Source organism: Thermothielavioides terrestris, chromosome 4 (assembly GCF_000226115.1).
Source record: "Thermothielavioides terrestris NRRL 8126 chromosome 4, complete sequence".
Lineage (NCBI taxonomy): Eukaryota > Fungi > Ascomycota > Sordariomycetes > Sordariales > Chaetomiaceae > Thermothielavioides > Thermothielavioides terrestris.
The window spans coordinates 4,402,810-4,533,342 of NC_016460.1; the positions used below are offsets into that span (position 1 = coordinate 4,402,810).

Sequence of the window (130,533 nt, forward strand, 5' to 3'; positions counted from 1 at the left end):
CTTTTATAATATATCCTTTATAGACCTATTAAATAGATTTGTTATAACTTATATTTACTAATTATATCTCCTTCCTTTGTAGTTTGTCCGCTATAGATATATCAAGTAGGTTAGCTATATCTCTAAGAGCTTCTATAAAGGTCTACTCTTCTTTTATAGACAAGTATAGAAAGAGCTTACAAATAAGCTCGATATAGCGGTTAACGCGTTTAACGAGGCTTATAAGTTCGCTATATATAGTATAGCGTCTATCCTCTTTTAGGTAACGCGAGCTATAATAGGTAGGCGTAGTAAGGTCGTTATTCAACAGGTATATAGCCTTCTCTCTAGCCCTATAACGACTGTTATAGACAAGGGGCGTAAATTCATCTCTTAGAATAGGGTATATAGTAGAAGCTACTATTATATAGGGAGCGGGCTATAAAAGTATATATAAGTCGTTGAATTGTTAGGAGCTAACGGAAGATAATACGTCTATTGTAGGGCGTAAACGCTTAGAGGAGATAACCACTTCGAGCTCTGACTTATACTTCGTAGATATAATATAATACTTATATAGCTTAGGTATCGGCTAAGGGGGGGGTAGAGGGGGAGAAGGGGGGGTCGAATCCTTTATAATATAGCGCTTATAAAGTGTCTTCGACTCTATTATATATATATTAGCTACAAAGTATATTATAGATATATTAGGAGGACTATATTTACTACTTCTCTTGAAATAGCTATACCTAATATTGCCTAAGTTATAGTAGTAGCTAGCGTAGTAGCTATTACCTATATTATCTTATAATATAATGTAGTTTATATATAGGCCTAGACCTTTATTATAATGCTTATATTCACTGTTATTAGGATCGTTGCCTATAATTTATATTAGTAGAGATTTAAAGTTAGTTGTATAGTCGAAGTTAATATTATAATACTTATCTAGGTTATAAGGATCCGTCTATAAGTAGATATTGTAGACCGTCTATAGGTATATTAGCGTTAATATCCTATTATTGTTATAGATTGCTATATACTTTAAACTTTAGTAGGTCCTATATATACTTTATAGGCTTAGGAAAGTTTTATATAGCCTCGAGGATAATATCCTTTATAAAGATATTTACTAGGACCTTTATTTCATTACCTTTGTTCCCCTCTCTTTATACTTCTATAGCTATATCTTTAGCTTCATTATCTTCCCTTTATACGTCTATTGCCGTAGTAGTCGGTATAGGTGTAAGCGGCTTATAGGGGGTATCGCTATATTAGACGTCTTCGTCTACTTCGATAGATAGTAGAGGCGAGTCTACTTCGTCGTCTAAAAGCGTAGAAGGCATCTAATAGTCGTTAAAAATCGCTACTTACGTATAGCGATTAAGCTAGTATATATATAGTTACGTTAATTAACTTAGTCGACGATATACAATATAGTTATTAAGTAGTTTGTTCAGTTGGTTTAGTCGGTATAAGACCTAGGTTTCTGTCTTCTAGGCACGGCGATTCTGCTCTGATACGTAGTCGGCTTCTATATACCTGTTAGACTCGCTCCAATCACCTAGGAAAAGCCTAGAAAAAAGGTAACAGATTAGTAAATGCTATAACGTACTAGCCTTATAGCGTCTACAGATAAGCGTACAATGTTCTATTCAACTACCTTAAGGAGAGAAAAGGAGAAGTATAGGCTATGGTTCTTGCGCATAGAGTTTTCAGAGGCTCGCGTATAGGGGGCTTGGGCCAATGTTATTCTAGGCGCGAGGCGGGTCCGCCTCGAGCCCGTGGCGGGCCTATTATAGGACCACTATAGATCCTAGGCGTAGCCCTATATACCTAGCCTAGGTATAGCCTAGTCTATAATATACCCCCCCCTTCCTAGATAGGGAGCTGGTTTAGGGTATACGTAGCGTAGCGCTAAGCACGGATCTAGCGCGGCGTAGGGTCGATTATAGCGAACGCCGATGTCCAACCTAGTGTTTAGGTGGCTTAGCGTTGCTGCCTATAATCCTACTATCTGGCTATAAGTTGTTTGTTTACCTCGCTTTTATAGGACGTTAATTAGCCCCTTCCTCGCCTTACGCTCTCCTCTATAATAGCCGTATTACGTAAGGCGTACCCGTTGATCAGGTACAATAGACCCTTTACCTATTGCTAATAAAACCCCTCTCCTTACGTGAACTCGCTCTCTATATTCTCTTCTCGTTTCTAGCGTATACCCTCTCTCTACTTCTACAACTTTATCTTCCTCCCGTTTATATATTGATATTTCTCTCTTTATCCTACTTTATATATATTCCTTGTTTATTATACTTCTATCCTATATATATTTTCTACTCTTTATATTTTTTTTTTCTCGCTTCTTGCTCGCTCTATTAAATGTTTACTTTATATATTGTTGGCCCCTTCTTATATAAGCTATATAGTCGTCTAGCGTCTACGCTCCTATTATATTGGCCCTATCGTTATTATTATATATTCGACTACTTTACTAACTATATCTACTATATTTCTATTTTACATTCGACTTATCCTATAATCCTTCCTTTTTATATTCGCTTAGTCCCCTAGTCGCCTCCTCTATATATATAGCTTGTATATGTTCTATTTATTCGCTTCGCCCTCTATAGTAGCTTCCTATTTCCTTTACGATTCTAATACGTTCCTAAGATTTATCTACTATAATGTTGGTAGTAGTCGCCTTTCTTAGAGATAGCGGTAAAGGACATTGTCCTAGAGGGGACAACAACTAAGATTACAATGTACATTACCCTATATTAGGCCTACTCTAGCCCTAGACTAGAAGCTAATAGCGTCCTAGATAGAACTGCAATAACTATAGTAACTCCTCTTATTGTACTATTAGTAGCTATATTATAGAGGGAGATTTTAACAATAAGGATAATGCCCTCCTAGAGGAGGAGGGAGACGTCTATCTCAATTGTATTAAGCAGCTTCTTTATAGTAACTTAGTAGATTACGTTTAGGGCTAGGGAGAAAGCTACTTAGAATATACTAAAGCCTATACTAAGTGCTATTAGGATCTAGTACTCTAGGCGATAAACGCCTTTCTATATACTAGTCTAAAACGCTTAGTTAAGTTTTATATCGACAACTAAGCCGTCGCCAAGCCTATTTAAAAGAAGACTAAGACTAAGCTAGCCTATTATACTATCTTAACGCTATAATTTAGTACTTTTATATATAGCTTCTATAACGTAATTAGTATAGCCCTATAGCATTGGTCTTTAGTATACTTTACCTTTATACTCAATATACTTCTAGCCCCCCCTTTATCTCCTTCGACCCTAGGCTAGTAAAGAGCCCTAGTTCTATACTAGGCTCCTTAGGACAACCTCGCTATATAGTATTATAGCCGCCTAGTTGAGTATATAGTGTAATATCTCGATTCCTCTTAGTAAGAGAATCAACGTATCGTAGAAGCTATTTACACTATAGCGTAGTCTTAGACAACTGTCCTAGAGACGAATTTACACCTCGTAGACTATATTATTACGTTTACTGCCCCCTTGTCTATCTATACCTCTCGGAGGTCCCACCCCCGCCACTCTCCCTATATATGTTCCCTCGCCTATAACCTATACTATAGTCGACGCTCTTCCTCTCTAGTAGAGGATATACTATACGTTCGTTAAACGTATATATAGCCTTTACCTTAGACCCTTTACATTGCTGCTCTACCCCTTTATATACTTGCTCCGCCTATATACCTATTTAAAGATAAGGAAGAGATTGCTAATATAGGTTCTATTATAGACCTTAAATGAGTAACGCCGCTAATATATCCTATTGTTTTTTCGTATATAGTTCCGTTCTATCTAGGTTTAGAAGGATGATTAGACTTAGGCGTATTATAGTTTTCCTATACCTATATAGTTGTATTTGTCTAAGTAGCTAGTCTTTATAAGGTAGTCTATATACGAATATAACGTTTCCTCTTCCTCCTTTAGTTCGATATTAGCCTATCATTGTATTACGTATCTCCCTACTTCTATTTAAACTTGTCGAGTATAGCAGTCTCTAAAAAGTTCTTTAAAGGCTTCTACGTTGATTTGTTATAACCTACCTACTTAACGTATATATCGTAGTTATTCCCTTTCCCTTTTACATTCTAAGCTTTAAGGATTACCTCTACCCTATATTCCTATTGGGGAATACCCTCCTCTAATATAACCTATATAGGGTCTAGTCTCTTATCTATAACTTTCTATAAAGGGAGTAGGTTAGAAGTTGCTCGCTTAACTAAGTTAATATAGAAGGTCGAATATAGACCGCTTAGTACATTGAGCATCACCGTTAGCAAAGTTGGCACTACAACTACCTTATACTTAGCATTTAGCTAGTCGAGCTTCTTGCTAGGGCGGTTCGTCTTTATATTGTATAGAGAGAGCTATACCTCGTCCCCTACCTAAAACCTCTTAGCTAAGCGGTAGAAGCAGTTTATATTCGTCTACTACTACTACTATATATATACGATAGCTATTTAGGTCTACTCTATCCCCTCCTTTAGGTAACGGAGGAACTTAGTAGTACAACCTTCTAAAGATACTATAGGCACTATTAGGATTGTAATAAGCTATATAAGGCTTATATTGAACCTATAGAAGAGGTAGTTTAGGCTTACTCTAATTATAGATAAATCTCTATTATTGAATACGAACTAGTAGACTAAGAGATATTCGAGCTAGTTGTACTATATAAAGGAGATAAAGATCTAGAGGATTGCCTATACCTTTTAGTTGACCTACTTTGTCCCTCTATCTGTCTAGGGATAGTAAAAAGTCGATAGAAGCTACTCTACCTCTACTACTTTATACAATATAGTCTAGAACCTACTTAGCTAGTCCAACCTATAGTCGGTTATAATTTAGGTCGGGAACCTATAGAAACGCTATTATATATTATAGAATTAAAGAATATACTCTTCTACTCCTATTAAGTATATTGCTTCGAGCTATATATATTTGGAAAGATGGTCAATAATCACTATAAGGTAGCTAAGTACTCCCTTGTCTTTCGTAGGGAAGTCGGTTATAAAGTCAATAGAGATCTGTTTCTAGAAGCGATTAGGGATAGGCAAAGGCTATAGAAGCCCTTAACATAGTTGTTAGAAGATCTTACTTTAGTAGCACTGATTATAGTTCCTAATGAACTACTTTACATTGGACAATATAAGGTCCTAGTAGTAATCTCTTTAAAGCATTTTGAATAGCTTATTGCACTTTAGATGTCCTAATATAGCTAAGTTATAAATCTACTAGATAATTATAGTAGTTAGGGGCTCCTATATAGGGAGCTAGAGACAGCTATAGAATTAGAGTATACCTTATATATTAAGGGAGTAGTCTATAATTTGGGTCTACGCTATATTCGCTTCCTTAGGAAACTTCCAAGCTCCGTTATAGACGGCTTAAAGCTAATAAGCGTAGTGCTCGTCTTTAGCAATACCCTTGTTCTATAGGGTAGCGAGCTACTTGTCCTCAAAGAGCGTTTCTCCTATAGGTAGCCTAGCCTCCTCCTATACACTAGTCTAGTATACCTTAATCGAGGGAAGTAGCTAGGCGATATACTAGTTGTCTTTAGGCTCGTCCTACTTACGCTAGGAGAGTATATTAGGGTATAAGGCCTAGGATCTTAGCTAGTACTTTAGCTCGAAGTTAAATAAAGAGAGTATCTTCGCCTATCTAGTCTATTGTTCGCTAATCGGATATAGCTAAATGAAGTACTTAAGATTCTTATAGTCGGTTAGGATAGTAAAGGGGGCTATTACGTTTCGAAGCTTTGTCGACTAGGCTTTAAGGTATAAGATAATAGCTAATAGCTCTTTGTTATAAATAATATAATTACATTTAGTAGGGCTTAGTTTTATAAAGTAGTAGGCTATAGAGTAAAGGACCCTGTCCTCCCCCTACTAAGACAAGTATCTACTAAGTGCTATATTAGAATAGTCTACTTCTACGATCGTCTCCCTCTTAGGATCCTACTAGACGAAGATTAGCTCTAATATAAACGTAGCTTTAAGTATATCGAAAGCCTCCTATTCCTCTTTGCCCTAGCGAAATAGGATATTTTTATAGGTAAAACGTATTAATAAGGCTACCTTCTTAGAAAAGTTGGAGATAAAGTTGCAATAGAAGTTAGTGAACCTAAGGAAGCTCTATACTCCTTAGACTCTATAGGGTACCTCCTACTTATAGATAGCCTTAATCTTCTTAGGGTCAGGGCGGATATAGACTCTTACTTCTATAATATACCCTAGGTACTTAACTTCCTTTACTATAAATATATACTTCTTAAGGTCTAGGTTAAGGCCTATATCCCTTAGCCTCTAAAGGACCTTATATACCTTCCTTATATAGTCCTTCTAGCTCTCGCTTAAGTATACTAAAACATCGTTAAGGTATACTGTTATATAGTCCTTTAACATTGGACCAAAGGCGTTATTGATATATCTTTAGAACGTTATAAGAGTACCTACAAGCCTAAAGGGGTAGACTAGCTACTTAAATAGCTTGAACCTCGTATAAAACACTATAAAGTGCTTATCCCCCTTAGCTATCTAAATATAATAGAAGGTAGCTTTAACGTCTAGCTTTATAAACTATTTGGCCTTAGCTAAGGACTAAAGAGTCTCTTTAATCAAGGGGAGTAGGTACTAGTCCTACTTAGTAATCTTGTTTAAAGCCTAGTAATCTATATAGAACCTCTATCCCTTTCCTAGCTTCTTTGTAAAGAGGACTAGGGCGGCCACTAATAAAGAGCTTACCTAGATCTATCCCTTGTCTATTAGGTCTACGACCTACTTCTAAATCTCTAGGAGGTAGTCCCTTAGTATATTATATAAGGGTCCCTATAGGAGCTTAGGAGGTTTCCTATCTAGGCCTATCTTAAGACGGATATAATAGTTGGCCTCTCCTTGATAGGGAGGTAGACTATTCGCCTTTTCTTTGTCGAAGAGGTCGGCGAAGTCTTGCAACTCCTTTGGTAAAGCGATCTTTAGGTCTAGGTCAAGGTTGGGCTAGGAGATAGCCGCCCCTAGTATAGTGGTTATCTTATAGATACTAGTAACGAGGAATATATCTTAGGCTCCTTTAGACTTCTTCTTTTATACTTTATAGGCTAAGCCTATAAACATCGTACTTATAATTAGGGTAGTATTAGTTTCTTTCTACTATAAAGAGTATTTATATACCTATAGACTACTTTACGAATTAATAGTAAAGACCCTATTAGCTAGGTCTAGTACAATCCTACAGTAGTTTATCTAGGAGAGCCCTAAAATAATATTGTAGGCTAGTCCTAGGACTATATAGAATATAGTAGTATTGATCTACCTATCGATATCTATTATAACCTAGACGATATATATAATTTTCTTTATAATTTATACCCCTTTGACTATAACGCCTAGGGTATAGGGAGTTGGTAGGCTTATTTACTTAATCTTTAACTATTAATATACTCTTTCGTTAATAGCTTTATAGCTTTAGTATCTACTATCTATTTATACGTTTATAAAACTAAAGGAGTTTAGGAAAATAGGGATTAGAAAAAGTAGCTTATCTATTCTCTCTCTAATCTCTACGAACTTGTTCTATAAGTGGCTAGGTCCTTTTAGCCCTTGTACAAGACTTTGTATAGGGGCTACTCTTTTCCCTCCTCCTCTTTAGAGGAGGAGTCCTCCTCTATCTATTCCTTGGCCTTTAGCTTATTGATATCGACCTAAGGAGCTAGCCTCTTAGCTAAGGCAAAGGGATAGGTAGCTATAAAGTGACCTTAGCGCTTATAATAGATATAGGCTTTAGCCTATTGATATACTATATATACTTCGTTGTTTATCTACTTCGCCTATAGTACGTTTATACCTTACTTTCCTTTGTTCTACTACTACTTTCCTCTATAGCCTCTATTAGCTTCCCTCTAGGCAAGGGCAGTATAGGCTACGTTGATCCTAGTTATTGGTATATCTCTATCTATATCTTTCTCTATATCTATATTAGGCCTAGGTCGCTTACTCTAAGACCACTAATGTTGTTCCTCTAGGTAAAGGGCCTCTAGATCGATAGCGATCTTATAGTACCTTATAATAGCTATAGTATAGTTGTTCTATAGAACCCCCTATCTTACTATAATATACTTCAACTTTAGAGAAAGGTATTATTATAGTCTAATAAGTTGTATTTCGTTGCTTTAATTGAATCCTCTAGCCTTCAATAGCTTCGCTTCGAAATAAATAAAGAAGGAGGAGAATAGCTTATTATCTCTTTAGCGAAGTATATCTAGCTCCATTAAAGCTATAACCTATTTATAAAGGTTTATATAAATAGTTATAAAGTACTTAAAGAACGTTTATAAATTATAATTATAGTAGGGCTCTCCTAACTTATAGAAGGCTATAACCTTAGCCTAAACTCCCTAGCTAAGGTTCCCTTAAATAAATACCTATTAGTTGTAAAGGCCTCCGATAAAGTCCTAGTCTACTACTAGGATATATACTATTATAGCCCTCTAGATAGTAAAGAGTTCCTTTTTATCGTCGAAGGGTTGTCCTACAAAGAAGCGCTTCTACTACGTCCTAGGAGCTACCGGAGCTATAGCGTCAATCATCGGAGCTAGGGCGTAGGCTACCGCGGAGGCGTTTATAGTCTAAGCTACAACGATCTAGGCTATATAGAGTTCCTCGATAGTTACGTTCTACTATATAATCGTTTCCTATAAGACTTAGAAGTGTTCGCGGACCTAGTCTAGGTCTAGAATCTATAGGATACCTAAGTTGTTTATAGTAGCGTCTAGTCTACTTGGTACTAACGTTGAAACGCCTAGTATACTGCTCTTGTCTACGCCTAGAAGCAACAACTGCTCTATCTACCGAAAGGTAATTGAACTGTAATGTACTAGCCTTATAGCGTCTATAGATAAGTGTACAATGTTCTATTCAACTACCTTAAAGAGAGAAAAGGAGAAGTATAGGCTACGGTTCTCGCGCGTAGAGTTTTCAGGGGCTCGCGTATAGGGGGCTTGGGCCGATGTTATTCCGGGCGCGAGGCGAGTCCGCCTCGGGCCCGTGGCGGGCCCGTCATAGGACCGCTATAGATCCTGGGCGTAGCCCCACATACCCAGCCCGGGTATAGCCCGGTCCGTAACAAATGCTTACGAATGCGCCGCCAAGCCGAGTCGCAACGGATATGCGTGGTTCTGTGGGATGAATGTCGTATACGCTGGAAAAGGTGGGTGCGCAGGTGTGGAAAAAGTGGGTGGTTGTGGGAAAAGTGGGTGGTTGTGGCATTGCTAAGAAAAAGGATTGAAATGGCTGTGCGTAGCCCGCGAAGCGGGCTGCCAACCCCTAGTTCTGGCCAACGTGGGCATCTTCCTAGGTTCGCGGGCATCCTGGCCAACGCGGGCATCCTAGCCAACGCGGGTATCTTCCTGGGCACCGTTAGAAAGTGTATAACCTGGCTATTGCGGATCAACTTACGGCTTGTTTAAACACCTACATTTGATGGTGTGGTGGCCGTCGGTGCAATGCGCCTTGCTCTTTGTGTGCGTTGATCAGGCCTAATCCCGAACTTTGCACTCAGACCAGTATGGGCTCAAATTGCAATGGGCGCTCTGATTGGCTGTAGGCAGTGTAGTGGGGCAGTGTTGCAGGCTAAGCCGGTTTGAGGCCCGCGCAGCGAGCCAATACAGCCCAATACTGGTCTGAGGTCTGAGATAACTTCCACCCACCGTTTTCAGCGCCCTTCCATCCATGCACCTCTTCCCCTTGCCAAGACCAAAGGAGGCGTTAACTATTCCGCAGAATACTTCGGTACGTAGCGCAAAAAAGATGAAACGGGGATAGATGTGACGAACGCGCGGACCAATTGCCAAGGCGCCCAAAGTAATCAATCAACCTAGCGAGTAAGATCGTCATCACGACGCCCGAGCTTACAGGTGTGCCAAGAGCGGCGGCCATGGGCGACGGTGCTGCATGCGCAGGATGTTTGTCGACGAGAGCCCGCGTCGGTGAAGGGGTTGCCTCTCTCCAACTCTCTGCCCAGAAGCTACGAAGAGCAAGGAGGGCAATAAGTTAGTCAGCTCTGCAACCGAGCTCGAAAAGTTCTTATCTCGAAATTGTACTGATTACGGATTCGTGTACCCAGGAATAGCCTCTTGACGGAGCCATCACCAGCCAAGGGTGTGGGTTGGATCCGCCAACGGACGGGGAGGTCGGTGGGCTGGCTGTTGGTTGTTGAAGGGGAAACAAGGGGACCAGGCCCAGAATCAGTTACCTTTACAAGTATCCCGTCCATGGCGTCCATGGCGTAGTGTATTTCGTATCGGCCCAGGACGGGCAGGTCGTTGGCGAGGCACCTATGGGAGGTAGTGTATGTGCATGTGTAATCCGCAGTGTAGTTTAAGGAGCGGGGTTGGCACCAGACGCTCCAACTCGCCCCAACTCAGCTCCACTGCCGACATGATTATCTGCTTGCGCGTCTCGGGTCCACTCCGTTCCCAGGATCTCCTTTGCACAGGCACGATGCTACACGTAGTGTATGGAGTGTAGTGCACACTACACTACGCTAAGCTTTTCTGCGATCGCAGATGCACGCGACTCTCTGTTTCACTCTCGGCCACAGCCGGCTTGGCACCAGAACCTCCCGAGTCTTGGAGGTTCGGGGTCCCTCCCGTCGGTTTGCCCCCAACTCTCCCACCCTGGCCCCCATCCGTGTACTGTGCAACACGTCCAGACTCCAGACACAGTACCCTTCTCCATCCACCACACACTGCCTGATGCACATGCAGTGGCGGCCGCGTGCTCCATGCAGGAAGTTGACACACTACTCTCCAAAGCGGCAGCTCGCCACGCGCGGAGGATGGCTGCGATGGCGTCAGAGGCCCGTTGGATGCAATCCTCCATCCCGTCCCCCATGTCCACGGCCAATTGACCATGGCGGAATGTCCCGAATGAGGAAGGCGGTTTGGTTCCCATACTTCGTACTTAGGCTCATGCAGTGGGGTTCGCACGGCGACGGGACCAGAGGTTGGGGTCCTGCCGTCCCTTCCCCCTAGTTAACTTAACCATGGCGGTAACGTGGCAGATTGCCGATAACTATCAGCGAAGGGGGGGGTGATAACTACGCTGGCATCGGAAGGTGCATGTGTCTCGAGCCTGCGCATCCTTGCCCGCAAGCGGAAGGTCCTGTTCGGGTATTTGGCGCCGTCGACGCGTTTGATAACGGCAGCCCAATTAGTTTGCGGATTACAACCCGGCTGGGGGGAAAGAGAGGTGGGCTTCTTTTTCCGGCCGCGGCGCTACATCCTGCAAACTGCACGGTACTCTGATCTCCCGGGCCGCCTTGTCACCAGAACAAGAGCTTCTCTGATCGGGAAAATGGACACCGGAGCCGGGGTGGGTTGTAGGGAGCAGGGAGGAGGCCGTCCAGCCGTTCATTCAGCATGTATTGATAAAAATAAGAATGCAGCTGCATCCGCGGTCGGGCTCCTTTCGCCGTCCTTGACTCGAGACCTGACCTAGCCTCCTCGTCGTTGAGCTGGCGCCGCAGCAGTCCGGATCGCCGAATACAGAGCCAAGGCCTTCCTGCTCATCGACCGCTCTCCTACCGCCCCAATGGCCCAGGCGTCGCCAGAGAAACCCGCCGCCCCGGCGACACCTCCCTCCCTCGCCGGTGATGACTCGGTTGGGGGAGATGAGTCGCCGGGGCAGGCCGCTGCCGAGGGAGAGAAGACGGCGCCGCTTAGCAATGTTCACGATATTGGCGAGGAAGTCCACCACCTGGCCGAAAAGCTCGGCGACCGGGCAGATGGCGTGGCGCCCGTCGGCGACGTCGAGGTTGTCATGGACAAGATCGCCTCGCTGACGGTGGACGAGTGCAAGGACATCATCCGGAAGATGCTGAAAGAGCACGAGTACGACTACAACTTCTCGGACACCCTGCGCGTGAAGCTCGCCTCTCTGCTGGAGGGCCCCGCCGAGGGGCAGACCAGCGACGAGTGGGAGCTCCTGCTCAAGACCGAGACCGCCGTCGTCAGATTCTACTCGCCCTACCCCGAGGTCCGCGCCGTGTCCACGCCGACCGACGACCCCGACATACCCTGCGAGACCATCCGCGCCCACTTCCTTGGACTGGTCTGGGCCGTCATCACCCAGTTCACCAACTCTCTGTTCAACTCGCGCTTTCCCGCCATCGTCCTGACGTCCTCCGTCGCTCAGCTCTTCCTCTATCCCTGCGGCAGGCTCCTCGAATTCATCCTGCCGGACTGGGGCTTCACCTGGGGCGGGAAGCGCATCTCCCTGAACCCGGGCCCCTGGACGTTCAAAGAACAGATGCTCGCCACTATCATGGTGAACGTCAGCTACAGCTCGGCCTATGTCTTCTGGAACATCCAGGTCGAGACCATCTACTACAAGGACACCTGGCTCACGCCTGGCTACAGCATCTTGCTCATGCTGTCCACCCAGCTCATGGGTATCGGCTTTGCCGGCCTGCTCCGCCGCTTCGTCATCTACCCCATCGAGGCCATCTGGCCCAGCGTCCTACCTACCGTGGCCCTGAACAGGGCCCTGCTGGTTCCCGAGAGCAGGGAGACGGTGCACGGCTGGACCATCTCGCGGTACCGCTTTTTCTTCATCGTCTTTGGCGCCATGTTCGTCTACTTCTGGCTCCCCGGCTTCATCTTCCCGGCCCTGAGCATCTTCGCCTGGATGACCTGGATCGCGCCCGACAACTTCAACCTGAACATGATTACCGGCTCCCAGATGGGCCTGGGATTCAATCCCATCCCGTCCTTCGATTGGAACGTGCTCGCCACGTACTCGTCCCCCCTCACCTACCCCTTCTTCGCCGTCGTCCAGCAGTACGTGGGCTCCCTCCTGGGCGGCCTCATCATCATCGCCTTGTACTGGTCCAACGTCAACTGGTCCGCCTATCTCCCCATCAACTCGTCCGGCATCTTCGACAACACAGGCCAGTCGTACAACATCTCCAGGGTCATCTACCCCGGCACGGGCGTGCTCAACGAGACCGCCTTCCAGGAGTATTCGCCTGCATTCTACAGCGCCGGAAACCTGGTCCTGTATGGCGCCTTCTTCGCCTTCTACCCGCTCACCATGGTCTTCATCATCCTGGACACCTGGCGGCCCATCAGCAAGGCGTGCAAGTCGGGCGCGGCCGCGGCCTTCGCGACCGTCAAAAACCTCGTCGTCGGCACCAAGAACACGCTGGTGTCGCTCGCCAGGGGAGACCTTCGAGGAGCCGGCCATCACCTGCGCATCCTGCTGAACGGCGACGGCAGCTCCATCTACGACGGCTTCGACGACCCCTACACCGCCCTGCTCCGCCGCTATCCCGAGGTGCCCGACTGGTGGTTCCTGAGCATCGCCCTGGTGTCCTTCATCTTCGCCATCGTCATCCTCACCCACTGGCCGCAGCTGGACACGCCCGTCTGGACCATCTTCTTCGTCATCGGCCTGAACCTGGCCTTCCTGCTGCCCATGTCGTACATGTACGCGCTCGCCGGCACCAACGAGGGCCTCAACATCATCAGCGAGCTGGTGGTCGGCTACGCGCTGCCCGGCCACCCCGAGGCGCTCATGTTCGTCAAGGCCTTCGGCTACAACATCGGCGGCCAGGCCGACACGTACCTCTCGGACCAGAAGATGGGCGTCTACGCCAAGCTGCCGCCGCGCGCCATGTACCGCGGCCAGGTCCTGAGCGCCTTCGTCACCGCCTTCGTCGCCTACGGCGTCGTCCAGTTCGTCGACAACAGCATCCCCGGCATCTGCACGCCCGACCAACCGTCCAACTTCACCTGTGCCAACGGCTCGCAGGTCTACTTTTCCGCGTCTGTAATCTGGGTAAGTCAAAAAAATTCGCAATTTGCTTCAGTCAAAAAGAGAAAAAAACGCAAGGGGGCATACTATCAAACCAGGTTATTTATACGTGATATTATTTATACAGGGTGCCATCGGCCCGGCGAGAATCTTCAGCCAAATGTACCCGACGCTCAAGTACTGCTTCCTGTTCGGCTTCCTCCTCTCGCTCGTCTGGTGGACAATCAAGCGGTTCGGGCCGGCCATGCGCGCAGCGATCCGCAACGTCCTGCCGAAGGCGGTGTTCGCGCCGCTCAACGCGGTCGTGTTCACGCCGCTGTCGTGGCTCAAGCACGTGCACCCGTCGCTGGTGCTCAACGGGTTCCTCTACTGGGCGCCGCTCAACCTGAGCTACCTCACGGGCGGGCTGTACCTGGCCTTCGCCTTCATGTTCTACCTGCGGCGCTACAAGACGGCCTGGTGGGAGAAGTACAACTACGTGCTGGCGGCCGCGCTGACCGCCGGCGTCGCCTTCTCCGGCATCATCATCTTCTTCGCCGTCCAGTACCACCCCGTCACCCTCGACTGGTGGGGCGTCAACGTGCTCGGCCAGACCGTCGACGGCGGCGCCGGCCAGACCGCCCTGCTCACCGAGCTGCCCGAGCAGGGCTTCTTCGGGCCCTCCGAGTGGTCTTAATTAGCCTGGTAAGGCAGCGAGCTGGACTTCGCGAAGGCTTTGGCGGGAGGAATTTTGCTTTTCTTTTTTTTTTCCCCTCTCATGTTTTTCTTTATCCGACCCTATCTATCTCGTGGAAGATCAATTGGCTGCTGAACTTTGCACACCACAGTCTCGTCCCACGAAGCACGCGGTCGTTGTTCGCACAGCATTTTGACTCGCTGCTGCACCTGCACAGGCTGGTCTGCTGTGCGGATGCGTGCCCGTACTTCGTGGAAATCCAACGGGTTCTTAGGGACGATATCAAGCAAGGGACCTGTCTGCGGCCGGGAGGGCTAATCGATCGACCGGATAATTTGATGGCGCTGGGACGACGGCGTGGTTGGAGGGTGTAGCAAGGGATATGATGCAGCTCGGTTTGTTTATCAACAGTCGTCCTGTCTGCCCTCTCTCGTTTCAAGCTCAGGTTCGGCTTACGACTCGCAGATGAGATTTCAATTTGCTGGCAATTCAAGTTGGGGAGTCCGCATTACCCGCTCAAGATTTCTTGTGATTGATACATGCAATGATCCCTTGGCCCTGGGACGGATTGAGGATCTCGCGGTCCAGGCGGATGTATAACCAGCCTCCCCTATCTGTCATAGCCGAGTCCTTCCGACCACTGAGGACGGTGAGTACTTGATTTACGGGATCCAGCCGCTCGGAAACTCGGACAGCCACTTGAGTGATCCCAGAGTGATACGCGAAGCCCCAAATCCTCAACCCTTTTTGGCGGACCGCCCTGATGAGGCCAGAAAAGTCTTGATTATGACGTGTAGTGAATAGTGACGGTTTATTCTAGTAATCGCCGGCGTGACTCAAAACAGACGTTGTGCCCCTGTGTAAGGTCATTGACGCGGACTCCTCCATTGTGACACCAGTCGGTGGTGAACTCCAAACCGGACCGGCGGACATCATGTCCAAGGTTCTGGGCTATTTATTGTAGGGAGACGTCCTGATTGGCCTTCGACCGACGTTGACGCATCCTTCTCCAGACTGGTTATACATTTCATGAATGCGACCTTGTCAGCAGCATATCTCGGCTCCTTCCATGGCGGCTTGCTTCTTATCGGAGGAGGACACGATCCAGGTATCCGTCGACTACCGCGAAGAACCGCCTGGCTGCCTTGCCTACAGTGCGCTGGGTCTTGCCAGCAAGTACCGCATGCAGAACACACTGCTGGCAGGACGATGAGTCTTCGAGTGTCGCTATTATGCGTTGAGCGCCTGAGACCGCGGGGAGCGTAGGCCGTCTTGTGTCCGTTGGCGGGATTGCTCCCAGTCTCACTCTGAGAGTAAAAACGCTCATCATCAACTTAGGTAGGTGATGCATCTCTCTTTCTCACAAAATGAATAAGTTTTAATTGGCCCCGTCGATCCATCATCGTTGAGTTTTCATCAAAGGTGTCAAGTGTCTCTCTGACCAGCCGGACTGAGTTCTGCTTCTGTTGACACAACAGAAAGTTTTCAAGCAAAGTCAGGAGACACCGTGACAGATTCCTAGTCAATTGCTGTATATCGGAACAAAGCACCCTCATCGCCGCGGAAAAAAAAAAAAAAAAAAAAAAATTGGTATGCACTCACTCCTTCATCCCATGACGCGGGCTGGAACGGTGCGCCGCCAGGCTAGGGGGCTGAACCCAGCCAAAACACACCAGTTCTCATCAAAATACGTTTGTCAACATGACGCTAGAACTCAAGATTGTACATACTTCGTACTGTTGCTAGGTGGGGTCCACAGTCCTACACCCGGGGTCACTCACGTTGAGCGGGCGAGTTGCTGCTTGTCTGGACGGTGAATTACTTATCAGCTCCCTCTTCACTACATGTTACCTCATCAGGAGGGCAGGTATTCGCTGCGGAATACTTTAGTACAGATTATACACTTGACCTTGATCGCCCAGTGATACCAGAACCGTATCATATATATAAATAGATGATGACCCCTCTGGGAAGGCTCTGGGTTAGGGTTGCTCTATACAGGGTTAGCCCTACATAGCCTATACGCACCCTACACACTGCCAAGAATATCTCGGCAGTAGAGGGAGCCTCCCCACTTTGAATCCATTATCACTTATTCCACCATTGTATCTATATACTACTATTACGTGCTACCGCATTAAATAGTAGCTACGACTCTTACATTGCGCTAACTACCATCTTATTCAATCTATTTGATTGATCGTATTCAATCGAACTATTCAAGCATCTACAACCTTTGCGACGGCTTACCTATAAAAGGCCTCTATATACTATACAGAAGTCAACTGCAACTACCTCCACCGAGCTATCGGCCCTACGCTGATATCTACTATACCCCTCTTTTGCTAAGCGCTATAGCCCCTATATTTCTATAGTTAAGCAGGCTATATTTTAGCAGTACTATACCCTCCCAATCCAAGGCTCGTCAGGGCTTATATCCTATAAGTACCTAACGATACCCTCGACACTACAAAGTCCCCTAGCTAGCTATATAGCTAGTATCTAGAGCCGTCACTATACTCTACAGTTAACGGCTACCCTTTTTAATCTATATCTGCTTATACTGTACTATATACTTGGTTAGCTAGTTAGTTACGTTAGCTAACGTAAATATATCTTCTAAGGTAGCAAAGGGCCTAAAGAAGCCCTCTAGGCTATAGAACCTTCTAAAAGATACCCTAGGTATACTAAGTAAGTTTCTTAACAACTTACCCACGATAGCCTAATTATCTATAGCTCTGACTATACCCCTAATAAAACAAGTTAAAGAGCGCGATCTAGGCTAAGAATACTAGGTGGCTAAAGCCTATAATACCCAATGTACCTAGGCCGAATATCTAATCCTTTCTACCGATTTAAATCGTAGCCTATACAATATATAAGACTCTACAACCCTCGATCGTGATCTATAGGATATAGATATGTCCTTCGTTATTAAGCACAATTTATAGCTAGGCAACAATAATATAGAAGAAGACCTTTATAGTGCTAAAGGATCGCTCTTGAAACTAGCTAATTTTAGCTATAACAAGTAGACGATTATATATATTGATTAACACTTTAACTACCTAGAATATAATTAAATCAATCTAGTAGATACACTAATAGTGTAAATAGCTAAAGTAATTTAGTCGAATATAAAGGATTTAAACTAAAATATATACTAGATAGAAGCCTATATTATATATCTAGAAGGACAATCTATAGCTCGCTCTACAAGGACCTGCTTCTAAGTATCGCAGTAGGCCCAATAGACGGCTATCAATCGCTTATAAGCAGGAATTTCGCTACTATAGCGTTAACCTTAGCCTACTGTTCTAGGCCTCGACAATTTGACATTGAACAGCCTATAATATATACCAAGATAGCGTATAGTGACAGAGGACTACTATAGACAGGCCTAGCTAACCTAGGGCTCGCTAGTCAACTATCTCCTATAAACGCCTCTAGTATAGCTAGCCGCGATTATACTAGTTATATCGTATATCGGCCTAGATCTACGTCAATAGGTATCTATATATTCAGTTAACTAAGCTCCTTACTAGCCGGTATAGCCTTATCCCCTAGCATAGCCGAACCTACTAGCTTAGCCTATATAGCCTACGCCTATTTAGACTATATACTTAATTCCTAAAGAAGGCGTGGCCATCGGCTTACAATATAACCTCGCTTATAATAGCCTATATCGTATAGAACTACATTATCGACTAAACCCTTAGAGTAACAGCCCAACGCCTAATAGCCACTAATACCGAGATAGTACATTCGACTTTAGCTATATAGTAGGTCGAACCGAATTCAAAGTCAAATGTAAGGACATTAGAGTATTCGACCCTTTCTACCTAGACCCTAATAGCCTAGAAGTAATCTATAAAAGCAAGGCAATTACTTATACCGATACTCATTGTTTTTAAGCCTATATCGAGACCTTTATCGAGGATAATGACGACGAATCTATTAAACAGTAGATTGTTAAAATGTTTCCTATACTCTTTAAAGGCAGGGCCCAACTCTAGTAGTCCAAAAGAATTTCTAATAGCTATTGTCGCTTTTTTAAAGAGCAAGGCCTTAAAGTAATACTAGAGGCCCTAAGTAAGCGCTTTAAGCTAGATTTAATAGTAGCTATAAAGAAGTTCAATACTATGTTCCTATATCTTAAGGACATCGCTATTAACGAAGAAGCCTTTATAGAATTCGTCGAATATAAATTGTACTAGGTATATACAATGAACGATAATGTAGATAGCTCCAACTAGTAGGGCACTATATACTAGATCTAAAAGTATATAGATCTAAATATTTAGCGTTGTATTTATTACCTATAGTTTTTTACCTTGTTTAATCAGTGCCTATATAAGTAGGAGCAGTCGCGAGCTATATTAAAGTCAATAGCTACGAAGAAGTATCCTAATATATAGAAGAAGCTAAATAGCAAAGAGAAGAAAGAGAAGGCCAAATAGGCGCCCTAACATTAGGCTAACAAGTCTCAAAGCAATTATAAGGACTGCTACTACTATAGCAGTAACTACTACTACCTAGCCGACTATAATCGAGACAAGCGCTAAGCCCAAGACTATAATCGCTATAACCGCGACTACGACTATAAGAAGGATAAGCACCACTATAATAATCGATATAATGATCAGAGGAACTAGTATAACGATTGGAAGGACCGCTATAACGACTATAAACGTGATCGGCTCTATAACTATGTATATTTCGCTAGTGATCCTAAATCTAAGAACAAAGCCGATACCTTAGATACTACGTTAGACTATTCTACTACGTTTAACGCCTCTATTTCGTCTTCTAAATTGGAGATCGCCTATATAGTTATTGATTCGGAGCTTATATACTATAAGTGCTATAAGACCTTCTAAGCCAAGTTGGAAGTTCGACAGTATATCAAGGCCTACAAAGGCATAGGCCCTAAGCGTACCTAGAAGAACTATATAGCTAATCAAGCCACATCTGAACGCTATACTTATAGCTACTACACTACCGTTCTAGATTCCTACAACGCCTTATTTCAGCATTTAAAGTCTTATAAAGATATAAAGAATAGTATTTTCTATTGCCTAGCAGGCCCTAGAGAAGAGCCCGTTGCTAAGGCAATAGAATCTACAACTGAATTAGCCTCTAATTACAAGCCTAAGGCTACCAATGTCGCCTACTAAGTCAAGGAAGCCCTAGCCCTAGAATCGAACAACGGTATCGATAGCCCTCTAGGCAATTATATACATCTCTATATCGCCGCTCATACAAAAGAAGACAGCAATAAGCTAGAAGTATACCTCGACCTAGGAGCTAGCCGCTCAATCATTGGCTACAACCTATTGAACCTACTCGACTATACTATAGAGCGTTGTAAAGGCAAGGTGACTAGTATAGGTAATAAGAAGCTAGTACTCTTATAATAGGCCACTTTTACTATTTTCCTATCTAGTATAGCAAATAGCAAGCCCACCTTATACAAGTTTACCTACTCTACCTAGGTCGTAGATTCTCTAGGACCTAATCTTTTACTTAGCAACGACTTCCTAGATAGCTACTACGCTTTAATCGACTATAATATAAAGAAAGTAGACCTCTAGGCTCTTAAATTTACTATCCTATTTACGATCAACGTACACTTAGCTCTATACATTCGAAAGGTCAAGACCACCTATACGATTATACTCCTACTAAAGTAGGAGGCGGAAATCCTAGTCAAATATAAGCCTCTACCGAAGGGCCGATCCTTTATATTCTATTTAGAACACCTAGCCATTTACTATACAGTGGTTATAGCAAAGACTACTAAAGTGGCTACTATTAAGAATACCTTATATAGCATTATTAAGATCCTAAAGCGGTACCTAGTAGGTAAAATCTATAAATACAAGGATAGCGGTTTCCTAGTATACTCCTAGACTTTAGCTCTAACTACTCTAGTAGCCAATATAGCGATAACTGCGATAGCTACCCCAGCAATAGCTATGGATATTAAACCCCCTTCTTTAGTAGCGTAGTCTACTACAATTATACCTATCAACAGTAAATTCGTATTTGACGACTATATTACAGCTATAGTATAGAGCGGCTACAGCATTTATAAACAACTAGTGATCTCAACCATCAACCTTGCAATAGCCACTTTAATCAGTAAGTTCAACGATACTAAATCTACTACGCTAATAAGCGACTATATCTTCTAACTAGTATAGGCTAACGACCTCGACGAACTAGTGGGCAAGCCATTTATACTAGAGAAGCAGTTAACCTTAGGCCTCTATATAGATCTAAGCCTAGACAAAATCGTTACTAAAGATGGTGTATATATATATACCAAGGATCCTAGCACTATACAACGTTTTATTGAGGTTATTGAGCGATATCCCAGCCTCTAAGAGGATAACGGCCTCGTCTAGCAGAGCCTAGACGAACTAATATATATACCACTAGTCGAAGGCTAGCAACACTAAAAGGTCAACGCCTAATCCTACCCACTGAGCAAGAAGGATCACGAAGTCCTTAACAAAACGTTCAACAGCCTATATAAACAAGGCTATATAATATAGGCAACGCGAGCTACACCTTTTGTACACCTAGTATTTGTCGTTTAGAGGCTAGGGCACAATAGAGAGCTCAAAGGCTACGTCGTCATCGATTTATAAAGCTTAAACTATATAACAGTGCCTAACAACTACCCTCTACCTCTATAGTCAAAGATCATCGCTAAGTTATATAGTAAACACTTCATTATAGCGATCGACGCTACCTTGTTTTTCTACCAATTTGGCGTATATCTACTATATCGCAATCGATTTACTTTGATTAGCCTATATAACCTCAAGTAGCCTATAGTTTACCTAATAGGCTACTATAACTCCCTAATATATATTCAACGTATTATAGACCAGCTCCTAAGGCCTTACTCCTCGTATATATATACCTTTATCGATAATATTGTAATCTACTTAGATAATGTTGAGAATTATATACGCTACCTAGATACGATATTTAGCCTCTTCGCTAATAAGAACATTGCCTTCTCGCTAACTAAATTATATATAGAATATCTAAGTATAGAGTTACTCAGCTTCTATATCGATAGCCTAGGTCTTACAATGACTACGTAGTACGTCAAAGCTTTTAGGCAACTCGCCTTTCTATATACCCTCAAGGCATTTAAATAATACATTGGCGCTATAGGCTTTCTACAGTATCTAATCCTATACTACGCACAGCTAGTAGAGCCCCTATAGGCCTATAAGACTACGTTACTAAGGAAAGGCTATAAAGAAGGCTATATTGAGACTAGCAACACCTCTAAAAGGACAGCTTACTATATAAGAACAACCTTTGAGCCTACACTAGCTAAAAAGCTCTCTTTCAAAGTAATTTAAGCTACTATTTACAAAGAAGATCCGACTATCCTACACTACTTCGATCCTAATAAGTAGCTCTTTATATAAATCGATAGCTACTTAGAACGTAGATTTAAGGTAATGGTCTTCCACCTATACAATAGTTATATATAGGAGCCTAGCACGCCAATTCCTTCGAACTAGGTACTCCTAGTTATATTTCTCAGCCAATGCCTTACTAAGGCCGAGATATAATATAGGCCCTCCGAACAAGAGGTCGTATACCTAGTATAGGCCATTAAGAAGCTACGTACTATAATTCATTTAGCTAGACTTCTAGTCAATATACTTACAGATTATATAGCTACTTATAGCATCGTCGTATAGACCTACCTCGATACGTCTTCTATTAACCACGCCAACTAGCGGCTTATTACCGCTTCTATTTACCTCTCGGAGTACGACCTTCGGCTATATTATCTGCCTAGCCACCTCAACTTTGTACTAAATGCCCTAAGCTAGCTAAAAGTGATATAAGATCTTATTGAACGCCTAGAAGGCTATATAGTACTCGACAATATAATATTCGCCTTCGCTAAGGTATATATAGAGGAGTCGCTCTAACAAAAGTTCATCGCTATATACAAAGAAGATTCTAAATACAAGGCTATTATTAAGAATCTTACCTATAGCGACGCTACTACTACTAAGGGCAACGGTATTTTCTTATATCCTAGGCTACCTTTTACAATAATTGACGGCCTAATCTACAACATTTAGCTATATAGTATACGTCTTCTTTATATACTATTTAATATAATCAAGGAGGTTCTTAGCCTAGTATACAACGCCAAGTACCACTTTGGTATAGAATATATACTCTACGACTTATATAGTATTTCTATAGTCAACAAAACCTATAAAGTCAAGAAGTACGTTGCCCACTACCCATTATACCGCCTTAATGCTATAGATTAGTAGAAGCCAATTAGCAAGTATCAACCGATTCGACTAAGCAATATACTGCTAATACAAGTTATTACAATTGACTTTATTATAGGTCTTCTAAGCGTGTTATCGAAAGGCACTTCCTAGCAACTAGAAGGCTACAACACCTTCGATACAATGATAACTATATCCTATAAAAGCAGTAAATAGACCCTCCTATTGCTAGGCAATAGCAAATACTCTATAAAGGATTAGGGCTATATCCTTATATGCCAATTACTTCTATTAGACTAGGGTATACTATTAGCCATCATCTCTGACCAAGACCACAAGTTTATATCGGATCTCTAGACTAATAATAGGAGTATTAGAGTACTAAGTTACTAATGACAACTATATATTATCCGTAGGCAGATAGTCTAGTAGAGTATAAGAATTAGACTATAGAAATCGCCCTACGATTCTATACCTTCGAATTCCCGACTAGTAACTAGGTCGACATCATTCCTCTACTACAATAGAACCTTAACAATGTATATTCGGCTCCTATTCGGTCAATACCTTATAAGTAGCTATATAGCTTTAAACTATAGAGCCTACTCAACGTACTTATAGCCGATCTAAATATAGCTACGTTGGCAAACCTGCCTACTTTATAAGAAGATCTATATTATAAGGTACAATTGGCGATAGATTTCGCAACTATATAAGCTAAACGTCGTTATAATAGCCGTCACCGCTAAATAGAGTTCAAAGTCGGCGACAAGGTATATCTTCGCCTCTATTATAGATATTACCTACCTAGCAACCTACCTTAGAAGCTATCGCAATAGCGTGTTAGACCGTTTCCTATTAAGTGCTATATTGGCTACCTAGCGTATAAACTCAACCTTCTAAGCTATATAGGCATCTACCTAGTCATCTCCGTAGAACACCTCTTACCTACGCCGCTAGGAGAGGATCCTTATAGCTATATCAAACCAGAGGCAGGCCCAATAGAAGATTTATAAGCCTCCGATTAGTCAAAGGATTATAAGTTTAGTAACAACTACGAAGTAAAGTATATTCTTAAGTACTTGGTTATAGGTATAAAGATCAAATATTTAATCTAATAGAAGAACCTAGACGCCTACTATAACGCTTAGAAATCGCTATACAATATACAGTATACTCCTAAGATTATAGAAGAATACTAGAAGCGCCTAGGTATCGATCTACCTGTAGGGGCTATATAGAAGAAGGAAGATGCTATAGCGCCTACTAAGTGCCCTTAAGGTTAGCCCCAAAGGAACATAGAGGCTATAGACAAGGCCGCTAACAAGGCTACGAAGAAGGCTATAGGCGCTATAGCACCCGCCAAGCGCCTATATAGCCGCCTTCGGAAGGACCTAGTAGTAGCCAACCTATCGACAAAGGCCTCCTTATAAGAGGTACCCGCTCTAGTAGTATAGACTAAGCAGCCCTCGGCACTATAGACCGTAGCACCGTAGCCTAGTACGTCTGAGGAGGAACCTACGCCAAAGGCCCCGGTTGAACATATAACGGCGCTATAGCCTACGACGCCTAAGAAGATACCTATACCAATTGAGTATATTCTAGAGCCGCCTTCGCCAATGCTTTCGACCATTGTAGTGGCTAGTCCAGCTCCAAATATACAGCGTAATATATACGCCCGCTAGGAGGATATTTAGGAGGAGTAAATTACTAGATTTAGAAGGAGGAGCAACGTAGTAAGGGCACTACTGTTTTTCTTATAGCCTAGCATTTGATACTAGAACCGTATTATATATATAAATGGATGATAACCCCTCTAGGAAGGCTCTGGGTTAGGGTTGCTCTATACAGGGTTAGCCCTATATAGCCTATACGTACCCTATACACTGCCAAGAATATCTTGGCAGTGGAGGGAGCCTCCCCACTTTAAATCCATCATCACTTATTCCACCATTGTATCTATATACTACTATTGCGTGCCACCGTATCACCCGGTTTGATATTTACATATGCCTTTCATGGTCTCTACGCTATAAAGGCAAGTTTACTCATCCGAGCTCAAAAGTCTCTCAGCAGCTCCCCTGAATCTGCGCCGCAAGTTGGTTTACCAGACAGCAAAAGCAAGGAAACTTTAGACACCAGTTTCATGAGGCAAGCGCTCCACATCTCCATTCAACTACACGAGTGTAGTGCACGGTGTATTCCGTACTCGTTTTGAGAGCGGCCAATTCTGCAAATGTTACTAAAGTAAGTCGGAGCAGTCTCAGCTGATGCAACTATGTTGCTTTTTTGGGGCGATCAAGGAACGTTTCATGATGGAGTCTTCAGTCCAGGTGAAACCCGTGGTGAAATTACGATGGAACGGTGAGAAGAGATACCTAAGGAAGGTAAGCCAAGAAGGGGCATTCGCCTGTGGCCGACTGGCTTAACTGCTCCGTTCTCTGTACTGGACATGCCGCAGCATGCAATAATACCTTAGAGTATACGGATTGCAAGTTAAGGGAGTTAAAGTTACCAAGTTAATCCGGAGTGGAATCCGTCCAAGCAGGATCTGGACTGACTGCTGCCCGACGCAGGTCGGACGTGACATTTGCCGCCAAGGAGAGCCAAGGAGAGGCCGGGGAGCTTTGGCGAGAATCCTGAGGTGCGCCAGGCTCCTTCCTTCACTGGCAATTGCCTGACGCCCATCCGCTAGTGTCACTATTGCTGTGCCGCGTGACCCCGGCCCCGTCAGATGAGGCCAAGCGTGGATAATGGCAATTCCCGTGGCGCTTATTGGCTTGCATTCGGCAGGCTGATTTCGATGCATCTTTTTCTCAATATGGCTACGAGCAATTCTCTTAAGGCCCAAGTCATACCAGAACCATCAGAATTATTGGAGGCTATGATGAACTGGCGAGATGGATGAATGCGGAGGGAATGAGATGCACCCTGCCGGCTGTTCAGTGGCCTGAGCTCTCTCTTCAGCAAGCTCCGCTCCGCGGAGCCCTGCCTGCTTTTCTGCGGGTTTGATGCCTCTTTCTGGGCCCTTCCCCGCAAACCCCCAGCCGAGTGAACGAGTCGAAACTAACGGAACTTCCCGGCCAACACGGCACGGTCAGCTGGCTGAAATGGAGCAGGGTTTCTCAATGCCACAGTCTCGGCGTTGTGCAATGGACCAGGCAGTTCTAGGTTTAGGGCGAACTGCGGGGCGCAAGAGGAAACCATGGACTGCACTAGGTGCTTTCTGGCAGTGTCGAAGCGCACCAACGACTGACCATGACTTTTGGAGGAAAAGCAATGAATTGGGTTGCCCGATTACGGATGGAAATTCGGCCACTGGCCGGCTGCGGCCCTGCACCGTTTCGCTCTCGGTGACCCTTCTTGGCCAGTTCGCCAATTTGCTGATCGGATGGTCAGGAGACTCGCTTGCGAGAGCTTGCGTTCAACAGCGCAGCACACGGTCTTCCGTTGGTTGCCACGCACAATTTCCTCGAGTCCTCAGTTCCTCAGGTTCATGCCGGCAGGCAACGGCAGCTGAGTTCGACGAATAACTACCTAGGTACCTATTCCGTATTCCGTACAGAGCACGGATTATGTACACAGAACATTAGCGAAGGCACCTACGGACAGACAGTGGAGCTGAGGCCCCAGACTGTTGAGTCGCTCGAGACTTGAGCAGCGCACCATCCATCATCCGATCCTCGCTGTCTGCCGTGCCGCGTGTGCGACGCCGGGCCTCATCTTCCGAGTCGGCGTGCTCCGCACTTCGCAGCTGCCGCACGAAGGCCGCTGTGCCTGTTCGTGCGCCAAGTCCGTTGCTTCAGTAAACGACCTGATTCCACGGTAACTGCCAAGCAGTGACTGCGTAACTCCGGCTGAGAGCGAGCCAGTCAACCATGCTGCCAGCCAGTCAGCAGCAGTCCTCGCTCCCAGCCCAGGGAATGGAAGCACCCCAAGCCCCTCCCCCCTCTCGGTAGACGTTAAAGAGGTCCCGCCAAGACTAATTTCGGCCAATTGTCGGCAATGTTTTTACAGCGTCAGTACCCCCGCCAAGACCGCCAAGCGGTTTGCACTATCGCCAACGGTTAGTTCGCCGGGGGTACAGGGGGCGGCGCCAGCCCCCCGCTGGTTAGGGTGAGGGTTATAGTTAGGGTGAGGGTCAAGGTTAGGGTGCGGGTTAACTTCGTTTTCTTTTTTTTCGATTTGGTTGAGGTTTCGCGAAGCTGTTGCTACGAGTCTACGCAATTCTCGTTGTTGATGTTGCTCGAAGTCGTCGCGGCCCCGTTCACCCCGTGGCGATTGTAAATACTTGTAAGCGGTAGTCTCCGAAATTAGTCTTGGCGGGACCTCTTTAACGACGACCCCCCTCTCTCCGTCCCCCGGAAATTCCTTCATTGGGACTCTCCAAGCCATGCAACCTTGGGCTTTGACTGGGGCTACCCTGGGCCTCTGCCACTAGCGTCTGCAACTTAGCGGGCCCTGGGGCAGCCTGGGAGCGCACGCTGGCCCCAGATTTCCGCACCGTGGAACGAGAGATCGCCGTCTTCTCCACCCGACACCGACCGGCTGGATCCTGATGTCCCAATAAATAGTATACGCGGTGGGCCGACACCACGCGCCCGTCTCCCATCCCGCTCTGCTCTCCTTCAACGTCCCCCATCCTTCGTTCCCGGCTGTCTGGAACCCCCCCCGCGCTTACTGCCGAATCTAGAGACGGGGGTAACCAAGCCTCTCTCTATCACACGCCCACACGCACGAACGCACGAACGCACGCACACACACGCACACACACTCTTTCTCTCCACGGCCGGGAAGAAGAGCTGTTGCAGCGCCTCGCAGGGAACACCAGGACGCTGTCCCCATTTGGCTGCTCGTTGTCCTTATCCTTACTCGCCAGCACCCCGGTCGCCGGTCCAGGCCCTGGCCTGCTATGCTCCTGGCTCCCCATGACTTGAGAGGCCCCCTCGCCTGCTTTTGGCCCTTTCACCTTGGCGCTATCCCGCCGTATTCCCCCAATGACCTCCGAAGTGGGTTGAACATGCGCGGTTAGTCAGCCGCCCCAGAGTTACCGCCATATACCAGCCGACATGGGCCTCCAGCTCGAGCCCATCAGCCAGAGCCTGGAGCAGTACGGTCCATGGCGCTTTGGGGATATTCGACATCAAGAAGACCCGCGTGCCGAGCTCGAGGCGGCCTTGCTTCAGACAGCAGCGATCCCGGGGCTCGCCGACACGCTGCGCGAGATCTCTCAGGCAAGCATAACTGACCGCACCGGCCCCGCTCGTGCGGAAGCGACGCGCCCGCTGCCGAAGGTGCCGAGGTCGGGCTCCTCTAGCCCGGGGTCTCCGGCTGCTCCTGCTCCGGCGGCCGGTCCCAGCAAGACTTCCCGCCCCCTCTTCCCGCGCACGCTGGACCCGTCACTGGCGTTCACCCGAATCGTCCCCTCCGGCGCGGATGTGGTGACTTTCCCGCTCCGGCCAGCACCACATGAACGCCCCAAGCCATGCCTCAAACGTCGACGCCCGGACACGGATGTCGACGGGCACAACACGGCCTCGCTGGGATGCAAAAAGCGGCGTCTGCTTCGCAACCTCGTCACGTCGCGCCTCTCGCAGCCGTTCTCGCTTCCGGCCACGCACATTCTCAACCGGGAGGCCGTCGCGACGGGAGAGACGCGCTTCCTCAAACTGGCGGCCATCATGTCGGCGCGGCGGCTCAACAGCGCCGTGGCGGTACACTCGCCGGCCCCGTCGCAGCAGCAGCCCAGCCCGTCCACCTGGCTGCGGCGCGCCGCCGTGATCAACCGGCTGCGATCGCGGGTCTGCGCCGAGGCGGCGGAGCGGGGCCACGTGTATGCTGCCGATCTCGCGGTCAAAGCCGCCGTGTTCCAACAGGGGGGGCAGCACGGGACGACGACGGCGTCGCTCGGCGGGCGATACCTCGTCTACTCGTCGAGCCACGGCCCCAGCGCCGTGCAAAGCCCCAGGCCGCCACACTTGGTCCTACCCACAACAGCAGGAGCAGCAGCAGCAGGAGGAGGGGGAGGAGGAGGAGCGTCCGGTGCTCGACCGGGCCTTCTCCACGTACGAGCGGCCCCGACCTTCCCAACAACAACCCCAACACCAACACCAATACCAACACTCGCAACAACAACAACAACAACAGCAGCAGCAGCAGCAGCAGCAGCAGCAGCAGCAGCAGCAGCAACAAGCGTCCCATACCCCGCTACCAGCACCAGCACCAGCAGCAGCAGCACCACCACCACAACCACAACAACAGCAACAACAACGACAACAACAACAACAACATGCCTGCGCATCCCGAGCCCGCGCCTCCGCCCACTGCGCTCCCCGGAACTGCGCGTCACACGCCCGCTGGTGCCGCTCGAGGAGGTAGTAGACGACCTGCTCGACGGCGCCGACGAGGCAGGGTACGTGGCGTTCCCGACGTCGGAGCACGAGAGCCGGTACGAGGACGAGCCGGAGGAGGTGTACGCTGATTTCAGTGTCATTTTTGGCGGCGGCGGGGGCCGCGGCGGGGGGGATGATTCCGATGAGGAGGGGGCTTCTGCTAGGAGTGGTGCAGGTGGGGATGGAGAGCATTTCGAGGATTATATGGATGATTTGGATGGGATTCCGTGGACTATACGGTGCTGAGGGCTGGTCTGGACTGGGCGGTCATAATCTGTTTGTTTGGGTGCTGGGAAGGGATGGGAACTTTGCTTCGGCTGGGTGGTATCAAGGTCATTGGGCTCGCTTGGGGAAGGGAGGCATCTTCTACTTCAAGCAAGGAGTTTTGGGTATAGCGTGGCGCTGTTGCTGGCGGGAACGGCATACTAATTTCTGCAAGCAAGCATCGTTTGGGAGGTCATGTGTGTTTGTTCTGTATGGCGAGGCAAAATTCTTGTTTGTTCGTGAACTCAACTGTCTGGTCTCAGAATCCCAGTCCCCGGCATGACGGGGACATCGATCTGCTGTCTTGCAGACCATTGTAAAAGTCGAGAGACGCACAGGCTGAGAGGGAATAGCAGCGGTCTTTGTGCGGGCATCCGTCAATGGAGATATCACGGCCGTGGCGTTCAGGGAATGGGATCGGCGTCCACATGCTCTGTCCCTTGGTGCGTGTCGAGTCCCCCGCAGTTCAGGGACAGCACACGAGACCACGGCCTGCAGTTGCGGGGCCCGCCCGGCACCGGCCGACATCCATCCACTGCGCCGCTCCACTGCAGCGGGACAGGACAGCGACCTGCGGGTGGGGCATGCAGGCACCCCGCCAGACTAAGCTTCAATCAGGGATAACCTCACAAGAGCTCTGCGTCTCTTGCCCGCAGTTATCATCTCTATCTCTCTGCGTTTAACCTCAGAACCTACGTTTTGCCGGCCGCTGACGATCCTCTGTTTCCCAAGGCTCGTCTTCGAGGAAAGAGAAAAAGAAATAAAAATAAAAAAGAAGTAGCGCACACTTGGCTGCTAAACGCCCCCGACAACGCCGCAAACCATGGCAACCGCCGACGCCTCCCCCGCCAGCCCAGCAGCAGCAGCAGCGCTCTCTCTCCCGCCCATCTCGGCGCTCCCGACCCTCCCGACCGCCGCACAGACCGCCGCCCTCGATCTGCTCTTCGAGCCCTCCCCGGCGCTGCACGCCCTCGCCCTCCCGACCCTGCGCGCCGCCGCCTTCGCGTCCTACCCGGACCTAATCGCCGCCGTGCGCACACAGCTGCTCGCGCTCGCCGATACTGCTGCTTCCGCCGCCGACGCGGACGCAGATGCAGATGCAGACATACCCACGGGTACAGACGCAGACACAGACACAACCGGGCAGCTGAAGACGGAGGCGGGGGACGACGACGGCGACCAGCTTAAGAACAGCGCACAGGCAAAGGCGAAGAAGGCAAAGGCGGATCTGTACGCCATCCTGGGCAGCCACCCGCGCCTGGGCGAGCGCAGCCACGGCGGGAAAACCAAAACGGAGGACGCAGCGGCGGGGGCGGGGACCACCATGAGCGCGCTCAGCCGCGAGGAGCAGCGGCATCTGCGGGACGGGGCCGACGGGGAGGGCGCCGCGGCGGCGGAACTGGCGAGGCTGAATGCGGCGTATGAGGCCCGCTTTCCGGGGCTGCGCTATGTCGTGTGGGTGAATGGGCGCGGGAGGGCGGAGGTGGTGGCGGATATGCGGAGGAGGATGGAGAGGGGGGATGTGAGGGCGGAGGAGAGGGAGATCATTCAAGTGGGTTCTTCACTTCGTTTCCTTGTTTTCTTCTATTATTTTCTCTCTCACACGCCCGCCGGGGCTTGGGAAACTTTTTGCTAACGTGGCTGTCGCTGGGCAGGCCATGTGCGATATCGCGGCGGACCGGGCGCGCAAGCTGCTGCAGAAGGAGGAGGCCGCCAAGGGAGGCAGCTGAGGAGGATGAGCCGGCGTATGGGAAGATACGGGCCAAGCAAGACCCGCGAGGTCAGGTCTTTAAGCCGGTCACCCGACAAGGCCTGCGCTGCTGTCACCTGCGACGTTCTCTGCGATCACCGCCGTCGGTGGAGCTCCACAACCTGCCCTGCCGGGCCCCCTTTCGGCCGCGGTAGGGCTTTCCCCGGCTGACGAAGTGGAGGGCGTGGCCCGCAGCTTCTTACAGCGATACGTAGCCGTTGACCACGGACAACCCTCGATCCACAGAGCTGTATTATCATCAGGATGGAGCACGAATAGTGCACCCTTGCCGAACGACAGATCAGGAGCAGTAAGCACCATCAGATCGTATCTTCCGCAAGGGTCCGCGAGCTAGATCGTTGAGCGCCCGCCGGGCATGTCGGGGCGAGGAGGGATGCTGCCGTCCCCGAATGCCGGAGGCGAATGTGAACCAACCGTTCGTCCGTCCTCTACCGGTTTGTGACTTGCTGCTAAGGACGCAGTCAAGCCTCGATGCATGAATGCAGGTAGGCAGGCATCTGTCATTAATGTCCCGGCCGCGGGGACCAGAACGCAGGCATTAGGTGGCGAACATACCCCAATTGGGACCTGTTTGTCATGGCTCATGGCTCCAAGAAAATGATACCGACCGCAGGCTCAGGCAGAACAAGCCGGACTCCGAAGCGTCTTTCTGCCGAATCGCAGGGGACGGTCCGGCGAAGCCAGGGGCGGATGCAGCACGGCGGGCCGCGCCGGGAAATACTTAGCCGGCCGACCCCCTCCCCCTTCCAACGCGGCACCTGGACTTATAAAAATGCCTGCAGCGGCGCAACTTCTTTTACGCCGTGCATCATGTGAATACCGGCAATCGACAAAACACAGCATACCCGCCTACTGAGTCAAAAGCCAACATGGCGCCCCCCGTGCAGCTCCCAACCCGCAGGCTCGGCAAGGATGGTCCCGAGATCACGGCCATCGGCTTCGGGCTGATGGGACTGAGCACGGCCTACGGCACCGTCGGGTAAGTTGCCGACAGCGCATTTGCCCCGGTCTCCGCACGTTTGTTTCATGCCGCTGACTCGGCAAGGCAGCTCCGACGAGGACCGGCTCCGGGTTCTCGACCGGGCGTGGGAGCTGGGCTGCACCAACTGGGACTCGGGGGACATGTACGGCGACAACGAGGACCTGGTGGGCAAGTGGTTCGCCCGCCACCCGGACCGCCGCGCCGACATCTTCCTGGCCACCAAGTTCGGCCTGCGCCCGGGCGTGCGCGAGGACGGCACGCCGGGCCTGCTCGTCGACAGCTCGCCCGAGAACTGCCGCCGGCAGTGCGAGGCCAGCCTGCGCCGCCTCGGCGTCGACCGCATCGACCTCTACTACATCCACCGCGTGGACGGCAAGACGCCCGTCGAGAAGACCATGCACGAGCTGGTCAAGCTGCAGCAGTGCGTTTCTTTTTTTGCTCCTATTGCGCTTTTCCGCCTCGGTTCATTTCGAATCCCACCCCACGGCCCTAGCTGTGGACTAACATCGCTGCATCGCGGCTCGTTTGCACAGAGAGGGCAAGATCAAGCACATCGGCATCTCGGCCTGCTCGGCGGCGACGCTGCGGCGCGCCTGCGCGGTGGCGCCCGTGGCCGCCTACCAGGTCGAGTACTCGCCGTGGGCGCTGGACATCGAGGGGCCCGAGACGGACCACGTGCTGGGCGCGTGCCGCGAGCTGGGCGTGACCGTGTTCGCGTACGCGCCGCTCGGGCGCGGCATCATGACGGGCCGGCTCCGCTCGCCCGACGACTTCGAGCCGGGCGACCTGCGCCGGCTGTACCCGCGCTTCAGCCGCGACAACTTCGCCAAGAACCTCGTCCTCGTCGACCGCTTCCGCCAGATGGCCGCCCGCAAAGGGTGCACGCCGGGCCAGCTGACCATCGCGTGGCTGATGGCGCAGGGGCCCGACGTGGTGCCGATCCCGGGCACCAAGAATGTCAAGTACCTGGAGGAGAACGTCGGCGCGGCGCGGGTCACCGTCAGCGAGGCCGAGGAGCGCGAGATCAGGGGCTGGATCGACGAGGTCGGCATCGCGGGCATCCGCGTGCCGCCGGGCCTGCTTGACGAGTTCAACGACACGCCGCCGCTGGAGTGAGGGGTGGGCAGTCGGGAAGAGCGGTGGTCGGTGAGAAGGAGAAGGGCCGGTGAAGGGGACGGCGGGGATCAGCGAGATTGCCACCCCATCCCAACAGTTACATTATTCGGTCGCAAAACCGTGGAGTTTTTAAGTTTGCAACCCCTGTGTCGAGAGGGAATTGAAAGCGAGATCGGTTACAGAAAATTAGCACGCTTTCTTCCGGTCCGACTGGAGGGGAGAAGTCACGGCAAACGAGCTTAGTCTCTCCTTGAAGATGCGAGCTGGTGAAACCTGGTTTTAACATGGCAGAACCCTGGGCGGCGAAATCTTGAATGCCCGTGATTCGGATGGAATTGTGTTGACGCAGAGCCAACCGTGTGTTGTTGGCTGCGTGTGTCTCGACAGGGGACCGGTGAAAGCGGTCTCAAGGGCTCTCCCGCGGCAGGGCTCAACCAGCCATGGTTCAATGACTTTTCCTGCATTATTCCGGAGGCATGCAACCAACCTGACCCCGGCGCCTCATTCAATTGGCCATCGCATGCCATCCGATGTCCCGGTACTCAGTAGCTCCTGCGTACCTTCAACAACACTTCACGAAGCAACTTCACGAGTCCACAGCGACCACGATGGCATTCTCTTGGAAGACGTGCGCTTGGCTACTGCACAGTAGATCGTCCGCAGCTGAAGGCCATGTCTTAGCCCGATTTGCCTCTAGTGCTACCCACAAACCACACTACTGCGTGCTTATGTGTCCTGATGGACTTTGCAGCGCCGATGGGTCCCAGCCTCAACCCTCGGGAGTCAGCCCTTGGCGGCGGATATCCGAGAGGGTGTTGGCGCCGCATTTGACGCCAACCACGTGCAGACGGCGGTCATGAGCCCCCCTGGTAGTCAGCGCCACCCGCTTTTAAGGCGCAGCACTCCCGAACCTCTGTCTTGTCTTGTGGGGTCATTAGGAGATCTCAGCATGACTGACCCTCGATGGCGACGCCCTTGGAACCCGGACAGCCGTCCGTCACGCACGGCGGGCCGCCCAAGAGGATCATTGTGTGCTGCGATGGCACCTGGATGGACTCGCTGGGCGAAAACGGGTTCGTGATGAGAGGAATTCTTGTAATTGCTGGTTGACAACTTCCACTGACGCATCCCAGCAATGATCCACCTTCCAATGTGACTAGGATTTCCCGCGCCTTCTGCCGGACCTGCTCCGATGGCACCCACCAGATCATCCACTACTTCCCCGGCGTCGGCACCGCCAACGCCCTGGACCATTTCACCGGCGGTGCGTTCGGCATGGGCCTGGACCGAGTGCGTGGTCTCCGCCCCCCTGCATGTACCGCAATTGCACCGCTTGGCGTCTGACAGGCCCAGGACATATCCGAGGTGTACACCTTCATCTGCATGAACTACGTCGACGGGGATGACATCGTGCTGATTGGCTTCTCCCGCGGCGCCTTCACTGCCCGCTCAGTGGCCGACATGATTGCCTCGGTTGGCCTGCTGACCCCCCAGGGCCTGGACCACTTCCACACCATCTTTGAGGACTACGAGAACATGGGCAGTTCCAGTCGGCACCCCGACGAGTTTCTCATCCCCGGGCTGCCCGACTACGACGGCTCGCACGGGCAGGCCAAGATCGAGTGGGCCGCGGCGCGCATGCTCAAATACAAGCTGGGCCTTAGGGAGGTATGCATCCGCCCGGGGCAGTCCCGGATGCAGACATGAGGCGCCCGTGCTGAACAGCTCGCCGTCCAGAGAAAGTACGCGCGGGACACGTACCGCGACGGCGTGACCGAGATCAAGATCAAGGCGGTCGCCGTCTGGGACACGGTGGGCACGCTGGGCATCCCGCCCGCGCCCGTGATAGGCATCCGCGGATCCGCCGACCAATGAGTTTCCCCCCATCCACTCCGTCCCTGAGATGTGCAGCCCCAGGACCAGCTAACACGGCGAGGAGGTGGGGGTGGGGGGTGCACGTGGAGATTCACCAACACCCAGATCTCGAACAAGGTCGAATACGCCTTCCAGGCGCTCGCCCTCGACGAGCCGCGCTACGCCTTCCGGCCGTCGCTGTGGGAGCGCATGCCGGGGAGCACCACCAAGCTGAAGCAGGTCTGGTTCCCGGGCAACCACGGCAACGTGGGCGGCGGCTGGTACGACCAGCAGATGTCCGACATCACCCTGGCCTGTATGTCCCCTTGTCGTTTGAAGCCCCCTCGACCCTCATGAGATAGGGCACTCGGCGCTTGCTGACCACCGGTGGCCCAGGGATGTGCGACCAGCTCTCGACGGTGGGCGTCGAGTTCAACTTTGCCCGCCTGACCGCCATCTTCCACGAGTCGCTCTGCTTCTCCGCCGCACACCCATTCCCCTACGCGCCCGGCCGCCCCGGGTCCCCCTCTTCCTTCCTCCCGTCCCTGCCCAACCTATCCTCCCTCAAGCGCAGCCTCAGCAAGCTCCTCCACAGCGGCAGCAGCAGCAGTAAGAACAAACGCTCTCCCCGGTCCTCCACCACCTTTTCCTCCTCAGCAACAACAGCCGGCCCGCTCCCCTGGGCCCTCCCGGCGCTGTACACGCCACCACGCAGCCCACCCCACCCCTCCCCGCCCGCGCGCGACCTAGCAGACTGCACGCTGCGCTCGCAAGGCCACTGCTCCGCGCCGCACCCGCCGGACCCCAGCACCGCCGGCCGGCCGGCGCTCGCGAAACAAGTCCTGCTCAGCCAGGGCGCGCGGCCGTGGGGGCTGGGCGCGATCCGCTCGCCGCCGGCGGGGCTGACGACGCTGGCGGGCACGACGGTGCGGCGGCCCGGGCGCGCGCTGCGCGTGGACGAGACGACCAACGAGGACACGGCCGAGCCGCTGCTGGCGACGAACGAGCGCGTGCACAGCGCCGTGCGCGTGCGGCTCGCCTGCCGCGGGCTCGGGGCGGACGACAATTCCGTGTGGGCCTGTGAGGCGCTCAGGGGGTCCCCTGGGGATCATGGGGATGGGGATGGGGGTGCGGACGACGACGGCGGGAACGGGAGCGGGCGGTGGAGGTTGGAGAGGGGGCTTGCGCTGAGCGAGCAGCAGGAGGAGGAGGAGGTCTGGCGGGTCAGGCGGGAAGGGCCGCCGGAGCTGAGGCGGAACGCGCTGATGGGCGACAGGCCCGAGTACCCTGCCGAAGCGATGTATCCGGTGGGGGAAGAGGACCACAGGTGGCGGTGGGTGTGGGAGGGGCCCGTCGAGGGGGAGGGCCAGGACCGTGTGCCGCAGGTGCTGGCGCTGCCCGAGGAGCCGCTGGTGGGATACTGGGAGCGCTACCTGCTGGGTCTGCTTGCCAGCGAGAAGGATGTGTGGCAGTACGCGCAGCGCGGGATTCAGGGGTAGGTGGTAGACACGCCCGGGGCGAGCTGAGATGCTCTGTTGGACAAATAGTGCTGGATACCTTTCTCGCCAGCGCACTTATCATCGCAGACTGAATCATTTGTCTTCGCCATGGCCCCGAGGGAGGTAGTCAACCATCGTATACGGATGATGGGCGGAAAATGCGCCTACATAGTAACCTATCAGTTACCAGGTCATTATGTCTTTCGAGCTCGAGATTCCGTACCTGGGCTTGTATGTCTGGGAGGCGACACAGCGCGGCCGGTCACATTCAGGCGGCAGCGAAACAATCACTAAAAAAACAAGGCGCCTTCTCTCGAACCATGGCCCCCAACTGGCCAACCCAATTGATGATCCCGACCGGCTCTGGGCGCAAAGGGCGGCCAAGTGGTTACTCCTTTGGACTCAAACCCCGAAGCCGCGGCGACATCAAGACCATCATCGCCGCCGCTGCCAGCCCCGGGGAACATACCGCCTCAACGGCAGCTCGGGATGCGGCGTTCGATCTCGTAACGTGGTGCTATCAGGTACACGACTCGGTGATCAACGCAATGACATCAGAAAGCCCGCCAGACAGCACCCGGAAGGAGAACTAGCATTGAGAGGGACCGTTAGTCATTAACAGTACTAGAATAAGGTATGTAAATTTCCACGGACTGTCTGGCAACTCGGAGCGTGACTTGCGTTGCCCTCCTTGTTGCATGGATACGAAGGGTCTTGAATCCTCCAGAAGGACCAACAAAGACCGAGCGCGAGTTGGGGGCCTAGAGCAGACATTACTCCCATCAAAGACGGGTGTTGTTGGCTTGTTGACCTGGACCTTGTGAGGTTGTGTGTAATTTACTGGAGGAGTTAACGGCACGGCGGTTCTTCATCGGTGTTGTTCAGCCAGGCAGCGTAACATAGCATGACTCAGGTACCTGATGACTGGCGTCCATCAAGTGGAACGCGACTGAATGGATCCGTAAGCAAGTCACGGTCCCCAACAAGACTTTCTTCAGATCTGCGCCTGGATCTGCAGCTGCTCAACCCGAGCATGTGGCTTATTCTTCTGTGTACACTAGTGTACACTCGTGTACTGTGTAACTCGCGTACCATCTCACTGCCGGCGTCCGTGTAAGCTGTCCCCACAGCGCGATCGCACCCAGCCGATCGGAGCGATTCCAGCTTGCAGCAGTGGCGTCGGAACGGGTGCCGAAGCGATCAAGAAAGAAATGGGAAGTGAAGAATGGAGGCTGATCCTGCCATCACCACAATTTCCCCGACGCAGCCGTTTCCCGGGCGCGCAGCGGGACCTGCGGGGTGTGCGTTTTGCCAGGTTCCGTTCCGGCTGGCAGTTAGGAGTCGGGACTCAGGAGCATAACGTTAACTTCACGAGCTGAGAGACCCGAATTGCGAAAACGCTGCAGAGAGAGCCGGCTGTTGGCCCAAGTCCCAAACGGGCCTGGCTTGCCAATGCGACCTCGGAGCCACCAGCACCACCAACGGCATTGCGCTTGGGCGACGGTGGGGCGCAGGAATGCAATCCGCCGATCCTGATTGGCTTACGCCCTTGCTAGTGGACGGTCACCTCGCCGGCAGCTGCCAGGACCCTGGCACCCACCCTGGCCTTCATCCTTGCCCCAGCGCGGGGCTGTCGCTGGAGGTTATAGAGGTCCCGCCAAGACTAATTTCGGCCAATTGTCGGCAATGTTTTTACAGCGTCAGTACCCCGCCAAGACCGCCAAGGGGTTTGCACTATCGCCACGGGTTAGCCACAGGTTAGTTCGCCGGGGGTACGGGGGGCGGCGCTAGCCCCCCGCTGGTTAGGATTCGGGTTAAGGTTAGGGTAAGGGTCAAGGTTAGGGTATAGGTTAACTTCGTTTTCTTTTTTTTCGATTTGGTTGAGGTTCGGTGAAGTTGTTGCTACGAGTCTTCGCGATCGTGCATTGTCGATGTTGCTCTAAGTCGTCGTGGCCCCGCTTACCCCGTGGCGATTGTAAATACTTGTAAGCGGCAACCTCCGAAATTAGTCTTGGCGGGACCTCTATAACCACGACCGGGCTGTCAGGCTGCCACCCTCCGAGTTCCTGATTCCGCGGTGATGCATCATTCTCTGTTCTCCCGGCCGTCCATCCCTTCCCGCCTTTGCTGCCACCATGCAAGAGTCGCGATGCAACCGTCCGTTGTCCGTGGATGCAGAAGCGTGCAGCCCAAGCAGGCCGCTGGGAACAGCTTTTCTTCGCGGTCCGGCAGGGGATTGATTCTGGATGTTTCCAATATGTTGATCGCCTCGAAGGGCCCTGCTCGAGCGGGAGCTCCTGGCCTGTCCCGCTGACCCGAGCAGTTATTGTTCAGATGCAAAAAGAGGAAAAAAAAAGAAGACTTGCTGATTGTTAAACTTCCAGCCCCGAAAATAACACTGTGTGCGTGAACCAAGCCCCGATAACTCGAGGTATTACGGATCATCCGCACCATCTCAGGCCCGATCCAATGGACTGCCTGCTTGGATGGCGACGAATCTTCACCGTCGCCTCGAGGCTCGGCCTGCACCCGGCACTCAGTCCGGGGTGGCGCCTCCCCTCCCCGGCCCGACACAAGACCTCAGACTCGGGGGAGAAAGGGGGAGAAATTGCGACCCAGATCTGGGGATTGTGCCGGGGTTGCGCGAGTTGGGAGAGGCCTGCCTGGTGCCCAGCGATTGGCTGCTGATACCTTCTAGAACCAATTGGGGAAGGACGAGCCGTCCCCCACGCGGACGCCGAGCGGCAGCAGCCAAAGCAGCCAAAAAGCAGCCAAAAGCTGCTGCCGTGTCCGGGGTTCCAGGGCTGGCCGGACTGACCTCTTAAAAAACGGTCTGCCGCTCCCGAAAGCCTCAGTCATCCGCAGCCGCCCCATGTCATCGGGCATGACACCATCACGACCACGACCTTCAGCACTTGCACCACGCCCCCGCACCACGCCCCCGCGCAGGGCAGCTGGACCGATAGTTGGTTAAACTAAGAATCCGACGCTCTTGAATGGCCGACCCGCTCCCAAAAGCAAATGTTTCGCGTACGCGCGCGCCCACCACGAGCCGGCCACGTTTCGAAGCTCGCAGCTAGTGTAGCTCTCTGATATTGTCCCCGTCGAGTTGTATCGAGTCGAAGAGTTCGAGCCGAACCGCTGCGGGTTGCTATCTTCCCCATCTGCGACTGCGCCTGCGCCCGCACTCGTGCCCGCGCCTGCAGGGGCGCCCGAGATTGGCGGATGGAGCTCGTGTCCAGCACTAGCAGTGCTGTGTCACCGCCTGCTCCCCGGCGGGGGAGACGCGAGAAGCCGTGGCCGCCGGGCAAGCAGAGAAAGCTCCTGCGGCTCTATGTCTGTACCCAGAGCGAGCGATTGCCCCTCGTGCGCATCCTCGAGCGCCTCAAAGCGAAGGATGGCTCGTTTGATCCAAGGTGCGCATGCGCATGCCGTCGCCCCCCATCCCCCCCCCTTTCCCCCACCTCTGATCTTCTTCCCACGTGCCCTCGCAGTATCCGCTGATTGACGTGAGATGGGCCGCAGGCAGCGCAATTCGCACAAACACCTAAAGAACCTGCTCCCGGACCGCCGTATCGACGACTGGAGGCCAAGGGATCTCGCGACAATGCTCATCCGCGTGCGATTTCTGCGGTCCGTCCGGGCGGAACGGAGGATTAGGAATCGGAAGTTCCGAAGGCGACTCGAGGCGACGCGGCCGCACAACTTCTTCGCGGCCGAGGCAGGCGGCATGCCCGTCACCCGCATGTCCATGGACCAGCCCTACGCGGATCAGCAGCCGGTCTTCTGCACGGACAGCTCGGCCAGCGACAGCCCGGCCACGGTCAAGCCGTCCGAGTCCCCCGGTTCCACGCCGCAGGCCATCAGCGCCGGCTCGCCTTCCGATACCTTCCCCCGGGACAAATCCCCGTCCCGAGCTTCCTCGACCTCGCCGTCTACCAAGTCCGCCAAGCGAAGATCATGGGCCTCGGTGCTCTCGAGCATCTCGTCTGGCATCTCCAGCCTGGCCCGCTCCTCGTCCTCCGCCTCCTCCAAGGGCGTCAATCTGAACTCCTCCGGTGCGAACACGGCCCTCAGCAAGATGAGCCGCGAGGAGTTCCTTGCTGCGCTGCAGGAGAAGCCCCGCAAACCCACCAAAGGCGGCGGCGCTCCGACGATCGGCCTGTTCAAGACCAAGTATTCCACCCTCAATCCCACGACCGAGGACCTCAACGCCGCTCTGGTCAAGATGTGTTGTGCCGCCCACGTCGGCCAGGGCTCGCCCGGCTGCGTGCACGAACGATTGTCCAGGGCGATCGACGCCCAAAAGGACGAGGGCCCCGACTTCCGCCATTTCCACGTCACCGACGAGGAGGCCAACATGGTGGACAAGTTCGGCAACTCTTTACTCCACGTGGCGGCGAGATGGGGCGCCCGCGTGTCTCTCCTGCTGCTGATCCTGCGGCACGTTGACGATGTACAGATGGTGAACCACCGCGGCGAGACCTTCCTCCACGTTTTCGACCCCCCAGAGAACCCCCGCATGCGGCCTGTGTCCTTCCTCAACCTCATCCGGTGCCTCCGGTCCCGAGGCTTCGATTTCTGTCAGAGGGACGTTGACAAGCATACCTTCCTGCACCACCTCGTCGCCAAGCGAGAGTTCCCCATCGAGACCCTCTACTACGTCTTCCGGGAGCTCGGCCACGGAACCGCGCGGTTCCTGGTCGCCAACAAGTCGGCCAACGGCGAGCGGCTATGGCACAGCGTCCGCCGGAACCTCGAAAAGACGGCGCCGAAGCTCCACCGCGTCTTTGGCGACGAAGCCGAGTTCATCCGCCGCTACGTCCCCGAGTTCACCGAGGGGAAGGCGCCCTCCACCGCAGACACGTCCACGATCGGCTCCGACAGCTCCATATCCGTGCACCCGAACGAGCCCGTTAACCTCGGCCTCCCGATCGACCCGAACGACAGCAACGCCCAAAACGTGCGACGGACGCCGCTGATGAAGCTGCTCCGCCGCGCAGCCGCGGGCAGGGGCATTTCGGACCAGGACCTGGCGGGCAAGCTGGAGAGCCTGCTCGAGACGGCGTCGAAGCAGCCCGAGTTCGAGATGGAGGGCTACCTGGCGAAGCGCGACACCGAGGGCAACACGGCGCTGCACTACGCGGCCGAGTTCGGCCTCGTGCCGGCGGTGCAGCTGCTCTGCGCCAAGGGCGCCGGCGTCAACGTGTTCAACAACTGCGGCAACACGCCGCTGCAGCTCGTCAAGTTCGCCATCCAGCGCACCGACGTCCGCGCCGACATCCACATGGAGGCCCGCTACCTGCGCTGCGCCGTCCTGCTGCTCGAGCACGGCGCCTTCGACCAGAGCAAGCTGGTCAGCGAGCGCTCCGTGCTCTTCCCCTCTGGCGTCTTCGACGGCAGCGAGCAGTCCATCAGCAACCTCGTCCGCCAGGGCGTCGCCAGCCAGTGCAAGGGCCTGCACCTGCTCACCTCGTCGTCGCTTAGGCACCACCACCACCACCAACACCACGGCCCGCCCCCGGGCTATGCCCAGGGGCTGGAGCTCGAGTACTCCGCTCCTCAGCAAGAACAGGGACAGGGCCCTTATTATCATCAACATCAACCTCATCATCAGAGGGGGCGGAGCGGGACGTCGATGCAGTCGTTGACCTTCCAGACTTCTGTCTCGACGGCGCCAGCCCCTTCTTGAGATCCGGGTCCCGGAAACTCTGAGCAGGTTGAAAAGGAGGGGAAAGGGAGGAGTGAGGCTGGGGGCGATCTTGTCTCTTCTGTATTCCGTACAAAATACCCCTTGGCGCGCGGCGGCCTGGCGTGAGGCGCTGAAAGTGCTGGTGCAGGTGCATAGGGAGAGCGATTTTCTGACCTCTTTTTTTTTTTTTTTGGCTCTGTTTTCTTGTGTCTGTTTTATCTTAGGTCTTGAGCAGCGATGCTGGCGGCGTTGCGGTGGGGATAATTCTGTATGTGCTCGGCAAAGTTAAACGCCAGTGATCAAGACCCCCTCGGGCTTTTTTTTTCTTTTGTGTGTATTTAGCGCGGGTACTATGCTGGGTAGTTAATCACCTTGGGGCGCTGGCGGGCGGGTGGTGTGTACTTCTGGATCTACTTAGTACTGTTGATGATACCCCCGTCTGGGGATGGGACTGTCTCGGTCTCCATTCCTCTTGAGTCTGTTTCCGCCGATATCTTACACAAGGCCCGGGAGCGTGGTTGACTCTGTTGGTGCTGTGTCCCGTTGCGGGTCTCCCACTGGCATAGTTATCTCAGGAATTACTTTGGGTACATAAGTCAAATCAACCCATCCACAACTGAGTATGGGTTTCCGTCCTGACTCCTTCATGGAGGTGGAAGGGAGGAAGACGGAGAGGGGAGGAGTGGAAGCGAGGTGAGTTGCTGTGATGACTTCGTGTGGATGGAGCGGTTGTCACCCGGCGCCGATTTGATCGTCAGTCAACGCGACCGCTAAGGCCTCAAAGAGGCGAATTCAAAGTGCATGGCGTCCATCCGTCCTCGTTGTGCGTAATCCCTCTTTGCCTGCCGTGTTAGACTGGGAATGGGAAAGGGAGAAAGGTTTTAGTCACAGCTACCTACCTAGATACTTCGCAGGAGCACACTGCATTGGTACATCAATGCAAGGGGCGCATTAGAATGTTGTGATGGCTGCAAGATTGCCCACCAATTACACTATTTACAGGCGGGGAGTCGTTTGGACGGAGATTGCCAACAACGAGTGAGGTAGTCAAACCAGGCGAGCTGAGTGTGTATTGCTTTGGGCACCGACATTGGGCAGCGCAACAGTGAGGCTGGCCACATGTCCTACGTCTACCGCAACGCGTACCTCACCGGCCTGTGGAGGGTTTTGCTGCTCCTCAACATGTGCTGGTACATACCGGGGCGAGGGAGACGGCAGCGGCGAGCTAGACGGCGTCCATCAGCGGGTGCCCCGTGGGTTCTCGACAGCCAGGTCTAGTTCACCACGCTATACACGGCCGGAGAGCTTATACCAAAGCCCTACGCCGTGGTGGTCGACGCCGCGTGCTCACTGGCCGGCCCTTCTCCCACGGGTTCGGTGCATGGCGGGTTTGTCGACCTCTCCTGTGCGCCGATCCCCGTCCGCCCGCTTGAGGACGGCAGCCTCCTTGCCGGCCCCACGGTCCTGCGTTGGTACCCCGACGGGAGATGCGCGCTGCAGGAGCACGGAGGGTACTATTTCATTCCCATGGTCTGCCACGAGAAGCGGCGAGTGAGGATCATCTGAATTTGTATTGTACTACACTACTTATCTGCCCAGCCCTTCCCCCCTCCCCATCCCACGCTACCCCTGGTCTCCACCACACGCTTCGAAATGCGAAAAGAATTTTCAGCACTCCACTCGCACAACAAAACCGCAACAAATACCGCAACTTCAGCTAGCTCATCCAGCAACTTCGGCAAGACCGTCGGGCGTGTGGCTCAGTTGGTAGAGCGTTCGCTTAGCATCCTGTTCTGTCCGCGTCTCTGTGGATGCCAGGGTCAGGAATAGGTGTATGCGAAAGGTCCTGGGTTCGATTCCCAGCTCGTCCAGTGAGTTGCCTGTGCAGGGCGGCCATATTCACTTTCTTTATGCTGCTGATCCGTTTGTTTTTGGCTTCCTATGGTAGTGTGTTGAGGCATGTCCGGCTGCTCCTCGAATTCGAACCCATGCCAGGCCTCCATCCCCCCATCCATCTACACCTTGACCGTGATGGCAAACACGCCCTGCGACCCGCCGACGTACACGACGTCGGCATCTTTCTCCGTCCTGCCGAACGCGCACGAGGTCGACCCAGTCACGGTTCCTACGCTGCTCGGCTTGCCGACGGCTGGGTCGACCTCGACGAGCGAGTTCCTGCTGTTGGTGGCGACGTAGATCTTGCCGCTGGGGCCGAAGCACAGGTCGTCGCCCATCAGGTTCGTCCACAGCGCCGTGGGCGGCGACCCGGTCGGCTTCGCCGTGGCCGGGTCGACGGCGACCTTGTAGAAGCTGTTCTTGAAGATGTTGGTGTACCACAGCGTGCCGGCGCGGTACTTGATCCCGTCGATGCCGAAGGGGATGCCGCCCGACGGCGCCATGGTCGGGTCCTGCAGCGCGACCGCGTACGCCCCCGTCGTCACGTCCAGCTTGTACACGACGCCCTTGCCCGCGTCGGCGACCAGCACGGACGAGTTGTCGAACACGGCCAGCCCGTTGAGGTTGCTGGCCTCGGCGATGGTCTTGATGAGCGACGACCTGGGCGGCGTCGTCGTGAAGTCGACCTTGTAGACGGCCTTGCCGCCGCCGATGACGGCGAACACGTCCGGCGCGTACTCGCCGATGCCCGAGAGGCCGGACGCGCCCGTCACCGTGAGCGCGGTGGTCGACGTCTTGGCGACCGGGTCGATGGCGTAGAGCGTCGCCGCGTTCATGTTGGTGGCCAGGATCTGTCCGTTCGAGCGCACGGCCAGGTTCTCGACCGAGCTGAGGCGCACGACCTGCGTGGCCGCGCCCTGTCGGGGCGTGAGAGCCGCGCCGTGGGCAAGGCCGGCCAGCAGGAAGACGAGGAGAACCATGGTGAAGATGATGTTCTTCAAATTTGAGACAGCGTGGACGGAAATGAAAACCACAAGATTGTCAGTAATGCATCTACCCTCTGGACTGCGCGGCGGGGGTGGCATATACCAGGTTGATATCCAAAACTGCGCTGCATTCCGAGGGGCCCTTTTCTCCTTTCCCGGCCGATGGCACCTTGCAGGGTGGTTGTTCACTGCGCCTTGACTTCATTGTGAGAGATTGGGCCAAGACGCGCCTAAATATTGTCGCTCTAAGGGGAAACTGCTTGTTTGGATCTGGGCCCGGCACTGCAATATGGCTATTAACATTACAGACCACGGCTGACCGGCTCCATCCGAACACTTTAAATATTGTGTCATTCAGAGAAAGCTGTTGCTCCCCCTCACTGCATCGCAACAGCAAGCGGGGCCGAGGCAACGGAAGCTACATGTAGAAATGCCGGTCAATGCTGCAGCATCCACTGGCGACGCCTCTAAAATTGACTCCCGGGTGTATCCTATTCCTAACCCCTGAGGGTTCTACTCTGAAGCCGTTTCAATTTTCGCAACAGCAGGCTTACTCGCAATCCGCCGAGGTGAACCAGTGCCTAAGGAGGCAACATCATAGCGAAGAGGCATCCACGTGTCGCCGACAGGAGTTCGCGAATTCGACACCGCTTGTTCCAGCGCCGGCAATGAGACAAGACAGAGGACAGTGGGGCTCTGCATCTCTCGAAGACTTCGTTTCCCCATCTGCTGCAACCCCGGTTTGTCAGCCGGGCAAATTGGTCCGCCGGTCATTAGTCAGTCGACTCGAGTGTAAACAAAGGTTTCTGTGGGAATCGAGACAACAAGAGCAAAGAATTCCGGTGTATCTTTTGCATACAAATATGGGTTTCCGGACACCATGGCTGGATCTAGGGGCATATCGTTGAGCCGCAGCCTTCTGTTTGGATACGCGAACTCGGATTCCGCTGCTTGAGTAAGCTCTGTTGAATACGATGGCCCAACCGACCGGCGTCGCCTCTAAATCCGGCATCCAACTCTTCACTACTGGTTGGTCCGTCATAGATATACCTCGCTGGCTTTTTTCTAATGTTCGACGCCACAGGAACCCCCAATGGCTTCAAAGTCTCCATCTTGCTCGAGGAGCTCAAAGAGGCCTACGGCAAAGATTACAGTGTCAAGTCCATCGATATCTTCGACAACGACAACAAGCCGCAGAAACAGCCCTGGTATACGGCGCTCAACCCGAACGGCCGCATCCCCACCATCGTAGACCACGACCGCGGTGGCTTCGCCGTCTTCGAAACCACGGCCATTCTGGCCTACCTCACGCGGCACTACGACCCCGACCACAAGTTCAGCTTCCCCGTTGACTCAGACGATTACTCGGTCTGCGAGCAATGGCTTGCCTGGAACCACGGCGGCTTGACCCCCATGTAATTCCTCCTCCTCGCTTTTCCTCCCCTTACCAACCCCGGTCCCCTTTTTTCTTCCCCGCGTTATCTTCAGCGCCCGGAGAAACCCCATCCAGACACTCTGATCACCCAAGACGAGATAACCCACACACTCACCATGTCATGCGCAAAATACAACCAGGCAAGGCCAAGCCAACTTCTTCCTCCGCTTCACCCCGTCCCCGAGTGACCACCAGTACGCCATCCAGCGCTACGTAGGCGAGACGGAGCGCCTCTACGGAGTCCTCAACGCGCGCCTCGCCAACCGCGACTACATCGCCGGCCCCGGCCGCGGCCGGTACAGCATTGCCGACATGAGCATGGCCGGCCTGGCCGATGCGGCGCGGTTCAGCGCCATCGACCTCCGGCGGCAGTTCCCGCACGTGCAGGCCTGGCTTGACAGGCTGCTTGCGCGGCCGGCTCTGAGGAGGGGGTTGGCTGTGCCGGACGGCCCGTTGAAGTTTAGGAATGAGGTGTTGGAGCGGGCTTTGAATGCGGAGGATGGGGATGGAGAGGAGGAGGGCGTGAGGAGGATGGTCGAGGAGGGGGATTGCGTGGTGAGGGATGCGAAGGAGAGGTTCGGGTACGTGTATTCTTCGCCTTGAGGGACCCTGTCGTCGGGTGGCGTTAGGACGCGCGACAGCAGATATGCCCAATGCGAAACTTCAGGTAGAAACACAATTCGATAGATAGAGCGGTACACAGCAGTTCTTCGCTCTTGGGATGGCCAGTGTTGGGCTCGTCCCCCGTTATCCTCTTCTTCCCAACCGTGCCAGAATATATACTGCCACGACAGCTCCAGGAAGACCACAGGTTCCCTATTTCCCAACATATATTCTAACATTGGAAAGCTACCACCACACTAGTAGTACTCCAGTCTCATCATCATCAGTCATGACGATCTTTATATTCCCGCCTCGGGCGGACTCGGAACCAGCACGTTCACGCGCCTCCTGAAGCCCGTGCTGGCCAAGTTTGGGTCCGCGACGCCGGCGCGAACGTGGACGACGGCGTGAGGAGCGATCCGCGGCAACGAGATGGTCCTCGTGACGGCGGAGCTGGAGGGGATCTCGGGGAAGGCGTCCGAGCGGTTGGACGTGGTCGAGAAGCACTTTGCTTAGAGGGGCCTTGTCAATGAAACTGTCACATATTTGGCGATCCCGAATTACGTGGTACTTCCCCGACTGGTTTTTTCTGGTTAGATGCTGCTTCCCTCCCAGTCACTGCAACAATGTTGACGTGTGCATCTGCAAACTTGAAAGCTCCTGGATAACGGCAGTTCTAGCCAGTCGCACGGCAGTCACCCTCGTTACACGCTCGCAGATGCGTGATCCTGAGCATACTGCGTTGACGAACCAAACGTCGCCCGCCTCACGTTGAAGAGGCCGCCGGACGCTCCGAGCTGGCGAGCACGGCCCCCATGGTCGCGCAATCCGATTCCCACGGCCGCATATATCTCCATCATCCATGTCTGATCTTCACCCGGGAAGTGATTATCGCGACGAGTCCGAGTAAGCCGGTGGCCTCAATCCTTTCAAAAGCCGCGGCGCATTGGGGGCCGAAATGCCACGGTTAGCTGACGCAGCTAGCTGGGAATTCCGTGGTGTGGTGGTCAGCAATCATCGCTGAGTGGAACGGTGGAAACGGATTGACGGTTTCTATTTTATCCTCAAACCCCCACCTAATCTCAATGTCGCACTTTGCTTCGCCGCGCAAGATTCATTCATCCCTTGTGCTGACGCCGCTGCGTTCCGATCCCCAACGCTTGGCGCTCCTTCCCTCATGTTTCCGTGTCAACGCCAAAATCGAGATGAGCTGATTGCAACGTAGCCTCAAGCGACCTCGGAACTGACGGGATGAACACGACATTCGTCGATGGTGCCCCCCTGACTAACGGCAATTACATAGTTAAGGGAGGGCTCCCAGGTGATCAGCCGCCTTGGCCTACTCCGGCGTATCCATGCGATTTGAGGCCGAGCTCTGGTGGTGTTGACAAGTACAATGTCACGTATCCATTCATTCTCAACCGGAGGCATTGCCGCTTACCAGCTTCAGCAGCGCGTCTCGGCTCTCATAATCGTTGCAACCCCTTCCCCAAATCCCTAATCACATCACTGTAGCATCAACCACGGGATATGGCAGGCCGCCGCTGAGGCCTTCGGACCAGCGCAACTGCAGGGTCGGGAATCGGGATGTGAAATGAAATCCTTCCCGTTATCCCAGGCCTCGGCATGCTCTCTTGGTGATCACTACCTACACCGTCCGCGGCCTGTCTTCTCGACCTCGGTACTCCCGATAAGAGCAGCATCTCACCGCGATGTGGCACAGATCACAACTGTAAGCGCGGAGACGCGGGCCGCAGCTCACGGAGCGGGAGAGTCTGGTGGTGAGGAGGCCTCATCTCATCTCGTTAACCACTGCGCCTCGTGACTGATATCATGGTGTCGAGTTGAAGACGAGGCCAGCTGACCCGCGGCCGGGCCGAGCGTAGCGGCGGTTGTGCTGGGGGAAGGGCAAGGGGGAGAGAGGGAGGGTCGGTCTCCGTGTAAGAGTTGGTGGTGTCCAGATCGGGGAAATGTCCGGCGGCGGCCGCTTCCAACGGCCGGGGGTGTGCGGAATGCTGGATTGGTAAATGATTTGAACGTGATGTTCATGGCATGCATGGCATGTACGGCACCTCAGCGCGACGTGTTGGTGAAAGGAAGAGAGCGCGGCACATGATGCACAAGGGCCCTGCTTTAGCGTGCCAGCGTAAACCCTTGACCTTGTTCTGTTCCTGCCCTTTCTTGGGGTCCTCTCAGATCCCGTTCTCTCAGTCGTTCGGCCGTTCGGCTCCTTGTTGACACCCCCCGTGCAACTTGTGTCCCTCCTGGCCCAGCTGCTCAGCCAGCCCTGGCCCGGCCCCTAGTCCCGGTGGGGTCGCCGAGGGACTGGCGCCGCATGCGGCAGATTCTCTGGAATGCTCTTTTGTTGTTCCTTGGCCTGGTTCTGCACTACGCGTCTCAGAACCCAGGACGAGTCCGTTGTTTGCTAGCATCACTCGTTCCTGTCCAAGGTTGCTCGAGGTTGAACTCCGTCAAACTTCGCCGCGAATTTCCCTCGCACCGGGCCAGCGATGTCTCGGTGTCTCCGGCGAGTTCGGACATCAGACAGTTGTCGCTTCTCGCGTGCAGCAGCTGGCGCTTAACGGCGAGCGCGCTTCCATCCCCAATTGGAAGAAGCAAGGCAAACCTGCGCGCCGAGTCTGCAGACGGCACAGTGCCGATTTCATGATTCTTGCAGCGGGGGCTGGCGAGCTGGCCGCCCTGCCGGGCTGACGCGTGGACGCTGGAACTTAACTACATACATAGTAGCGGTGAAGACACTGAAGTGCGTGAGACAAGTGGTCGATGTACCGTACAGCTAACTTATCCGTGTCCCACAATCCGAGACATTGGTCCCCGGACTGGGAGGGGCCTCTACTGTGTAGCTCCCCGCGGCATTCCTCTTGTATCTTTGATCCAGCCTTGTTCGTTCGCGTTAGCGTGGTGTAACTCGAGCTCGATGCGGGGGCGCGGCACGGCCGGGAGAAAGGGGTCGGAGCCCGGGTCAGGCCCGGGGTAGGGGGGTAAGGGGCTTGCAGCTGTTCGGCCTTACACAACGTAGCCTTACCGGATTCGACCCAGTGCGCAATCGAGATTCGGTTCCCCAGACCGGGCTGGCCTATCAGGGTTCTCATTTGCTCGTGGCCTATCAGGGTTCTCATTTGCACGAGATGCCAAGTGCTCTTTGTTCATGAACATTGGCGAGGTTCCGAGTGTTGTCAACTGCGTCCGGCCGCGCGGACCCGAGGGGTCCATGCATCGCCGACACGTTTGGCTGATAAGGAGAACCGTTATTTCCGGGCGGCGCGGCCGCAAAACTTTGTTGGCCGCAGCTGAGATGCAAACATGCAGCCTGAGAGGGCGAAGGGCTGCGGGCGGAGCGACTTCATAGGGCGGCAGGATCAGATGCCAGGCGGGAAGGATCCGCTCGGCATTGGCGGACAACGGCGATCGATCACGCAAAGCAAGGAGTGAGATTGGAGCTGATTGTTGGCTGATTACTGTGCAGCAACACGGATGGAGATGCGTGGCGCGACTCGTGAGATCAAGAGGTCGATTGAAAGCTAACTCACTTTCTAGCAAAACAGCATCAAAAAGGAGCGGAGGAGGTAGAAAACAGAAAGGAAAAAATTGAAAAAAAGGAAGAAAAAAGAAATGAAATGAAATGAAAAAAAAAAAGGCAACACGAAGAAAAAAAACATCGAAGCTAAGGAGGGGAAGCAGAAAAAAGGAGAATAACAGACAAGTCGTCTCTCATCCCAAACCCTTCCCAGCGTGCAGTGATGCAGACTTCCGAATCTATTCCCACATTCCATTTCGTTCCCTCGTGGTGACTCGTGTTCGTCTAAAGGAGTGTGCGCCCTCCGATGGGCCATCCAAGGTTCAGCAACGCACCGCGCCCCCTCTCATTGCGCCGTCTCGAAGAAATGAGAGGTCGAAGTGGCGGCGATACATTGATTGCAGCCATGTCCAAAGAAAAAAGAGAAAAAAAAAAGAAGAAGAAGAAGAAGGCTCTATTTTCGAGACGGTCAGCCAGCTGACGATGGGGATGATGATGAGGGAGGAGCAGAAAGGGAACCAGCAGCTTTGGCGGGCACGTACCGTCAAGGAGTGCAATCCAGGCGCGTCGTCCAGGTCCAAGTCAGAGTTCTCCGGATGGCCGCCCGCTCTACTGGTAGTTGATGTAGTTGAGCATCTCGCACTCCGGGCGGCGGCAGTAGCCAGGGGCGTAGGTGAACTCGGCGCGCGGGCGGTGGATGCGGTCGTTGTACTTGCAGGAGCCGTACTTGTGGCGGGTGTAGATCTCGCACGAGTAGGGCACCCTCTCGATGTCCTCGTGGCCGCACTCGTCGTAGCGGGTGATGTGCCAGTTGCACATGTTGGATGGCGACGACCGAAGGATGATGGTTTCGTGGTTGGCTGCTTGCTGAGGGCTTCTGGTCTCGGGGACCGGATGGGATGGCTGGGGGACGATGACGGACAAGATATATGTGTCCGGTTGTCGTTGACGCTGATGAATTGGTTCTCTGTTTTCACGGCGATGGGTACAGGAGCGCGGTGAGCACCGATGAGGTGAGAAGGTTGGAAAGGGTCAGCGAAGGGCTGTGATGATGTTGATATCTCAAGTTGATGTGTTGTCGAGGCCGTCTTCCTTCGGCGTCCGTCGAGCCTCTTTTATACACGACGGCGACAAGGAGGGAGCAAAGGAAACCGGCGCTCTGACTCAACCTAGGGCTGGAGAGCCCAACACCGGACGGGGATGGAGGCAACTGACCAACAAGCCATGACGGGCAGAGGGTGCAGGCAGAGGCCGATGTTGAGTGCTACAGTTCTACAACAGGAACTGCGCGTAGGTGGCCGCTGCTGTGGGGACCTGCATGCAGCAGCGCCTCTGACCGATGATGAACCAGCGTGCTGGGATCCAGGCAGAGAGTTATGTTGTAGCTACGTACATGCAGAAGTTGGGTACCTGGTGTCATGCGGTTCGCTAATGCGTACTTGTATACGTACATTACAACAACCGCCTGGCAATGCGCCGTTGGACTAACTTTTGTCAGTTGGACGCTAGCGTGCGGCAAGCGCAGATCGGCTGCAGCCGCAGGTCCCCTTTCTGTCCTCGGCCCCCCTCCCCCCCACAACACGGAAGGCCTGGGATCTGTTCCGTGGGCGTTGGTCGGCCGCGAGGTGTCCTCACTATCACCGGAGATGGATAGTCGCGCGTATTTAAGCGCCGGCCCGCACCTTCGGCTCCGGGTTGGCGCCCCCTGATTGGCACGCTCCCGAACCCCCCGGGCCGGCCCCGCCGGTCTCTAGGAGGACTGGCACCCCCCCCCCCCCCCCCCCCCCTATTTCTCAATTCCGCAAGAGAGGGCGAGCGGTGACACAAAGCAAACAAGCGAGCCGACGAACGTTGCCTGAGGAGGGAGGTGCCGATAGGGGCATCTTTCGGACAACCCCTGATCGCAGAGCCCATAGGCCCGTCATCGAGCAGCAGCCCGCCTAGGTACTGGCGTCATCGGCATGGCGTGCATACATTCGTGACTCTGTCGGCCGCTGCTATCGCGGCCTAGCCCGTCCAGAGCCTGGCCAAGGGTCTCCGCCGCCCGAACACCCCGGAACTACCTAACCGGCCAATCCACCGGCCACCCCTGGCTAGTCGCTCTGCTGTGTCACACTAACAAGCGCGCATAGGCGCGCTGCGCTGATTCTCAGCCTTAGCAACCGATTAATTACTGACTCTAACGGTAAGAGACGTTAGGGACCGAGCAGGAAAAGGGGGCGCCGTGCACGGGATGGGTAGATTGCTCGTCGTCTCCGTCCTCGGCTCCCGGGCTCCTGCCACGGACGAAGCAGTGACCCTGCTGCGTCACGCCTTGTTGAACTTGGTAGAAGGTACTCTTGCCGGGTCCAGTACATGTTCAATGATTGAACACCATCATGCAAGGCCGCTGCATACGGGGACCTGGCAGCTACGATACCCGGGGCACGCAGAGCAAGGCTCAGCCGGTGATTCGTTCGATGGCCCGCAACACTCCCGGGCATGTGGATGCAGGAACCGGCAATCGTTACATCATCCGTAGGCTCACACCGGGGCCCATCAGCCTCTTTGATTCGGCCATCGACCGCTGTTGTGCCCCGGGCGAGCCCGACGCATCTAACGACGTTAAGTCGCATGGACGTGGGACGGTAGGCCACGGGTACTAGTTGTTGCCTCCATTTCCTGCCTACCTGCACCGACTTGGGCGACGAGTCCCGCAACTCCTCAAGGCTAGAACCATATCACGGTGCATTAGGCCTACCATCACACCCACCATCGCTAGCAACACGAGGCATTGCCGTCGACTTCTCAAGGGGTGACTCTTCCCAGGCAGGGAGGCGGCTCGGTCAATATCAAGGCATCAATCATACGCCGTTGGTTCTAACTTGCATCGACTAGAGTCGGGCTGTGTGCACTCGGCAGTCTGCCTGGGCGCCGACGCGGTCAACGGAGCATCTTGTTGCTGCTCCCGTGCTAGACTATGGGGTCATTCATCCCATCTAAGCCCGGGCCTCTGTTTTGGCCGCAGGACTCGCCCGACGATTTGGAGGCCAATCGATGCCGTGGCTGAGCACCTCACCTTCTGCAAGGCGGTCACTAACACGCGAAAGTCGGACTCCGGTGTTCATTTTTTTTTTTTTTTTTTTTTCAAAATTGGGCATCAACCCGGCCTTGCTAATGCGCCCAACCGGGACGCTCAATGACTCAAGAAAACGACGAGGCAGTCAACAATTGATTTTTGCCTGGCGATGGTTGTGCGATGGTGAACTGCTGGACAGACGACGGGACAACATGCAGACAGGCTCCCCTCCGGGATTGGCCAATTAGCCGCCCACCGCCACCCCCGCCAACAGAGCAAAAAACTCGGAGCACGCCGGCGAGCTGCAAGCGTCGCTGGTTTGTGATCGGCTCTGCAAGCCGGTGCCCCCGCTCGAACTCGGAGAGGCCGCGCGCGGGTTCCAGTTGTTTGCGCTGCAAGCGGCGTCTGGCGCGCAAAGGCAGTCCTCTCACGGCCTCCCCGGCTGTCAGCGCGGCTGGGATTGACCTCGCGGCCGCAGCGGCGCGAACGTGTCGCCGATCGACTCGCGTTAGCCGCTTCCGGCAGTGTTCTAGAAGGGAGGGAACGCCCTCCCGACCGCTGCGACCGCTGTGGCGTCCACTATCGCGCCGATCACGGCATGTTTGACTCCCTGGCGCCCCGCATGCCGGCGAACTCGGGTGAGACACGGTGATGCAGAAGAGGCGGCAGCGACCAACCGGGAGACGGCGGAGTGAACTCCGGGCCCGGGACGTGGAATGCTTCTATGCTTCTAGAAGTGCACCACGGCGCCACCTGACTTGTTGCGCAGGGAAGCAACACAAACACCTCGGCGCTTGCCCCTGCCCGCCGCCCACCCCGACACCACCGCTCATTGTCCATTGTCCTGAAGAATCGCCGGCGCGATTCGGCACCGTGTGTGGCTTCTTTTGCCAATTGTTTGATTCTCCGTCTGACAGCACACTCGTCCTGAAACCGGCACGGGAGCGCGCCAGCGCCTCCCCGCGAGCCGCTTGCTCTCCTGCATCCCATCTCCACTCTGCTTTGCGCCTTGGGCGTCGTCTGTTTCTCCCTGGTCCTCATCAACCGGTCAGTTGCAGGTCCAATCCGCATGCTTCTCCTTCTTCAGCAGTGCCAAGCAGCCAGCCATTGACAACGAGCACTTCGTCGCCGAGAACCCGGAGCGCGCGCGCGACCGGGAGAAGCTGACCAAACACGGCAAGCGTATGGGCGTGCTGGACGATGCCTTTGAGCCCAAATACACCAACAAGTCTCCTTGAGCCGACCCTCGGGGCCACCTCGGCGCACCCGACGGGCGATCACAAGCGGATGACCGATTTGCAGAAGAAGGTCGCCCAGGTCGGCGGCTACCGGCAGCTCGAGGCTCAGCACGAGGCCAAGGTCGGCGCTTGGAATGGCCGTCATGAACTCCTGAAACATGGATCTATGAAGGAAATGACCATCCTTCTGGCTATTGGGGATAATGTGCTGGCGATTTGACTAGTCGCTCGCTTGCCGTTCACTAATGGGCACCCTGATATACAAACCTGGGCACAACCAACCGTGTCACAAAATAAATGCCCAATTCAGGGACAGAAAGCTATATCATGACGCTCACGGTACGTTTAGGCCCAAAGTCGCCGCCGCCACCGTCGTCGGTGGCGCCGCTGGCCGGGGGAAGAGGGCGCGGGAAACGTCCGGGTGGCGGTGGGATATGCGGTCGACCTCGACCCTTATATGCCAGTACAGAGGACTACCGGCCAGCACGGCGTCGTCGTCAGCGGGGCCAAAAGCCCCCAAAAACCTTGCTGCGTGTTGTTGCAGGTTGATACCGCGGACAGCGTCATCACCTCGAAAATCCACTCGGTTACGGTGATGGGCAGCCTGCGGCTGGCGCTGTCCAGGTGCCGTCGCTGGAAGCCTGATTGACAGCAGCGGCCTTGGAGCGGCCCGGTTTGTCCTGCTTCCTGACGTAACTTGGGATTTGACTGTGTCGCAGCCTGCACCACCCACCATTGACTACCTATGCAGGCAGTCTCGGGCTTGCCTCGCGCAGGACGAGGCTCCCTATGACTATCTGCCTGAACGTTTGCTAAGATCCTAAGCCCCTCGCAGCGTGTGTGGCAGGAAAGAGGAACTCGGAAGAGCAACGCCAGTCCGAGACAGCTGGTTGTTTGATCCCCCAAAGAGTATCCCCTCCGGTGGAGAGTCGCGGTGGGTTATAAGACGCTGAAGTACGGGTTGTTGCCGTCGGAATGCGGTGCCGGCTGGTGAGCGCCGCCAGCGTTCTCTGTAATCCTCGCGGTGATCCCTGCCGGCCAGACACTGATTCTGGAAACCTTTATTTAGTCAAGGCCAATTCGGTCGGTGTAGCTCGTCCACTGTCCTGACTGCCCCCCTCCCACCCTCGGGCCCAGAGCTGCGAGCAGTTATATCTCCCTGAGCACCAGGAGTGCTGGAATGTGCAGCAAGCAAAGTAACGTCCCCCTTTGCCTCTCCCACACCAAAGGTGGCCTCCTTGTTGAGCGGGCGGTCCACGCCGTAGCACCTGAGCAGGTGCTCCCGTCCGGGGATCTCGTACTCGTAACGTCGCTTCGTCCTCGCGGACGGGGATGACCCTACCGAACAAAGCCACCTTGTCCTCCACCTCGAAGCGACTCGGCCGTCTCTGTATCTCACGCTCCGCGAGCGTAGGGCTCGAGGGAGGGAACGGAGGGGGCGGTCGGGAGAGTTGGACTCGCCGTTCATGGCCCAGACCGCTGCGACACCGGTGAGCGCCCAGGAAGATGCTTTGCCTCGGGGGAAGTGCGCGCGAAGCGTTCGGGGGCTGGCAGAGGCGGCTGGTGCAAGTTCGGCTGGGCTTTGGCGGAATCCGGAGTGGCCATGGCGGATGGGGGGCGTGGGAGTCGGGAATCTCGATTGAGGACGAATGTCGGTGTCCTCTTCGCGCACAAGACTTGGCAGACAACGGTGCGGCTTCGCAAACGGAGGGGTACGGTGGCTCGATCCTGTTCCGATACCTCAGTGTTTCCGCTCACACGAGCGACCAAGGAGCGGACAGGGACGCAGAGTGCACGGTAGGGGAGCGATATATCAGCACTGTGCGGCGGGAGATTGCGGGCTCAGGGCCTTGGCTCGAAGAAGATGTTTACAGTGTTACCGTTCCGCTGGATTGCGTCAACATTGCTTTGGGAAACAGAAAGTGGCTTGGAGTTTATCGGGACGAGGATGGAGGCCTTTGGGAAGGATGGATACCTACACGGGTTCCTGTTACTTGAGCACGAGGACTGGGGTAATTTGCCCCGATGATCGATTGCTGCCCAAACGCCGAGCTTGATTATTTCTCTTTGGGTCCGAAACGCCACGGTCCCTCGTCTCCAGCAATTGCGAGCCCCCCCCCTCCCCCCCCCCCCCCCCCCCCCCCCCGGGCCTCCAAGATGCAGCGGGTGGGTGATCCCAGGTCCGGTCACCGTCACCGGTCGTGTCAGAGCGCAAGTCTGAGTCTAAACCCGGGTCCGAGGCGAGACCGCCTCTGCCGTTTGATGCTCAGTTAGCGTTTTCCGCAGGTAAACCCGAGTGCTGCCAAGTCAGTCACTAATTAACATTAATCCCGGAGAAAGGGGCTGATCACCAGGGTCAGCTTCACATCCCTTGCTGTCTTCCAACCAACGACTGCTGTTGGTATTCATTGTCGTTCAGTCTCTTAATTATCTTTTAAAAACTACCAGCTCTGAACTCTTCAGAGCAGACATTGTACTTTTTTTATTTGCATGCAAAAACTCTGGCGTGTTGATGAGTGTAACAAAGCGAAAGCTGCGCGGAATATTAAAACCAGAAGTATCGCAGCGCTCACTCCCGGTGCACATCCCCATTCACCTCCTGCCCGACAGCGGCATCCACCAAGCCAAACGCGCTGAGCGTCTGCCCTTCCTTGCCACCCGTTGTCGATTTCAACAACAGTTCCCTGACAAACACAGCCATATCGAGGTCCTCCAGCGCGGGGTATATCCTGGGACAGGGCAGGGCGCCGTCGGCGAAGCGGACCATCTCCTCGCGCAGCTCGGCGATGGCGCCGCCGCCGCCGTCATTGTCCTTCTCCTTGTCCCTGTCCCTGTCCCTGTCCCTGTCCTCGTCGGGCGCCGAGCGGTACGCGGCCAGGCCGTGGTAGATGCAGCCCAGGCCGGCGGCCCACATGCCGCGGATGTGGTGCTCGTCCGAGGCGCGGTGGAAGTGCGGGTTGATGGTGCGCACCTGGAGCACGCTGACCGGTCGGTCGAGCGCACGGGGCGGCCGGTCGGGGGCGGGCTTGCGGTGATTGGTGGGTAGGACTGTGCTGCGGTTGTCGTCGTTCTTCTTATTGCCGATTGTGCGGCCGTTCGTCTGGCCCGGCGGCTCCGGCTCCGGTTCCGAGAGCGGCAGGAGATGTCCCCGCTCGAGCAGGTCGACGAAGTGAAACGGCTCGATGGCGTAGCCGGCGGCGATCCGGAGCTTGAGCGCCAGGCCCATGGTCATGGCGTGCTCGCCGGCGTTGGCCGTCGTGACGAAAGGACATTCAGCGTCGGCGCCGAGGGCCGTCGCTGCTGACGGCCGGCCCCGGCTCGCAGCAAAAACGCGGTTCAGCCACGGGTTGACGATGCGCGAACACCTGCCCTCGGCCACGTTCTCGTAGCGGCCGTCCTGGCGCAGCTTGGGCTTGGACGCCCACTTCAGGCGCACCATGGTGTGCTCGATCTCGGGGTCGCGCGACATGGCGAAGCCGGCGGCAAAGGCCCTGCAGTACTCGTTGACGGACCCGGCGTTGAAGTTGTCGGCGTCGACGAAGCCGATGTAGCGCCGCTCGGGGCAGAGGGCTGCGGCAAGCGCGATGCCGAGCAGCATGCCCTCTCCCTTGCCGTGCTGTATGGTGCCGTCGGTCGGGTCCAGCAGCTCCGGCAGGCCAGCCGCCCGGAATGCAGCGGCCGCTCGGGCGTCCTTCTGGTGGATGGCGACCACCTGTCTTCCGTAGCCGCCGAATTCCTCGAGCATCGCTACCTGCTGGAGGTAGGGGTCGGCAGACGGCCGCCGGGGGCAGTTGGAGACGAGGATGACCACGCAGGGGGCGGGGATGGCGGAGATGACGTCCCGGACGACGGAGAGCTCCTCGTCCTTGCTGGGGACGACCACGGCCATGTTCGACAAGACGTGGCCCAGCGTCTCGTCGGAGAAGCAGATGGTGCTCTTCCCGGCAGCGCTGTTCGTGGTTGGCTGGCCCTCGCGGTAGGCGTCGAGTTCGACGACGCGAACCTCCTCGGCGATGCGCAGCAAGCCGAAGTTGTGGCTTCTGGAGGGAGCCGTCAGTCGCATCTTGCCGGACCGTGTTGCAGAAGGTCTTGTTCGGTAGCGGTAGCATTGGTTCCCGAGCCCGGGCCGGTTGAAAGGTGCGGTCCGAGCAGTGTGTGCCAGGCTGGGGATTTGCGGGAAGGAGGATGACGATGGCGCCCATGTTGGCCCGGCGTGGCTTGCTGGCAGAGGCGAGCTCAAGAGGGTGGCTGACATGGCGGCGGCGGTTCAGACGAGAGGCTGAAAATGAAATGGCGACGAGGAGGAAGAAAGAAAGAAAGAAAGAGAGAGAAAGCCAGGGGCGGCCACATCGCCGTCACCTCCTGGCCGTCGGTCCCAAGCAGAGCCAACAGAAAGGCACACGACAGTCCGGCTGCATGACTGCGGCACAAAGCCACGGGCAAGCCGTCCCAAGGCTGGAGCAAAACGGGGGCCGCACGACAGCAGTGCGAAAAGCCGCACGCGAGCAAGCGGCCGCCCGATTTATCCTGATGTCGGCGGACCCGTGGCGGCGGCACGCTAGCAAGCTTGGCTGCAGCAGCCCAGCCACGATTCCTGACTTCCCAGACTTTTTTTTCCAGAATTTCCTGGCTTGCTTTACGGCGCTTTGCGCGGGAAAGTGAGCCTGGCCGTTCCTGTGAGCTCTGTGTTTGGACTGCGCTGGGGGACTGCGCTGGGCTGGCTGGCCGTCTTCGGAGGCTCATTGGCTCAACGCTGACGTCGCTGAGTGCCACGGCTGCACCAGCTGCGGCAGTATTATAACTAATTTATCTGGCCATCTACATACACACAGTGCCACGAAATCGCAGTCCGCGCTGCCTGGTGGGATCAAGGGTCGAACCATTTGGCCCCCTTTGGCCCGTTTGGCCCAGTTCGACGCGGGGCCGAACCGCTGCGGGGCATGTTCTGATGTTCAGTTGAACTTGGTGTTCAGGGTCTAACTCGAGATGGAGCATCCCGGTCTCTGCGAGCCCCACAGGATTGCCCAGACAGGCCAGGTGCAGCAGCGTGCATGCCACCCCATTCCCCATTCTTCGACCATCAAGGAGTCCAGACCGGCAGGAGCTGCTCACAACGAGTGTACACAGTATCACGTCGCACACGGCTCTGCGTACTGCCAAGTGGTTGTCAGCGTCGGTGGGAAGGTGGGCAGAGGCGGGATTTTCCTATGGGTTTCCCGGTGTCCCTCCTCAGAAGAGAACGGGCTGGCAGGCTTACACACACGACAAGAGCTACACTAAATAATAACTGCAGAGGCAGCAGGGTTAGGGCTGTTGGGTCAGGCGACGTCGATGCAAGATCGCCGATGAATCGGTCGCGTGCCAAGCCGGCTCCGGAGCGACTTGCTGCCCAATAACAGCGCGAGCCAAAAGCCACAGTGGGCCGCAGGGCGCCGCTGTGGGGCGCTCGGGGGAATCTTTGGGAGAAACGGCCGGGTCGGCCCCGCTCGGCGCAACAGCACCCCCGGAGGCGCACGGCAGCGCACGGCAGCACTCGGCAGCACTGGTCAGCCCGCCGGCCGTGGCGTCCATTGCGCCGCCGATTTTGTAGCGGGCACTGCCCCGACATTCGTCATGTCTGGCGCGGCAGAGGAAAGGATGGCGCGGGCGAGGATGGACATAAAAGGCGGCGTCACCCATTCCCGCTCCCACTTCCATGCAGCAGACCACACCACACCAGCCGTCTTGGAAGCAACAGTTCCCATTCAAAGAACAAGCCATCGCCATCACCACTTTCGCTCACCCTCCAACATCCCACAGACATCACCATGACCACCACCACCACCACCACCACACCGAAAACGAAAACAATCCTCTTCCTCGGCGCCACCGGCGGCGTGGCCCTCGCAACCCTCCGCCGCGCCCTGGCCGCCGGCCACACCTGCATCGCCCTCTGCCGCACGCCCGCCAAGCTGACCGCCTGCTTCCCCGACAACACGCCCCCGGCCAACCTGCGCCTCGTCCAGGGCGACGCCCACGACGCGTCCACTCTCGAGCGCTGCCTGCTCCTGCCCCCGGCGGACGCGGATGCGGAGAACAACGGCAACAGCAACGGCCCCGTCGCCGTCGTCGACGCCATCGTCTTCTCCATCGGCGCCCGGCCCACCCTGCGCGGCATCTCCGACCCGCACGTGTGCGAGGCCGGCATGCGCGCCCTGCTCGACGCCCTGCGCCGCTGTCGCGCCCGGGCCAACTCCAACTCCACATGGACGCCCCCTCGCCTGGTGGTCGTCAGCACGACCGGCATCAGCGCCCACCAGCGCGACGTGCCGCTGCCCATGCTGCCGCTGTACAGGCTGCTGCTGCACACGGCGCACGAGGACAAGCGGGCCATGGAGCGGCTCGTCATGGACACCACTGCGACGACGACGACGAGGACGAGGAGGAGCAGCGCGAGAGGGGAGGAAGAAGAAGAACCGCAGGCGGAAGAAGGGGATGGACCGGAGGACAACGACCGGCCGCTGGTCGACTGGACCCTCGTGCGCGGCAGTCTCTACACCGACGGGCCCGCCACCGAGGGGCGCGTCAGAGTCGGCATGGAGGATCCCGTCCGCGGCGTCGTGCACAGCCGCGCCGTCGGGTACACCATCAGCCGCGAGGACGTGGGCAAGTGGGTGTGGGAGAACTGCCTTTGCGCGGATGACGGCAAGTGGGTGGGCAAGGCGGCGACGATTACTTACTAGCTGTTTTTTTTTTTTTTTTTTTTTTTTTTTTCTCTTCCCTCTTTCCCATTCCCCTTTCTGTCGCTCTTGACTGTACTTTTGCGTTTGATTAGATGGTTGTGTTGTTGTTCAGTTCTCTGCATTACTGACGTTAATCATTACGAACTTATAACTTAAAAATCAGTCACGTCTCCAGTGACATAACTCATCTTCGCGTTTTCCACATCACCCCGTACTATCCCCACCTAGCCCGATCCGCCCCAGTCCTCCGGCATCAGCCCGTCTCCGCCCTGCGCACCGCCCTCCCTCTCGCACAACCACACCCTCACCCCGCCCTCCGCCCCCGTCCCATCGCTCTCACAAACCATGCCGGCCCGCACCACGCCCCTCCCCCTCCTCCACTCGGCCACCCGCTCCCTCACCGCCCTCACCAGCGCCGCCACCTTGCCCAGCACAGGCTGCTCGCTGTGCTCCCAGGCGCACAGCTCGCCGCCCACGTCGCGCACCACCGTCCCCGTCCCCGTCCCCGTCCCCGTCCCCGTCGCCGCTGCCCCTTCCGCTTCCGCTTCCCCGCGGCGAGGCCGGAACAAAAACACCCCGCCCTCGTGCCGCGCCTCGTACAGCTGCGCCCGCCGCGCAAAGTACACTTGCGCCAGCGCGGTGAGCGGTCGCGGCCCCACCGTGCGCGCGTTGTATGTTTTGATTTCCACTAGCCAGGACGGGGGGATGGGGCGGCCGGCGTGGTGGATTAGGAGGGTTGGGCTGGTTGCGGTTGTTCTTGTTTCTGTTGTTGTTGTTGGTGGTGGTGTTTTGGAGAGGGTGGGGGTGGTTGCTGTTTTCTTAGGCAAGGTGGTGGTGGTGGTGGCGGCAGCGGCGAAGGCTTTGCTGTCGCCCGGGTCGTCGAGCGTGAGGGCCGCGAAGCCGGAGATGTGGGTTGAGGCGGCGCGCTTCTTCTGCCGGGGCGGCGGCCGGCCGCGGAGGCGTGCCTGGTTGTGCTTGCTGCCGCATCTGGCTGGCGCCGCTGGCTGCGACTGGGTCTGCGATTGGGGCGGCGGCGGCGGCCGGGCGTGGTCGTCGCCGTTGCAGGAATAGGCGTCCACCTCGGACTGGACGACGTACTGCAGCCCGCCGAAGCGGTAGGCCACGACGCGGTGGTGGCTGGCGCTATGCCGCAGCACCGGGTCCTCTTCGGCGCCATGCCGGCACGTCTCCCGCTCGAAGCCACCGCCGTAACCCGGGCGGAACGCCAGCGCCGGGTCGTCGCTCCATCGCGAGAGCAGCAGGGTGCGCCCCCGCAGCTCCAGCTCGAATCGCATCGCCTGCCAGCTCGTATTTCGAAGCATCTCGTACAGCTTGCTCAGGTTGCCGGCGTTGCTGATCACGTCGACCGCCTCCATGTCGAATGTGGGCTGCATCAGCTCGACGGACCGCAGTAAGGGCTCGAACTGGAACGTGTATCGTGGGAAGTCGCGCCGTAGGGGGCCATTGTGGTCGTCGCGTGGCAGCTCCAGGGGCCCGGTCGGGGGCGTAAACCGGGGAGGGATTCCTGATGACCAAGTGTCAGCTTTTTGATGTCTACCGAGCGAACAATTGCATACACGCACCTGGCACGGCGATCTCGCCGCCGCAAACCTTGTTGAAGCTAGCAAGCTCCCTTTCCTGGGCGATGCCGACGAAGTTGTCCTCGCTCTCCGGCGCCAGACTCGCGACATCCACCAGCTCTTGACGGTGCCGGCTGAGCCCACGGTGCAGCTCGTCGAGTCTAGTGCGCCGGACCGCGGCGTGGTCTGAGTCTGAATGAAGATACTGACATATCCCGATCCGCAGGTACCAGCAATTCGGACCGTGCCTGCATTTCTTGCCGAAAGGCGCCATTTCGTCGGCGTTGGCTTGAAGTCTCTCGTTCTTCACTCTTCAAGTAAGCATTCAATAGTGGGTGCATGATGGTACCTCGATGGGGATTTGAACGAAAGATATTGTAGCATGTGAACGGCTGACCAGTTCGCATGGTCCGCGGGCCGTGACTCAGAGCCTCGTCCTCCTTATATTCGCCAAATGGCTCTTGTTCTTCTGTCCCGCATTATGCTCTCGCCTTGACTGGCTGGCTGCCTGTAGGCCAACCAACGCGAGGCAGACGGCTGCGTCCTTGGCCCAGAAAACGAGCCGCGAATCAGGGAGGCATACACGGCTTCCCCCGAGGCAAACAGCGACGGCTGCGCTGAGGCCCACCGCCCGTTCGGGGCGGTGCATATGAGAAGAGAGACTTGGAAAAAAAAAAAAAAAAAAAAATGATTGGGCCACCACGTGGCTCATACGTGGCGTGCATATGGTTGCCCGGCTGTGAGTCGAGCCAGTTATCTCACTATTCAAATCGACTCACCAGCATGCAGGCATGTAGGGAATGTCCGAGTTGATAGGTACTTCCCCATAGTTACACAAACTTCCGACAGCTGCCAGGTCGAGCACCGATGCCTCCTCCATGCCCGGAAACCAGTCTAGTTGAACAAGTGTCCTGGTACCTGTTTCAAGCCGAGGACAGCAGCATGCTGGATACAGCCTCCAGTTCGCTCGAGTGAGGAACCCTGTCAAAGAACTGCTGGATAGAGTTGTCGGCCTTGTCGGCCTCTTCCAAGCCCGCAACCTAGGCCGTGTCTATCAGAGTTAGTAATGCAAGTATCCCAGACAACGGCAGGCCGGGACGGTCTCTCAGTGGTCCGGCCGGACAACGGCCAGCGCTCCTCGGTGTGGACACCCCGTATGTGTCGTAAGCATGTCCATGGCCAGAGTTGTAGCTCTCCTCGTGACATATACCTTCGTGAGACCTTCGTGCACACAAAAGTCAGCCAATAGCCAGCATGGAGTACACTGTTAGAATTTGGGTTATTCTGGTGTGTTCCTCGTCATATGCTCTGGATATGACAGCCATTGAACCATTTGTCCGGTCTTAGCCTCCCCCCGCTTTGTCGCCCGCCACATACCGACCTCCAAAAACCAAGAACGTCTCGAGGCATGAGCTAATAACACCCTGCCCGTTTGATTCAATAGTTCAAAGGTCCTTGAGCCGTTGGTTGATAGTTGGGTAACAGCTTGACCCTCGAGCTGCTCGAAGTGCCACCCGCTCCTACCCTCTGAGCCGTATCACCACCGCTCCTGCCTTTTTAAACCGCTGAAACTTCGGAGCTACCTACTCGTGAAGAATAAGCGGCTCATTGCTCGTAAGCCAGAGGAAGACGGCTTGCCGAAGTGAGCTAATAACACCCCGCTGTGGGATGCAGGCACAGGAAGACAACTGCATAGATGATGCTACTGATGATGATGGAGATGGTGGGGCAGAGATGGTGGTGGAGAGGTGGGTGGATGGATGAACCCGAGGTCGGTGGGCCAGGTCACGTGGGCCCCGAATCCTCATACACCCCGCTTATGGAGTTCGGCCTTGCGCGGCTAACACAGAGCCCCCCTACGAGCTCCTATATGCGAAGTCAATGTGCCGCAATCCAACATTGCTATTCCACGATTGGCTCATGACGCTTTTATTCTTTCCCTAGCCAACGCACTGAAGCAGACGTGTAGCTCCCTGTCCAGGCTAATCCATAGCACCAAGCCTCAATCCCCGCCTCAGTCCTCCCTCTCGGGCGCCCTCAGATCGCCGCCCCTCTCCATCAGGTCGTGCCGCTCGCCGTCGTCGACCAACTCGACGCCGACCACATCGCGTCTCTCCTGCGCATCAATCCTCACCCCAGCACACCGCGCCACAAACTCGCTATGCAGGTGATGTCAGCCATTCTGTTTCCAGATTATCAGGGGCATGGAAGGCGCTGGGGGTATCTCTCCCGAGCGCAGCCATGACGCACCACAGCATCTCCTCGGCGCGCTCCGCGTTGGCGCTCAGACTGTGATTGTCGCCCTCAAAGACCTGCAGCATCCGGTCCCCGTTGCCATACATGTGCCACAACCGCTGCGAGCAGCCCACGCCGAGGGTATTGTCGCCGCTGCCGTGCAGCAGCAGCACGGGGCGCGGCGGCAGCCTCGCGATGCCCTCGGCCTCGGCGGTCTGGCTGGCGACGGCGGCGCAGCCGACCACGCGCGCGTCCTCGGCGGCGGCGGTGAACACGACGGCGCTGCCGAACGACCAGCCGACCAGCACGAACCGGTCGAGGCCGTACAGGTCGCGCAGGTAGGCCATGGCCGCCTTGGCGTCGGCCACGCAGGGCGCCGCGCGCGCGGGGAAGCGGTAGTCGAGCCGCAGCGTGGGGATGCCGCGGCCGAGCGTGGCCAGCTTGCACGCGAGCGAGAGGTAGATGGAGCTGGGGCCGGTGACGCCGCCGCCGGCGCCCGAGAGGAGGATCGCGGCGGTGCGGTGGTGGTGCGGCGGCAGGGCGGCGGCCGGGCGCTGGGACTCGGTCGCCGTACTACCCGTGCCCGCGCCCCGCGAGGCCGAGGGAGGAGGTGGAGGAGGAGGAGTGCCGGTGCCGCCGCTGCCGGCGGTGAAGATGTCGGGCGGCAGGTGCAGGAAGCCCGGCGCGAAGCCGCCGTGCGCGTCGTCCACCTCGATGCTGATCGGCTCGACGTGGCCCGTCTTGTGCGTCACGCTCTCGAGGCGCGAGAGGTGCGGCGGCTTGGCCAGGCCCGAGTAGCTGTGGATCGAATGCGGCCGCAGCGGCGGGTGCGGCTGCAGGGTGGCGGCCATGTTGATGCTGGGGATGGTAAGTAATGGGGATTTCTTACATTTGAATGCAGAGAGGCGCTTGTTGACGAGGTGCAGGCGCATGGGAAGCGGGTGGTTGTGCGGGAGGGCGGGCAGCGGTCATATGAATAATGAGTGCGGGTGAGGATGGGGGGTGATGTCACTCGGACGACGTCCTCGTCATGCAGACAACGATCAGCAGACAATGGCGCGGAACCCCGCTGAAGGACCAGCCGGGACCGGGACCACGCTGATTGTCCGAAATTGTGAGGTGCAGCTACTTGGAATGGCTGGAACTGCTTTTCCTGCGCAATATCCGAGTGTACACTGGGGGCTGGTGATCTCGGGCCCTTGGCCATGTCGACGCCCGGGCGGCCGTCTGCGACTGTGAATTGGGGGTTGGAGCTGTGGAAATGATGCGGCGGGTTCAGACGCCCGGCCTGTCTTCGAGACATTGTGAGCCCGCGATATCGCCACGTCTGACGCAGAATCTCGCGGGTTTAAGTAAGGTACCGTTCTCACTGCAGTGAAAGCCATCCACTTTGTTGCAGCTACGTTTGCGTCAGAACTAGTGCCGACCACCCCAGGTTTCTCAAGGCTGGGCTGGAGTGCTCACGCAGTCATGATCCCAACGGGATCGGAACCACGCAGCAGGTGCTGCCACGCGGCAAGGTAGATCTCGCGGAGCGTGCGGCCGCGGAATCACTGGATACAAAGTGCTTGGGGCAGGCCCCCACCCCGTGCTTCTGGATGCCGTTGCCGATGACGGCGGCGAGCTGGCCCAACAGCAACGGGTTTTCGCTGAAGCACTCAAAGTTCCGTCCGCCCCAAGGGTCTCGGTGGATGCTGACGGTTGGGCCGAGGACGACCTGCGTGCTTTTGAGTCTGGTTTCGTGCGGGACTTGCTCTCACATCCGGTCGAGGAGCTGAACGTCGCAGGTCGAGGCGAAGCAGGCGGTGCTTGGGAAGCAGGCAGTTGTCACCTCGCCATTGAGGGCATCGGATTGTCGGATGCCGTTGATGGAGTCGGCCACAGTTCTCCAGCACCACTTCGACGCATCCCGACATATATGCAGAGCACAACTTGGGCTTGTGGAGCCAGCCTTCTCAAGCAAGCCGGCGGCGGGCGAACAATTGGCGGTTCTTGGAATGATTGTGCGCTTGTGCCTCCGAGCGTCTGCGATTCGGCGGTTGAGCTTCGCGTCGGCAAAGGGAAAACGCAGCCTACACTACAGATAGCTTTTGACATGCCTGGGATGTGGCTTGACCCTTATCATCTATCGCTCAGGTAGAGACTAGTTTACTAGCTGTCGAGATCGGCATCGTTGTTTCCATGTCTCCGTCTGACGTCGTTGATAGCATCGAAGAACAATTCTCTGAAGACTAACCCCCTGTGGCGAGGCAAATACCATAGGCCGTCTTTCTCCCTTATGGCAATGCATACCCCCAAAGGCCCGAATATGCCCATCGACTACTAGTGCCTGACTCGAGGTCAACCCCGGCAGTTGAGGGCGTTGCCTCTGGTTGTCAAACGGAACTGCCGAAGCCCACCGGAATATCCGCCATAAACGAAGATTTTGATGGTGACCTTCAACCGCCGGCTGCTCCTGCTTGGGGGTCTCGGGTAGTGCGCCGTCATGCTCTGATCAAGGACATCGCGGATGCTTTGCCCGGACGCCGAAGAACCTGCTGTACGTCTCGCCTGTTCGGTTTCCTCTCTCGCCAAGCCATGCGCGCCTCTTTTCTGATGAATCTTATTCCTTTTTTTTCTCTTCAGGTTGATCGGAATTGTTCTGCAAATAACCCCGCTCTCGTACGGTCCGTCCGTGGCGCAGCGGTGGCGGTGGCGGGCGAGATCTCCATGTGACTCCGGTCGAAGACGCTCTGCTTTGGAATCGCAGCCAGCTACCTGCTCAGCACCATTGAGCTGATTGTCGAGTCCCGTGTGCACCCGCGGGCTTTGCGGTGGCCCCGGCGAAGAACGTGGCGGACGAGTAGCAGGGTTCTTTTGTGTTGTGTATTGTCTGAAAGCTGTGCAATACCTACCTGGTAGTGATCACTTTTGAGGCCGCTTCTCGTTGCAGCTGTTGAGTGCGAAGATGGTGTTCACACCTGGTCGTGGTGAGTTGAAGGAGACCATAGAGCGATTATGCGATTGCCTCACAGAGCTAAGGTTGTAAGACTGGAACGGGGCTGCGGGAAAAAAAAAAAAAAAAAAAAAAAAAAAAAAAAAAAAAAAAAAAAAAAAAAAAAAAAAAAAAAAAAAAAAAAAAAAAAAAGAAGATATACAGTGAGTCGATCTCGGAGATCGAGGACAATGCCAAAGACCATAACTCGCCCGCAGCAAGTAAACACAGAATACGCAGCAGAAGAAGGAACCCCTAAACGCCTTGCAACGCGAAAGCCCTGACAATTGACCGTCAGCATCTCAAAGAACACCAGAAAGCCAGCTCAGAGCTCTCCTCCGCCTCCACCTCCCGGTATGCACGGGCGGAGCTCCAGCTCGCGTGCAATACAAGGGCACGCGGATAGGCCCGGCCTTCGCGATCATAGTGCGCCGCCACTCCCTCCACTCGTCCGCCTCGTTCCTGTCCTGCGCGGCCTGGTTGGGCGACCTGAGCCACGCGCGCGCGTAGTAGAGCCTGAACTTAATGACTTCCAGCAATGTCCACTGGTCGTGGATCTCGGACCGCACAACCATCGCCGGCGGTGCGTAGAGCAGCCAGACCGCATGCCGCGGGCTGGGCGGGTGCCACAGGGCCGTCCAGCCCGAGCCGTCCCCGGCAGCACCGTCGTGCCCTTCCTCGCCGCCGCCGCCGCCGGCAGTCGCACGCTGCCCCTCCCCGGCCTCCTCCTCCTCCTCCTCCTCCTTGTCGTCGTCGTCGTCGAGCACCACCTCCCACCCCACCCCACCCTCCAGCGCGCCCCTCACCCACTCCCACCCGGCCGCAGAAATCCTCACCACCTCCGCCTGCGTAGCATCCTGCCACGCAAGAAAACTCCACGCGCGCTCCCCGCCGGCAAGGCGCACGCGCACGCGGCTCAGCGCGGGGAACGCGGCGCGCAGCGCGTCGTGCAGCGGGGCCAGCAGCGCGCGCACGGTCGCCGTGTGCGGGCGCAGCAGCCGCAGCCAGCGGCTGCTGTCCCAGCGCAGGTCGAGCTCGAGGGTCTCGAGGTTGGGGCAGCGGGCGCTCAGCGCTTGGATCAGCAGCGACGCTGAGGCGGTGGCGGGACCGGCGGCAGCGCCGGGGCCGTCGAAGGCGGGGAAGGGCACGGCCAGGTGGCGGAGCAGGGCGGCGTTGCGGGGGCCGATGCGGTCGAGGAAGAAGCGGAAGAGCAGGTTGGTCTGGATCTGGTACGGGGCCTGGGAGGCGATGGCGGGCAGGGCGAACGAGTTGCGCGAGTAGAAGACGGCGCTGGCTTCCAGGTGCAGCCGGCGGCAGGTCAGGAAGAGCGGGACGAGGACGGAGGCGAGCGGGGCCGGCTCACGGTCGGCATCCGAGCCGCCCGCCTTCTGTTTCTCGCGGAAGATGCAGACCGGAGTTGTGAGCACGACGAGGTACTCGTAGATCTCGTTGCGGATCTCGCCGGGGACGCTGAGCAGAGGCGGCGGTCTCGTTGCCGCTTGCGGCTGCGTTGAGTGAGTTCTCGACCTTTTACGCCGGTCCATCGTGCTCACCGCGCCCGGGTTTGAATTGGACGAGGTTGAACGCAGAAGGAAGTCATCCGCAGAAGGACTGAAATGCGAGAGAATTAGCAGGACGCACCCCCGCACCCAGATGTTGTTTGGAAGACCGAGTGAGCAGCCACAATGCGACGGTGAGTTGGGCGAATTCGGGGAGGGGAGCGCCAAAAGGGGCTGCGAAATGAGGATATCCGAACACAACCAACGCAACAGTTCTCAAGTCCCAATTTGCTGATCATGTCGGCTGTTACATCTCGATGAATCGCTCAAATCTGTCACACGCGGTCTACGATGGCTGCCAGAATTCATCACGGAGCTGAGCCTTCCCCAGGCCCAGGACCAACAGAGGCAGCCCCCTGCTCATGCTGTCCAGCTGCCCAGCCGCCCCGGCAGAGATGGTGTCACAGGGACGGGTAAGCAGTGAGCGTCAAGGCGGGAGGGATCGGTGACAGCGTTACACCCACTAGTCCTGTGGAGGAACCAGTGCCTGGGCAGATTGATCCACCCGTCGATCAGCTGGGCACCAACTAACGCTAGGGGGTTAGCGTCTGCTGTCAGGCTTGGACCACTCGTTCCTTGCGAATCCCAACCCGCCATCACGCTGTCACGGTTGCATTGACGATTGGATGACTCAGGATGGCCCTGAGAAGGACAACGGGGAATGAGTTATTCCATCCGCGATTAACAAAACTTGGTAGTTTTTCCATCCGCGATTTCCTCGCGTCTCGCGTGCTGTCGGAAGCGCGCGGAAGCGAAGTCCGTGGTGGTCCGGAGTCACACGGTCGCACCCAATGAGAATCCCACCGGTCGGGATCGGAGTTTACGACGGTTTATGGGGACTCTGACGTAGTCGGTGTAGACAAAGGGTTGTCGAACACAGAGTTCTTTCTTATAAATAGAACAGTGTATACGAGTAAGGATTTGCGGTGAGGTATATTTATTCTACATGGAGCTCTTGGACTCTTCAGACTCGACTCGGAAGACGTAAAGAACCGCAAGCATCCGAGTTCAATTTGTCCTCGTCTGTACATTAATCGGTAACGAATCACCAATACATCGCCTTGGAAGTCGAGACAGAACACCCATGGCGTCTACACAAGCACCGGCCCCAGCCGCCACCCAGCCCCAGGTTACGCTTTATTGGTAAGAGGAGATTCGCCATGCCATCATCACTGCCCCCCAACACGCTGGCCGTCGCTGACAGAGCCATATGTAGGCTCAATCACTCGCGAGCGCAGCGCATCGTCTGGCTGCTCGAGGAGCTCGGTGTTCCCTACAACATCCAGACGTACCAGCGCAACCAGGACCAGCTTGCCCCTCCGGAGCTCGAGAAGATCCACCCGCTCGGCAAGTCCCCCGTCCTGGGCATCAGCCTGCCCGACCCGGCCGACCCGGCCAAGCAGAAGCAGCTCGTCCTCGCCGAGAGCGGCTTCATCGTGCAGTATCTGTGCGAGCACTTCGCCCAGCACAAGACCCTGCTCCCGAAGCGGTACCGCGATTGCCAGGAAGGTCAGCTCGGCGGCGAGACCGACGAGTGGATGCGCTACCAGTACTTCCTGCACTACGCCGAGGGCAGCCTCATGACCAACATCGTGGTCGCCATTGTGCTTGACGGTAAGTTGCAACTACCTACCTTGGCGAGAAAGCATCATGATCCGGCTGACGAGAGCCCCCTCCCTTCCTTCTTTCTTGCCGTGCAGTCCTCAGGAGCCCACGCATCCCCTTCTTCATCCGCCCCATCACCGGCAGCGTCGTCAGCAAGCTGTTTTCCATCTTCATCGGCCCGCAGATCGCCAAGCACCTGGCCTTCCTCGAGTCCCAGCTCGAGACGTCGCCCAGCGGCGGCAGCTACCTCTGCGGTCCCCATCTGACGGCCGCCGACATCCTCCTGAGCTTCCCGTTGCTGCAGGCGAGGGAGAGGGCGGATGAGCTCCGCGCCGGCGAGGGGCAGGCGAAGCTCGCCGAGAAGTATCCCAAGTTGTGGGAGTATCTGAGACGGCTGGAGCAGGAGCCCGGGTACAAGCGCGCCGAGGCTAAGATCGAAGAGTTGCAGAAGACGAAGTGAGGGAAGACTTCAGTCCTGGTTTTTGTGCTGTCCGACATAGTCCACGAGATACCCCACTCCCCATGCCTTTATAGACCCATCTATTTCGAAGAGGGCAAATGATTAGAGCTTGCATCCCTCGGCCGAAATCAACCCAATAGTGGCAGAAACGATCTGCGAAGCGCCGGGCCACGGAGGGTTGCCCGTCGCGCTCACCACCGCCACCAGGTTCTTCTCTCGCCGCTCTCGCCGGATGGGGAGGCCACGATGTGAGCCCTCTGTTAAACTGTTTCTCCGGTAGGTACTGCTGCTGATCGAGGGCATCAAGCGTGAATTCCGCAGCTAGGACTTGCAACTGACCGAATGGCGAGGAATAAGACAAGTTCGCAAGCAGAACACCGTCGACAGATGGGCTCTTGGAGCGGCCACGGAACGGATGGAATCACCAGGCGTTCGTGGACGAGAAGCAGCGCTACATCAGCGTTCGGGTGCTGGAGGAGACCTTGTTGGTTGTCAAATGTCAACGGGTGTCGTCGACCTTTTCTTCGTCGAGCTTCGTTCGGGGTTCTGGCGCATCGGGTAAACCAAGGATGTGATGCAGCAGGGACTTGAATGGAGCGACATGACCAATTCAAACTCAAATCTGCAACCAAGTGACTTTGGATTGCGAGGCCGTCTCAGATCTAGCCCAGAGCAGCAGTGCGTTCACAGTCAACTTATACACAGCAGAAAGCAGCTGGCAGCAAGAGTTAGAGTCACCGAAAGTTTGGAAGCATGGAAGCTGAAGCTGAGTGGCTGAAGGAGAGCCTGAGTTCAATGGATTTGCAATGTTCCTGAGAGTGGGCGTTGCTTAGTCATTCGAGTTTAACTAGTGAAAAATGTGGGTCCACTGATTCACTGATGCTCAGACCGCTGATTGAGCTCTGGGGCAAGCGCATCGCCAACCAGTTTTTGAATGGAAGAGCAGCGCAAAGCCGCAAGCACACTTCCGACCGCCGCTGCCCACAATGCCTCCGAGGCTACCATTTGCGCAGGCGGCGCGATGCTGCACTGCTGCGATTGAGGCTCCTGCCCGGCAGACAACTAGCCTGATCTCGCTGTTCGCGGCGCTCTCCTTGCAGACGGTGCAACCGCCGGCCCGGGCGCAGACGCGCAGCGCATCGATCCTCGCCAGCCTCTCCGACAACAAGGGCGCCTACCAGAAACGCATCCGGCGAGGCCGCGGTCCCTCGTCCGGCTACGGCAAGACGGCCGGCCGCGGCCACAAGGGCCAGAAGCAGCATGGCAAGGTCCGCCCGTGGTTCCAGGGCGGCCAGACACCGCTGATCGTCAGCCACGGCCGCATGGGCTTCATAAACCAGTATGTGCTTTCGTCTTCTACCTCGCTTGCGCCGTGCATGGACATGCCTTGCTGACCCGGCGCTTGCAGCCGCGCGCCCGAGATGCTCGAGCTGAACCTCGACCGCCTCCAAGACTGGATCGACGCCGGCCGGATCGACGCCACGAAGCAGATCACGCCGCGCGAGATCATCAAATCGGGCGTGGTGGGCCACAACATCAAGGACGGGATTAAGCTCCTCGCGCGCGGCGCAGACCGGCTGAAGACGCCGATCGACATCATGGTGTCGCGGGCGTCCGCGGCGGCCATCAAGGCGGTCGAGGCGGCCGGCGGCAAGATCACGACGAGGTACTACACGAAGGAGGCCATCCGGCGGCTGGTCAAGGGCGAGAGCATCAACACGGACCGGCCGCTGCCCGTCGGGCCGGAGCACGTCGAGGGCGTGCTGGCGCAGGTGCGGGCGGCCGGGAAACACTACTACCGACTGCCGGACCCGACAAGCCGCGAGGACATCGAGTACTACCGCGACCCGGCGCACCGCGGCTATCTGAGCCACACGCTGAAGCCGGGCGAGTCGCCCAGTCTGTACTTCAAGGTGCCGGGGTCGGAGGATGGCGAGAGCGAGCTCGAGGACAAGAAGAAGGTTGAGGGGCCCCCGAGGCTGTTTTAGATGCCACTGCAGGTGGTTTATCCATGTATTCTACGCTAATTAGCATGTACAATCAATTGCCTTGACAACTTTCAAGGTTCAGGAACCGGAATTTGCTCCTTCAAAACTCTCGTTGCAGGTGTGGCTCGGCGGTCGCCAAGCCGTGGCTGCTGTGACAAGCAGTTCCCTGCAAGCTGCCCCTGTCAGTCAACTGCAGCGGAGCTGCGTCAGCCGCTTTAGTGAGTCCCAGCCTCTCATCCGTCACTGCAACAGCTGGGTCACTTCTCCCGCTGACGACATTCCCAATTTGGCCTGCCTGCGAACGCTTTTTGCGCCGTTGTTCGATGCAGCCGAGGCACGGGAAGGATTTTCCACTCCATCTTCATCTCCCCAGTGCATGACTGCGACTGCCAAATCCCTCATTCGCGTCTCTGCCCCTCGATAGCCGCTGCCTCCCGTGGGTGGGGAACCAACACAGCACGACAGCAGTCCCACCTCACCATCACTCACTCGATCCATAACAGCGTGCATTGTCGTGTCGATAACTGTCTAGCAACATGTCGCTCTTTGGCACCTCGCCGCCTGGCGGCTCGCCCGGCGGCGGCGCACAGTCGAGCCACTTCGCCAACAGCAGGCCGTCCCTGTTCGAGGACGAGCCGCCCATGACGCGCTCAAGCACCTCGGCGCTTTTCGCCGACGACGACGGCGGCGCCGGCGGCTCCGACTCGCCCTGGGCCATGCCGACGCCGCGCAAGCAGAAGAGCCCCGCCGACCTCATCCGCAGCCTGCTCCCCGCCTCCGACGTGCCGGAGAGCTACGTCGAGGCCTTCGACGCCGTCGCCCGCGATCACGGCAGCGGCGGCCGCATCACCCTCGGCGGAGTGGCGAGGACGCTCGCTGCCGCCAAGCTCGGTGCCGATGCGCAGGCGCGCATCATGGGCATCGTTGCGCCCGGCGGTGGTGGTGGTGGTGGCGGCGGCGGCGATGAGGAGACGCTGCTGGACAGGAACCAATTCAATGTGCTGTTGGCCTTGATTGGCTTGGCGCAGGAAGGGGAGGCGGTGAGTCTCGATGGGGTAGATGAGCGACGCCGAAGTGAGTGCTTGGCTGCACAGTACATACACCCATGCCTCCACGCCTCGACAAAACCACGCATTCGCGCATGCGCATTTCATCACGCCGTCTTATCTTATCTACGCCACCCGCGCAACTGCTCCATCTGCTTCGTGCTCATCGGCGTGCTGGAGTGGGCCCTGCTAACGTGGTTGCTTCGCTGCCCCAGATCTGCCCCAGCCCGAGCTGCACGGCATCATCGAGAGAGCGCCGGCCGTGCCGCACCTCGAGCAGCTCGCCGCGAAACCCCCGCAGCGACCCGTCACTCCCCCGAAACCCGACCCACCTTCTCCAAGACGACACCGCACTCTCAGGAAGCCGTCGATGGACTATCCGGAGGACCCGTGGAACACGCCTGACGTGCACAAGAACCACAACCATCCTCCCGGGCCACCGCGGCCCAATGGTGTCGAAGCGCCGGCTCCGGCCGAGCCCACGAACGGGAATAATGCCTACGGAACCAGCCCGCAGTCGTCAACGCTACCCCGCCAAACAACTTCGGATTACACCACCAGCGCGCCGCCATCAGGCGCTGGTTCAGTAGTGGAGAGCGCCAGCGCATGGGGCGGCTTCTTCGACAACAATGCACGTTCCGCCGCCGGCGCTTTCCATGAACAACCAGCTCCGAACGCGGTGGCAGCGCCTTTCGGCGGGATCGGCGACAGCGGCCCCGCGCGGGGTCCAGGCGCTGTCCACCCGCCCGCGCCGGCAGCACCGCCCAACAGGACCATTGGCGGTGGGCGGGCCGGGGCGCCGGTGGAGGAGACTGTTGTGGTCACGTTGATGCCGGAAAAGGAGGGCATGTTCCTGTTCCAACACCACAATTACGAGGTCACCAGTTCGAGGAGGGGAAGCAAGGTCATTCGGCGCTACAGCGACTTTGTCTGGCTGCTCGATTGCTTGCACAAGCGGTACCCGTTCAGGGTCCTGCCGCTGCTGCCGCCCAAGAGAGTCGCCGGTGAGTAGTGCACTACAAAGGGCACCAGCTTGCGAACGAGTGTTTGAGTGAATATTCAGCACGGCTTGTCGCTAACACCTGCTAGTGAACGGCAACCATCTGTCCAACGACGGCGCCTTTATCGAGAAGCGGCGGCGCGGTCTGGCCAGGTTTCTCAATGCGCTTGTTCGGCATCCCGTGCTCAGTCAGGAACAGCTGGTCGTCATGTTCCTGACTGTACCAACTGTCAGCAATTTTCCTGCCACCACCACCACCACCACCACGACGATTTACCCAGCCAGTACTGACACACATATCCTTCATCCCTAGGAACTTGCCGTGTGGCGCAAGCAAGCGACCTTCTCCGTCCAGGACGAGTTCACCGGCCGGCCGCTGCCCCCGGGTCTCGAGGACTCGCTCCCACCCTCCCTCGAAGAGCTCTTCAGCCGCACGCGGGCCGGCGTCAAGCGCAGCGCCGAGCTGTACATCACGATCTGCAACGTGATGGACCGGCTGGTCAAGCGGTCCGAGGGGGTGGCGGCGGACCACGCGCGGATCGCGCTCTCGCTCATCTCGCTGACCGAGGCGAGCGCGGACACGTACGCGACCGACACCAACGACGTGCCGCTGCTCAACGACGGGCTGCAGGCCATGAGCCGGCACCTGCGGACGGCGCAGAGCCTGATGGAGGACGAGGCGCGCGCCTGGGACGAGGGCGTGCTGGAGGACCTCAAGCGCCAGCGCGACGCGCTCGTCAGCCTGCGCGACCTCTTCGACCGCCGCGAGCGGCTCGACCGCGACAACATCCCCGCTCTCGAGAAGCGCATCGCCGCCAACGAGGCCAAGCTCGCCTCCTTGCGGGCCAAGCCCGAGGGGATGGTGAAGCCGGGCGAGATCGAGAAGGTCGTCGAGGCGATCATCAAGGTGGGCTTGCTACCCATGGTCCCTCCCGCTTCCCCCTCTCCAATGTCGCCGGCATTCTCTTCTTGTTATTATTACTAACCCTACCTACAACCCACAACAGGACAAGGAGTCGATCGTCAACCAGCACAACCGGTCCGTCTTCGTGCGCGAGTGCCTGCGTGATGAGCTCATCTACTTCCAGCACACGCAGTACAGCGTCTCGCGCTGGAACCAGGACTGGGCGCAGGAGCGCGTCAAGTACGCCGAGATGCTGGCCGACAACTGGCGCCGCCTGCTGGACGGGCTCGAGGGGATGCCGCTTGGGGAGTAATAGCTATCGAGCTGGCGGTCGTCTTGTTTTTGTTGTCTGACGAGGGGGCCGAGGGTCCTCGTTTATGATGATACCGCGTACCGCATCAGTTTGCATCATCGGCAGGCTGTTCTTCATTTTTTTTTTCTTCTACTCTTTTCCATTGTCTGCTCAGATGATGTTGCCCTTGGCATGCAAGCCCGAGGGGCATGCCGTATACAACAGACCTAGGTAGCAGGGGGTGCTCGAGGCTGAGAAGAAGATACCCGGTGTTAAAGATTCATCCGCTTCGCAGCCCGGTTCTCTCCGAGCGCATTTGCTGTCAAGATGCCCCCCGCGCTGCCAAGACCGCCCGCCCCGGCCCACTGCCCCTTCTGGCCTGAGCTGCAACCCTGAATGGGCGCTCGCGTTTTCAGCCTCGCTGCGGCCCCCCTGCTGGCTTCCCGCGCTGGGCTCCATGATGTGGGTGAAATTTCTCCGGATCGCCGGTGCCCGACTTTTGAGGATTCTGATTCTGCCGCCTTCAATTCCCTTCACAGGGCACTGCTGACTACACAAGTGTAACGTTAACCTGCACAATTTTCCGGACATACGCGCGTCTCCGGAGTAGGCCCTGGACCCATTTGCCGACTCGGCCGCCCGCGCCCCGCGATCCGATTCGGCCGCATGAGCCGATACCCTGCCCTGCAACCCGGGCCATCCATCCAAAAACAGAGATTCCCCCTGTGAATTCGCCGAATCTCGTGACGTCAATTTGAAGGGAACGCCTCTAACTACCGGGCGCAGCCTGTGCAACCACATTGCGTGCTGTGATATCTCAGCCCGCTCCGTGTGCCTCTCCTCTTCTCTTCCAATCGGCAACTCTCCCGCAAGCCTCTCGAGTGGCCGCATCGCTGCCTGTCCCCAGTGCCGGCTCGGCAGCCCCCAACTTCCGCCCATCATAACCTCCACCGCCCGCCGGACGAAATAGGGAAGCTTGCCGACCCGGTCGATCCAGCTGGCTGACCAACGCGACGCCGGACAACGTGCTTTCTTCCCTTTTGTCCCGTCGTCCCGTTGCCAGGCGGCGGCGCGCGCTCCGTGCCGCTGCTCCATCGCACCGCACCGAATGGCGAGGCCGCCGATGGGGGTGGCCTTTCGGCCCGATACCGATGGGCCTACGTTGCGATCCTGGCCTTCGCATAACACGCGCTGACTGTTGGACGGAACGAAATGCAACGGTGCCGGTCTGGCGACGACCCGGCAGAGTCGGGGAGTGCTTTTTTTTAGCAGGTGACTGTGTGGTTTGTCGCAGGTCTTATCCTGGACGGAGTACACTATGGACGGATCCGTATTTTATTTCCCCCCTGGGTCCCCTTCCCGACCCTCCCGTTTCCCCCACGCCCCGTTCCAAGCGGATGGATACTGGCGGTGGCTCCAGAACGGGAAACACCGGCTGCTTATACGGCACGCATTCGAGAAGGTCGAGATTGGCATTGCGACACCATGTCTTAGTCCATAATTGTACCCAAGCTCCCATCTTGCCGCGGCTCCCCCAAACACGCCCTCGCTTTTTTCTCTCCTCTGCTTCTCCCTAGTAAGAGGGAAACGAGCCATCTGGCTCGTTTTCGTTTTTTCCAAACAGGGCCGCAGTGGAGCGCGCTTGCCTAAAGTATACGTTCACAAGCACATGAACGGGTGATCAAACCTTCCACTTCCGTCCGGTCAGGTACCCTGTGTCGTTTGCTCCTTCCATTTCTCTCCCATGCTCGCACCAAGCATGATAAGTGCGCCCCGCCGCCATGTTCCGCCGCTTCCTGAATTCCTGTCTCCAAAAGAGACCAGAGCGACCGCCACCTTCCAAAAATCCGCACACACAAGCGTCGACCGAGACAGCCAACAGTGACGCAACTGCAGTGTCTTTCTCACCACCACCAGAGCCATCTCACACGAATTTGGCAACGGAAGACCCACCAGATCGGACCACCATGCCGAGGCTTGGCGGCGTAACGAAGGGAAAGGTGAAGTCAACCGGTCAGCCGGGTGCGGCCGCCAAATCCCGGAAGCCATCCTCCCGAAGACCCCAGCAGCACAAGGCCGCCGGGTCCCGGGAAGAGGACCGCCTCCTCGCGCAGCTCAACCAGATGTTCGACGAGCTCCAGGCCGGTACGCTGCTCTCTTTTCTCCTCCTCATTCCCGCCCACCGGCCGCTCACTCGATCGCTGACGCATATCTCCAGACGGTGGTGGCCGTGCCGAGACGGCCAACAGCAGCAATAGCAAACCCCGAAGTGACGCAGACGAACTCGGCTACGACGCCATCATGAGCTACCTCGCGCGGCTGGGCATCCAGCCCGAGCACCGCGGCGCGCTCGTGCTGTTGGACATTGTGCGCGCCGACTCGCCCTTCGCCATCAGCCGCGCGGGATTCGTCGGCGGCTGGGCGCAGGCCATGCGCAGCACCGCCGAGCTGCTCCCACAGCAACCAGCGCACGACAACACCGACACCCCCGCTATGGCCGACACCGACTCGGCTGCCGCCGCAGACGACGCCCGCTGGGCGCAGCAGCGCGCGCTGGTGCGCGCCCGCGTCGACCGCCTGGCCGCCGACCCGGCCTACTTCGCGCACGTGTACGAGCTGGCCTTCCGACTGGGCCGCGGCGACGCGCCGGCCCACGCCCACGCCGCGCTGCCGATGGACGTTGCTGTTGGGTTTTGGGAGGCGCTGTACGGCTATAGCAGCAGCAGCGGTGGCGGTAGCAGTAGCGGCGGAGGCGTTGATGGTGGCAACGGTGGGGGTTTTGACTTCTTTGCGGCCTGGCGGGCATTTCTCGGGGAGCAGTTCGGTGTCGGCGGCGCGGAGGGCGACGGTAATCCGGAGGGTAATGATAACGGCGGCGGACAACCCCGGTATAAGGGGGTCGTGACGAGGGATCTGTGGAACCAGACGCGGCGGTTCGCGGCCAAGACCACGGAGGACGGCACGCTCGGCTTCTGGTCCGAGGACCAGGCCTGGCCGCGGCTCATCGACGAGTTTGTTGTCTGGTGCCGCGACACGGGAGTCGTTGCGGCCCCGGAGGGCAGGGGCAAGGGGGAGGGGCAGCACGAGGAGGAGGTTGACGATTACTGATGGGGCTGTGGTGGAGAAGACGTGTCTGTTTTGTTGCCACTGTGGCTGGCCCTGGCATGATTTATCTTGCGAGGTGAACCAAGCAGGCCCCAGGGATAGGGGCGAGGTCTACATATTTCTTTTGGAGCGACTCTTTTGGGCGTGGCGGGACGGAGTCTGGCACACATAAACTTGCATGGGCTCTGCTTCGGCGGCGGGAATGGGCGGTGCATTTGCTGGGCTGTCTGGGTGTTTACAGGAGCTACACGGTAGACCAGCGAGAGGCTGCGGAAACGGGGGTACGGATTACACTTGCGCAACAGTTAGTTTGGGTCTGATCCGGCGTGCTCTGTTGCCGCCGGCGGAATGCTACAGCCCGTTAGCATGACAGCATGTTGTTCAGGGGCGCAGTGGTGCAATGGAAACGCCCGATCAACAAGACATGGTCGCCTTGAGCTCAGCTGCCTCGCGTTTCGCAGCTCATAACTTGAGGCTCTGGGGGAGACAAAACGGCCCCGAGAACATGGGGGACGGCTTGCGTCTTCTCCCCAGCATGTGTGACAGCCCTTCGGGGTGCCGGCCCGGAGTTGGGCCCATTGCTGTTGTCCAAGTCGGCAGAACTTGCTTTTGATGTGCATGCGAGAGCTCGGATTACCGTGTGATGCAGCGTATGGTATTCCGTCGACGCCGAGGCCTCGTTCAAAGCCCGGCAAGCACCATCTCGGTTTAAGCAGGTCTATGGTATGTAATGCACACATACAAGCCATGTATCGTACAACCCTCGCGCCTACTCGTGGTGGTGGCGAGCAGGCTTCCCCTCCGGCCCCTCAAGCATGGCCTCGCGGTCCCTGACCCATGATTTCCTCCAGTCGCTCTTCTAAGCCCGGCTCAGCTCAGCTGGCGAAGAGCGCCGTCCCGCCGCTTGTCCTGTATCTATCCCTTATCATATCGAGTGCTGAGCACTCCCAAGTCCCCAAATCAAAATCCCGCCCAGCCGTCGGCCCATATGTATTGCGCACCCCGATCCGCCCCAAGCAATCAATCCACCACCTCACTCCATCGACCGCCACTTGACAGGGCCGAACTTGCTGAGGGTCTCGAGCTTGCCGTCGCCGAGCTTGACGCCGCCGGCGCGCAGCACGCGGGGGTCGACATCGAGGGCGTCGCGCACCGCCTTGTGCGTGGCAATGCTGGCGTCGTAGCGCAGCACGAAGTAGTGGCCCCGCGAGTGCCGCTTCTGGTTGTGCGAGATGGTGCGCGGCAGGTGGAAGACGCCCCAGTTGGCCACGTCGCGGATCACGCCGCCCTGGCGCAGGATGATCTGGCCCGCCGTGAGGACGATCCTGTGGTGGGAGCAAGGAAAAAAGTGGTCGGTTAGATCCATGGTGTCGTCACATCTTGACATGTGGACGGGGCGGGGGATGTATATGGAGAAGGGCGAAAAAAGACGCACTCTTTCACCTCGGACAGCTTGCCCACGCGGACCTGCATCGCGTTCATCGTACCCGGCGTGTTAGCGTGCGTGCGATGTAGACAGTCAGACAGAACGGGGAACAGCAGGAATTACGCACAATGCCAATCGTCTCGTACAGCATCTTGGTGTGGTCGGCAACGATGCGGGTGTTCGTGCCGTTGCTGCCGCGTAGCGAGGAGAAGTCGTTCGAGGTCGTCTTGCTACACTTGACAATCGCAACAGGCCGGGGAACGCCGGCGCGATAGAAGCCGGAGCCCGCCCTGGAAATTTTGGCGACAATGTTCCGGGATTCTGCCGGACTCCGCGAGTTGAGGTCCACACCGCCCGCCTTTCTCGGTCCCTTGCCAAGACTCCATGACTGCCCCTGAGGGGCGCCCCTGCTCAGCCTCTGGAAGAGTGCCAGGCAAACCGCAGCGCTCGTGAACGTGGAATTGACGAACTGAGTCTTGCCACCTGGGAAACCAGCTCACAACCCAGAAAGAGCAATGAATGGCACATCGCATTAACTGGAGTAATATCGGTGCGATCCTTACTAATTACACCAGACTACAAAGATGGTACATACTAACTCTGCGCGAGAAATAGAAAAAGAAAAAAAAATAGACTGCTGCCTCAGCTCCCCTGAAATCTTGCACATCCGGTCGCCCGAGTCTGATGTCAAGGGAAAAAGACAAACAACCCCTTTCGCTTCTGCAATCTCTCTTTGAGAACCCCGACGCAAAGCAGGCAACGGAAACCGTACGTGCTGCTGACAAGCGGGCTCCAGTGTCTTCCCAACGCCGGACCCCCTTCCACCTTGATAATAACCATGCCACAAAAGGAGACGAATACTGGCGGAAACAAAACACAACAAAAAGAAAAAGGCTGTGTGCAATGTCAATGCCCAACGTTGCTGGACTTGGACCCGTCCATCTGCATGGGCTGGCCTCCCCGCATCCCGTGTGGCGTGGCCAGTCGTTCTAATCCGATGCCCGAGCAAGCAAGCCGGGCTAGTTAATTCGAGTCGCCGGCGGCGAGCGTCTCCGGGTTCATCGAATTCCATTTGAGGTCGATCCACTCGCTGCATCGCCCGAACCCCCTCGTCAGCAACCGCATTGAATTCAGGGGGGGCAAAACGGACCACCACCAGAACGCTCCGACAGGTTCCAGACCGAGAAAAATCCAAAAAATTGAGGGTAGGGTGAAAAGGGAGAAAAAAAAAAAAAAAAAAAATTGAAACTGACCTGGTCTTCTCAACCACCCAAACCTGCTTCCGCCGCAGGAAGCTCAGGAACCGCCGCTTGGTGCGCTCGCGCTTGAACTGCGCCATGATGTCGCCGCGCGGGTGCAGGTCGCGCCCGTCGCGGCCGTCCTTGTGCACGATGGCCACCCGGGTGCTGCCCCGGGCGAAGGCGACCTGCAGGATGTCGGACAGCTTGAGGTGGAAGTTGTACGGCTCCTTGAAGACGGACCACTTGACCGGCTTGACCGACCGCAGCACCTGATGCTCGATCAGGTCCGGGTCCTCCGGGTCCACCCAGTGCCAGTACTGCGTCACGCCCACGTTGCTGGCGAACGTGCGTGTCTTGACCTGGTGCAGCCGCCTGTCCCGGTTTAAAAAGGTCAGTTATCTCTCTACTCACTTTCGATCGGGACGTTTTGGGGGGGTGGCTGCTTGGGCGCAAAGAAGCAGTTCCCCCGTGAAAGGGGGGTAGCTAAAAAGCAACTACACGCCGTGAATGACAAGAGAAGGAACCACACGTGGTCTGAACGTACCAGTCGATCGGGTGTAGCCTGTCACGGCTGATCGAGTCGGTCGACGTGTAGCCGTCGTAGGCGAGCTTTTCTTCCATGGCGCGCTCCTGCGCTGCCGTCCACTGCGACGACGGATGATCGGTTGACTTCCGCGAATTCCTGTACATCGCCGACACGTCCCAGGCGAGGTCTCCTTCGGTCGCGCGCTCCTGCGCCGCTGCCGTTGACCGTGACGGCGCCGGGCTGGGGAGCACAATGCGCGGCTTCTTCTGCACCGCCGACGTCAGCTCGCCGCCGGACTGCCCCTGGCTTGTCGTAATCTTGATCTTCTTAGGCTTGGGTTGGGGCGTCAACCCTGCAGCTGGCGCTCCTGCCAGTGCTGCCGATGACCCTGACGACGCCTTAATCTTGCTCGGCGTTGACTGAGGCGTCGCGTGCGGCTCCTTGCGCTTCAGCGACCGCGGCGCCGACTTCTTCCCACTGCTCTTGGGGTTTGCCGAGTCGTCCTTCTTCGTCGCCCCCGCAGGAGGGCGGCCGACGCGGGCGAAACCTTTCTTGGCACGGAGCTGCACCAACTTGCCGTCGTGGTAAGCCTTTTCGAGCCAGGCGGCCACGCTGAACTTGTCGCCTCGCTCTAAGGAGACCTCGTGTAGCCGGTGACGTAGCCACTCAGATGGTTTAATGTCAAGGTCCATCTTGGGAAGCTCCTCAAGTAAGAGCTGCGCTAGACGGTAGAGGGTGTCGTAGTGGATCAGTCTAGGGGTAATATACTCCTTGGCGACTAGCTGGTACGGGTGCAGATCACCCTCCTGCAGGAACTTGAGGATAGTTCGGCCTCGCTTCGCGTCCCGATTAGCCAGGTGCTTGTCCGGGTGCGTAGAGCCTGACTGTTCGAGCTGCTCGTACTTGGCCTGGTACTTCTGGCGGATTGGCTCCACGAGCTTCTCGATTGGCTCCCAGTCTGGCTCCCAGTACGGGTGGTCTGGCGTGATTTTGACAAGGGGTACACCGCGCATGAGCGGAGGATCTGTGAACACGACGCCGTCGTCGCGAAGGCAGAGCACCTCCTTGTTGATTTCCGGCAGCGGTTCGTCCGCTTGGAAAGAGACATTGGAAGGGGTCGACGGTTGAGCGGCGGGGGTTTTTCGTGTTGTCGGGAGCGATTTGCGCGCTTTCTTGGTTTCCTTGGCACCTTCGCGGTCCTGGCGAGCCGTGACGTCCGCTTGGATGCCGCCTCCCAATTCCCTCGACGGTGTGCCGTTGATGGGAGTGAAGTTGCCGCTCACTGCGCGTGCCTTGTCGGGAGACTTTCCCGGAGTCTCGGCATGCGACTTTGCTGGGTGGCTATGGCGGGAAGTGGGCTGCCGTTGCAAGGCGGCGCCATAGCACCGGCGCTTGTTCCACTCGCAGTTGCCGCAACGGCTGAATTCGGGATCGTCAACCATCACGCAACCCTGGAAGAAGCCGTGGTTGACAGAGCAGTCCGCGCAGGGCCGCTCTTGCAGCTGCCCCGTAGCCTGGATGAACAGGCTCAAGAGTTTGAAGGCCCTCACGTCGACACTCTGAGGGCGGGGGACGGCGTTGAGGTCGTCGATGGTGAACTTCCGATTGGCGCGGATTTGGACTGGCCGTTGGACGTCGCGGAATCCAAGGCGGTCAAAGTAGTAGTTGTGCCCATCAGGGGGTTTCACCCGGCCTATCAAGTCGCCCGAGCCGCCCACGACCTCAATATCGCGCAACGCAACGTTAGGGGTCTCCGGGCTTGACGGGTGGCTTGGCTCTTTGGTGAAAGAGATGGGGACATCCAGGTCAGGAGTCGTGTTGCGGGAGCTCAGCTCGGACGATGACGAGGGAGACGCCCGTACGACGAGAGCAGTCGGCTCAACACGCTCGGGCGGCCCATTGTCATTGTTCAGATCGCCCGCCTCCGGTTCCTCGGCATCCGGCATCTCGGTATCCCCCTCTGCAGGGTTTGAAGTCTGCGTGCCAGGAGCATCAACGCCGCGCGATTCCGCCTTCTGTGCCAAGACGGGCTGCTGGGTGGCCTCGGGAGGGTTAGCTGCATGGTCGCCCGGTGGTGCTTGGCTAAGCGCCTCCGCTTGCCCATCCGCTTGCCCGTCCGCTTGCCCGTCCGCTTGCCCGTCCGCTTGCCCATCAACTTGCCCATCGGCTTGCCCATCAGCTTGCCGCGATTCGACATCGGGTACGCGATCGATCCCCGGCCCTCTCACGTCCTGAGGAAATTCGGGCCCTCCAATCACCGAGATGCCGTCGATCTTATCGTCGTCATCCATAGGCGCCATAGGTGCCACTGGGGCCACAGGTGTCACGGGTGTCACAGGCGCCACAGGTGCTGCAGGTGCCTCAGGTGCCGCAACCTCGGGCTCCGTGACTGGTGGCTGCTCTCCTTCTTGAGTGGACTCCTGAGCAGCCGTTGTGTCCGCCTCCGCGGGCTGAGATCCTTCCGCCTCGGGCTCTCGCGGCGGAAGTTGTTGCGCTTGCTCGTCGACAGCAGGCGGTTCGGGAGCGCCCTCATCGACAGCCTCATCCCGTGGTCGCAGGTCTTCGGCCGCCTTGTCCGCCGCCTGGGGCTCAGGCCCTTGGCGATCATCTGCTGTTTCAGCGCTGGCCTTCTCGATGTCCTCAACCGCAACCGCAGGTTCAGCAATAGCGGTGTCCTCAACCGCAGGCTCAGCAATAGGTTCCTCCTGTGCTGGCTCATTGGCGGGCTGCCCTTCCTCCAGCTCAGCAGGGCGCTCACGCGCGCCTTCTCCGTTGTGGTGGTCCTCGGCGACCTCCCCAACAACCGGGGCCTGCTCGTTATCGATAGGCTGCACTTCACAAACCGCCTTGGGCTCCATCCTATCCTCTGCCACCTCAGCTCCTTCTTGCCTACGAGGCTGCCCATTACCACTAGCAGCAGGTACAGTAGTAGCAGGGACAGTAGTAGGAGCAGCAGCATGATTTGACTTCCCTACCGCGGCCCCCTCCCCTTGCTCCCCCTCCTCGCTGGCTAGATTCTGATACGCCAGCCCGCCCCGGCGGAAGGTGCGGAACCATAGGCGGCGCTCCTCGATCTCCCGGGCGCGCTCGCGGCGGCGCTCCTCGCGGATGGCCTCGACGTCACGCTCAAGCTTGGTGAGCTCGGCGCGGCCGGCCTCGTACTCGTCGCGCAGGGCCTCCAGGCGGCGCACCAGCTCGCGCTGGGCGATATAGTTCTCGATGAGGCGGGCCTTGAGCGCGCGGCTACGCGCGTTGAAGTCGGCCTCCAGCGTCGCGTCCTCCTGCTCGTGGTGCCGTTGCATCGACGTGAAGTAATTGCGCTCGATCTCGTCCCACGGGTCCTCGTCGGCGGCGACCGCTGCGGCTGTCGACGGCGTCGTCGCCGTCGCCATGGTGTCGAGATGGTAGATTGGACAAGAGAGAGACCTGGACTTGGAGTGGGAGAGGGGCAATAGAGAACGAAAATGCGGGTGCTGGTTTGTGTGACAATGAGTGGGTGGCGTTGAAGGTACAGCTTTTGGATAATTGATATAGGGGAAGGTCTGCGATCGGTGGCAATCCGATGCTGCCTAGGTCGGCAAGATGCTGGACATGGGCGATATAGGTGTGATGCCCTCGGTGAGAAACCAAAGTCCTCGTGTCGTGCTGAGCGCGTTGGTCAGTTTTGCCTTCTTTTCTCCGGTTGTCAGAAAATACGAGAGATGCATGGCTGAGGGGGGCAAGGAAATAGTAATCAAAACTGGTGCAGATGGAGCTTAATACGTGGGCTTACTTACGTGGGCAGTCCGTCGCAGCCTAGCTAGCGGCAAGTTCGCGTTGCTTTGAGGGAAAGCGCGACCAGAACTCCGCAGGCAAGGAGAGTTCCCTGGGAAGCATCTGGATCTTGTCAGAGAAGGCCTCGCGATTGGAAAACACGTCGCCGGGCTCTGATCTGGGTGTCCGATCAGAGTAATCCAGCAAACATGGGGTCTCGACTGCGTGTGATGGCGATCGCTAGGGATAATATTGGCTAACGCGAGGGGGGGCAGTGGCGCGCCTCGAGCCTCTGGCTAGCACGATCGCGTCAAACGTGGCCGCTTCTTTGATTCGACTGGAAAGTATCCAGGTGCGCAATCAAATGAGCGAGCACTCAAGCCCAAACCAAAAGACTGGCAGTGCTGAACCTATCCAGACGTACCTAGGTCACCACAGCGTAGCTGCCCATGCGGCCTCGCGTGGAAGTGGGTTTGAAATGTTTCAGGTTCTCGCTTGGCAGGATTGCTCTGCACGCGATCATCAATCGAGGACGGCGCGCCGGTCAAGTACCTAGGTAGTGTGATTCCACAGATAGGAGGGCGGAGGGGAATGGGGAGAAATTCCACAGATGGCGTCAAAAGTTCTGCGCGTGCACGCGCTAACTGATAAACTAGTGTAGTGTATGGAAGAGGAACTGACTGGGCTAGAGGGAAAGTGCTCCAGGGCTGAGATGCAAGTGGTCCGAAATGATCCGGTGGATCGGACGGTCGGTCTATTTGCAGCCCACACCACCGCCTAGATTGCCTCTCTCAGCCAGGTGGAAGGAGCTCGACATGGAAAAGCAAGGACCCTAAAATGAGCTCGGCACAGGATCTCTTGGGTTCCATGGGAATAATGGCACAGAGATATCAGTTTCGCCGAGACCAACTAGGAATGCCCAGAAAGCTTGGCCCGAGAGCAACGAGCCAGCAACCAACAAAGGATTCTTCCCTTCATTTTTTGTTTTGTGTTCTTGTTGGTTGCACAGACATAGGTCACAGATACCTCATGCTGCACAGGAACAGGAGTGTGGACCATGCACGGAAAATAAATAGGAGTGCATCCCCAATGCGGAGCCACAAACGAATCAAAGTCAAACCCGCTGCTTTCTGCCACCGGCTCGCTCAGATGTCGTCGAACTGCCGGCACCAGTGAGGATATTAAAAGTAGGCTAACTAATCCGCCGCGTATATGGCTGTAGGATGCACAACTAGGAGATGCACGCAAAGCAGTATTCACCATGCCCCAGGTTTTCATACCTCGCCAGCACCACGGCTCGCTGAACCCCATCCATTTCAAAGCCGCCCAACCCAGAACCGAGCCAACGCCAGAAAGGAAGCAGCCAACGCGCCGATGCTTGGTGAAACAAGAAAGAAAGAAAGAGAGAACGTCATCACATCCATGCATCGCATCGCATCGCGTCGCGTCGCATTCCTGCCACGGCCAACAGAATCTGCGGCACAGTGTTCGGCCCCCAACTCGTTTCCAAGCAAGCGGTTATCTCCAAGGGCCAAGTGAAGCAGGGTTGTGCTCGACGCGGGGTCATCAGTACCGCGAATGCCTGTGCGGACTCGGCGAGTACGAGTTATCGTACGCGGTCGAATGGCCAAAGGGGTCGTCGTTGTAGACGGTGGCGCGGCGGTCCTCCTCGGGCAGCAGGTCCTTGACCTCCCAATTGTTCAAGCGCGTGCCGACCGAGAACTCCAGGTCCTCCTTAGTGATCGAGTCCCAGTACTTGTACACCATCATGACCGCGAGCAGGTTGCACGTGGTGGCGAAGAAAAGCCCGTCCAGGTAGTGGCTAACAGCGTTGCAGATGGGCGTGCTGGCCGCGTACAGGATCACCTGGCCGACGACAAAGAAGAAGACGCCGAAGGCGATGTCGCCCAGCGGCCAGCGGTCCTGCAGCGTGCGCGTCACCAGCAAGATCTGCAGCACCACGTATACCAGCAGCTGCACCGCGTTGAGCAGGTACAGCACCACGAAGAGACCGACCTGGTTGGTCGGGCCCAGGCCAGCCCACGACATGAAGGTCGCCAGCGCAACGAGGAACGAGATGACGAAGGCGGCGGCCGAGCAGAGCCGCAGCATCCAAAGCGAGAGCGGCGTGCCATCCTCGTACAGCTGGAAGCCGACGAAGCCGTTGACCAGCAGGCACGTCACCAGGGCCGACGTCAGCCCAGCCTGTACGGCGACAAAGTACGGGTAGGGCGCAGACCCGGGTGGTATTACGCCGGCGTCGATGCAGAGCGACAGGAAGGTGAGGAGCATGTAGAGGTAGAAGAATGTCGTGATTTCCTTGCGGCCTGCGGAACTTCACATCAGCAAATGCTCCTTCCCAAGCGCCTCTCCCTGTTGTCGTGCGGCTGCCTTACCGACTGCCGTAAACTTGCCGCGCACATGCAGGACCATGAAGACGGTCATGACAAGCGCGATTATGTGCATGGCGCTCGTGGCGCCCTGGAAGATGATGGTATTTGCCAGCTCAATGTTGCGCGCGTAGCAGTCTGGCTCTATCCCCACGCCGCTGGCGATCGACGTTATCGGGCCTATTGAGGAGCAGAGGGGCAGCGGCGCCATGTGGCAGATGCTGGTGAAGTCGCCGAAGCCCATGGTTGCCGAGTGGGAGGCCGGTCGGGCCCCTCCGTCGAGGTGTTCGTCAAGGAGTTGTGGGGAAACAGCGGGATTCGTGACGGTCGGCCGGACTCGAGAACGGTGTCGCTGCGGCCCCGTCGAGGGATGGGGGAATGGGAGGTCGGTCGAAGATGGAGCTCGGGTCTCGTTCTGGCAGTGCAGTAGGAATAAAGATGGGGGAGGGCGCGCAGAATCGGGATCGTCTCAGGGATTATTAGTCGGTCCGCCGTCGATGTCAGGCAAGCGCGATCGGACACTCGGGTCGGAGGGAGAGGGGGTTGCGTCGTTTGCGGAAAAAACCAGAAAATAAGTGTTACTGAGCGAGGGTGGTGTGGGAGAACGAAAGTGGGTGATACATCAACGAGCGGATTTAGAAAGACTTCGTCATGACTGGAGCTTGCGGGTATGTGGCCATGCCAGCCCTGCGGTTGCTCCGCCGTTGCTGTCGGTGGTTGCGCTGGGCGAAGCGTGGGCGACGAAGGGACTGCGTTGGTTGCTGTCGGAAAAGGAGAACAGCCCAGCGAAGACTCCCGCCTGATTTGCCTGGGTTGCCAGGGATTCCGAGCGCCCCACTTCCCTGACTTCGAATGTGTCTCGCCTAAATGGCCTGATGCGGCATGGCCGGCCGCCACCGGATTGGCTTGATTGATTATTGAATTTTGCGGATGCAGCCTGGAAAGCTCGCTGCTTCCAAGTTCGGGCCATTGGACCATCCAGAAAATGGCAAACTGCTGTCTGTTCGAGCAGGTTCACGTCTCACTCGGTTCGTTATTTGAAGCTCTCTAGCTTCTATTTGCAAGTTCCTCACGGTAATCTAGGCCCCTTCCGCTGCTGAAAAGACGCGCAGGAGGTGGTCCGACGATCAGCTGGGAACCCACCCCATGATGAACTTCACTGACATTGCCATGCACGAGACCAACTACTGCAGGTCTGCAAACTGGAATTGCTTCAATCCCGTCCCGCGCCGGATGCGCCCCGCTGGCCCAGGTCATGAAGATTGCCGTCAACGGGTACGGCTGTACCGTGGATCAGGGTTGGAAGGGATGGGAAACGATGAACCTGAGAGGATGCCGAGTCAAACACAAATCTCGACTTGCACGGGAAGTCTTCGCCGCTGGTAACGTATATATGCCGGATGAGCGGCGCAAGGTGCTGTCTGAAATGTTCCTTCAGTTCATCCACACCGGAGAATGTGGGTTGTATCGGCTCCGTCTAGTCACGAAGTCGGCCTTCGCCTACCACAGAGATTAACAAGAGAACGCACACTCGCCCTTGTCACTGTTCCAGTTTCAGTCCAGCACCTCGACCTTTTGACTAGATGTTCTAAAAGTGTGTGGCTCAGTGCCAGCGCAAGATCTGGCAAATAGTACTCCTGTGGCACTGCCGGGCCGTTTATGCTGCGGCGTCGCCCGACTGGGCTGCGTATGCATCCCCCCAAGACGTTTCTCTGGGCAGCAAGGCTCGGCGGCTATGTCAAGTATGTGGGAATTGAGCGTCTGAACTGCCCCAACGGCATAATGTCCGGCCTACCTACCTAGGCAGGTGAGTCTCGTTCTCTGGGCGTCTCCGCCCAAGAAGGAGTGCTTCAAGCTGCTCTCACCGCGCCCACGAACTGGGGTGGGTGTGTGCACTGGGACTCGGCGGCGCTGTACGACCAACAGCGAGAATCTTCTAGGCCGGTGGTTCGACCGGAGGTTTTTTTTTTTTTTTTTTTTTTTTTTTTTTTTTTTTTTTTTTTTTTTTTTTTTTTGCTCTTTTCATAGATAGGACCAACAGGGGCTAGGGAGAAAAAAAGAGAGAGAGAGAGGGAGGGAGGGAGGGAGGGAGGGAGGGAGTTGGGGGGGGGATTCGCTATAAAGGAGAGCCTGCAAAAGCTAAGGACTAATTAATCGACTGCTATACTAGTGAGCGCTTTTTTCCTTCCTTCTTTCTTCCTTTTTTTTCCTTTTTTTTCCTTTTTTTTTTTTTTTTTTTGAGCACCTTACAGTAGCATTGATGTTGATAAGATGACGCCAGCCACTGCATCAGCGGCAAGACGCCCATCGAGGACATCGTCGAGACAATGAAGGAGTTTGTCCTGTACGTGCTCCACTTTCACTGCCACCACCACCAATTTAATATTACGTGTCGGCCGCTGACTTCGAGCCGGGAGACTTCCGCCGGACTGTGCCGTGCTTCTCGCCCGAGAACTTCCCGCGCAGCTCACGTTGGCCTGGATGATGAGCCAGCTGGGGGTGTTCCCATCCTCGGGACAAAGACGGTGGCGTTTCTGGAGGAGACGTCGGCGTGAACGGCGTGTTTTCCGCCCTCAGACCCGACGAGGAAGCCGAGATCAGACGGGCGGTCGAGGCCGCCAAGGTGTTTGGCACACGGGATGCCGAGCATATGATGAGCGCACTGGTAGGGATACGCGCCGCCGAGGAGTTGAGCGGACGGTGGTATAACGGAAGAGCCGGTCGATCGCTTTAAGCCCCAAGGACGTGCTTGTTTGACAATGCCATATCTCACAAGCAAACTCGTATTTTGGAGCAGACAGTCCGGTCAATGATCAGGGGTAGCTCGCATCGATGGGAGGGCTCCGCTGCGTGAGGGACCCACATCCCATAGACTACTATTCGGGAACGAATGGTTTATTTTACCTTCTTTTCACTGACCCTCTTCTGATCACGAGAGCTGGGAGCTCAAGTTACGCAGTGATGTTAGGCTAGACTGGCTTTCGTCAACACAGCGGTCCGTGCGCCCCTACCAAAACCTCGCAAGGAGCATCACCACACCCCCAGCAAACATGTCGCCACAAGAATCGCTTCAAATTGACGACGTTGCGAGTGCGATTAAAGATGTTGGAAAATGTAGATTGATTAAAACGTTGACCTCTTAAGAAAGCTTGAAAATGCTAGCCCCTAAGTATAGGAGATACTCGAGATTTATTAAGAGGTTATATAACATTTGTCTTATCGATAAGCTATCTTATCGATAAGATAATTTATCGATAAGATGCCCCTTTCTTTCTTTGAATCCGTCTTTGCAAATGCCTTCCCCTCCCCCTGGTGAGCAACGTAGCAGTTAACCGTTTGGATCCTTTGAGCCTTTGGATCTGTCATCAATTCCTATCGCGATTCCTGTAGCAACACGTGAGCTTGGGGGTGTGGTGATGCTCCTTGCGAGGTTTTGGTGGGGGCGCACGGACCGCTGCAGGGTGTGTCGTATTTCTAAAAAATCTGTGTTGTTTTTTTAGGAGGGTCGCGAAGCAATCCGCCAATTGCCCTGCGAAGGAAATTGATACCCGGGAACTGAATGATACCCTACAGGGGGTCAAGCATTTTCCCCGAGATATATTTCCCGAGATATAGAGGATACGAGATATAGAGGCTACGCGCTGAGTAATATCATTACCAACAGAGTCGTAGTGTATTGCGTCTAGCTGATCATGACGTGGCCACGGCTTTGTTCTGGATCTGGTTTCATTGCTTTTGAGCACACTGCCATTGGCCGGGCGTGTCTCTCACCGGGCACGTTCTAAGAATCATGCCGTGATTACCACGTCATGGGCTGCCTTCGAGGGTCTTTATTCGGTTCTCGCTGGCAGGTGAGGGGAAGCTTACTCCGAGGAGACCAACGTTGAGCGGGTTGCTGATCGTGCCCATGCGTGTACAAACCTGCCGGTTAAATAAAGAGGGTTTGAGGCTCCTCGAGCCTGCCGCGTCCTGCTAGAATAGAGTGTCAAACAAGCCTTCGATCGTGCTGTTTGATGGATTCCATCCGCCGACAACTTCTGTAGCACCACTGAGCATCCCTGTACTGTACACGCACCACCGAACACAACACTACAATGTCTCTCCCGCAGACCTTCAGGAGGGCCGTCTTCACCTCGGTCGGATCCCGCCTCACCCTCGAGGATGCCCCCCTGAAAATGCCTGGAGCGAATGAGTTGCTCGTGAAGGTCGAGGCCTGCGGCGTGTGCCATTCGGACATCGCGGTGCAGAACAATGCCTTTGGAGCAGGTTTGTACGTGGTGTCTTGTGTGAGGTTTGGGGGACCACATGACCACGTGGCCCACCGACCTCGAGTTCACCCATCCACCCACCCCTCCACCACCATCTCTGCCCACGATCATCACCATCATCATACATGCCATCACTCTTTTCCTGTGCCTGCATCCCACACGTCTTTGGGAGGGCATTGACCGTGGGTCGTCGTACTGACGAGGAGCGTTGCGCGCAGTCCCTTCACCCCGGGCCACGAGATCATCGGCCGTGTTGCTGCGGTAGGCGAGGGCGTGACGGCCTGGAAGGTGGGACAACGAGTTGGAGGGGGATGGCATGGTGGCCACGATGGTGAGTCCCACTGTCCTCATACGAGGCACAAGTAGGAGGGGGATCAATTTAGCCTCGCTGACGCCGTGAACCTTGCACAGGGACCTGCCGCGCCTGCAAGAAGGGTCTCTTCCTGATGTGCGACAACGAGGCCACCAACGGCGCGACCAGGAACGGCGGATGTAAGTCCATGATGAACCATTGCTCCGTTGCTCCCACAGCCGGCATCCCTGAGCGCTGACCGCCCGAGACAGACGCGGAATACGTCCTCATCCGGTCCGAGGCTGCCGTGCGGATTCCCGAGGACGTCGACGCGGCCAAATACGCGCCCCTGCTGTGCGCCGGCGTGACCCTGTTCAACTCGATGCGGCGCATGGACGTCAGCCCCGGCGAGACCGTGGCCGTGCAGGGGCTGGGCGGGCTCGGCCACCTGGGCATCCAGTACGCCAAGAGCTTCGGGTTCCGCGTCGTGGCGCTCTCACGTGGCGCCGACAAGGAGCAGTTCGCGCGCCAGCTGGGCGCCCACGAGTACATCGACACGACCAAGGTCGACGTTGGTGAGGCGCTCCAGGCCCTCGGCGGCGCCGCGCTCATCGTCTCGACTGCCCCCAACGCGGAGCAGCTGTCCAAGCTACTGACTGGCCTGGGTCCCAACGGGAAGCTGCTAAGCCTGGCTAGTAAGCGCAGAGCGTGTTTCCTTCGTGCTTCGCCTTGAAGCGTGACGGGCTGACGCTGCGGCAAACAGTCGCGGGAGATGTGACCTTCAACACCTACCTGATGGTCAGTTGCCCTTGCTGAACACCGAGGCCTCGTCCGGGAATGAAACGCGCGGTCTTTTCTGACTCTTTTTCCGTCGCAGGTTAAGAAGGGCCTGTCGGTCCACGCATGGCCAGCTGGAGACGCAACCGACATCGAGGAGACCATCCAGTTCTCGAAGCTGCAGGACGTCCAGTGCTTGGTCCAGACCTATCCTCTCGAGAAAGCGAACGAGGCTTACGGTAAGATGATGATTCGTTCCGGCGATAACCCTGTCCCCTAGCAGCCACTGACACCAAGTCCCCGCAGAGGCGATGCTCAACGGGACGGTGCGCTTCAGAGCCGTCATCACCATGGAGTAGGAGCCACAGGAGCTGGCCTTGCCCTCGGCTCCGGCCTCAGAGGTTCTGCGTGCCGGAGCACCAACACCCAACACAAGAACCCGAGGTGTCGTGGCATGTCAGTCAGCGCCCGTTTTGGGGCGTCTGTGTTTTCGGCGTCTGTGTTTTCTTGTGCGGTGGTCCAGTGTTGCCCTATGTAAGGGACGTTGGTCCAGAAATCAGCCAGTCAAATAGCAGTTGCAATGTAAGGCCCTTCCCAAAGGGAGATGCGTAGGCCGTTTGCGAGACGCTTGTTGTAGTTAACCCATCCACGAAGCGCCGGGTTCGCTTGATTGAATGATGCTTCGTTTGATGCTGTTTCTTCTTAGGAGGTTCAATGTTTCAACTTTAATTACCTTTCAAAGATATTCCTCGAGGATGTCAAGTCTCTAATCCGCTTGCTTCCCAGTGAAGCTGAGGACGACAATGGCAATGCCTGAAACCTTCCAATACCTATTTCACCGACATTGTCGAGCAGCCGCTGGAATAGAAAAATTCCTGCCGCACAAGGCCGCAAAGGCAGAGGAGGTGTTGGTGCCGGATAGTGCCGGTTCCCCGGTGGGTGGAGACCCGGGCCGCTTCTCGGCATTTCCAGCTCCAGGGACCTCCAGACCCTCGACCGAGCAAGTTGAAGCAGCATGGCGCAACGACGAGGATGAGAGTTTCGCACTTATTGTAGAACGCATGCTTTGGCGCCGTTTGATGGGCAGCGCCGTCCTCGTTGACGTGGAGGAGACGAGCAAAACAACAGATCAAAAAGCGACAAGAATGCCGGATGCCACCCCAAGGCGACGCCACTCTCAACCAACTCCTCTCGTGCCTCCTGGTCCGTGGACCCAGCGGCCTCGCGGAGTCCTAGTCCTGCAGTCTCAGTCATGACATCCCGGCATCGGACCCAGCAAAAGTCGGTGTGAGCTCTGGCAGGGAGTCGCATTGCGTCTTGCTTCCGGGGCTGCTGAGAACAAAAAGAAGTTGAGTTGGTGGTTGCTGACTACGCAACCGCAGAGTGGTTACAGTAACGAGGTTCACACACCTCACAGCAAGCCTCCAAATCTCGTGCGCTGACGTCATGGCGCACAGTTCCGGCTTTTGTCTGCAGATTGCCGAGCTTGGCTCGCCCCCCCACCTTGCCCTTTGTGCGAGGACAGTCGAGGGTCGTTGTCAGCGTCAGGTTTTGTGCGTGTGCCTACCGTGGAGACAATGGCGTCTGGACTCGGCACGAGCCAAACACAACTGCTGCGGCTGGTTCGGATCGGATGCGCCTAAAAAAAGAACTTGAGAGAAAAAAAAAAAAAATCGGTCGTCGTCAAAGACCGACCGTGTCATGCGTGCAAACGGGGATCTCCCCGCAATGAACCAACTGGCGCAGGTCTGAGGGCCTGGCCCTCGGGGCGCGCGGATAGGGTCGGATGCTTGGGGAGATTCCGCTTCCAACAATGAGGGAGCCACCGTAGAGTAGCAATTGAAACGTCGTCATTCGCCCCCGAAGTTTATGGCCTGCGCTGCACTCATCGGATGACGGAGATTGTGCTTGACCGTTGTTGCTGGGCCTCAAAGCCGCGCGTGCGACCAGGGTTTTGGCGCGCGGCCGGATGGAGAAGCCAGCCGGCGCTTGTGCTCGTTTGCGGCACAGCTGTTAGGTGTTCGGGGTTGCTCAGGTTTCTACAGGCCAACAGAGGACAGATCATGGCCGCTCAGTTGACTTGAACAGAAAGCGCTTCCGAGTTGGCGGCAAATTGAGTTCTTGCCAATTGCAGAGAGCCCAGAAAGGCGACAAAGGAACCTGGAAGGTTCGACTGGACCAACAGTCATGCCACGGGTGGTGATTGGTCCTGGCTGTTTCCCCACCGCGCCGCTGCCAACTTTGCTGGAGACCCGAGTCTGGAGTGCAGGGAGTGCAGGGGTCCGCTGTCAAGAATACATCATACCTTCAGTCCGCTGCAGATCGTGGCATCTGACCCGGGAGAGTGACGACCTCGACAAGCTTTCCCAGGCGGCCCCGACGCAGCGCCTCCGGCCCATCTCTCAATTGCATCCCGTCATGACGGCTTGGGTATTTTCTCTGTTCTGCACCGTTTTGCCTGCCTCACTGGCTTGCGAGGAAGATTATTAGCCCAGCTTAGGGTCCGGCCGCTGCCTTTCCTGTCAGTGCTGCACCAAGCGCACCAAACTCTCCCCTTCGCACCGCTCAAACCTCCCAGACATCACTGTCCGTGGGTTTGCACGACGACGCCGGTTCCGTTTCGCTCTTCGGACTCCAAGTGCGCTCTGCGCTCGCCCTTGCTGGCGACGCCCATCTGTGTGTAGCCTGCTTGAGACAGCTCAGATCAGTTCCTCTCCTCCCGCATCGAGTCGGCACAGCAAGACGACCCCACCACGCTCCCCGACGCATTTCGGCCTCATCAGTGCGCTGCTCTTACAAAAGGTGGCCGCCGGGGACGGGACACATTCTCAGACGAGCCAGACCGCAACATTCCAGGCCTCCCTCTCCTCTTTGCTCTGAGCTCAGCGCTTCATCGCTTTGAGACTCGTCGGTGGTCCCTGCGGGACATGACAAAGCCACCCACGCAGTGCTGACGAGCCGGCCGGGAACAAAACACCACAGAGCAGTCCACTGGTAATAATGCGCGCCTTATGATTTTGGTGCCATAGGTAAGGTATGTGCGTGCTCTCCATTTCCGTTCCGCATCCGTCTGTACCCTTTTACCCTTCCCCTCCCCCCATTGCGCTCGTACGATGGACAATTCGTCCGAACCGTCCCAATTGTTGCTTTCCCCGTAACACCCCGCACCCTTGTGCCGAGTCCCTCTTGTCACGCATCACCCGTCACGCAACCTGCCACTCCCCAGTCACCGCCGCCTCGACCCAGCCGGTGCAAAAGGCATCATGCCTGTCGGTCATGGCGCGGCCTCTGGAACATCGCCGGTCTAACCCACACAAGTGCCGTGCACCCCAATGGCGGGCCGGCGCATTGCACCTCCTCTCTCGCCAGCATCATGCGGTCGCCGCCCAGACGCTCCAGCCCCTCTCTGCCTTTAGCGTCGCCTCCGGGCTCGGCCTGTTCGACATTGAAAATATCCCGAGCGCGTTCATGCCCGGTTGCTGTGTGTTGCGCGCCCGTCCTCCTCCTGCCTTCAGCCAATCTCTTTTCCTACCAGTCGTGTGACCCATCCCTTCGTCCCGTTTTCGTTCTCTGTCCGTGATGCGGACATGCCCGCTCTTGGCCCCACCCAGCCCGCGTTGCCCAAATGCCCGTGCCATCGGGAACCCGTTCTAACCGGCCGGCCGTGTCGCATGCAGGTCCGGAACACGACCGACTGCGTCCCCAGCCCTATTTCGAGTCCGCCCACGGCTCCGTCTACTACTCGCCGCAACGTCCGGCCAACCGCCGGCGCCGGCCCACCTCCGGGAACTTCCCGGCCCCGCTGATCGAACCCCGCCAGCGCCGTCCGCACTCCATCCACATCATCTCCTACCCACCCGGCTTCGTGCCCCGCGAGTTGCGACCGGAGTCGCCGGAATCGGCCAGAAAGAAGTCGGAAAAGCGGGAGAAGCGAGAGAAGAAGGAAGCCGAGAAGCGGGAAGCCAAGGAGCGGAAGAAGCAGGAAAAGGCGCGGAGGAGGGCGGAGAAGGAACGGAGCGAGAGGCAAGAGAAGAGGCGGTCCCTCCGGTCCCTGCCGCCGGCCGGCGAAAGGGTCACCAGGGTCCTGGGCAAGATCTTCGCCGCCTTGTCCATCACGCCGAAACCGTCGCCCGCCGTCTCTGCGACCCCCCCTCTCAGGGACCGGTCTCGCCCATCTAGTTTCATCAGCTTCGCCAGGCGATTCTCCTGGTTCGAACCGACCTTGGCTGAACCGATACTCGTCGCCGAGGAGCCAGTTGCCGAGCCGCCCAACATGACCGGCGGCGCTACTGTTGCCCGTCCCACGATCCCGACCGTGGTGCCTCCGCAGAACCGCAACAGTATCATGTCGATACGGTCTGCCAAGACGATGATGAGCTCTTCCGTCTCCGAAGTTCAGAAACCAGTCGCGTCGGGCAGCGGCCTGACGTGCTCCATCCTGTTGGCCGAACCCAACGTCTTCCTGACCGGGTTTGACCACGACCACCACTCACGACGCGGAGGCCAAGCCACGAGCGCCCTGCTCCGGGGTAAGCTGCAGCTGAACGTGTCCAAAAACGTCAAGATCAAGTCGGTGACCCTGCGGCTCGTTGGGAAGGCAAGGACAGAGTGGCCCGAGGGCATCCCGCCCGCCAAAACAGAGTTCTCCGAAGAGCAGACCCTGCGCACCCAGTCCTTGGTCTTCTTCCACGCCATGCATCAGAGCATGTGGGATACCGAGTACGGCAGCCAGTGCAGCTACACGCACAAGAGGAGCGCGCTGCAACCCACCGCCTCCAGCGGATCTCTGCACCTCCTGGGTAGGGGCCGCAGCAGCAACTTGACCGCCAAAGAGCTCCAGCGGCTCTCCCTGCGGTCTGTGAACTCCCGAAGCTTCGGCAAGGGTGATTCGCCCCACATCAACCAGGTCCAGGCGAAGGGCTACAAGGTGTTCCGCCCGGGCACCTACGAGTACACCTTCGAGCTCCCCATCGACCACAACCAGCTCGAGACGACGAAGCTCCCGTACGGCTCGGTACGGTGGGATCTCGAGACCACGGTCGAGCGCGCCGGCGCCTTCAAGCCCAACCTCCACGGCTCGAGAGAGGTGTCCATCGTCCGCCTCCCGGACCAGATGTCGCTCGAGACCGTTGAGCCGATCTCGATCAGCCGTACCTGGGAGGACCAGCTCCACTACGACATTGTCATCTCGGGCAAGAGCTTCCCCATCGGCGGCAAGATCCCCATTGCCTTCAAGCTCACGCCGCTTGCCAAGGTTCAGATTCACAAGCTCAAGGTGTTTGTGACGGAGAACATCGAGTACTGGACCAATGATCGCCATGTGACCCGCAAAGATGCAGGCCGCAAGCTCCTGCTGCTCGAGAAGACGGCAGGGAAGCCGCTGGACCAGAAGTTCGCCGGCAGCGAGATCCGCGTGCTCAGCGGTGGCGAATTGGACCCCGACCAGCGCGAGGAAGCCCGGCGGACGGCGATCCACCGCAGGATCCGGGAGGCGGCCAGGACCCGAGGGAGTCCCGAGCCCTTGCCGGAACCCAGCGAAAACCTCCTGGGCGACCTCGATCTTGGGTTGGAGAGCTTCTGGGGAAGCACCGAGATGGAGATGAACGTGCAGCTTCCGACATGCGAAGCGATGGCCCGCGACAAGTCGCTGCGGCTGCATCCGGATTGCAGCTGGAAGAATGTGAATGTGTATCACTGGATCAAGGTTAGTGCGCAAACGAGGCAGGCTGCAAGCGAATAACCAGGACTGACCGCAGGCAGATCGTCATGCGCATCTCTCGGGTAGATCCAGAAGACCCCGCCGGGAAGCGCCGCCGGCACTTCGAGATAAGCATCGACAGTCCGTTTACGGCGCTCAACTGCCGCGCCACGCAGGCAAACACGTCCTTGCCACGGTATTGCGGCGGTGAGTGGCCGATTCCGGAGCAGCGACAGCAAATGTCGTGCGGGTGCCCGGATGCCCAAGCGCTCGATCCGAGCTTGTCGGGTGCAGCCGGGTCGCTCGCCATGGTCGAGGAGGACCTCCTAAGTCTCAGCGGCCGCCGGCTGCGTCTCGACCCGCCCGGCCTTCCTAGCGTGCCCCAGGCGGCGCATCTCCAGCCGGCCGACAGACTCGACGCCAGGCAGGGCACTTCCTCCAACCCGCCGAGACTAGAGACGTCGTCTCTCACCCCTGGCGAACAAGACCGGCCGATCCATCTCCTCCGGCGGCCATCGCACAACCCGCCTGCCTTCGACGCCGACGACCCGCCGCCCCCGCTGCTCACGCCGCTGCTCACGCCGCCGCCCCGGTACGACCTCATCGTCGGCACGCCGAGCGTCGACGGCCTGGCGGACTACTTCAGCCGGCTCGCGGCCTACGAGGGCATGTGTGTCGCAGGCGGAGCGAACGGAAACAGCCACACCGAGGACGCGGACGCGGACGCGGACAACAGCGACGCCAGCACCACCGGCCCGGGCACCGACACGGGTATCAGCACCGAGCCCACGTCGACCTCCGCCGCGGGGCAGTCGGCCCCGCTCGATGACGTCGACCCGTTCAGCCGGATCCGGCTGCCTGCCTGCAGCCCCGCCGGCGGCGGAGCAGCAGGAGGAGGAGGCGGAGGAGGAGGAGAAGGAGGAGGAGAAGCAGAAGCAGAGACAGAGAGTGGAGCCCCCCCAGTGGCGGACGACGACGCATCCTCGGCGTCGGATAGTGCCGACGACGACGGCGTGCGGCCGCACCGCCGGGGCAGGGTCAACGTGGCAAATCCCAGGACGCCAGGCGGCCGGCTGGTGCCGAGCAGGAGCTTGGAGCTGGAGCGGCCTGCGGTGAGGCTGGATATGGCTGCTGTGTTGAGGCGGCGGAATCACGAGGGGTAGAGTGGGGGAGCGAGGAGAGATTGCATTCACAAAAGTGGCGTTTGGTCTTTACTGTCGTTCGTGTTCAGGTTTTGGGGCTGCGTGACATGACAAGGCATCAATCAGGGGTGATGAATATGAGGCTATGAACAACGGGCAACGGACAACGTGCAGCGGACAACGGGCAACGGAGTTTGGACTCGCATCACCTATAGACGGACGGATGGGGAATGAATGACCGCATGTTCAGGGGAAGACTGACGAACGGGATAGGACGCACAGGCAAGCAGGCAAGGAACTCACTCCATGCACGAGCAGGGTCTGGTGATGGAGGCGTTGATGGAGCCACGAAACCGCATCGGACGGGGGGCAGGCGCATTTGCATCAGAGAGGCATACGGCTTGGCTGGCATCTGTGATTTACGACCCCATGTATATAGCGTATACAGTGGGTGACACGCCGATATATACCCCCCTTCAACGTTCTTACACACTCGCACCATTTTTTGAAGCTCAGTGTACTGCCAACTCTGGCTCGCGGGGTTGATGTTGTCGCGCTGACAGCGAGAAGAGCAACCCTCTCTCGGGTCTTAGCTAAGACGGAGACGGCGACGAGACGAGACGAGAAGATGGCATGTTAGCAAAACTCAACCACCCCTGTGCAGATGAGGATACCTTGACTCCGAGCATGGACGGGTTGCCGAGTGGCCGGCCACCGCTCTGCGCCGGCCCGGGAGCTTGGGACCGCTGCTCTGCCCAGAGCGTACCTCTTCCACCCAGGCAGGATGAAATGGATGCGGCCGACGCCGGTTGGCGCGTGCATTGCTCCATGCCCGGAACCAGACAAGATATGCCACTCTTGAAACTGCATTATATTGAGATCTGGCGTGACCCAAGCCCGCTTCTGCCCAGTCTCATCTCCCCACCTCCCCGTGCCCAAGTCCATGACCATGCCGAGTGCACAAAGCGCAGGTGAAATAACTCCCAGCCCGTCTGTAAAATCAGAATGCAGCCCGCCATGTATGCCCTTTTCCGTCTGCCCGAACGCCCGTGGCCCTAAAATGCCCTGTCTCGATGGGTCATGATACAATGAGCGAGACCACAGAACAGCCAACCCAAAATCAAGATTCCTCAAACGCCAAAACTATGCATATGCATCGCGGCTGACGTGCCGGCTCACTAATGGTACAAACTGAGAAAGAAGAACGGAAAATGTCGCGGCGCGGACGGCGACGCCACATTGGAGGGACTTCTTGAGTCCTAATATTGCCCCGGATAAGGCAGGGCAGGCTGCGTCTGAGGACGTGACTGGTATGGGGCCCTCTGTTGATGGGTAAGCGGATGTGGATGCGGATCCGGAAGCATCTGCGAGACAGGCGGCTGGTAAGGAGCCTGAGGAATGGAATACTGAGGAGCGCTCGGCGCCGGCCCCGACCGGTGGACGCTCTCGAGGAACTCGGGGACAATGCCGGTGCGGTACTCGTTCCGCTTCCCGAGGGGCTGATAGTGCATTTGGTTGGGCAGCACCGGGTTCGGCAGGTGGTACCGCTGCAGGAAGGCCGAGGGCGGAGGGTAGAGGAGCGTGTTGACATGCCGCACTGGCTTGTACGGACTGTTGCGCTGCTGGAGATATATGGAGGGCGAGTGCGAGATCGGCGTATGCAAGCCGCTCGTGGCGCCGGAACCGTTCATCGGGGTGGCCATGACGATCGGGGACGAGCCCGGGTAGGCGCCCAAGGCGCTCTGAGGTGACAAGCGTTTCGTCGGGGTGCCGAACGTCATCGGAGGGAAGTTGCTCGTCGGGGTGGTCGATGTCCCGCAGGTGGCCGGGGTAGGTTGGGAAGGTGCGTAGGTTGTGACGGGGAAGACCATAGACATTGCTCGGACGCCCGATGCGAGCGGCGGCAGCGACAAGGCGGCGGCTTGGGGCGCGGTGTACCCGGCAGGCCCGAGGGGCTGAGACTGCGGGATGGCAAGCTCGGCAGCCTGAGCGGTGTTCAGTGTCAAAGTCGGGACCAGCTGGCGACCTTGATCTGGCGCAAGTGTCGGACGCGTTTGCAGAGGGCCGGCGCCGGAGCGCGGGAAGCCGGGTAGTGCTTGCACCGCAGTTGCATGATGCTGAAGCGTCGATTGTGACGTAAGCGGCCCGGTCGACTGCCCCGTTCCGACCGGCACCTGGCTCAGGCGCTTTGCGGGGGGTTCGGCCGAAGCTTCGTCGGGGAATCCCCGCTTCCGCGAGGGAAGGTGTTCGGTCTTCAGCGCCGGCGGGGAGGCTGCATTGCTTCCGCCGCCGTACGACGGCATCCATGCGCGGGCATCGTTGGCCAACGGCGCAAGGTTGGGCGACTGGAGGGCGCAAGATTGAGAGGCCGAGTGCAGGCCGGGGGTCAGCGGCACGGTGGGCGATTGCAGCGGTGACACCCCGTTCCGGTGAGTGGGCGAAGGAATCAAGAGTGGAGAAGGCGAGGGTGAGACGGCATGTCGGGCCAGCTCCAAGTAGGACCAAAACCTCGTCAGTCGGTCAAGCCACTGTTCCCACTCCTCGGCCGACACCAGGAGGCTGTACCGCATGTTACTCAGAAATTCGACCTCCATCACGTGGATCTCGTTGACCGAGATGCACGACACGTCGGCCCAGGTCTTGTTCGTGTAGGTGTTATCGTCCAGGAACTTGTTGCCAAGCATCAGTGCCACCGTGAGCAGGCGGTACTCGCTCCCCGAGCGGCCCTTGACGGTGGGGTTCGCCTTCTTCAGCCGGTAAATGTAGAGCAGCGCCAGTATGACCACATTCTGAGTGACCTGGGTCGTATTCAGGATGCTGGAGACCCACTTCTTGAAATGTTGGCTGGCGACGGCAGCGGGCGCAGGCGCTTGGATCGACGTGCCAGGGCCCGCGCTTTCGACCTTCTCCAGCAGCCTGGTCGACTCGAACCAGAATAGGGCCGCCACGTCGGCCATGAAATCGGATATGCTCCCGCCTCTTGGGCTGATGCGCTCCGGTATGCTCATGCTGTGGTGCGTCATCTTGGCATCGGCGGTGTTCTGCTCACCGTCGGCCGGAGAGCTTCCTGTCGCGGGTGTGAGTTGTTTGGGTTGCCGCAGGTTGGCCTCCTCGCGTTGTTGCGGGTATTCTTCTGGCGCCGCCGCCAGGCCCGCCTCCGGGTGCAGCGAGCTCGGCTGGGCCGCAGGTCGGTATCCTGCCGAAGCCGACCCTCTGGTCTGCGGTGGTTGGTGGGGAGGAAGGGCGGTGCATCGCGAGATCGGATGGAGAAGCTGCTCGTTTGGGAGCGGACGCTCGTGTAAGACTGGCCGGCGCCGGTCGGACTGCGGCATCGTCGGTGGTGCGTAGACGGAAGAGGGAGGGAGAAGATAGCTTTCGCAAGATTGCAGGTGCGGCACCTCGTATGCGGTCCCCATAATCTCGTCGCCCGGCGGCGTGCAGACGCCGGGCAGATGAGGAAAAGTGTTGGCGAAGGTGGCTCGATCGCACGTCGAAGGAGACGCGGGCGAGGGAGGCCGATGGAGACGGTGGTGGGGATTGTTTCGAAGCGCGGCCGTATACATCAGGGAAGAGAGAGGAAAAGTAGGAGTGGCTGCGCAGGACGGGGTCACCGACTCGGGGCCAGCTTGTTGAATGATGGCGGCGGGGTTTGTTGCGAGGCCAGGCAGGTAGGCAAGGGAGGCAAGTGCCGGGGCTGTCTCGGTGCTGCTGCGAGGTTCAGGTTCGAGCGAGTTTCGGCGATGCGCGCACTGCAGACGGCGGACGAGCTGCCGCGTAACTTGCTGGCACCTTCCCGACTTCAAAAGCAGCGCAGGCTCCAGCAGTCACGAGGACCGGATGGCCCGCCTGGCTCCTTCCTTCACCTGCCTGTGCCCTCCGCGCAACGCACAGGGATACTTCAAGAAGGTGCAAGCCGTCGTGAACCGCGGGTTCTTTCAACATCCCTCGTTTGCCAGCGACCAGCAACCTCAGGCTCATCACAAGCTGGATGGACGTCAGCTGCCCACCACGAATGCCCAGCAGCGTCCTCGAAGCAACGCCACGACTCGTAGTTATCCCGTCTTCTGTGCGTCAAGCTCCGGGAATGCAGTCGTAGGAGGACAAAGAGCTATCGACAGCTTGTCTCGGAGCGGGGCCGTCGAGGAAGCAGAGCTCGGGGATGCGACGTGTGCAGGCCGTCGTCCTTTTCGCTTTGTCAAGCTGCCGTAGGCAGGCTTCCTCAGTCCTCGAGGTCGTTGTCAGAAGTTAAGAGAAAGAGGGAGACGAGAATCAGTGTGGTCTCCGCCCGGGACCCATCACCCCAGGCAAGCAGCGAGAGGTGGCCACGAGCGGTCACGGAGGGGGAAGTCGAGGAGAGATCGGATCGGTGAGGTCACGAATGGATCGGTGGAGTGAAGAGGGTCTGGCAGGGCAGTTGGGAGGCAGAATACGGGATGGCGAAGGCGATGGGGGGGAGGCGCTGGAGTTGGAGCTGGAGCAGCAATAGTGTATTGGACGGGGAGGATGATCCCCATACTGTGGGCAGTGAAAACATCCATAGCAGCGGTGGTCATCCATGTGAAGCAAGTGGTTGCGTAGGTAGGGTGTGTTGCTGCCGTCTTAGTCCTGGTCGCCGCAAAATGCTGCTAATTTACTTTGTCCCTGGTCGATGTCGTTGTCTGGGTGCGCTGCAAGGGGGGTGCCCGTGCCGCCACCGGCCCTCGCGTGCTCCGCTAACAAGGACACCAAGCAAAGCTCTGGCGGGGCCCTGTTGGGTACTCCCCGCCGGTATGGAAGTACACTACAGTACTCCGTACATTACCGGAGACTGTCGTGTGCAATCAGTGGAGGGACGTGCAGGAATGGGTTGCAGATGACTGGTTGGCTCAGTCCCCCCATGCACCGAACCGCTCCATGACTGCCCCATCCAGCCAGTCGATTCCTCGCTTAGTTACCATGGCAGCCGTCGCTGGTACATACAAACTCGCTTGCGGTTTAGCCCCGTTTCTTTTTTATACACAGCAATTCGCGGTTATTCTTAAAGAGGTCCCGCCAAGACTAATTTCGGAACCTGCCGCTTACAAGTATTTACAAATTGCCGCGAGGGAGCGGGGTCGCCACGACTTCGAGCAACATCAACAACGAAGAATTGCAAAGACTCGTAGCAGCAACTTCGTGAAACCTCAACCAAATTGAAAAAAAAAGAAAACGAAGTTAACCCGCACCCTAACCTTGACCCTCACCCTAACCATAACCCTCACCCTAACTAGCGGGGGGCTGGCGCCGCCCCCCGCACCCCCGGCGAACTAACCCGTGGCTAACCCGTGGCGATAGTGCAAACCCCTTGGCGGTCTTGGCGGGGTACTGACGCTGTAAAAACATTGCCGACAATTGGCCGAAATTAGTCTTGGCGGGACCTCTTTAAGATCCAGCCAATTCGCGGCCCACGCCGCCCAGTGCCTTGTCCTCTTTGGAGGGGCTTTTCTTTGCACAGCACCTGGGCAACGATTCCTTGCTTTCCGGCCTGCGGATTGGCCGGTTCTCGCCACTCACGGATTCATTTCGCCGCAGCAACACCAAGCATCCTTTCGGGCTCTGGCCCAGTGGGTCAGTGGATCGTCTTCGCAGTGCGCAAGCAGCTTTGTCGTCAGCATTGCCAAATGCATCTCACTTTCCCTCCAGACGGCAGAGGCAACAATTGCGGACAAGGCGCAGGCAGCACCAGCACTGGTGAGGCGCCCTGGATGCGACATGCTCTTTTTTTGCCCTTGCTGCCGAGCAACCTTTGCACAATCCCGCATGATGCATGCCGTCCTGACAAATACAGATTACACCCTTCTCCCTCGGGTTTCAGCCCATACTGTGTAGTGTACTTCGTACGGAATACACAGTATCCATCACCTTAGCCCTCTGCTTCATCCGTCCAGCCACCTCCCTCCTGCAAAGGCTTTGTGTGGTACATACGTTGTCTTTCCGTGCTGTGGTACTGCTAGCGAAAGCCCTGGAAGCCACTTACCGAGTTTGTGAAGTGGATTGTCCGAGGAAGAACAGTTGATCAAAAAGCTTGCAAGGATCACGGACTGAAGATGTTCTGTAATCCATAGTGTAGTGTACAAAGTACGGAATACACTAATCACAATCTACCACTGGGTACTTACTGCGTCATGTAGCTCGAAAACGGAGCGGGCAACTTGCTATCCGCACCATCGGATTCGTTTGGATTCTTTCCCAAATTGCGCTAAAACCGATGGTTTGGCTGCCTCGTGGGGTTGGATTCGCCCCGTCTCTTTTCCTTGACACTTGACACTTGACTCTCCACCACCCATTCCCGCACATGAACGAGCATGGCACGAGTCTAACTACGGATACCTACCTAGGTACCTACCAGGTATTATTCACTTCTCAGCCCATTGTGGGAATCCGGTCCAGCCAGCCATTTGCCGCTTCGCTACTCGTGTTGTGAAAGACATCCAGCACTTACCGTCCATCCCCTTGCGATGGACGGGAAGAGAGAGGATGGGGCCGGCTGGCGAACCGCGAAGCGTCTCATTGCTGAGACCTGCTCCATGCGAAAGCCAGGGGAGCCAGTCAGAGGGGTTTTCCTCATGTTGGAAGTTGCGCCGGTCACCCTCAGCCAGCGGAACCAACCTAACACTGCTGCGGATTTCCTTAGCAGTACGGAGTGCACAGTACGGAAGGACCCCTTAAACCTCGGCCAGGTACTTACCAGGTATGAATCCGTGCTGAAATATCCAATAGTTTGGACCAGGGCGCGCCACAGCCAGTCCTCCCTGAGCAGTGAGTGAGTGCAACTTTACTCCTGTGCCTTGTCACAAGGCGCATGATGCGGCGCGAAGGATCGGGTCCGTTTCTGGGCCAGGAATGGCATGATGTTCGCACAGTGCAGCGTTTCTTTTATTGGAGACTCGCATGGCGGCCGGGGGGCTTGCTCAAACGAAAGCCCCCGGGCCTCCTGGTACGCAAGTCTTCCGTAACACGATGCCATATCCATCCTCAGCAAGTGCAATCCCAGCGATCGAGGCCCGGAGGTGCAGCCTCTTTTCTTCCGGATCGGCCTGTCAAGAGCTGCATGCCGTTATAGTGAAGAGGTGGGAGACACACCCGCCATGTCCGCATCTCCCGTCACCTACCCTTTCGAATGCCAGTACGGATTTCAGACGTACGCGTACGGAATATACTCCATACAAGAACTGCAAATAGCGGACCCCTGCCGGTGGCTTGGGGGAGCAAGCCAAAAGGGCTCGGGCTTGGCGGGAGGACGAGGGCTGTCAGTAACGCAGGGCGTACTGTGTACGTACACCAATCAGGCGGTGGTTAATCCGGTCCACTCGGGCAAGGGGCCAGTGGGGCTGGAGGTTATAGAGGTCCCGCCAAGACTAATTTCGGCCAATTGTCGGCAATGTTTTTACAGCGTTTTTACGCAACCCCGATCGCCAAGGCGTTTGCTCTATCGCCAAGGGTAGTTCGCCGGGGGTACGAGGGGCGGCGCCAGCCCCCCGCTAGTTAGGATTCGGGTTAAGGTTAGGATACGGGTTAAGGTTAGGGTGCGGGTTATCTTCCTTTTCTTTTTTTTTCGATTTGGTTGAGGTTTAGTAAAGTTGTTGCTATGAGTCTTCGCGATTTTACATTGTCGATGTTGCTCTAAGTCGTCGCGGCCCGCTCACCCCGTAGCGATTGTAAATACTTGTAAGCGGCAACCTCCGAAATTAGTCTTGGCGGGACCTCTATAACCACGACCCCAGTGGGTGCCAGCGTGGCGGGGCTGACCAAGCTTGCAATGTCCCTTCCAGCCACAGTAGTGTAATTACCGCGTAGATTTCTGTATCGGTAAGTAAGGTATGTGTAATACATCTTCCGTGCGACCCGTTCTTCCGTCTTCCGTGCCTCCCTCCGTTCGGGAGAGTTGTTGCATTGATCATCCTGCTGCGGCTTGCTTGTGTAATCGGCTCACTTTGGATGGATGAGGTATCCAATCGCACGGCACATACGGATCAAGGCACAGAGTGCTGCGTTGTAAGGTAGTTGGTGCGCCGCCTGCCACGGCCCAGCTGTGAAGCGGGCGGCTGCTTTCAACCATCCTGCTGCCAGACGGTCACCCGCGACCTGACGGGAACAGGCTGTGTCACGTCAGCCACTCCGTACACTACACTTGTTAGTGTACATTACCTGGCACCTCCCAAAATTACGTTAACCCGGTCCCGGTTCTTGCGTTAGTGCAGGTACTTTAGTGTAGGTAGTGCGGAATACGCTCCGGAACACGCACGCTCCAGCCAAGGGATGGTCGGAGTCAGCAGCCCCGGTCAGCCGCGATCTGTGTCATGTCCCATCCTCATCATCCAGCCCCCTCCAAGCCATGGGATTGAAGCGTCGGGTGGACACTCCACTCCAGGAGGAGGGGCAAGGATCCTTGTGATCCCGTGGAAGTCAGGCCAACAATTTTCACGACTCCCCCAGCTTGTCGATAGCTGAGGTCTGATCGTGTTGCGAGAGAACGGCAAGGGTACCACGTTAGTTACTGTGTACGGAATATCTGGGGCAAAAAAAAAAAAAAAAAAAAAAAAAAAAAAAAAAAAAAAAAAAAAAAAAAAAAAAAAAAAAAAAAAAAAAAAAAAAAACGCCTGGGCCTCGCGGGCACTCCGCTGGCTGCACAAACTGTCAGGCTCCACAACCGGTGCTTGCGTCGAGCGAGAAAGTGGTGATGGACCGCTTGTCGAATGGTTGGCTGTTTGCCGGGAGCGGCACTAGGCTGTCGGATTTGAAGCAGTTTTCGGTTGACCGTCCACACACCACTCAATTGGAGTAGAACAAGGCCTCGAAATGGTGCGTCCGTAGCCCAACTAGTGAGGGTTAGTGAACGAGAATGCCTGCAACCCGGAGGGGAACCAAGGGACGGATGCGGTGCGCAGCCTGGTCGGGCCAAGCGTTGGTCAGCTAAATAGTGCGTCAAAAGCCCATATGGCATGCGTCGTTGACCGACAATCACAATCGTCGTGTTCCGAAGCAACCTGTTTGCCGTAAAGGTTATTGTCTCTGTCCGGTTTGGCGCGAACTTGGAATGCAGGACGGGGCCAGGGCGACAGTGGTGCCGCCTTTGGTTCAACACCTACGAAGCTCGGTGAAGTTGCAGACGACCTAGTACTCCGCTCCGTACTTGACTCGGGTTAGCACACTGTAATTTATCAGTCTTGCTGATGCGTCGCTGTACTGTGTAGTGTACGGCAACTCGCGAGAGCAAGCGGAAGGATGGGGCAACTGTCACAAAGTAACGACACGAGTTACTCGGAAAGAGCGTCGATTCCATGCTACAAACGTGAGTTCCCTCACTCCTGTTGGCGTGTTGTGGGCGCGGGGCTCCTCGCCGACCGGGCCCAAGCGGATTCCAACGTTGGTAGCCCTGGAATTCAGCTTCCATCGGGTTTGATGCCCGGGTTCAGGGGGTTCCGGTTGTGGCGGCTGAGTCGACAAACGGATCTCCCCCATCTTCCAGGAAGGAATAAAGAGCAAGGACGGATGGAGCGACAGAGCCGTCTGACTAGTGTCGTGTAGGTGAGAAAATGGCTCGCTCGGCACGGCGGGTTGTGTGGCGGTAACAGACGCTACACGTAGTGTACCTCGTATGCATCTTGTTGGGGAGGGGGTTTGTCACACCAGACACGTTGGACCTTTCTCTCGGAGCGGGGGATCAACCAAGAACGCGCACCAAACGCTTCACAAACCTGGGAAAACATTAGCACCGTAGGCGAGAGGTTCCGCGGGAACCAGAAACACCGCTGTCTGGCAATGGTATCACTGCCCGGGACGCGCATGTGCAGACACAGCACGGAGGCCGCGGGCTTGCATGGCCGCCTCCTTTTGGCTTGAGCATCGGCTTAGGTCGCGCATCTGGTTGGCTGGTTGGCTGGCTGTGAGCGGTGGGCTGCCCGTCGTGCCCGCCTCCCGAAGTTCAGGCGTCCCACTCGGCCAGAACCCCCTCTTGGGCGAGCCACCCCTTCCTCCTGCAATTCATCATTTCCACAGTCATCCATCCCGGCTGTCGCCCCTTGTCCGCGGCGCATTGTTCGGCAGGTGTTGCAGAGCGAAAGTCAGCGAAATTCCAGCCGCCCGGGCTCTGAATTAATGGCAAAGGTTCCACGGCCATGCTCAATGAGGGAAAACTGGGCGAATGCCAACGGCCGAAGGAAAACCAAAGCGGCCAACGGCCCGCTGCGACGGGGTTGACGAGAAACACGGCTGGTCAGTCCGTGGCGGTCGGGGAGGTAGGAGCGAGGCTGCTATTTTGCGGCGCCGACGTCACGGCAGAGAGAGGCAATGGTGGCCCCCCGCCGCAATTGGCAGTTGTTCCTCGGTTAACCTGTCGCGACCCACTCCTTCCATTCCAACCTTATGTATAACTTAGGAAACAACTACGGTACCTGAACGACTTGGCAGATTGTCTGGCTGTGCAGCGCCATCTTTCCGGCGGCACTGGTTGTCGATGCCTCTGCACCCCATCAGGTAGTCCATACCCCGTGCACAAGTACCGTCACGTTGTTAAGTCCAAAGGGGAGCGGCCGATCACAGCATGATCCGTACTGTGTAGTTACTGGACAACCAGTTCCCGGTTGGATGCGAGTCCAGCCTGCTGCATAGAGAGAATACCAGGTGAGGTCCTCGGCCGAATTTGCACTGCGATTGTCGCAACGCCGAGACACCTCGACCGTCGCGATGAACAGCGGGAATGAGGCGTCATGTTTCGTCACGCATGGAAAAGGGCGGCGGCAGGGATGGAAAGTGCTGTCAGATTGTGCGGGCCTTCCTCACCAATGGGTCAACTTGGCGCCGAGACCCCACACAGGAACAGCGCACGCCGGCCGAGCACCGCCGCCCAGCCGGACCCGGCGCAATACTGTGTCTTCCGTTGTTCGAAAGTTACCTGAACTCACTTATCAACCAGTTTTTCCGCAGTTAACCAATTTACCTGTACTCTCCGGGAGTGAAGCGCCCCCCGCAGCGTCGGTTCTGCATCAGATTTAGCTGTCAACTGCATCAACCCATGCGGCTTGCAGCCTTCTACGGGCTTGTCAAGGGCGGGTGCAAGCAAGCGTTAGTTCCTGATATGGGCGACGGGAGGGAAACGGAATATCCGAGTGATGATGCCGCCTTTCCGTCCATTTGAATTGCAATTTGTTTCCAGTCCACCCGACGGTCTCATTGTCCGCCGCCTGCCTCGCACAGTGCCAGAAATTGGTTTCACTTCAAGGGCTCGAACCTGCCTGTCGCCGCAGCCCACACCGGCTGCTTGCGGGCCAATCACATGCCGATGCTGAGTGCCCACAGAGTAAACTCTTGTGTGGATGGCCCGGCTCTTGATTTCCCGACATGACCAACCCACAGTGCACCCACCCCTCTCCTCCCCTTTCCCCGATATTTTCTCTTCGGTAAACCGAGGCTGCTGCAATCTTTGTGCTCCTCCTCCACCGTCCGCCACTCTCTCGGGCGAGCCGTCGGATGATCAAAGGCGCAGTCCTGAGCGATCAAGTATGTCCGTTGGCCCGTCATCAACGCCATCATCAGGGAAGTGGTCGGGCACTGGCACTTTGCGCCCAGCTTATCCGAAAACGAACTGTCTACGAAGGTACCCTACCTCCCTGAGCCAAGGAAGCCTGCTCGCCAACCCACCGTGGGTGACTGGAGCGCGCATACGGAATACACTACAGCATTACGACGCAACAGACCCCATTGGAACCGCCCTCCCGCGGACCGGACGTTATCACCTGATCCGGCGAGCGCTTCCATATCGCAGTAGATCCCTTCTCAGGAGACGCAATGCATTGGGCAAAAAAGAAGAGGGACAAACCCAGTTAACTGTATCCCGTACCTAGCTACCAATGCACCCCATTACACAGTACATAGCCCTCTGGTAACTTACACACGCTCCGTGCATGACGTCCCCGAGTGCATTCAGGTTGTTGAGTGGGTCGTCGTTAAAGAGGTCCCGCCAAGACTAATTTCGGAGACTGCCGCTTACAAGTATTTACAATCGCCATGGGGTGAGCGGGGCCGCGACGACTTCGAGCAACATCAACAACGAGAATTGCAAAGACTCGTAGCAACAGCTTCGCGAAACCTCAACCAAATCGAAAAAAAAGAAAACGAAGTTAACCCGTACCCTAACCTTGACCCTCACCCTAACCATAACCCGCACCCTAACCAGCGGGGGGCTGGCGCCGCCCCCCGCACCCCCGGCGAACTAACCCTTGGCGATAGTGCAAACCGCTTGGCGGTCTTGGCGGGGTACTGACGCTGTAAAAACATTGCCGACAATTGGCCGAAATTAGTCTTGGCGGGACCTCTTTAACGTCTACCGTTGAGTGTTGACACCTCGACAGTGGAAACGTAGCCGCCCCACCATGCCGGCCGGCCCTGTGGCCTGAGCACCAACCACATCGTTTCGCATGGGTTCGGGGTCCCACAGCAGCCCGTGCCCGGAGGAATCAGATGTCTTTCTGGTTGTGCGGACGGAATATGCCGCCTTGCCGCCTCAAGGCCAAGCTGGCCTACAAGTATTGCGGGTGAGAAGCAAGCCATTGTCCGTTCGGTCACAAGCTCAAACCAAGGCCTGCCATCTGCCTGCAGCAGGTCTCACCGCTCGCAATGCCCTCGCTCTCACTTGCCGCCCTTCTACACTCCGGTGTGTTGCAGCAAGTGTGTTAGGTTGTTCAGCAAGGCTTCAGACGTGGTTTCCTCTCTTCACCCGTGCAACTTTCCTTTGCTCCGGTACATCAAGGACGTTAGTGGCATGAAATCCGTGCTCGTGTACGGAATAGATGTTGATGCCATGTGAGCATCAACTAGGCTCCGGGGTTCAGTGTGGATAGGCTTGGACGGACAGGGGTCGGTGTAAATAAATGGCATGAGGCCTTCATATCTTTTGGGTTATCACGGGAACGAAGATGCATCTCTTACACCCATCTCCTCCAATCACCGTCAAGTCCGACGGCAAGCTATTCTGTCAAATCACTGGACGTCCAAGAAACTGCTACGCGGCGAGCCTCGGTCTACTTGATTGAAGGGAAAACGCCTTCACTGCTAGCTGCTCGACGTGTGAGCACAGCACACCAGAGGTGACTTGGAATCCCATTGGAAACAGCGAGAACATGAACTCGTACTGGACAGCGAGCCTACCATACGCCAATTGCCCCGTGATAGTCGCTGTGTTGTGCCGATCCTATGAATCTGCGGTACCGACTATGGCGCCCCAACACTCGACGCCGTCGGCCCTCGTCAGCACAGAACAGACAGTTGTCAAGAGTGATCCTCATCCGGATTTATATCCAAATGGCCAGCTGAATTCTCAAGCGCAATCGTTACACCCTGACATACCTGTACTTGACCCCTTCTAGGCTCAATGTGTCCTCAAACTGACCGTGTGGCAGGCATCTAGATGCCAGGCCTTGAACTAGGTAGTGTTCTCGATCTTGGCATGGGCTCAATGCTCGAACAGCCGCGATGGAATAGCTGGCCGCGGATGAGACACTATGAATGTTCTTCAACAAAAATGCCGCGGCGTTACGATATTCTGATCAGATAGAAAGATGTCTGGGCACGAGTTGTGCTGCCTCTCGTCATCACTGAACCGATAGCTTCGATCAATTCTTTTGCTCCAGATCCTCCCATGCTTAGGAGCGAGTTTCCTTCTCTTTTCCTTTCTTTATTGTTAAAAAAAAAGAAAAAGGAAAAGAGAGAGAGGGAGAGAGGGGGAGAGAGGGGGGAGAGAGGGGGAGAGAGGGGGAGGGAGAGCGAGGGAAAGAGGGCAAGAAGCTGTTGCTAGCAAAATGGCTTGCCATCGGTTTACGGTTCGGCTTGAGTGCCTGGAAACGGGTTCTGGCCTGAAGCGTAGCCTTTCAGTCTTCTGAGTCAGAATTGATGAAGACTGAGGTCGCTGATATCGGTTGCAACCAATGAGGGCAGTGTTATGGGCATGCCGCTCTCATGTTTCCTACACCACCTGATGTTCCTCTGACGCTGATAATCATATGGAATCGGAAGACGTCCACAAAACGTATTTTGATCCAAATGGCGCGACGCTTGGAAGGAAGATGCCGAACTGCTGGCTGTCTCAGACCAAATGCTACGAGGAGATGTTGAGACGTGAACGGGGTGGAGGGGAAGGCCAAAACATTGTACAGCACCTTGGCAAGCACGCAGAAGACGGTTTGAGCTACGGCATCACTGACCAAGCCCGCGTCTCCTCAACGAGCAGCTCGAGTCTGCTGAGAGTGGGCGATGGATCAAACCGTTAGAACAGTGCCACTGGTATTGACCTGCTACCTAAAGGAACCATTCTGATCGACCACCTACGATTGTCTAGACTCCTTGGATGACGGTCGCTAGACGCTGTGAACCACGATCCAGGGTCGACGAGCACTCAACAGGCGCCAAAGCGGAGTCACATCCTGGCAACATCAATCAACCAGGCTCATAACCTACCCACCATCAGCACCGCCGTGCGCTGGCGGTGAGGGGGGCTTCGCCGGATCCAGCGGAAGATTGATCGAGAGACGGCTTGGCTTAACCCCTGAAGCCTCGGGGATACGTGTCTAGCCGTGATCCATCGGATTGGCTCCGACAACCGTCATCATTGGTGGGACACAGAAATGGTCGGACGCAATGGAGTGAGCGCGGTAGCGGACATGCCAGCTCGTTGGAGCCCCCGCCTGTCTAGGAGTCAGACGACCGCGTACAGACTAACGCACTGCTGGCCCTCGGGCATCCACTCCAGCTTCGCCGAGACCATTAACATCAATGGGAGTACTCGCGGCCCGGCCCATCAGACCGGCCTCAAAACATCAGCATGGATAATTGGCGGGAGGTGGACAGAGACAGTACCACGATGCCTGCGTCAAGACGCGATTTCACCTTGTTGACCTTAGCCAACGTGCCCGGACCCGATCTCCGGTCACTGGCCACTTCAGCTACGCGTTGGCAGGCGGAGATTGGCTGAAGCGGCCATCCCATCTCGCATACACGACGGCGTGCTGTCGGCGAGATGTAGATCGATCTCGGTCGCTAATTATACGAATGGAATGATGCACCATATCCATATGCCTGGCTCCAAGCAGGTGCTTTCTTTCCGACTCGCGTTGCCAGAGCACACCTAGGTGGCTACACCAGGTCATTACCCCGTGATTGGCGCCCGACGCTGAGCGGCACAAGCAGCTAAAATAACGGTCGTTTTGCCACTCGGGAGCGGCTCAATTTACCTACACTAGTTGCTGAGAATACTCCACGTAGTCAACCAGATCCCATCTGACCATTTCGTCCATGCAGCAGCGGGCCGAGCCAAGCTTCACCGGTTTTGGATTTGGGAGAAAAGGTTATGGTTGGCGACAGGCGGAGAAGCGGACAGACTAGAGGCCGCAAGCAGATGCGGCCAGGGCATCGGCAGCGGCTCGGTTACAACACAACGTGAGAAACGAGGCGGGCTAGATTCTTCTGTTGTTGACGAGCATTGTGGCCGATTATACGTGTCCTCACGAGGCAGAGAAATGGAACGCGGGCTTCACCGCTGTGGGTCATGTGGAGGCTGGTGGTCGAATGAAAAGAGATTGAGTTGCTGCAGTGTTTGTCCTGCTTTAGCGGCCTGTGCCATTCGAGCCAGAAAGACTCAACAACTCCCTGGCTTCTTCCAAATTCGGGTTGCTGCAGCTCAAAGGAACAGCGACATGCAAACAATGCTGCAGCCGTAGCCAACCAGAGGCTTAAGCAGTGTTTACGGGAGTGCTCGTTCTCGCGAGCGCAGTTGGCAGCGGCGGTCGGAACTGGCCCTGTCTGTTTCCAGGCCAGTCAACACGCAACCCGCAACTCGGCTCGATTCTCTCCAGAGGACAAGGCTCTGGGGCTCATTATCCGATCTCCGAGGCAGTGGTCGGTTTTGGGCAGCAACTGAGGTAACGCGAAGGCGAGAAATCGTGCGCCCCAGAGCCTCGTTGTCCGTGGCAGTCTACGGTGTCTCGGGGTTGATTGAAGCCCACGCTCTCTCTGACAACGCGCACCCTGGTTCAGAAGCAGCTCCCAGCTTCCGTCGAGCAAAACTCGCGGAGCCTGCAGGCAGTCGGGCGGCCAATCGCCGGAAAGCGGAAAGGGCCTGCGAGTCTCGGCCCATTGCTCTTGCCCTGCCCTGACTCTGAACGAAGACTGTTCTGGCAAATCGCGACACACAAAGGGCTTTACGCAGTCCCGCCTGCTGCGGATCGGGGCATTGGGAAGGCACGAAGTCGGAAGTCGCGAGTTGTGGGGCACCTCTTAGGGTGCTGTCGTGGCCCAACGCTGCCCAACGGCGGGGCAGGGGTCGCGAGCGCGCCGTTTGATTGGGTGGCCACGCCGCCTTTCCGCGCATGGCCGCATGAGGTACCACAGCCTGCATTGGAGCCGCTGACGTTGAATTGGGTCGTTGACTGTGATCCGTCCCTTCCACTTCCCGGCGTTTCGTTTGCGGCCTGCCCTGATGATGCCACTGCCGCCTAGACTGCATTCAGCCCCTGGCTTGACTGCTTGTCACGGGCTTTGGCCCCGCGAATGGCAGCTGGAAGACACGTCGATCTGCCGGGGCTTCGTCCGTCATCAGACGCCTTCCAGTCCTGCCAGCGGTGATTTGGCAATGGTGGCAAGCCGGCGCAAGCAGGGCGCAGGCAAAGCCCCCTCCGTCACCCGCCTTCGCGCTGGCCCAGATATTGATTGGGAGCCAATAACTGCTTGATTGCCCCGGTGTTGCTTTTCCAGCCCACCAGGTCCCGGTCCAATGGCCCGTTGGGTTGGCTCTGCACGCACGCGCGGTCCAGTGCCCGATCCGATTTGACGTCTCACCACGTCCAGGCCCAATGCCAGCCATTCGTTTTCGCCCCCTCCGTCTCCTTGCCGCATTGAGCAGTAAGCTCGCGGGACCGACTAGCCACATTCAGAGTGAGTCATGTATGTCGGAAGCACAGGGCTGCTTCTCTGCTGCCGGCGGACCCCACTTGGGCAACCCGGTCTCTGACCATCAAAACCACGCTCTGCTGCACGCCGTTGCCCGCTTTGTCCAGCCTGTCTTGCCTGAACTGCATCGTACGCTCTGGTCTGTCTGTCTCGTGCCCTCAGCAAACACAATTCTCGTCCTCAAGACCGAGAATCCACCCGCAATGCCCGCCCGTGACGACACGACTCCACGACCTCACCACTACCACGATCCAAGAGCGACCTGAGCATCCAGACAGTGAGAAAAAAAACAGTACACGATAACTGGCTACAACGACATACAAGAACCGACTCGACATCGCCACAATCCCAGACAGGATGGAGAGAGAGCGACAATACCTCCGCCCGAGGGTAGGGGGCTCCGTGACCCCCGGCGCCGACGGCCGGTCCACTGGGCGCCCCGCCGAGTGGCCCGAGTGGGAGCCGGCGCGGCAGCAGGAGCGCGATGGCCAGCGTGAGCAGCCCAAGTCGATCTTGCGGAAGCCAACCGCCCGCACCTCAACACGGCCGCGTCGCAACTCGGACACCTCCGTCACGTCATCCAACCTGCCCGCCGTGGGAAGCGACTCGGACCGGGAAGTCCCGCCCCCCCTGCCCTCCGCGTCGACGGGGGCCCTGCCCAGCGTCCTGCCCCGGAAGGTACTCAAGGCAAAGTTCCCGGGGGTAGGAATCCCCGCGGAGCGGTCAGGCGTCATCAACCTGCGGCCGTCGCGGGCTTCCTCGGCCAACGTCCCCTCCGGCTACCACGTGCCGCCAGTCCGCACCGTGCTGGCCCCCCAATACGTGCCAGACAACAGGCTCCTCGAGCGTCACGACCGCCGCGAGCCGTACGATCGCCATGACCGTGACCGACGCTACCCCGACAAGGACCCAGAGACAGAGTCGGTCTCGGAATCTTCCGACCTGTCGTCCACCACGCAGGCCACCACGGTGACCTCGACGTCCTCAGACTCGTGCGCCAGCGACGTGACGCCCACCGAGGCCAACACCAATACTAAGTCTGCGCCCTCCGTCCGATTCACTCCGAGCGTCATCGGCTCCGAAAGCACCGTCAGCGCGGCCCCGCCTCCCGTCCGCAAGGCCAAGCCACGGCCGGCCTCTCGGGCAAAACCGCCCCCTGAGACGGATCGGACCGTCGTCAAGAGCGCCAGCCGGCCAGTCCAGGTCAAGGTGCTCCCCCTCACGGTCGACACTGCCGAGTCCAGGTATGCGCGCGAGCTCGAGCGGTACCAACAGCAGATGGAGCGCAACCTGATGCTCAAGATTGAGCAGCTCGAGGCCGAAAGGGAGACATTGCGTGAGAGCGAGGCAAAGCTAAAGAGGGAGCTCGACGGCAGCACCTCGCGCCTCGCTATCGTGGACAAGGAGAAGGCAGCCGCGGAGAAGGAGCGCGACGCAGAGCGCAAGAGCAGAGAAGAGGTTCTCGGCATGCTGGAGCAGCAAAAGGCCATCTTCGACGAGTACCGCAGCAACTTCGAACTCCAAAGATGCATGCTCGACGAGGTCGAGAAAGAACGGGATGCTCAGCGTGTTGTCGAGACCGAACTGCAGGCCAAGCTTGATGCCACCCGGCAAGTCCTCGACGAGTATCGGTCGACTGTGAACCTGCAAAAGATCCGGCTCGAGGAAGCCGAGAAGGAGATTGACGATGCCAAGTTGTCCAGAGACAAGGCGGAGGAGAGGTGTACCGAGCTCGAGAGGCACCTCGAGAAGCTGCAGGAGGACCGCAGGGAGCGGGAAGACTTGCTGGCCCACCAGATCGCCGCCCTTGAGACCAGCAGAGACGCCCTTCAGGAGCAGCGCGACAAAAAGGACAAGGAGATTGCCGACATGGTGGCTGACCGCGAGCGGCTGACGACCGAAGTCGAATCCCTGAATGTCCGGATCGCCGCCTTCGATGGTGAAATGAAGGCTGCCGCGGAGGAAAAACAGAAGATCAAGGACGCCGCCGAGGAGGAGAAGGCGGCGTTGCGCAGGGAGTTGGAAGAGGAGCATCTCGCGATTAAGAGTCGCGTCGGCGAGCTGGAGCAGGAGAAGGAGGAGCTCGGGAATGCCAAGGCGGCAGTCGAGCAGGAGAAGACCGAAGTCGAGGCCAAACTTGCGACGGCCGAAGAGAAGATCACGCAGCTCAGCTCCCAAGTCGAGGATCTGACAGCTTCCAAGTCGGACCTCAACGCCAAGATCAACACTCTGGAGGAGGAGCTCTCCACGACCAAGGCCGAAGTTGCTGACCTGAAGACGAAAATCGAGGGCCTCGAGTCCGACAAGGCCGGCCTGCAGCAACAGATCCAGGAGCTTGTCGCGGAGAAAACCGAGGCGCAGGCGCAGATCCAGACGCTCAATACCGATCTCGCCGGCGCCAAGGCCGCCAACGTGTCGCTCGCCAGCCAGAAGCTCGAACTAGCCGGGGACATGGCTGGCGTCAAAGATGCCCTCGACGGCGCAAAAGCCGAGATCGATCGGCTCACGGTGGAGAAGGCTGCTGTCCAGGCCGAAGCAGATAAAGTTGCCGGCCTCGAGGCTGTCAATGTCGAGTTCGCTGCCACCATTGCAGAACTGAAGGGCAAGATCGCAAAACTACAGGGCAAAATTGCAGAACTCCAGGACGAAGCGGCCAAGGTTCCCGGGCTCTCCAGCGACAAGGCGGCCGCGGAGCGCAGGATCTCGGAGCTCGAAGCCAAGACGGCCGATCTCGACGCGAAGCTCGGCGCCGCCCAGGCAGACGCCAGCCGACTGCCCCCCCTCGAGGCCACCAAAGCCGAGCTCGAGCGCAAGGTGTTGGACCTGCAAGCCAAGATCGGCACGCTGCAAGCCGAGCTCGCGCGCGACCCGGACGCGGCCGCGGCCGCCCTACGCGCCGAGCTGGAGGCCAAGGGCCAGGAGATCGCGCGGCGCATGGACGAGATCAACGCGCTGACCGAGGGCAACGCGGCGCTCTCGGCGCAGCTGGGCGCCACGCAGCAGCAGCTCACCACCACGCAGCAGTCGCTCAACGGCATCACGCAGTCCTACCACGCTGCCGCGGACCAGGCCGCCCAGCTGCAGCAGCGCGTCGACCAGCTCGCCGCGGCCGCGGCGGCGTCGGGATCGGCGTCGCGGCGCGCCAGCCGCTCTCGCACCTCGTCGCCGCAGAAGAAGGAGCGCGATAGCAGCAGCGGCGGCAAGAAAGACAAGCAACTCGTCGTCGTGCGCAACCCCGGCGACAGGGGCGCGCTGTCGGTCTTGCTTCAAATTGCGGCCGCCATCTGATTCGAGAAATAACCGCGGGCCGGCCTTCACTCCCTGCTTAAGGGGGGAAGTTTGGTGGGATGTACCAGTCAAAGCAAGGAAGGGTTGGATCGGCCTTGGTTTGGGAGGGGAGGTGCTGATGGGTGAAACGGGAGACGTGGGCTCGTGCTTCGCACTGGGTTGCCTGCTGTGATGTTTTAGCTTTTTGTGTTTTTTGTCGTTGTTGTTATTGTTACCTTGTTGTTATCTTTCGTCAACTTCACCCCCTTCCGTTGCCCCTGATCATGTACACACCCCTTATCATGCACACACTGCACGCCCCTGTAATGGCTCATGCATTTCAACTTTCTCATCCCCTCCCCTACATGTTTAGATGATGGTCAGGCCCACAGCCTCATGTCGTGATGGGTTGCGAGACACGAAAAAAGTGACGAATAATGATACGGAACAGAAAAAAGGTGTGAGGGATGGGCATGGCGCGGGTCATACGCAGGCGGGATATGGATTTGCTGGTATTGGATATGGGGAACGGAGATAGACATTGTTGATGAAGATAGAAGGAGGGCAATTCATGTTTTGGGTATAGCTTTGCTTAGGCAATTCATGTTTCGGGTCAAGTTTTGCTTGCACGTAACGCGGTGTTGTGTGCCTGTCCGCCCCTCATCGTAAATGTTTCAGGTGCCTGTGCGTTCTCTCGATGCTCCCTGGCTCCGGCTGCTCGCCGTGGGCTTCCATCGGAGTTGGGGAGACGTCTGTCACTGCTTAGGTATGGACTACCGTCATCTGCCAGTTGATGGCCAGCAGCCAGCTGATGGGGCAGATATTAGTGGAAAGACACTGGCAGCGGTGAAAATCCAAGTTATTAATAGGAAACAATATTCCTGCTTTGACCTGCCAAATTGTTTCATAATTACCTCCAACTCTGAGCACGGGGTGGGAGTCCATCAATTCGGAGCGCAACCGATAAGCTTTCTGCTCAGCAACGACACCAAACGGCACTGACTCTTGAGAAACGCAACGCCGGTCTAATATGGCGGGATGTCACCCCGAGCTCACCTCAATCCAACCGCAAGTAAGCCAGCGCCCAATCACTGCCGCTGTCCGTTCTTTTCCGCCCTCTCCCAGTCGAGATCGACGCGCTTCCCGTCCAGCCACTTCTCCATCTCGCCGTACATGCGGGCCCACAGCTCGCCGCCGGCGGTGGGCAGGTCGAGGTCGATCTGGTAGCCGAGGCGGGCCTGGGCGGCGCCGAGGTACTTGTAGCCCTCGGGGATGCGGGCGAGCTCCTCGGCGGAGAAGCGCGGGGCCGTGTGGCCGTCGACCGGCACGACCTTGTCCTTCTCGTAGAACAGCTTGACGTACTTGGCCTTCCACTCGCCCGTGGCCGCGTCCTTCTCGCAGAAGAAGATGAAGCGGCAGTCGCAGTCGACGTCGAACTCAGCCGGCTGGGCGAGGAGAGGAGTGGTGACGCCGCCGCCGTCGCTGCCGTTGCTGGCGGTGCAGGTGGCCGAGTCGAACTTGAAGCGGTGCGTGATGGTGGCCTTCATCTTGCCGATGGCGCGGCTGCGCGCGGGGTTCAGCTCGACCAGGGTGCCGCATTCGCGGTGCATGATGAACACGCCCTGCGCCTTGCCGGCCTTGGAGATCTCGATGAAGTCGTCGATGTGGCGGGGGCCGCTCCAGGCTGGGGTCGTTGGATTGCCAAGGTCAGAGCTGAATATCTTGACGAATGCACCGCTGCAGCAGGGCTCGACATACTGGTCCACACGATGGCATCGTCGGCGAAGAGAGATCGGTAGTTCTTCCACTCGGAGGCGTCCCGGTAGACGGGCCAGCCCTTGCAGAGCTCGGCGACGGCCAGCCGGTCGAGAAGCGTGTCGGTGCTGCCGTTAATGTGCCAGTAGCAGCGGGTATGCGGGTCTGCCGGGGACGTCATTGGATCGGTGAGCGGGCAGACTTTGCAACAAGGTGACCTGACATCGTACCGTTCCAGCCCCTGGGAATGTGAGGAGGAGCCTTCATTATGTACCTGCCCCCCGGGGGCGCTGGGTTTGAATGTCGGACCAGGCCGCTCCCCGCTTGCGGCTCCAATATGCCTGCCTCCGTCGGCTGCCCCCGTCACCTGGCGGTAATCATACTTTTGGGCAGGTGGGACCTGGTTCGAGAGCGGTCGCGGGAGCGGTCGCGGGAGCGGTTTCGGGAGCAGTGCCTTGGGCCTCGAAACCGCCTCCGAACCTGTAATGGCAGACACGGGTGACACGTAGGGAACGGCACATGGCAGGCTGGCGATGCCGTAAAGATGACACTTGGAGGGCATAACCACGTATATAGATTGACAGAGCCTCGGCGCCAGAGTCAAGAAGATCCAAGAGAAGGACAACGACACTGAGAAGCTTCAAGAGATTGTAGAAACGGCAATCAAAATCGGGCAAGAGCTTAGAAAGGGAGAACAAGATCCTTCGCCCGAAGGCCAAGATCTACCTAGGAAACCGCTTCAGTTTGGCTAGTCCAAGTGGTCGCTTCTATCCAGCCGGAGCTAATTGACGGTTGCCACTTTGTGGCAATTGCCAGGCCGTCTCCCAGGCCAGAACACTCTCTTTAACTACCTAGGTACATTTACTCCAACTGTTGTACCCGTATATAGCTGGATAATCGCGAGGGTACGACAGCTTCTTCGTCTCCTAGCCTAGCTCCGTCGACCGAGGAGTCTAGGAACGCCATGTTCAACCAGGGCCTGCCAAGGAATTGAAGGATTGGATCATGGAGAACACAGGTTAATGGAGTGGAGGAATGGCGCGCTTGGATCCTTGACCGCTGCTTACCCTGATGGCGAGCCTCGCTCTCCCAGGGTAACCCGGGGTAACCTCGGCCAGCTCACCGGCATCCAGGCAGCCCACCATGCCGGCATGCAAACCAGCGCGGGCACCGGCGTTTTCAGAATGAATGCCACAAGCAACGCACAGAGCGGCAGGTGCGATTCAGGAGCAGAAGAACCGGCCCACGGAAACCTGGAAGCCGAGCCGATGTGGTACAGTAGAGAAAGCACCACGGCCTCGCTAGCGAGCCGCGTAAAGCGGCAAGTCCCCGGTTAGTATCTGACCGGGGACAAACACCGGATGTGCTGCCGTCTCGCGTCGCGCAGACTGCCGAACCTCGGCGGCGAGTGCCCTGGCGCTGGAGGGGCCGCGGGCTTTCTGGCGTGGACTCGTACAGTGTGCCGCCTGGGACAGCGTGGAGCGGTGGTACACCGTACTTTGGACATCATGGATCATGAGCTGTACGGAATACTCACAAATCGCACGCAGAATACTACCGGTCGATGTCCGGTTGTTGACGCCCGCGTTTGACGTGTGACATGCCGTCGTCGGTCAGTTTCATGCGCGCGCAGCGGTGGGCAGGGGGCCGTCTTTCCGTTGTCAGTTTACTACACAGTACAGCGCGGCAGCGCCATGTAGAGAAGGTACGTCCATTGTCTGGTCTGGTAGGACGAGCTGCCGCCGGGGAAGGGAGCCGTGGGCCCGCGTGTCCGTGTCCTCGCGCGAGGACCTGTGATGTGAGACGGGTGATGTGTGATGCTGCCAAGCGGTGCCTGGCTGCATCGGCTGCATCAGCTCATGAACGGCCGCCAGCCGGCGCCGGGGTCATGGATCCAACTGCAAGCAATGGGCCCTTGGGTGTTGAGATGAGCATGGGGCCCACCTGCGTGTGTTGTTGCTGTTTCATGGCTGCCAGTTTTAGGATGGCTCGTTCCGTCAGGAGCTGCGACTACCCACGGCGCTGGCGTGCTTCTGGTTTGGCTCTCAGAAGCCCCGCTGCCAGGAAACCAACCTGTCACCTAGTAGCAGGGGTTGGCAGGGTCTTCACTAGTGTATGTATTCCCGTCTCTGCTTGGCCCCGCGGCAGGGATCTTGCCCCACTGAGCTTCTGCTGCTTTTGCTGGGTTGTGCCCCACGTCACGTCAACCTGGAAGTCGTCAACGACGGAAATATTGCACCATCGCCGTCGCCATCGCCATCGTCGCGGGCCGCCGCATTCTTCCCGTTGGTGCCGTTTCGAGCCGCCTGTTCTGTTTCTACACGCGCGACTCCCAAAGCGCCCCCCGAACGCCGCGGCGTCCCGACAGCTCCTTCATCCCCCCACCGCAAGTAGCCGATGGCCGACTCGGTCCGTCACATTTCGTCGCACGGCGACTTCAATGAGCTCCTTGCGTCGACGCGCTATGTGATCGTCGATTTTTACGCTGATTGGTGTGGTCCGTGCAAGGCGATCGCGCCGCACTTCCTCAAGATGGCCTCGACCTACTCGATCCCCGGCTTCCTCGCCTTCGCCAAGGTCAACGTCGACACCGTCGGGTCCGTCGCCCAGAAGTACGGCATCGCCGCCATGCCCACCTTCATGTTCTTCAAGGACGGGAAGCAGGTCGCCGTCAACGGCAACGCCATCCTGCAGGGCGCGAATCTGCCGGCCTTGAGCCTCGCCGCCGAGAAGATGGGCAAGCTGGCCAAGGAGAAGGCCGAGGCCGCCGCCGCCGGGAGCGCATAAGTTAGAGCACGCATCGACCGGTGCGGGTCGAAAGACGGAGTCATGGCTGATCCACAATATCACGATGGGGTCGAGGGCGTACGGTAATTGCCAAGATACCCACGGCTTTCTTTTTTCTTGCCGTCATCAGAGGCCAAAAGAGCGTCTGGAGTGCTGGAAATAGAAACTGTTTGTCGGCCTCTCATTCCCGCACATGCTCACCCACTGTGCCTGTACTGCTGCTGGTCACGGACAAAAGGGCACGGATCCAGTGCTCTGGATCGATCTCGGGGCAAAGAAGTGATGTCATACCACTCAGCGCAGCAAACCTTCCTCCTCGCGGATCCCGCCGCAGGCGAATCCACATGTTGCGCTTTTCTGCCCCCCGTTTTCTCAACCCCGACCGAAGCTAAGAACACACGCTCCTAGAAGAGGAAAGGAAATGGCTCAAGACGGCCGTGGGCGACCTTCCATGGAGGCGCGGCGAGCGAGCGCCTCGGTTGCCGACCTGGGGCCCGCGTCGCAGGAGGGGTGGGCGCCAGAGCAGCAGGACACGAGGCTCACGAGAGCCCAAAGTGTCGGATCCCGGGGACAACTCGCCCGGCGGAGCTCTTCTCTAGATGCCCCGCTCCTCCGGAGGCAGGAGACCGTGACCCGGGAGCAGCGTCAGATCGATCGGGGCGCCGCCCCTGCAGTGAGGTTGGATATGGATTTGGATGTCGAGATCAACCTCAAGGCGAAAATAAAGGGCCGGATTGAACTGTCCATCCTGTCAGTTGTGCGGGTCCAACCTGCGATGCTCGGGACCTACGACCTAACGCTAATCTGACCAGTACTGCGGAGCAAGAGAGCCGGCTACGACGCGGAAGGCACCAACAGTAATGGACAGGCCCGCCGAGGATGGCAATATCCGGTATCTCTGCCGCTATTTTCCAAGATACCGATATGCTGCCCCTCCAGCCACGTGCGCTAGCCTGGGGTGGAACGAGGGATGGCGGTGGTGATGGTGGTGGTGGTGTGGTGTCTAGTCACTGGGTCACGCGCAGCTGCCCGTTGCGTCGCGCATCACGCCCTCCATCCACCAGCCATCATAGCGTGGACAGATCGACCACGCGACGCGGGAAAGGGCAGCGAAGATAGAAAGAAAATCCAGCGCGTTGTCGTTCACGCTGTTCGAAAACATTTCCTAGCTCGCCGCAAGCAAACCAAAGTTGCAACTAAAGCCTCATCTTGTATTGCCTCGCTGGTTTCTCAAGAGAGCTCCAGGCACCGCTTCCAAGCAATCTAACCGCTGCATTAACCGAATCGATCGAAATGCCATCCTCCCGCCGAGGGGCCGCCGGCTCACCGCCGCCGAACTCCGGGCCGCCACCCGAAATCCTGCACCAGCTCGGCCGGGCCGTGCTGTCCTACACACTCAAGAAACTGAACGAGCAAACGACACAAGGCGGCCCGCGAGAACAGAGCTCGCGCCGCAGATCAAGCCGCAGCAGAACCAGAGATGCCTCACGCGGAGGCGACCGCGCCAGCAGCCGCGGCGGCGACCTGCCGCGAAGCGACAGTAGCGACATGCACGCCCTGATCAGCCAGCTCGCAGTCGGCCTCTGCGCCTTCGGCATCCGCCACCTCATCCGGCGCAGGCGGGAGGCCAAGAGGCGGGCGGCAGCCGAAGGCGCCGCCGGGGCGGCCACCACAGCAAGAGACGTCCGCAGCGGCCGGGGTCAGAGCCAGGGCCAAAGGCAGGGCAGGCAGGGCTCGGCCGCCGTCGACCCGGAGCTATCTGCCGCGCTGGACACGGTCACGCGCGAGCTGAAGGGCGCGTCCGAGTCAATCCGGCGGCTGGCCCGCACCGCGCCGTCGCACCGGCGCTGCGACGTGCGCGACGCCCTGGTGGCCGATGCCGAGCGGCTGAGCGGGTCGCTGGCCAACGTGCAGGCGAGCATCCACAACATGCGGAACCTGCATCCGGCGCTGGACCGCGGGAGCCGGCCACGCGAGAGCGTGCGAGGGACGCGGCCGGACGCACAACAAAGGGCCAGGACGAAGGCCGAGAGACTGAGCACGAGGGAGAACACGGCGAGGAGCAGGGGGTCCGCGCGAATGGAGGAGCGGGCGAGCGGCGAGAGCGACGGGAGTCGCTGGGAGCGCAGCCGACGCCGCGGCCTGCCTGCCGAGCGGCACAGGAGCCGTCCAGGCAGCCGGGAGAAAGACGTGCGAGAACGCCGATGGCAGAAGTAGTGGAGGGGGTCGCAGGCGAATAGTGTTACACACGCAAACGGCAGCAAGCAGCGCAGCTTAAACACTCCTCTACAACAAAACCAGCTTACGCGTAATGCCTGATTGCCGTGTACGTGATTGCCATGGAATACGTTGTCTTGCGCCTACCTCCCGTCTAAGGCGGTAAGCAGGGCAATCGCATATAAGATAGGCGCGAAAAAGAGCAATGGCAGGCAAGGTAGTTGCGAAGCAGGCAATGGCACACGAGGCAGGCGCAAAGACCGAAGCTACGTTCGGCTTGATTACTGTGTAGTTAGAAAACTGAAGATCTATTAAAAATAGGTACCCTACAGCAACAGTCTGCCTCTGTTATCTGAAGCAAAGCTGCGCGGTAATTTATAGAGAAATTTACACTGTGCAAACTGCGCTAAGTCACATGATTTGGGCCTCTCAACTACTTGAGTTTTGCTCCGACAGTGCATACACTATGTGGATATAACCACTGCTACAGAGCTTGTCTTCAAGCTTCACTTCAATTAAAAAGAGTAAAAGTGAGAAAATGTTGCGAAGAGTAGAGTAGAAAATAGCTATGAGGGACATAGTTAAGGTATATCTTATTCTCTTATACTTATTACACTTTAAGAGTTAAGTACTTTCTAGAGACTTGATGCTGCTTACTCCCGATCTCGCACTGTGACTATAAATCACGATTCGGCTGCGCTACTTCAACAAGCCCGCTTGGCTCAGTGGTAGAGCGTGGCACTAGTAAGGCTATGCCAAGGTCGTCAGTTCGATTCTGGCAGTGGGCAAGGAAAGCCCCGGAGACGGGAACAAAATTTTTGAATTTTTTTTGGATTACCTGCTAGGGACAAAGTAATATGCCACAACGATGCGAAAGGGAGAATGGGAAAGCTTATCTGCTTGTCCAGGGGTCCATTCCCACTCAGAGGTGGCCATTCAAAACCGCAATGCCACCACTCCTCAGCAATAGTATGTGCAGTTCCCAGCCGAATGGCCAATCCCAGGCAAAAGACATGGTTGGCGGCCGTCGAGGAAAATGAGGGTCCGCAACCTGTACTCGCTGCTGGACGTCGCCAGCTCCCCGGTCAAAGCCCAATCTCAACACACACCCAACCTACCCGCCTCCACCACCGGTATCACCGCCCCCACCACCACCTGCTGCACCACTCGCGCCCCCTCCCTCGCTACTACTACTGCTCGCACTGGTACTCGCACTCGCCCCGTTCGCACCACCCGTCCCCGTTCTGGTCCTCCCCGACGTCCGCGTCCCCCTCCGCGTTCTTCCCCGCGTCCTTCCCCGCGTCCTTGCCGGGCGAGTCCTTTTGACACTACCACCACCACTCCCACCGCCACTGCCACCACCACCGCTACTGCCCCAACTACTACTGCCACTGCCAATGCCACTGCCAACCCTGCTGCCCCTGCGCCGGCGCCGGCGCCGCA

At 57.0% G+C, this 130,533-nt stretch overlaps 35 protein-coding genes and 2 non-coding genes across 37 annotated transcripts in view; 24 read left to right on the top strand and 13 right to left on the bottom strand.

Annotated features, from left to right (window-relative positions):
• Positions 1-11,893: 11,893 nt before the first annotated feature.
• Positions 11,894-14,510, top strand: THITE_43241 (uncharacterized protein; the record flags this gene model as incomplete). The annotated part of the gene is made up of 4 exons (XM_003656022.1): positions 11,894-13,155; positions 13,297-13,858; positions 13,962-14,045; positions 14,112-14,510. The coding sequence occupies 4 exons, from the start codon at positions 11,894-11,896 to the stop codon at positions 14,508-14,510; spliced, it is 2,307 nt and encodes a 768-aa protein (XP_003656070.1).
• Positions 14,511-27,758: 13,248 nt separating this feature from the next.
• On the top strand, positions 27,759-29,499 carry THITE_2120452 (uncharacterized protein). Its single transcript, XM_003656023.1, has one exon. It carries the CDS (start codon positions 27,871-27,873, stop codon positions 29,437-29,439), a length of 1,569 nt encoding a protein of 522 aa, XP_003656071.1. The 5' UTR covers positions 27,759-27,870; the 3' UTR covers positions 29,440-29,499.
• Positions 29,500-30,280: 781 nt separating this feature from the next.
• Positions 30,281-31,468, top strand: THITE_2080925 (uncharacterized protein; the record flags this gene model as incomplete). Its single annotated transcript, XM_003656024.1, has 3 exons — positions 30,281-30,487; positions 30,617-31,009; positions 31,113-31,468. The coding sequence occupies 3 exons, from the start codon at positions 30,281-30,283 to the stop codon at positions 31,185-31,187; spliced, it is 675 nt and encodes a 224-aa protein (XP_003656072.1). The 3' UTR covers positions 31,188-31,468.
• A 345-nt stretch (positions 31,469-31,813) lies between these two features.
• Positions 31,814-33,375, top strand: THITE_2120457 (uncharacterized protein). The gene is made up of 3 exons (XM_003656025.1): positions 31,814-32,207; positions 32,278-32,631; positions 32,744-33,375. The coding sequence occupies exons 1-3, from the start codon at positions 32,098-32,100 to the stop codon at positions 33,324-33,326; spliced, it is 1,047 nt and encodes a 348-aa protein (XP_003656073.1). The 5' UTR covers positions 31,814-32,097; the 3' UTR covers positions 33,327-33,375.
• A 914-nt stretch (positions 33,376-34,289) lies between these two features.
• On the top strand, positions 34,290-36,679 carry THITE_2053906 (uncharacterized protein; the record flags this gene model as incomplete). Its single annotated transcript, XM_003656026.1, has 8 exons — positions 34,290-34,399; positions 34,460-34,616; positions 34,680-34,994; positions 35,064-35,168; positions 35,307-35,496; positions 35,577-35,789; positions 35,934-36,276; positions 36,373-36,679. 8 exons carry the CDS (start codon positions 34,290-34,292, stop codon positions 36,677-36,679), a joined length of 1,740 nt encoding a protein of 579 aa, XP_003656074.1.
• Positions 36,680-39,779: 3,100 nt separating this feature from the next.
• Positions 39,780-43,221, top strand: THITE_2120462 (uncharacterized protein). Its single transcript, XM_003656027.1, has 2 exons — positions 39,780-40,095; positions 40,205-43,221. Exons 1-2 carry the CDS (start codon positions 39,905-39,907, stop codon positions 42,369-42,371), a joined length of 2,358 nt encoding a protein of 785 aa, XP_003656075.1. The 5' UTR covers positions 39,780-39,904; the 3' UTR covers positions 42,372-43,221.
• Positions 43,222-43,490: 269 nt separating this feature from the next.
• Positions 43,491-43,937, top strand: THITE_2131320 (uncharacterized protein; the record flags this gene model as incomplete). The annotated part of the gene is made up of 2 exons (XM_003656028.1): positions 43,491-43,643; positions 43,677-43,937. 2 exons carry the CDS (start codon positions 43,491-43,493, stop codon positions 43,935-43,937), a joined length of 414 nt encoding a protein of 137 aa, XP_003656076.1.
• Positions 43,938-44,120: 183 nt separating this feature from the next.
• Positions 44,121-44,242, top strand: THITE_t113. Its single transcript has one exon. It is a non-coding gene; the product is annotated as a tRNA-Ala (tRNA).
• A 144-nt stretch (positions 44,243-44,386) lies between these two features.
• Positions 44,387-45,247, bottom strand: THITE_2146687 (uncharacterized protein; the record flags this gene model as incomplete). Its single annotated transcript, XM_003656029.1, has 1 exon — positions 44,387-45,247. One exon carries the CDS (start codon positions 45,245-45,247, stop codon positions 44,387-44,389), a length of 861 nt encoding a protein of 286 aa, XP_003656077.1.
• Positions 45,248-46,070: 823 nt separating this feature from the next.
• Positions 46,071-46,708, top strand: THITE_2120464 (uncharacterized protein). Its single transcript, XM_003656030.1, has 2 exons — positions 46,071-46,282; positions 46,338-46,708. Exons 1-2 carry the CDS (start codon positions 46,228-46,230, stop codon positions 46,670-46,672), a joined length of 390 nt encoding a protein of 129 aa, XP_003656078.1. The 5' UTR covers positions 46,071-46,227; the 3' UTR covers positions 46,673-46,708.
• Positions 46,709-51,438: 4,730 nt separating this feature from the next.
• THITE_156402 (uncharacterized protein) lies at positions 51,439-52,149 on the bottom strand (the record flags this gene model as incomplete). The annotated part of the gene is made up of 2 exons (XM_003656031.1): positions 51,439-51,796; positions 52,106-52,149. 2 exons carry the CDS (start codon positions 52,147-52,149, stop codon positions 51,439-51,441), a joined length of 402 nt encoding a protein of 133 aa, XP_003656079.1.
• Positions 52,150-53,207: 1,058 nt separating this feature from the next.
• Positions 53,208-55,125, top strand: THITE_156403 (uncharacterized protein; the record flags this gene model as incomplete). The annotated part of the gene is made up of 5 exons (XM_003656032.1): positions 53,208-53,456; positions 54,136-54,331; positions 54,400-54,525; positions 54,657-54,760; positions 54,841-55,125. The coding sequence occupies 5 exons, from the start codon at positions 53,208-53,210 to the stop codon at positions 55,123-55,125; spliced, it is 960 nt and encodes a 319-aa protein (XP_003656080.1).
• Positions 55,126-55,174: 49 nt separating this feature from the next.
• Positions 55,175-55,774, top strand: THITE_156404 (uncharacterized protein; the record flags this gene model as incomplete). Its single annotated transcript, XM_003656033.1, has 2 exons — positions 55,175-55,330; positions 55,475-55,774. 2 exons carry the CDS (start codon positions 55,175-55,177, stop codon positions 55,772-55,774), a joined length of 456 nt encoding a protein of 151 aa, XP_003656081.1.
• A 1,730-nt stretch (positions 55,775-57,504) lies between these two features.
• THITE_2120465 (glycosyltransferase family 55 protein) lies at positions 57,505-59,809 on the bottom strand. The gene has a single exon (XM_003656034.1). It carries the CDS (start codon positions 59,378-59,380, stop codon positions 57,695-57,697), a length of 1,686 nt encoding a protein of 561 aa, XP_003656082.1. The 5' UTR covers positions 59,381-59,809; the 3' UTR covers positions 57,505-57,694.
• Positions 59,810-60,679: 870 nt separating this feature from the next.
• THITE_2120466 (uncharacterized protein) lies at positions 60,680-61,992 on the top strand. The gene has a single exon (XM_003656035.1). The coding sequence runs from the start codon at positions 60,933-60,935 to the stop codon at positions 61,845-61,847; it is 915 nt and encodes a 304-aa protein (XP_003656083.1). The 5' UTR covers positions 60,680-60,932; the 3' UTR covers positions 61,848-61,992.
• A 79-nt stretch (positions 61,993-62,071) lies between these two features.
• THITE_2052787 (uncharacterized protein) lies at positions 62,072-63,701 on the bottom strand (the record flags this gene model as incomplete). Its single annotated transcript, XM_003656036.1, has 2 exons — positions 62,072-63,390; positions 63,431-63,701. The coding sequence occupies 2 exons, from the start codon at positions 63,699-63,701 to the stop codon at positions 62,072-62,074; spliced, it is 1,590 nt and encodes a 529-aa protein (XP_003656084.1).
• Positions 63,702-65,441: 1,740 nt separating this feature from the next.
• THITE_2053867 (uncharacterized protein) lies at positions 65,442-66,513 on the bottom strand (the record flags this gene model as incomplete). The annotated part of the gene is made up of 2 exons (XM_003656037.1): positions 65,442-65,586; positions 65,678-66,513. 2 exons carry the CDS (start codon positions 66,511-66,513, stop codon positions 65,442-65,444), a joined length of 981 nt encoding a protein of 326 aa, XP_003656085.1.
• A 698-nt stretch (positions 66,514-67,211) lies between these two features.
• On the bottom strand, positions 67,212-67,394 carry THITE_2031888 (glycoside hydrolase family 3 protein; the record flags this gene model as incomplete). Its single annotated transcript, XM_003656038.1, has 1 exon — positions 67,212-67,394. A coding segment is annotated over one exon (183 nt), but the record flags the coding sequence as incomplete, so codon positions are not given.
• A 1,544-nt stretch (positions 67,395-68,938) lies between these two features.
• On the bottom strand, positions 68,939-70,180 carry THITE_2091253 (uncharacterized protein; the record flags this gene model as incomplete). Its single annotated transcript, XM_003656039.1, has 1 exon — positions 68,939-70,180. One exon carries the CDS (start codon positions 70,178-70,180, stop codon positions 68,939-68,941), a length of 1,242 nt encoding a protein of 413 aa, XP_003656087.1.
• Positions 70,181-71,055: 875 nt separating this feature from the next.
• Positions 71,056-72,431, top strand: THITE_2120469 (uncharacterized protein). Its single transcript, XM_003656040.1, has 3 exons — positions 71,056-71,338; positions 71,412-71,809; positions 71,896-72,431. Exons 1-3 carry the CDS (start codon positions 71,280-71,282, stop codon positions 72,258-72,260), a joined length of 822 nt encoding a protein of 273 aa, XP_003656088.1. The 5' UTR covers positions 71,056-71,279; the 3' UTR covers positions 72,261-72,431.
• Positions 72,432-73,159: 728 nt separating this feature from the next.
• Positions 73,160-74,379, top strand: THITE_2120470 (mitochondrial 54S ribosomal protein YmL10/YmL18). The gene is made up of 2 exons (XM_003656041.1): positions 73,160-73,599; positions 73,669-74,379. The coding sequence occupies exons 1-2, from the start codon at positions 73,247-73,249 to the stop codon at positions 74,246-74,248; spliced, it is 933 nt and encodes a 310-aa protein (XP_003656089.1). The 5' UTR covers positions 73,160-73,246; the 3' UTR covers positions 74,249-74,379.
• A 405-nt stretch (positions 74,380-74,784) lies between these two features.
• On the top strand, positions 74,785-77,783 carry THITE_2155922 (uncharacterized protein; the record flags this gene model as incomplete). Its single annotated transcript, XM_003656042.1, has 5 exons — positions 74,785-75,322; positions 75,510-76,298; positions 76,384-76,523; positions 76,608-77,201; positions 77,302-77,783. The coding sequence occupies 5 exons, from the start codon at positions 74,785-74,787 to the stop codon at positions 77,509-77,511; spliced, it is 2,271 nt and encodes a 756-aa protein (XP_003656090.1). The 3' UTR covers positions 77,512-77,783.
• A 1,674-nt stretch (positions 77,784-79,457) lies between these two features.
• Positions 79,458-80,598, top strand: THITE_2091257 (uncharacterized protein; the record flags this gene model as incomplete). The annotated part of the gene is made up of 2 exons (XM_003656043.1): positions 79,458-79,635; positions 79,709-80,598. The coding sequence occupies 2 exons, from the start codon at positions 79,458-79,460 to the stop codon at positions 80,596-80,598; spliced, it is 1,068 nt and encodes a 355-aa protein (XP_003656091.1).
• Positions 80,599-81,255: 657 nt separating this feature from the next.
• On the bottom strand, positions 81,256-82,257 carry THITE_2080944 (mitochondrial 37S ribosomal protein YmS16). The gene is made up of 3 exons (XM_003656044.1): positions 82,149-82,257; positions 82,031-82,062; positions 81,256-81,920 (listed from the first exon to the last, which is right to left on the bottom strand). Exons 1-3 carry the CDS (start codon positions 82,170-82,172, stop codon positions 81,629-81,631), a joined length of 348 nt encoding a protein of 115 aa, XP_003656092.1. The 5' UTR covers positions 82,173-82,257; the 3' UTR covers positions 81,256-81,628.
• A 772-nt stretch (positions 82,258-83,029) lies between these two features.
• THITE_2120478 (uncharacterized protein) lies at positions 83,030-88,387 on the bottom strand. The gene is made up of 5 exons (XM_003656045.1): positions 87,966-88,387; positions 87,565-87,664; positions 83,807-87,459; positions 83,275-83,634; positions 83,030-83,111 (listed from the first exon to the last, which is right to left on the bottom strand). The coding sequence occupies exons 3-5, from the start codon at positions 87,178-87,180 to the stop codon at positions 83,045-83,047; spliced, it is 3,801 nt and encodes a 1,266-aa protein (XP_003656093.1). The 5' UTR covers positions 87,181-87,459; positions 87,565-87,664; positions 87,966-88,387; the 3' UTR covers positions 83,030-83,044.
• Positions 88,388-89,093: 706 nt separating this feature from the next.
• On the bottom strand, positions 89,094-90,370 carry THITE_2120481 (uncharacterized protein). Its single transcript, XM_003656046.1, has 2 exons — positions 89,938-90,370; positions 89,094-89,868 (listed from the first exon to the last, which is right to left on the bottom strand). Exons 1-2 carry the CDS (start codon positions 90,173-90,175, stop codon positions 89,108-89,110), a joined length of 999 nt encoding a protein of 332 aa, XP_003656094.1. The 5' UTR covers positions 90,176-90,370; the 3' UTR covers positions 89,094-89,107.
• Positions 90,371-90,916: 546 nt separating this feature from the next.
• Positions 90,917-92,665, top strand: THITE_2091261 (uncharacterized protein; the record flags this gene model as incomplete). The annotated part of the gene is made up of 4 exons (XM_003656047.1): positions 90,917-90,943; positions 91,015-91,124; positions 92,213-92,275; positions 92,425-92,665. The coding sequence occupies 4 exons, from the start codon at positions 90,917-90,919 to the stop codon at positions 92,663-92,665; spliced, it is 441 nt and encodes a 146-aa protein (XP_003656095.1).
• A 1,241-nt stretch (positions 92,666-93,906) lies between these two features.
• Positions 93,907-95,812, top strand: THITE_2120484 (uncharacterized protein). Its single transcript, XM_003656048.1, has 7 exons — positions 93,907-94,201; positions 94,418-94,530; positions 94,611-94,691; positions 94,764-95,186; positions 95,255-95,289; positions 95,369-95,507; positions 95,575-95,812. Exons 1-7 carry the CDS (start codon positions 94,026-94,028, stop codon positions 95,625-95,627), a joined length of 1,020 nt encoding a protein of 339 aa, XP_003656096.1. The 5' UTR covers positions 93,907-94,025; the 3' UTR covers positions 95,628-95,812.
• Positions 95,813-98,465: 2,653 nt separating this feature from the next.
• THITE_2120487 (uncharacterized protein) lies at positions 98,466-102,234 on the top strand. The gene is made up of 2 exons (XM_003656049.1): positions 98,466-100,972; positions 101,029-102,234. Exons 1-2 carry the CDS (start codon positions 98,894-98,896, stop codon positions 102,127-102,129), a joined length of 3,180 nt encoding a protein of 1,059 aa, XP_003656097.1. The 5' UTR covers positions 98,466-98,893; the 3' UTR covers positions 102,130-102,234.
• Positions 102,235-103,225: 991 nt separating this feature from the next.
• On the bottom strand, positions 103,226-105,808 carry THITE_2120491 (uncharacterized protein). The gene has a single exon (XM_003656050.1). It carries the CDS (start codon positions 105,438-105,440, stop codon positions 103,368-103,370), a length of 2,073 nt encoding a protein of 690 aa, XP_003656098.1. The 5' UTR covers positions 105,441-105,808; the 3' UTR covers positions 103,226-103,367.
• Positions 105,809-119,233: 13,425 nt separating this feature from the next.
• THITE_2120494 (uncharacterized protein) lies at positions 119,234-122,528 on the top strand. The gene has a single exon (XM_003656051.1). It carries the CDS (start codon positions 119,422-119,424, stop codon positions 122,350-122,352), a length of 2,931 nt encoding a protein of 976 aa, XP_003656099.1. The 5' UTR covers positions 119,234-119,421; the 3' UTR covers positions 122,353-122,528.
• Positions 122,529-123,419: 891 nt separating this feature from the next.
• Positions 123,420-124,267, bottom strand: THITE_114367 (uncharacterized protein; the record flags this gene model as incomplete). Its single annotated transcript, XM_003656052.1, has 2 exons — positions 123,420-124,015; positions 124,090-124,267. 2 exons carry the CDS (start codon positions 124,265-124,267, stop codon positions 123,420-123,422), a joined length of 774 nt encoding a protein of 257 aa, XP_003656100.1.
• A 1,991-nt stretch (positions 124,268-126,258) lies between these two features.
• THITE_2120495 (uncharacterized protein) lies at positions 126,259-127,084 on the top strand. Its single transcript, XM_003656053.1, has one exon. It carries the CDS (start codon positions 126,484-126,486, stop codon positions 126,871-126,873), a length of 390 nt encoding a protein of 129 aa, XP_003656101.1. The 5' UTR covers positions 126,259-126,483; the 3' UTR covers positions 126,874-127,084.
• On the top strand, positions 127,085-127,762 carry THITE_2120496 (uncharacterized protein). The gene has a single exon (XM_003656054.1). The coding sequence runs from the start codon at positions 127,295-127,297 to the stop codon at positions 127,679-127,681; it is 387 nt and encodes a 128-aa protein (XP_003656102.1). The 5' UTR covers positions 127,085-127,294; the 3' UTR covers positions 127,682-127,762.
• Positions 127,763-128,166: 404 nt separating this feature from the next.
• THITE_156426 (uncharacterized protein) lies at positions 128,167-129,090 on the top strand (the record flags this gene model as incomplete). The annotated part of the gene is made up of 1 exon (XM_003656055.1): positions 128,167-129,090. The coding sequence occupies one exon, from the start codon at positions 128,167-128,169 to the stop codon at positions 129,088-129,090; it is 924 nt and encodes a 307-aa protein (XP_003656103.1).
• A 711-nt stretch (positions 129,091-129,801) lies between these two features.
• Positions 129,802-129,878, top strand: THITE_t114. Its single transcript has one exon. It is a non-coding gene; the product is annotated as a tRNA-Thr (tRNA).
• Positions 129,879-130,167: 289 nt separating this feature from the next.
• Positions 130,168-130,533, bottom strand: part of THITE_2120497 (uncharacterized protein) — a 928-nt gene continuing 562 nt past the window's right edge. Inside the window, exon 1 of the mRNA XM_003656056.1 lies at positions 130,168-130,533. This exon is cut by the window's right edge and continues 562 nt beyond it. Within this exon, the coding sequence (XP_003656104.1) occupies positions 130,205-130,533 (329 nt within the window). The 3' untranslated portion in view covers positions 130,168-130,204.

Bases quoted from the DNA above. Each gene is read 5' to 3' on its own strand.
- THITE_2120496 (XM_003656054.1), top strand. From the start codon at position 127,295: ATGGCTCAAGACGGCCGTGGGCGACCTTCCATGGAGGCGCGGCGAGCG.
- THITE_2120487 (XM_003656049.1), top strand. From the start codon at position 98,894: ATGCCCGTGCCATCGGGAACCCGTTCTAACCGGCCGGCCGTGTCGCAT. The intron at 100,973-101,028 runs GTTAGTGCGCAA...GACCGCAGGCAG, and splicing joins ATGTGTATCACTGGATCAAG to ATCGTCATGCGCATCTCTCG.
- THITE_2120462 (XM_003656027.1), top strand. From the start codon at position 39,905: ATGGAGCTCGTGTCCAGCACTAGCAGTGCTGTGTCACCGCCTGCTCCC. The intron at 40,096-40,204 runs GTGCGCATGCGC...GATGGGCCGCAG, and splicing joins GATGGCTCGTTTGATCCAAG to GCAGCGCAATTCGCACAAAC.
- THITE_2120465 (XM_003656034.1), bottom strand. From the start codon at position 59,380: ATGTCAGCCACCCTCTTGAGCTCGCCTCTGCCAGCAAGCCACGCCGGG.
- THITE_2120469 (XM_003656040.1), top strand. From the start codon at position 71,280: ATGGCGTCTACACAAGCACCGGCCCCAGCCGCCACCCAGCCCCAGGTT. The intron at 71,339-71,411 runs GTAAGAGGAGAT...AGCCATATGTAG, and splicing joins CCCCAGGTTACGCTTTATTG to GCTCAATCACTCGCGAGCGC. The intron at 71,810-71,895 runs GTAAGTTGCAAC...CTTGCCGTGCAG, and splicing joins GGTCGCCATTGTGCTTGACG to TCCTCAGGAGCCCACGCATC.
- THITE_2120481 (XM_003656046.1), bottom strand. From the start codon at position 90,175: ATGGGCTTCGGCGACTTCACCAGCATCTGCCACATGGCGCCGCTGCCC. The intron at 89,869-89,937 runs GTAAGGCAGCCG...GAAGTTCCGCAG, and splicing joins CGGCAAGTTTACGGCAGTCG to GCCGCAAGGAAATCACGACA.
- THITE_2080944 (XM_003656044.1), bottom strand. From the start codon at position 82,172: ATGCTGTACGAGACGATTGGCATT. The intron at 82,063-82,148 runs GTGCGTAATTCC...AACGCGATGCAG, and splicing joins TGTACGAGACGATTGGCATT to GTCCGCGTGGGCAAGCTGTC. The intron at 81,921-82,030 runs GTGCGTCTTTTT...CTCCCACCACAG, and splicing joins AAGCTGTCCGAGGTGAAAGA to GATCGTCCTCACGGCGGGCC.
- THITE_2120494 (XM_003656051.1), top strand. From the start codon at position 119,422: ATGGAGAGAGAGCGACAATACCTCCGCCCGAGGGTAGGGGGCTCCGTG.
- THITE_2120466 (XM_003656035.1), top strand. From the start codon at position 60,933: ATGACCACCACCACCACCACCACCACACCGAAAACGAAAACAATCCTC.
- THITE_2120491 (XM_003656050.1), bottom strand. From the start codon at position 105,440: ATGCCGCAGTCCGACCGGCGCCGGCCAGTCTTACACGAGCGTCCGCTC.
- THITE_2120470 (XM_003656041.1), top strand. From the start codon at position 73,247: ATGCCTCCGAGGCTACCATTTGCGCAGGCGGCGCGATGCTGCACTGCT. The intron at 73,600-73,668 runs GTATGTGCTTTC...CGGCGCTTGCAG, and splicing joins CGCATGGGCTTCATAAACCA to CCGCGCGCCCGAGATGCTCG.
- THITE_2120457 (XM_003656025.1), top strand. From the start codon at position 32,098: ATGGCGCCCCCCGTGCAGCTCCCAACCCGCAGGCTCGGCAAGGATGGT. The intron at 32,208-32,277 runs GTAAGTTGCCGA...TCGGCAAGGCAG, and splicing joins ACGGCCTACGGCACCGTCGG to CTCCGACGAGGACCGGCTCC. The intron at 32,632-32,743 runs GTGCGTTTCTTT...TCGTTTGCACAG, and splicing joins GAGCTGGTCAAGCTGCAGCA to AGAGGGCAAGATCAAGCACA.
- THITE_2120464 (XM_003656030.1), top strand. From the start codon at position 46,228: ATGGCCCAACCGACCGGCGTCGCCTCTAAATCCGGCATCCAACTCTTC. The intron at 46,283-46,337 runs GTTGGTCCGTCA...TCGACGCCACAG, and splicing joins CATCCAACTCTTCACTACTG to GAACCCCCAATGGCTTCAAA.
- THITE_2120484 (XM_003656048.1), top strand. From the start codon at position 94,026: ATGTCTCTCCCGCAGACCTTCAGGAGGGCCGTCTTCACCTCGGTCGGA. The intron at 94,531-94,610 runs GTGAGTCCCACT...AACCTTGCACAG, and splicing joins ATGGCATGGTGGCCACGATG to GGACCTGCCGCGCCTGCAAG. The intron at 95,290-95,368 runs GTCAGTTGCCCT...TTTCCGTCGCAG, and splicing joins CCTTCAACACCTACCTGATG to GTTAAGAAGGGCCTGTCGGT.
- THITE_2120452 (XM_003656023.1), top strand. From the start codon at position 27,871: ATGGGCCTCCAGCTCGAGCCCATCAGCCAGAGCCTGGAGCAGTACGGT.
- THITE_2120495 (XM_003656053.1), top strand. From the start codon at position 126,484: ATGGCCGACTCGGTCCGTCACATTTCGTCGCACGGCGACTTCAATGAG.
- THITE_2120478 (XM_003656045.1), bottom strand. From the start codon at position 87,180: ATGGCGACGGCGACGACGCCGTCGACAGCCGCAGCGGTCGCCGCCGAC. The intron at 83,635-83,806 runs GTACGTTCAGAC...AAACCGGGACAG, and splicing joins AGGCTACACCCGATCGACTG to GCGGCTGCACCAGGTCAAGA. The intron at 83,112-83,274 runs GTCAGTTTCAAT...CGGGCGATGCAG, and splicing joins TGGGTGGTTGAGAAGACCAG to CGAGTGGATCGACCTCAAAT.